At 52.8% G+C, this 132,566-nt stretch overlaps 2 protein-coding genes and 1 long non-coding RNA gene across 3 annotated transcripts; 2 read left to right on the top strand and 1 right to left on the bottom strand.

The window, feature by feature from the left end:
* Positions 1–21,246: 21,246 nt before the first annotated feature.
* On the top strand, positions 21,247–26,269 carry ATP6V1G1 (ATPase H+ transporting V1 subunit G1). Its single transcript, XM_054174381.1, has 3 exons — positions 21,247–21,401; positions 24,096–24,196; positions 25,868–26,269. The coding sequence occupies exons 1-3, from the start codon at positions 21,320–21,322 to the stop codon at positions 26,039–26,041; spliced, it is 357 nt and encodes a 118-aa protein (XP_054030356.1). The 5' UTR covers positions 21,247–21,319; the 3' UTR covers positions 26,042–26,269.
* A 12,844-nt stretch (positions 26,270–39,113) lies between these two features.
* TMEM268 (transmembrane protein 268) lies at positions 39,114–51,588 on the top strand. Its single transcript, XM_009907094.2, has 8 exons — positions 39,114–39,234; positions 41,509–41,618; positions 42,116–42,223; positions 43,265–43,414; positions 45,075–45,185; positions 47,262–47,342; positions 49,238–49,429; positions 51,374–51,588. The coding sequence occupies exons 1-8, from the start codon at positions 39,129–39,131 to the stop codon at positions 51,551–51,553; spliced, it is 1,038 nt and encodes a 345-aa protein (XP_009905396.2). The 5' UTR covers positions 39,114–39,128; the 3' UTR covers positions 51,554–51,588.
* Positions 51,589–53,038: 1,450 nt separating this feature from the next.
* LOC128898652 (uncharacterized) lies at positions 53,039–57,151 on the bottom strand. The gene is made up of 3 exons (XR_008462929.1): positions 57,028–57,151; positions 56,577–56,678; positions 53,039–53,843 (listed from the first exon to the last, which is right to left on the bottom strand). It is a non-coding gene; the product is annotated as an uncharacterized LOC128898652 (long non-coding RNA).
* Positions 57,152–132,566: the final 75,415 nt, after the last annotated feature.

Below are 132,566 nucleotides of genomic sequence, written 5' to 3'. Positions count from 1 at the left end.
CCAGCACCTAGTAACAAGTCTCAGAGCCAGGCTGCTGTCACACTGCTCTGCAGCAGCTCACAGGGAGGTGATTCTGTCTCTCCCAAGCACAGCCAGTCCTTGCTTCAGCAGGAGGCAGCAACTAGATTACATGAGATAATTTAATAGCTGACAATAAATACATCTCATTCAGCCTGGAATAAAAATACCTTCATTCAGCCCAAGCTCTGGGAAGATAACTGGATCCAGAGTAAGTGCTGACTGGCTGCTCACCTGGGAGGTTGAAAGAAGATTGCCTCCTCCCAGCCAGCCTCTCCCCCAAGCCAGCATCTCCCTCATCACCAGGACCTTGATGGAAATCAGGAGTGCCAGCAGGGACTGCTGGAGTAAATGGATTCTCACCTGGCCTCAGTCTGCCTTTGTGCTAGCACAGATTTCATTCTGCAGCTTCCCTCCAGGAATGGCTTTTTGCCTCCTGCCCAGTGCAGGCCCACAGCCTCCAGCTAATAGAAAGCAGGGGATGAATGTTGCTGCATCTCAAGCAGCTCTTGCTGGGCTTTGACTCAGTGCTGTGCTGTGAGCAGAGCCCAGGAGCAAAGAGATTGAGGTAATCGTGTCCTGGGTGAGGCAAGCAAGGGGGAGAAGAGGAGTGATGGGGTGCAGTGAGGAGGGACATTTTAAGCACTGGTTTAGCTGACAGGTGCTGCAGTTCCACATCCTGTGCTCTGCTTTCCACCACAGCCCATCAGCAGGCTGATGACAACAATCTGTACGTGGCAGAAGCAGACGAGGAGCAGCCCAGAGAGGCTGGGGAGGGGTCTGGAGCACAGCCCTGTGAGGAGAGGCTGAGGGAGCTGGGGTTGCTTAGCCTGGAGAAGAGAAGGCTCAGGGGTGACCCCATTGCCCTCTACAACTACCTGAAAGGTGGTTGTAGCCAGGTGGGGGTTGGTCTCTTTTCCCAGGCAAGCAGCCCCAGAACAAGAGGACACAGTCTCAAGCTGTGCCAGGAGAGGTTTAGACTTGAGGTGAGGAGAAAGTTCTTCACCAAGTGAGTCATTCGTCACTGGGATGTGCTGCCCAGGGAGGTGGTGGAGTCGCCGTCCCTGGAGGTGTTCAAGAGGAGTTTGGATGTGGCACTTGGTGCCATGGTCTAGTCGTGAGGTCTGTGGAGACAGGTTGGACTTGATGATCCTTGGGGTCTCTTCCAACCCTAGTGATACTGTGAGACTGTGATACTGTAACTCCAGGCTCTGCTTTCTCCTCCCCCCTCTGGTGTGCCTGCCCCAAGCCCCCGGTCACCTCCTCAGGACCTGCAACACTCAGGAGCTGGCTTTTCCCCAACCCCTCGTGGCCAAACCAGGAGAAGAGGACAGCAGATGAAGAACACAACAGTGCACTTTCACTGCTCATACTTTCTCACTGCTTTGAAAAGCTCTTACCCTTAAACCAGAGCTCCCCACAAACCCCCAGGCTCCCCAGGGAGCTATAGCCACCATTCCCCTACCTGAGCTCTACCAGGAGTACCTAGCTGCTGCCCTCCCCTCTGATAACCTCCATCCTGGCTCTCCCAGATGCTTACTTATCAGGATCTGAAATCTCCCACCACCTGAGCTCCTTTTTGCTTTCCTCCCAGGGTTTCCATGGGAGGAGGTGCTGTGTCTTGAGGGCTGTCAAGACTTTGGGCACAATACCCCATGGAAATGAACCATCAGCATAGCTTCATGGCCACTGCTCCAGTGCTGTGGGGCCTGTGCTAGACATGGAAATAGTTCCTATTCCCTTTCCTCACTGAGCTCTCAGAGCTGTGGAGACATCTCAGATGAGGTGCTCTCCACCTGCACCTTGCAAGTCTCTTTCTGTGCTATTAGGGACAGTCCCTGCAGAATGAGCCCAGTTCCACTCAGCTTCAGCACTGGCTGTTAGGAGATACATAGAATAGGTTGGGTTGGAGGGGACATTTAAGATCCTCCAGTTCCAACCCACCTCCCACTAGACCAAGTTGCTCAAGGCCTCATCCAGCCTGGCCTTGAACTCTTCCAGGGAGGGAGCATCCACAGCCTCCCTGGGCAACCTCTTCCAGTGTCTCTCCACTCTCACTGGAAAGAATTTCTTCCTAATCTCCAGCCTAAACCTCCCCTCTTCTAGCTCAAAGCTTTTCCCTCTCATCCTGTCACCACAATTCCTTGTCAGAAGTCCCTCCCCAGCTCTTCTGTAGCCCCCTTCAGGTGTTGGAAGGCAGCTCGAAGGTTCCCCCAGAGTCTTCCCTTCTCCAGGCTGAACACCCCCAGCTCCCTCAGCCTATCCTCACAGCAGAGGTGCTCCAGCCCTTGGATCATCTTTGTGGCTCTTAGCAGGCTGAGTGCTGGCTGTTGGGATAAACAGCACTCCCCAGCATGATCAGAGCTCAGCCCCAAACTCTCACTTCAGGAGAGTGCAGGATGACATCCCTGGCACCACGGCTTTGTGGCACAGAAGCAGCAAACAGAAGCTTTGGTTTGATATACAGGATGCAATGCTGTAGAACAAATTGGAAAGAGAAAACACCTCCAAGCTCAGATTTCAGTGGGAAATAGCAGGAGAGCCACCACAGGTAATGATCTGTCAGGGAGCAGGCAGGGCTAATTTAGCACTCCTTTAAGTAGGCTGCTTGATTTAACAGGCAGCAGAAAGGCATGCAGTCAGCTGGGTGCTCTTTGGGAAAAGCACCTGTGAGGAGGCTCTGCTGGGAAATGGTTAGTGAAGCTGGGCAAAGGAGACCAGCAGGAAACCAGAGAGAGGATCTGGTGAAAGAATAGCCAGGTTGGAAAAGACCTCAGAGGTCATCAAGTCCAACCTATTACCTATCACCTAACATCTCCTGACAACTAAACCATGGCTCCAAGTGCCACATCCAAGCCTTTATTGAACACCTCCAGGGATGGGGACTCCACCACCTCCCTGGGCAGCACATCCCAATGGCCAATTCCCCTTTCTGAGAAGAACTTTCTCCTCACCTTCAGCCTAAATGTCCCCTGGCACAGCTTGAGACTGTGTCCTCTTGTTCTGGTGCTGCTTGCCTGGGAGAAGAGACCAACCCCCACCTGGCTACAGCCTCCCTTCAGGGAGTTGTAGAGAGCAATGAGGTCTCCCCTGAGCCTCCTCTTCTGCAGGCTAAGCAACCTCAGCTCACTCAGCCTCTCCTCACAGGGCTGTGCTCCAGACCCCTTCCCAGAGGGGCATAGAAGATGACCTGGGAAGGAGTGAAGGATCCTTCTTCCAGAGGTGAGCCTCACCTTTTGGCTTGATCTCCTGTGCTCTAAGAAGAGGTCAGAAGCTAGTTCTGTGCAGTGGCTAATGCCTGGAGCAGCACTTGGACTCCCTACCACTCCTCTCTGTCCCTGTGGAGGTACATAGAATGGTTTGGGTTGGAAGGCACCTTGGAGATCATCAATTTCCAACCCCCTTGCTATGGGCAGGGACATCTCCCCCCAGCCCAGGTTGCTCTAGGCCTCCTTCCAACCTGGCCTTGAACACCTCCAGGGAGGAGGCATCCATGACCTCCCTGGGCAACCTATTCCAGTGTCTCCCCACCCATCCTTCCAAACCTCCTACCTTCCTAATCTTCCTATATTCCCCAAGCTCCAGTCCATTCCCCCTCACCCAAGCCCTTGTGAAAACAATGCCAAGGAGCTGGTGCCCAAGTCCTGCCACAGCAGTGGCTGCAACTTGTTTTATTCCATGTAGGCAGCACTGGGTGCTCCTTTGAATAGCAAATGCAAGCCAAATAACCTTCTGCTCGTGTGTGTGATTACAGTTTGCATAGCCTCCATCAATAAAGACAATGAGCTGGAGCAGCCCAGTGCTGCAAGTCCTTTATAAGCATCCCCTCAGTTAGAGGCAGCAATCAATGGGGTTCATTGCAGCTTAGCAGTGATTACAAGTTACTCACTGCAGAGAGTCACTGGCAAGCCAGAAAGGAAGGGGCTGTTAGTTTCTTCTTGGTGCCCAGCACATCTGTCTTGCTCTATAAATATTAGTTTTTAATTCAAGTGGATGGAAGGCTTTGGGAAGCTGCTGTGTGCTCATTTAAATACCAGCCATCAGTCATGGCAAGGGGATTTAAGAAGGGGAGGGCAAGGCTGAGTGTCTGGTAGTGAATCTGCGGCTGGCTGCATGTGGAGTCTCACTTAGATGGAGTTCAGTGGCAGCCCCAAATGATGCTGCTCTCTAAATCAGAGGAGGAAAGGGATGTGTGTGAACAGACTTTCTCTGCATGGGGAATGCTTGGGTTTGAGGACAAGCATCTTCATTTAAATGAAGCCTGGAGGAGAGGAGGCTCAGGGGAGACCTTCTGGCTCTTGACAACTACCTGAAGGGAGGCTGTAGCCAGGTGAGGGTTGGGCTCTTCTCCCAGGCAAGCAGCCCCAGAACAAGAGGACACAGTCTCAAGCTGTGCCAGGGGAGGTTTAGGCTGGAGGTGAGGAAGAAATTCTTCCCAGAAGGAGAGATTGGCCACTGGAATGTGCTGCCCAGGGAGGTGGTGGAGTCACCATCCCTGGAGGTGTTTAAGAAGAGACTGGATGGGGTGCTTGGTGCCATGGTTGAGTTGATCAGATGGTGCTGGGTGATAGGTTGGACTGGATGATCTCTGAGGTCTTTTCCAACCTGGTTAATTCTATTCCATTCCATTCCATTCCATTCCATTCCAGTGAGAGTGGTAAAGTACTGGACAGGGTGCTGAGGGCTATGGCTGAGACCCCATCCCTGGCGATACTCAAGATCAAACTTGCTGTGGTCCTGGGCAGCCTGATCTGGCTGGAGCTGTCCCTGCTGCCTGCGGGGGGGGGTTGCACCAGATGACCTTTGAGGCTCCCTTCCAGCCCAAAGCAATCTGTGACTCTCTAAATCAACCAGAAGCTTCCACTACCACAGATGTGGACAAGTCAACCACCCCTCCTTAATAAGGCCAGTGGCAGTGCAGCCTTGCCAGGCTGGGGCTGCTGTCTTGTCACACCAGTGACTCACCAGTGTTGTGTCTGGGGCCTAAAGGTGGCTGAGCACAGGAGGAAAAGGCTGCTTCTTGGCAAGGCACAGAGCGTCGGTGTCTCAGCCTTTTGCTTGTACACAGATGCCACTCAGAGCATGGCTGAGCACGTGGCAAGGCAAGCTGGCAGCAGCCAAGATGCTGCAGAGACGTGGGCAGGTGTAGAGCAAGTCTGCAAGTGATGGATCTGTTCCCCAGGAGCATTTATCCAGGCAGGAATCGACTGCTCTCTTGGCTGTTTCTTTGGGGTGGGTTTTTCCCTTCTCTTTTCCATGCCTGCCTGTGGCTGCCCAGGCACAGCCTCCTCCTTTGCAGGCAGCTTCTAGGATGCACGGTGTGGCCAGCAGGAGCAGGGAAGTCATTCTGCCACAGACCTATGCAGCCTGCAACATTTGTGCCTCTGATGGGGAGCGCAGATGTGTGCACTCCATCCCCACTCCTAAGGGCTGTGCAGGGAAGTCCTTGTGCCCTGTGCTCAGCACTGCTTAGGACACACCTTGAGTCCTGTGTCCAGATCTGGGCTCCTCAGGTTAGGAAAGATGTTGAGCTGCTGGAAGGTGTCCAGAGAAGGGCAAGAAAGCTGGGGAGGGGTCTGGAGCACAGCCCTGTGAGGAGAGGCTGAGGGAGCTGGGGTTGCTTAGCCTGGAGAAGAGGAGGCTCAGGGGAGACCTTCTTGCTCTCTGCAGCTCCCTGAAGGGAGGTTATAGCCAGGTGGGGGTTGGTCTCTTCTCCCAGGTAAGCAGCACCAGAACAAGAGGACACAGTCTCAAGCTGTGCCAGGGGAGGTTTAGGCTGGAGGTGAGGAGAAAGTTCTTCCCAGCAAGAGAGATAGGCCATTGGGATGTGCTGCCCAGGGAGGTGGTGGAGTCCCCATCCCTGGAGGTGTTCAAGAGGGGATTGGATGTGGCACTTGGAGCCATGGTTTAGTTGATTAGATGGTGTTTGGTGATAGGCTGGACTTGATGGTCTCTGAGGTCTTTTCCAACCTCATTGATTCTATGGTTCTTGCTTCAGTTCTGCCCCTCAGGCTGCATTTCATGCATGCATCACCTGAGGGCTGTCCTGATTGTTTGTTTAGTGATGCTGCTGGAAGGTGCCTCTGAGTGAATGCAGTGCTGCCTGTGCAAAGATGCCTCCACTGTTAGAGATGTCCTCTGTGTGGCAGTAGCTCAGCAGAAGGAGCAAGCTCAGCTGTACCTGTGGCAGTGAGGGGGTGATTTCAGCATGGCTGTGGCTGTGCAGCTCTGGTGTATGGGAAGACCTAAGGGGTTTGGGCTCTCATCTCTTTGTATGTGATCAGGAGTTAGGAACTTGATTCTGAGAGTCCCAAAGTGGGATTCTCACCAAGGAGTGCCATCTGCAGATCATAGAATGGCTCAGGTTGGGAGGGACCATGGAGATCATCTACTCCAACCTCCCTGCCATGGGCAAGGATGCCTCTCAACTAGACTTGAGTGCTCAAGGCCTCATCCAACCTGCCCTTGAACACCTCCACAGAGGGGGCATCCACAACCTCTCTGGGCAATCTACTCCAGAGTCTCAGCACCCTTGTACTGAAGCACTTCTCCCTAAGCTCCAGTCTAACTCTGCTCTCCCTCAGCTTCAAACCATTCCCCCTTGTCCTGTCTCTGGACACCCTCATAAAAAGTCCCTCTCCAGGCTTTCTGTAGGCTCCCTTCAGGTGCTGGAAGGCAGCTCTAAGATCCCCCAGGAGGATCCTCTTCTCCAGGTGGCTGAACAACCTCAGCTCCCTCAGCCTATCCTCATTCCAGCACTTGGCTCAGCTTTGTGGCCCTCCTCTGGGCTTGCTCCAACAGCTCTGTGTCCTTCTTATGCTAGAGACACCAGAGGAGCTGGTGATGAAAGCCTGGGTTTGCATTGTTTGAGTAGCCCAGCATGGAGTTGTGAGGATAATGTGGGACCAGCAAAGAGACCTGATGCCAATGAATCCCTTTGGCTAAGTGGGAGACCAATTGAATCCCACACCCACACCCCCTTGGGGTCTGCTCAGCCACAGACAAAGGTGAGTATGAGCCAAAGAGCAGCACTCCAGCACTGCCATCAGAGCTGAGCTCCAGAACTCTCTTCTTCCCAAGCCTAGATGCACTGATTGCAAAAGGAGTGAAGAGATCAGTCCAGCAGGAGATCTTTCCATGGGGCAAGAGCAAGCTGGTGCATACTGGCAAGCCCCAAGTGATGCTTTCAAAGCCCTGAGTAAGCAAGGAAGTCTTTATGGGAGCTTTGCTCTGCCTCAGGCATTAGGATTGCCATGAAACCCCCCTGACATCAACAGGTTTGGTTGATCCTTGCTGCCAGGGCTTGGATCAGGCTGAGGGTGAACACAGCAGCTACAAGGGTTCTGCTTGTCATGCCAGTGGCCCAGTGCTGCTCTGACAGATTGCTTCCTCCTCCCAGTGATTGCCCATGTTCATATTTCATGTTGTCATCTGCAAGATGAATCTGTAATGTCTCTCAGGATCCTGTGTCTCATCCTTAGCAGACTAAAATAACAGATTCCTTCCACCTCCACCCTCCATTCCTGGCAGCAGATGGAGCCTGCAGGGAGCCCTGTAGCTTGGGAAGAGCTGGGGAAACTGGAGCCAAGGCCTTGGCCATGATGTCACAGGTGTCCAAGAAGCAGCAAGATGTTGCCCATTTAACCTGCAGGCTCTTCAGTGGGAGCTGGGTGCTGCAGTGACTTGGTGGCTCTGGGGATGGCAGCAGAGCTGAATCATTAAGGAACTGGAGGCTATTCTGCTAGAGTAGAGTAGAGTAGAATAGAATAGAATAGAATAGAATAGAATAGAATAGAATAGAATAGAATAGAATTAACCAAGTTGGAAGAGACCTGTGAGATCATCAAATCCAACCTATCATCCAACACCATCTGATCAACTCAACCATGGCACCAAGTGCCTCAGCCAGGCTCTTCCTAAACACCTCCAGGGATGGAGACTCCACCACCTCCCTGGGCAGCACATTCCCATGGCCAATCTCTCTTGCTGGGAAAAACTTCTTCCTCACCTCCAGCCTAAACCTCCCCTGGCACAGCTTGAGACTGTGTCCTCTTGTTCTGGTGCTGCTTGCCTGGGAGAAGAGACCAACCCCCACCTGGCTACAACCTCCCTTCAGGTAGTTGCAGAGAGCAAGAAGTTCTCCCCTGAGCCTCCTCCTCTGCAGGCTAAGCAACCCCAGCTCCCTCAGCCTCTCCTCATGGGGCTTGTGCTCCAAACCCCTCCCCAGAGGGGCATAGAAGATGGCCTGGGAAGGAGTGAAGGGTCCTTCTTCCAGAGGTGAGCTTCACCTCTCTGGAGCATTGCTTCCAAGGCTGGAAGAGGACAAATTCTTCCACCTGCCAGCTCAGCCCTGATTCCACCAGCACTGCAATGTATGCCAGGCTCTGAGACACTCAAGCTGCCAATCTCTTTCAGGATTCCTCCTGGCCTAGAACTATCTCTATGAAAGTCATCTTCTGGGAAGTAGGAGGCAGTGGGTGGGGTGCAGAAGAGCCTTGCTGCAGTTCCCCATGGGGCTCAGAGCCCAGCAGGGTCACAGACTGTCTCTGCCCTGAAGCCACTACCAACACAGGTCAACAAACAACATGGTACCAACTTATCCTCCCTGAATCCATCTCCTTGACTTGGAGCTGCTTTTCGTCACTGGCTGTAAATTATCCTCAAATTAAAGCAGTGAGCTGTGGCTCAGGGATGTGAATTGGATGGTTGGGCTGGCTTTGACTTATTAACAGCAGCACTTGGCCCTTCTTGTCCCATCTGTCTATCTGAAGACTCCTGCTCAACTCTCAGCCTTGGTGCAAGGAGCATGGGGCAGCTGCCTCGCCGCTCACCCACCAGAGAGCCTGCCAGGGCAGAAGGCTGCTGAAGGGGTCTGTTAGCTGCTGCTTCCCAGTGCACATCAGGGTTGATGGAAGGGACATGGAGAGGGGCTTCTGAGCTACAGCAATACCTCAGCACACTCCTACAGAGGTGCTGTGGTTGAAGTACACTTGAGAGCACCCAGGAGATGCCTGGAAGTGAAATGAATGCAGAGCTTCGCAGAATTGGCTTGGTTGCAAAAGACCTCTAAGACCATTGGGTTCAACCATTTATTAACTGCCAAGTCTGGTGCTAAACCAGCACCACATTTGTGAGTTCCTTAAACACCTCCAGAGATCCAACCACCTCCCTGGGGAGCCCATTCCAGTGTTTGATAACTCTGTCAGTGAAGAAGTTCTTTCTGATATTCAGTGTAAACCTCCCCTGATGCAACCTGAGGCCATTACCTCTCATCCCATCACCTGCTACTAGGGAGACCAACTCCTACCTTACTACAACCTCCTTTCAGGGAGTTGTAGAGACCAAGGTGGTCTCCCTTCAGCCTCCTTTCCTCCAGACTAAACAATCCCAGTTCCCTCAGCCTCTCCTCAGACCTGTTCTCCAGACCCTTCACCAGCTTCCCTGCCCTTCTCAAGATCTGCTCCAGCCCCGTGGTGTCTTTCTTCTTGTGAGGCCCCCAAAACTGAACACAGCATTCAAGGTGTGGCCTCATCAGCACCAAGGTCTGCCCTGGCACTGGGGCAGTGGAAGCCCTGCTAGTGCCTCCCTGTGTGTGGATGGTGACTAGGTGCAGCAGAGGACTCTGGCTGTTAACCCCCAGCCGAGTCACAGAATGCTAAGGGTTGGAAGAGGCCTCTGGAGATCACCTGCCAGAGCAGATTCACCTAGAGCAGGCTGCACAGGATGGTGTCCAAGTGGGTTTGGAATGACTCCAGAGCTACAGACTCTGCAGCCTCTCTGGGCAGCCAGCTCCAGTGCTGCTCTACCACCCTCAGTATGCAGATAGATTCCCTCAGGTTTTGATGGAACTTCAAATGGCTGTTTCTCTGCTGCTGTTTCTCTGTCTGTGCAGAGTGTCTGCAATTTATCACCCAAAGTGTTCCTTGATGTTATAAATAGCCTGCATCTGAGGCTGAGAGGCACAGACTTGTTCCCTCTTGGCCATGATCAGCTCCAGCTCTTCGGATGTGGCTCTGTGCACTGTACTGCAAGAGCAGATGGGTAATGAACCTCTCTGGACAAAAGGTACAGCCACCATGGAAGACAAGAACTCACCCTCTCTGCATGTCAGCACAGCTCTTCTCAGGGCTCACTCAAAGTTTCCTGTCTGGGTCAGGAGATGTGAGCAGATGACTTGAGTTCCATGTGCAGGAGTCATTCACTTGTGCCTCAAGGGAACTCAGAGTGCATTTTCCAGCCATGGCTGGAACTTGGCTGGCTGAGGCTTGAAGGATCTGCAAACATTGCAGCACAGGGAGTTTTGCTGGAGCTTTGCTGGTTGATAGTAGGCTGAACAGGAGCCAGCAGTGTGTCCAGGTGGCCAAGAAGGCCAAGGGCATCCTGGCCTGCATCAGGAACAGTGTAGCCAGCAGGAGCAGGGAAGTCATTGTGCCCTGTGCTCAGCACTGCTCAGGCCACACCTTGAGTCCTGTGTCCAGTTCTGGGCTCCTCAGGTTAGGAAAGATGTTGAGATGCTGGAAGGTGTCCAGAGAAGGGCAACAAAGCTGGGGAGGGGTCTGGAGCACAGCCCTGTGAGGAGAGGCTGAGGGAGCTGGGGTTGCTTAGCCTGCAGAAGAGGAGGCTCAGGGGAGACCTTCTTGCTCTCTGCAGCTCCCTGAAGGGAGGTTATAGCCAGGAGGGGGTTGGTCTCTTCTCCCAGGCAAGCAGCCCCAGAACAAGAGGACACAGTCTCAAGCTGTGCCAGGGGAGGTTTAGGCTGGAGGTGAAGAAGTTCTTCCCAGCAAGAGAGATTGGCCATGGGAATGTGCTGCTCAGGGAGGTGGTGGAGTCCCCATCACTGGAGATCTTCAAGAAAAGCCTGGATGAGGCACTTAGTGCCATGGTCTAGTTGATTGGATAGGGCTGGGTGATAGGTTGGCCTGCATGCTCCTGGAGGTCTCTTCCAACCTGGTTGATTCTATGATTCCATGCCCCAAGCAGATGCATCTTTCCCTGGCTCTGAGCCCTGTAAAGTCCATCCCAAAGCCATCTGGAAAGGACTGGCCAGTAAATGGGGGTGAGGAGGGGCAGGAAGACAGGGTGCAAGCTGCCATATTACTTAGGTCCAAACCTTGAAGGTGTAAAATCCAGCAGCCTTCTCCTCCTTTGCCTTCTGCAATCCCAAGGCAGTTGAGTCAGGTGCTCTTTGGCCTTTCCCTGGGTAGTGCTCTGTGCTGGAGGTTGCTCTGGTCCTGGAGACAGACTCCTGGCTTTCCAATGCAACAATAGCCACAGGCTACCTGTGTGTGCAAGAGGATGATTTATTGTTCTTGCTAATCTGCTTGTTACTGTGGTTGGTGTGGGTTAAGCACATCATTAATGTCCTGAAACCTGCTGAACTGCAACTTCATTCCATGGAGCCCCAGCTCTGCTCCCATGCCCCTGCCCACAGCACCAGCAGGCAGATGATTGCAGGCCCTGTGCTGGCAGCTCTGTAACAGAGCAAAGCAAATGGCCTGGGGCTTGCTCAGTGGTGGGCAGCTGCTGGAGAGCTCAGCTTGGCACCAGCAGGCCTGATGCTGGGCAAAGCATGAAGCTGATGGATGAGGTGGTGGAAAAACTGATTGATTGTGGATTTTTTTTTCCCTGCCCCCCCTGCAGCTAAGAGCTGTCTGGCAAATCACAATGGAAACAAATGAGATGGAGCAGGGGTTTGATCTGGGGGAGGGGGAGAGAGGAGAGCAGGCAGAGAACAAGGGGTAATTCAGGTAAACTGGGGAGCCTTGGTTCTGCACTGAGACACTTGAATGTGTCCAGAGAAGGGCAACAAGGCTGGGGAGAGGCTTTGAGCACAGCCCTGTGAGGAGAGGCTGAGGGAGCTGGGGTTGCTTAGCCTGCAGAAGAGGAGGCTCAGGGGAGACCTTCTTGCTCTTGACAACTACCTGAAGGGAGCTTGTAGCCAGGAGGGGGTTGGTCTCTTCTCTCAAGCAAGCAGCACCAGAACAAGAGGACACAGTTTCAAGCTGTGCCAGGGGAAGTTTAGGCTGGAGGCTAGGAAGAAGTTCTTCCCAGAGAGAGCTGTTAGCCATTGGAATGTGCTGCCCAGGGAGGTGGTGGAGTCCCCATCCCTGGAGGTGTTCAAGAGGGGATTGGATGTGGCACTTGGTGCCATGGTTTGGTTATGAGGTCTGTGGTGACAGCTTGGACTTGGTGACCTTTGAGGTCTCTTCCAACCTGGGTGATTCTGTGAGTCTGTGATTCTGTGCAGTGAACTGTGCCTTTGATAAGGCAGAGTCAAAACTGGGTCTAAGAGCATTGCCAAAACGGAGCAGGAGCCTTTAGGTCTGGTTTGACAAACAGCAGGATCACAGGAGGCTTCTGCTGGCTGTCAGTTTGGTTTTTAGCCTTTTCTCACAGTCCCCCATGGGTGGCTGGGGGCCAATAAGCACAGGGATGTGAAGCTCAGGTTTTCAAAGGCATTTAGACTAAATATAGCAATTGGATATTAAGATTCTTTTTGTCTATTTTTTTTCCCCCTCTGAATGTGGTAAACAAATTAGTTCCACTAGGTAGCTATCTGCACACATAGGTGCTGAGGTGCCTCTGGAAAACCTTGGGAGGAGCTATTTGTTGGCTGACTTCAGGCTCCAAACTCTGCTGAGCTGGGAGGGAGGAAAGTTCCCCTGCCTGGGGCAGTTTGGAGCATCTGGCTGAGGTTCTTCAGTGAGAGGTCTGGCATTGCACTGACTCTTCCCAGCATGGATTCAGGAAGGGCAGGTCCTGCCTGAGCAACCTGATCTCCTTCTGTGCCCAGGTGAGTGCCTGGTGGATGTGGATGTGGTCTGCCTGGACTACAGCAAGGCCTTTGACACTGTCCCCCACAGCAAACTCCTGGCCAAGCTGTCAGCCCCTGGCTTGGGCAGCAGCTCTCTGAGCTGGGTTAGGAACTGGCTGGAGGCTGAGCCCAGAGAGTGGTGGTGAATGGTGCCACAGCCAGCTGGCAGCCAGGCACCAGTGGTGTGCCCCAGGGATCAGTGCTGGGTTCCAGGCTCTTTAATGTCTTTATCGATGATCTGGATGAGGGGATGGAGTCCATCAGCAGTAAATGTGCAGGTGACAGCAAGCTGGGGGCAGGAGTTGATCTGCTGGAGGGTAGGAGAGCTCTGTAGAGGGACCTTGCCAGGCTGGACAGATGGGCAGAGGCCAAGGGCAGGAGACTGAACACATCTAAGTGCCAGGTTCTACACATTGGCCTCAACAACCCCAGGCAGTGCTACAGGCTGGGGACAGAGTGGCTGAGAGCAGCCAGGCAGAAAGGGACCTGGGGGTAGTGGTGGACAGCAGCTGAACATGAGCCTGCAGTGTGCCCAGATGGCCAAGAAGGCCAAGGGCATCTTGGCCTGCATCAGGAAGAGTGTGGCCAGCAGGAGCAGGGAAGTCCTTGTGCCTCATCCAGGCTCTTCTTAAACACCTCCAGGGATGGGAACTCCACCACCTCCCTGGGCAGCACATCCCAAGGGCCAAGCTCTCTTGCTGGGAAGAATTTCTTCCTAACATCCAGCCTAAACCTCCCCTGGCACAGCTTGAGACTGTGTCCTCTTGTTCTGGTGCTGCTTGCCTGGGAGAAGAGACCAACCCCCACCTGGCTACAACCTCCCTTCAGGGAGTTGCAGAGAGCAAGAAGGTCTCCCCTGAGCCTCCTCTTCTGCAGGCTAAGCAACCCCAGCTCCCTCAGCCTCTCCTCACAGGGCTGTGCTCCAGACCCCTCCCCAGCTTTGTTGCCCTTCTCTGGACACCTTCAAGTATCTCAATGTCCTTCTTAAATTGAGTGGTCCAGAACTGGACACAGTTCTCAAGGTGTGCCCTAACCAGTGCTGAGCACAGGGGCACAAGGACTTCCCTGCTCCTGCTGGCTACTGGCAGAGATGTCTTCAACTACATCAAATTGATCTAAGCCTGTTTCAACCTGAGCTTGAACACTTTGAGGCATGGGTCATCCACAACTTCTCTGGGCAGCCTGTTCTAATGTCTCTAATTTCTTCCTTATCTACTCTAAATCTACCTTCTCTCAGTTTGAAACCACTGCATCTCTTCCTATCACCACACCTCTTGACAAAGAGTTTTGCCCCATCTCTCCTATAGACCTCTGTGAGGTACTGGAAGGCTGCTCCAAGCTCTCCCTGGGGCTTTCTCTTTCCTAGGCTGAAGAACCCCAACTGTCTCTGTCTGTCCTCACAGCAGAGGTGCTCTACCCTTTCCATGAGGAGCTATTTAACAGGGCATAACAGGACCTACTCTTTTGGTGTCCTCTAAAGGTCCTGGCTCAGACAGCCTGAGTCCATCATGACCAACAGTAATGCTGAGCCCCCTCAATGGCTTCACAGGTGCTGGACACACCAGCAGCTGGTAGGTCAGCCCTGTGAGAAGTGTTCAGTCTCTCATCAAACAGCAGATTAAACTTTCCAGGCACATCCCTTGCAAAGGACACTTGACCTCTGGTTAAGAATAGACACCAGTAAATGTCAAGGAAATATGAATGGAGATTTAGTTTGCTGCACAAGGAATTAATAAGGTCTGCTGACATTTCATCACAACAGAAGAACACAAATACTGAGCTGCCAGCTTCCCTGGCTTATGAAATGATCCTGATTTATGTGAAACTGAGACCTCAGTTGGTGGTGAGGGGAGAGTGGATTAGTGACAGGAACCAGGGATGGGGCCCTGCGGGAGAAGATGCCTTGCAGCAGGGCTGTGACTCCACCACCCCCCTGGGCAGCACATCCCAACGACCAATTACTCCTTCTGGGAAGAACTTTCTCCTCACCTCCAGCCTAAACTTCCCCTGGCACAGCTTGAGACTGTGTCCTCTTGTTCTGGGGCTGCTTGCCTGGGAGACCAACCCCCACCTGGCTATAACCTCCCTTCAGGGAGTTGGAGAGAGCAAGAAGTTCTCCCCTGAGCCTCCTCTTCTCCAGGCTAAGCAACCCCAGCTCCCTCAGCCTCTCCTCCCAGGGCTGTGCCCCAGACCCCTCCCCAGCTTTGCTGCCTTTCTCTGGACACCTTCCAGCATCTCAACATCTTTCCTGACCTGAGGAGCCCAGAACTGGACACAGGACTCAAGGTGTGGCCTAAGCAATGCTGAGCACAGGGCACAATGACCTCCCTGCTCCTGCTGGCCACACTGTTCCTGATCCAAGCCAGGATGCCATTGGCCTTCTTGGGCACTTGGGCACACTGCTGGCTCCTGTTCAGCCTACTATCAACCAGCAAAGCTCCAGCAAAACTCCCTGTGCTGCAATGTTTGCAGATCCTTCAAGCCTCAGCCAGCCAAGTTCCAGCCATGGCTGGAAAATGCACTCTGAGTTCCCTTGAGGCACAAGTGAATGACTCCTGCACATGGAACTCAAGTCATCTGCTCACATCTCCTGACCCAGACAGGAAACTTTGAGTGAGCCCTGAGAAGAGCTGTGCTGACATGCAGAGAGGGTGAGTTCTTGTCTTGCCATGGTGGCTGTACCTTTTGTCCAGAGAGGTTCATTACCCATCTGCTCTTGCAGTACAGTGCACAGAGCCACATCCAAAGCTCTCCCCTTAGCCTCCTGTTCTCCAGGCTATGCAACCCCAGCTCCCTCAGACTCTCCTCAGAGGGCTGTGCTCCAGACCTCTCCCCAGCCTCATTGCCCTTCTCTAGCAGCACCCCAAAGCAGTGTTTGACCCAACAAGAGCTGGCAGCAGAAGTGCAGCTACTTGAGCTGCCTTTAATAAAAGAATGAAAATCAATTCTTGCAGCATAAACTCAAGTTCATCCTTCTGCTGTAATTCCCTCACTGCAATCAGGTTACTCCAGGCTTTCAATTGCCCTCAGTTGTAAAGGAGCTCTAAATGAGAAATGAAAGATTCAGTTGGGGATATTTTTGGGCCAAAGTCTGGGTGCAGCTCAGGTCCAGCCTGGTGGCTCTGATGTGTGCAGGTGAAGGCTTTGAGTTTGCTGTGTTGCTGCAGTATCACTCTTAGAGTCCTACCTCTCACCTTAGAAATGTAAAACATCCCTCCCAACCATGGAGTCTAATTAATTATTATTCATTGGCAGTCTCTTAACCATTGACTAATGATCATTTATCAACAGCCAACAGCTGCATCCTCTCAATGCCTTGAAGTGATTTGTGGTAATGAATTAGAGCTCAGAAGAGAGAAATCAGTTCAGTTCCCAGGAGTTCCACACAAAACCTTGCTCAAGGAGCAGACAATTGTGCAGCCCAACAGTTTAAGTTGGGGAATGGAGAATAATGATGAAGCCAATTGGAAGTGCAGAGGAGTTCAGAGGGGGGGCGTGGGGAATGTCATTCCCTGCACTGGAAAGAAACCAGAGACTGGGCTTTAGATCTCATTCTTAGGAAATCTATTGGAGTCACACACACACAACTGGTAGCTGCCTTCAGCAGTGAAAGCTTTGGTGGTGCCATTCATCACTGGAAAACCATGGAACAGTTTGGGTTGGAAGGGATCTTAAAGATCATAGAATCAATAAGGTTGGAAAAGACCTGAAAGATCATCAAGTCCAACCTGTCACCCAAGACCTCATGACTATAAACCATGGCACCAAGTGCCACGTCCAACACTTTCTTGAACACCTCCAGGGATGGTGACTCCACCACCTCCCTGGGCAGCACATTCCAACAGCTAACAACTCTCCATGGGAAGAACTTTCTCCTCACCTCCAGCCTAAACTTCCCCTGGGTCAGCTTGAGACTGTGTCCTCTTGTTCTGGTGCTGCTTGCCTGGGAGAAGAGACCAACCCCCACCTGGCTACAACCTCCCTTCAGGGAGTTGTAGAGAGCAAGAAGGTCTCCCCTGAGCCTCCTCTTCTCCAGGCTAAGCAACCCCAGCTCCCTCAGCCTCTCCTCACTGGGGTTGTGCCTGTTTGTCTAGCCAGAGAGGCTGGAGCAGGGTTGGAAGGAAGGGGAAGGCAGAGGAGGGACAAAAATGTGCTCAGAGGGCTGAAGCACCTCTCGTATGAAGACAGGCTGAGTGTTGGGTCTGTTCAGCCTGGAGAAGAGAAGGCTCCAGGGAGACAGAAGAGCAGCCTTCCAGTAACTGAAGGGTACAGGAGAGCTGGGGAGGGACTTTGGACAAGGGCTGGGAGTGACAGGACAAGGGACAATGGCTTTGAGCTGGTAGAGGGGAGATTGAAACTGGAGATGAGGAAGAGATTCTTTACAGTGAAGGAGCCTGGATGAGGCCCTTAGTGCCATGGTTTAGTTGGTCAGATGGTGTTGGGTGATAGGTTGGACTTGATGATCTCAAAGGTCTTTTCCAACCTGGTCTATTCTATTCTATTCTATTCTATTCTATTCTATTCTATTCTATTCTATTCTATTCTATTCTATTCTATTCCATTCCATTCCATTCCATTCCATTCCATTCCATTCCATTCCATTCCATTCCATTCCATTCCATTCCACTGATTCTATGATAGAATAGCAGGTTGAAAGGGACCTCCAGGATCATCTAGTCCAACCTTTCCAACAAATTCTCAGTCCATTGCTCCTGGAATTGAGGCTGTTCAAGCAGCTTTCTGACTCATCCAGATGCAGGCTTGAGAATTGGAAGCCCTTTTTTGTTTTTAATGAATGAGAAGCCCTTTTTCAGCAGTTGAAGTGAATGGAGAAGTCGTTCCAAAGGCTTTGACTCATGTGTTTCATGTGATACCCCCCGGGAGGTTTCAGTTAGCCTCTGAGCAGTCTTAAAAAGCCACAGGAGCAGACAAAAGGTGGTTTTAAGTGGCCTCCTCTGCTAACCATCAAGACGAAAAACTCCTGGGATGGTTTTGGCCAGCCTTAAAGCTGCACCCTTGGGAGGGGATTGCAGTGTGAGGACTTCGTGCAACCCTAGCCAGGATATTCGTAGCGGCAGGGAAGGGCTTTGTTATCATCATTATCTTACAGAGAGAAGCAGCAACTGAAAATCAGTCACCAGGGAGGAAAATAACCCCCTGGTGACTGCTGTGACTTCAGGGCAGAGCCAGGCTTGTTTCAGCTCCTGTGCTGCAAACCTGGCTTGACGTGCGACATCGCCTCCAGAGCCACCTGCTGTGGGGGCAGCTCGGGGGCTCAGCTCAGGGGCTTTGATTAGCATCAGATGGACATCCCTGAGAAAATGGCAGCAGCTAATGAGGCTGGCGAGCTTCTAGATGGGAGCAGGGTGGAGGCATCATCTAAGGACTGCAGGAGTCAGTGGGAGAGTTTAATTTACCGGTGGCTTTTGTGGAGGTCTGAGGTGACAGGAGGGCAAGGGGCTCCTCAGATCCAGTGCCAGATGAGGCAACTTCGATTTGGGGGCCAGTTCTCTTGTCAAACAGCTTGGATCTGGCCCAGCTGAGCCCCCCCCCCCACCTCTTGAAGCGTGGCATATTTTGAATTGCCCCTGCACACTCTGTCCTGTCCTTTCTGTGCTCACTGATAACCAGCACAGCACTAAGCTGCATCCCCTTGGCCAAAAGTATCCCTCTCCTGGGTAGCTCATTCATGACATGGAGGTCTTTGTAGGTGGTCCAAGAGGGTTTCCAGTGGGTGGGATTTCTGGGATTTGAGAAGCAGAGCCAGCAGGGCCAGGGAGGTGATCCTGCCCCTCTACTCCACTCAGGCAAGACCCCACCTTGAGCTCTGTGTCCAGTTCTGGAGCCTCTGTTCCAGGAAGGATCTGGAGGTGCTGGAAGGTGTCCAGAGAAGGGCCACGAGGATGAGCAGAGGGCTGGAGCTGCTCTGCTGTGAGGACAGACTGAGGGAGGTGGGGTTGTGCAGTCTGGAGAGGAGAAGGCTCTGAGGAGACCTAATTGTGGTCTTCCAGTATCTGAAGGGGGCTACAAGAAAGCTGGGGAGGGACTTTTGAGGGTGTCAGGGAGGGATAGGACGGGGGAGGATGGAGCAAAACTAGAAGTGGGGAGATTGAGATTGGATGTTAGGAAGAAGTTGTTCCCCCTGAGGGTGGTGAGAGCCTGGCACAGGTTGCCCAGGGAAGGTGGTGGAAGCCTCCTGCCTGGAGGTGTTTGCAGCCAGGCTGGAGGTGGCTGTGAGCAGCCTGCTGTAGTGTGAGGTGTCCCTGGCCATGGCAGGGGGGTTGGAACTGGCTGAGCCTTGAGGTCCCTTCCAACCCTGACAATTCTTTGATTCCATGAAACCTGCCCCAGCTGTGGCTCAAGATCAGATCTGCTGCACTTCCCTCTGCCAGCACAGTTCTGTGTCCCGTGGGAGCAGCCAGTACTGTGGTGGGAACCTGCTTGTCCCTTTGCACCCAGCTCCTGCTCCCTGCACAAGAAGCGCTGGGTCCCAGCTTTGCTTCAGACCCAGATTCATGCCCACAGCTCTTCATCTTCCCCTTTAACTTTCTTTCACTGAAGCAAATGTACCACTCCACAGGCAGGCCTGCTAAGCCCATTTAGTGACTCGCTGGGCCCAGCTGAAGGTCACCCTGCCAAACACTCACAGTTCCTCTCCAGCACTATAAATATGCATTTGATTCATGGCGGGGGACGGCGAGCGCGTCCCCGCAGCCCCTCAGCCCTCCCTGCAGGGATGTGACTCACTCCCGTGGCTCTGCTGCTTCGTCAGAGCAATATTATTTGGCAATAATTGTAATTTATTCTCTGAAAGTGTCAGGGGAACTGTGTCCAGGGCTTTAAATCCTTCCCGGGATGCGATGGCTGAGGGTTGGGCCGGAGTGAGGCTGGAACGAGGTAGGGCTGGGGGTGAAGTGGCTGTGTAGAGCCCCTGGCAAATCATGGAATAGTTTGGATTGGAGGCTCATCTAATCCAGCTCCCCTACAATAAGCAGGGACATCTGCAGCTAGAGCCCCAAACAGCCTGACCTGAAACGATGCCAGGGATGGGGCATCTCCCACCTCGCTGGGCAACCTGGGACAGGGTCTCACCACCCTCAGTGCCAAATAATTCCTCCTTCATTGTAGTTCAAATCTCCCTCTTTTAGTCTCAAACCATCACCCCTTTGCCTGTCACAACAGCCTTGCTCAAAAGTCTGTCCCCAGCTTTCTGCTCAGCCCTTCAAGCACTGCAAGGCCACCAGAAGGTCTCCCTGGAGCCTTCTCTCCTCCAGGCTGCACAGCCCCAACTCTCTCAGCCTGGCCTCACAGCAGAGGGCTTCCAGCCCTCCTAGCATTGTTGTGGCCTCCTCTGGCCCTGCTCCAACAGGTCCCTGGCTGTGCTGTGCTGAGGACTCCAGAGCTGCCCCAGCACTGCAGGTGGGGTCTCAGCAGAGCACAACAGAGGGGCAGAATCCCCTCCCTGCCCCTGCTGCCCACACTGCTAGAGATCAGCCCAAGAGAGGGCTGACCCTGGGCTGCCTCATGTCCACTTTGCAGTAACCAATGCAGGTTGCTGTCAGCACCAGACTCCCTCCATGTGAAGCTCGGTCCCAGCTACGTGGGATGTGGGGTTTCACTCCTGAACCTGTTGTCACTGGGTGTTTAGTAAACTAAATGAAGCAGATCTAGACAAGATAGAAGGATGAAATCTTTTACACTGAGGGTGCTGAGACCCTGTCCCAGGCTGTCCAGGGAACTGGTAGCTGCCCTATCCCTGGAACTGTTCTGGGTGAGGTTGGAGCTCTGAGCAGCCTGCTTTATCATGGAATCATAGAATTGTCAGGGTTGGAAGGGACCTCAAGGATCAGCCAGTTCCATGGGCAGGGACACCTCACACTACATCAGGTTGCTCACAGTCACATCCAACCTGGCCTTCAAAACCTCCAGAGATGAGGCATCCACCACCTCCCTGGGCAACCTGTGCCAGTCCCTCACCACCCTCATGGGGAAGAACTTCTTCCCAACATCCAATCTCAATCTAGTTTTGTTCCATTCCCCCCAGCCCTATCCCTCCCTGACACCCTCCCCAGCTTTCCTGTATCCCCCCTTCAGATACTGGAAGGCCACAACAAGGTCTCCTGGGAGCCTTCTCCTCTCCAGACTGCTTTAGCCGCAGATGCCCCCGCTGACTGCGGAGGGGTTTGGACCTCCTGACCTTTAAAGTTCCCTTTCAACCCAAACCACTCTATTATCCCACACCCCACGGGTTAAAAACCACCTCCACGCTCGGAACCCTGCCGGCGGGGGCGGGGCCGGGCCGGCGGGGGCGGGGCCGGGCCGGCGGGGGCGGGGCCGGGCTGGGGGAGGCGGAGCCAGGCCGGCGGGGGCGGAGCCAGGCCGGCGGAAGCGGGGCCAGGCCGGCGGGGGCGGGGCCGAGGCGGGGCCTACCCTGACGCGGTGACGCTGCCGGCGCTGAGGGGAAGGCAACCGGTAGAAGGCTCCGCCATGGCGAGCCAGTCGCAGGGCATCCAGCAGCTGCTGCAGGCCGAGAAACGGGCGGCAGAGAAGGTGGCCGAGGCTCGAAAACGTGAGTATAGGGCGGCCGCGGCGGGCTTAGGCCTTGCCGGGCACCCCGGACGACCCCCGGTAGGGGGGTCGTCCGGGGTGCCCGGCAAGGCCTAAGCCCGCCGCGGCCGCCTCGAAGGGGGAAGGCCTCTGGGTAGGGGTAAGCGATGGTGAGTGGAGAGGCTTGAAGAGCTTTTTGGAGGAGGACAGCGGTGTCCTGCGTGTGGCACACCGTCAAACCCGCGGCCTTCAGGGCCTGTCCTCCCTTCAAGCCGGGAGGAGAGAAGGGGGTGGGGTGGGGGGGTGGGGGTTGTGCTTCTTGCATCTCTCCTGCTTGTAATTTGTTTTTCTGCTGGATGAAAACAGAGGGTTAGGTATTTTGCTGAGTGGAGAGCTAGCTGTTGTGGGGCTGAGGGAGATGAGGGAAATTCTGGTGACAGAGATCCCCTCCCCCACTACCTCCCCCCCCCCAGTGAAGAATTGCTTCTCGTTCAAGCATGATTTTAGAATAGAATTAACCAGGTTGGAAAAGACCTCAGAGATCATCAAGTCCAACCTATCACCCAACACCATCTGATCAACTCAACCATGGCACCAAGCATCCCATCCAGTCTCTTCCTAAACACTTCCAGGGATGGGGACTCCACCACCTCCCTGGCCAGCACATTCCCATGGCCAATCTCTCTTGCTGGGAAGAACTTCTTCCTATCACCCAGCCTAAACCTCCCCTGGCACAGCTTGAGACTGTGTCCTCTTGTTCTGGTGCTGCTTGCCTGGGAGAAGAGACCAACCCCCACCTGGCTACAACCTCCCTTCAGGTAGTTGCAGAGAACAAGAAGTTCTCCCCTGAGCCTCCTCTTCTGCAGGCTAAGCAACCCCAGCTCCCTCAGCCTCTCCTCCCAGGGCTGTGCTCCAGACCCCTCCCCAGCTTTGTTGCCCTTCTCTGGACACCTTCCAGCATCTCAACATCTTTCCTAACCTGAGGGGCCCAGAACTGGACACAGGACTCCAGGTGTGGCCTGAGCAGTGCTGAGCACAGGGCACAATGACTTCCCTGCTCCTGCTGGCCACACTCTTCCTAATGCAGGCCAGGATGCCATTGGCCTTCTTGGCCCCCTGGGCACACTGCAGGCTCATGTTCAGCCTACTGTCACCCAGTACCCCCAGCTCCCTCTCTGCTTGGCTGCTCTCAGCCACTCTGCCCCCAGCCTGTAGCACTGCCTGGGGTTGCTGTGGCCAGTGTGCAGAACCTGGCACTTGGATGTGTTCACTCTCATGCCCTTGGCCTCTGCCCAGCCTGGCAAGGTCCCTCTGCAGAGCTCGCCTACCCTCTAACAGATCAATTCCTGCCCCAAGCTTGCTGTCACCTGCAAATTTACTGATGATGGCCTCAAAGCCCTCATCCAGATCATTAATAAAGCTATTGAAGAGCCTGGGGCCCAGCACTGATCCTTGGGGCACACCACTAGTGATAGGGCAGCTTCATTTAAAGAAATCAAAGTGTCTTGCAGCTCTGCCCTGTGACTGCCATGGGCATGGGATGATTGTATCTTGCTGTGATGGCAGGAAAAACGTGCTGGAAAGTCCCAGAGGGGAAGCTGATGCAGCTTGTGGGTTGCACAAGTGGCCTGAGGCAAAACTGGAGAGAGTTCTTTCTGCTGTCCTCTTTGGCATCACTCAAGGATCCTGCACACTGATAGGAGCAAGGCCAGGCCTATGGGTTGCCTAATGCATTAACTGGCCTAGAGGATCATAATGAAGGCTGGGAGAGGGCTCTGAGGGAGAGGGAGGGAGAGGAAGGCTTGGAGAGGGCTCTGAGGGAGAGGGAGGGAGAGGAAGGCTGGGGAGGGGCTCTAAGGGAGAGGAAGGCTTGGAGAGGGCTCTGAGGGAGAGGGAGGGAGAGGAAGGCTGGGGAGGGGCTCTAAGGGAGAGGAAGGCTTGGAGAGGGCTCTGAGAGAGAGGGAGGGCGAGGAAGGCTGGGGAAGGGCTCTGAGAGGGAGGGAGGGCGAGGAAGGCTGGGGAAGGGCTCTGAGAGGGAGGGAGGGTGAGGAAGGCTGGGGAAGGGCTCTGAGAGGGAGGGAGGGCGAGGAAGGCTGGGGAAGGGCTCTGAGAGGGAGGGAGGGCGAGGAAGGCTGGGGAAGGGCTCAGGGAGGGCGAGGAAGGCTGGGGAAGGGCTCTGAGAGGGAGGGAGGGCGAGGAAGGCTGGGGAAGGGCTCAGGGAGGGCGAGGAAGGCTGGGGAAGGGCTCTGAGAGGGAGGGAGAGCGAAGAAGGCTGGGGAAGGGCTCTGAGAGAGAGGGAGGGCGAAGAAGGCTGGGGAAGGGCTCAGGGAGGGCGAGGAAGGCTGGGGAAGGGCTCTGAGAGGGAGGGAGGGCGAGGAAGGCTGGGGAAGGGCTCTAAGATCAAGCCCAACCATCAATCCAACACCATTATGGCCACTAAACCCTGTGCTGAAGGGCCCTGTCTCCATGGTTTCTGGTCTCTCACTGCTGGAAGCCCGTTGCAGGGTGAGCATGGTGATGGCTTGGTGGCCCAGGGGGCAGCCTCAGGCTCCTTGAGGCTGGCCAGCACCGCAGAGCCGCTCGGGGGCCCGGCTGGGGTCGCCTGTGGCAGGAGCAAACGCTGTGGTGGCTGTTGTGGGTCAAGCAGCTGGAGAGCCTGGGGGGACCATGCTCCTGCTGCTTTCTCTGTTTGATTGTGCTGTTCTTTTGGGAACAGGGAAGAACCGGAGGCTGAAGCAGGCCAAGGAAGAGGCCCAGGCGGAGATCGAGCAGTACCGCCTGCAGAGGGAGAAGGAGTTCAAAGCCAAGGAGGCAGCGGTTGGTTTGCTACAGCATTCTCTTCCCTCCCCAGCCCCTCAGCCTGCTGCTTTTCCTAGAGCCTTCTCTCCCCTCCCCAGCCTTCTGTCTGTTGGTTCCTAGAGCCTTCTCTCCCCTCCCCAGCCTTCTGTCTGTTGGTTCCTAGAGCCTTCTCTCCCCTCCCCAGCCTTCTGTCTGTTGGTTCCTAGAGCCTTCTCTCCCCTCCCCAGCCTTCTGTCTGTTGGTTCCTAGAGCCTTCTCTCCCCTCCCCAGCCTTCTGTCTGTTGGTTCCTAGAGCCTTCTCTCCCCTCCCCAGCCTTCTGTTTGTTGGTTGGTTCCTAGAGCCTTCTCTTCCCTTCCCAGCCTTCTGTTGGTTCCTAGAGCCTTCTCTTCCCTCCCCAGCCCCTCAGCCTTGTGCTGGGGCTTCCTTGCCCTGAGAGGGGCCCTGGGGCTAGAGCATGCTGCTGGAGCAGTACTTCCCTAGCTGCCTGCCCCTGAGGCACAGCCACGTGGCAGTGAATCAGAGCATGCTGTACTGCATCTCCACAGCCAGAGCTATTGACTGGCAGGGAACTAGCCTAATGAGCTCATGTAGTGGCTGGTGCCCTGATGGGTGGCAGCCTCCCAGAACCTGCTGTGTGCAGCAGTGTCAAAGAAAGACCAAACTCATTCCCCCTGTGGCAGGTTGGTGTCTATGATGCTGATGTGGTAGAGACCACTGGCCTTGTGGGATCATAGAATCAATAAGGTTGGAAAAGCCCTCAGAGATCATCAAGTCCAAGCTGTCACCCAACACCTCCTGACAACTCAACCATGGCTCCAAGTGCCACATCCAGTCCCCTCCTGAACACCTCCAGGGATGGGGACTCCACCACCTCCCTGGGTAACTCTGGGCTGGTGGGAGATGTCTCTGCCCATGGCAGGGGGATCAGAACTAGATGATTTTGAAGGTCCCTCTGAACCCAAACCATTCTATGAATCTAGGATGCCAACACTATTCTGGATGTATGTTTTTTAAGTGCACTTCTTCAGCACAGAGGAATGGTGGAGGTGTGTAGGGAAGCAGTCCAGAAGAACAAAACACAGAGCCAGCTGCAGCCTTGTCTTTGCCAAACCACCTCTCACCTGAGCTTTCCTCCTTCCTTTGCTGCTCAAATGTGTCCAGAGAAGGGCAACAAAGCTGGGGAGGGGTCTGGAGCACAGCCCTGTGAGGAGAGGCTGAGGGAGCTGGGGTTGCTTAGCCTGCAGAAGAGGAGGCTCAGGGGAGACCTTCTTGCTCTCTACAACTACCTGAAAGGTGGTTGTAGCCAGGAAGGGGTTGGTCTCTTTTCTCTAGCAAGCAGCACCAGAACAAGAGGACACAGTCTCAAGCTGTGCCAGGGGAAGTTTAGGCTGGAGGTGAGGAGAAAGTTCTTCCCAGAGAGAGTTGTTAGCCATTGGAATGTGCTGCCCAGGGAGGTGGTGGAGTCCCCATCCCTGAAGGTGTTCAAGAGGACGTGGTACTTGGTGCCCTGGTCTAGTCATGAGGTGTTGGGTGACAGGTTGGACTTGATGATCTTTGAGGTCTCTTCCAACCTTGGTGATTCTGTGACACTTGGTGCCATGGCTGAGTTGTCAGGAGGTGCTGGGTGATAGGTTGGACTCGATGATTGCTGAGGTCTTTTCCAATCTGGTTAATTCTATTCTCTTCAGGCACTTGGATCTCATGGCAGCTGCACCACTGAGGTGGAGAAGGAGACCCAGGAGAAGATGAGTGTGATCCAGCAGAACTTCCAGAGGAACCGTGAGGTGGTGCTGTCCCAGCTGCTGTCGCTGGTGTGCGACATCAAGCCCGAGATCCACGTCAACTACCGCATCAACGGCTAGCGGGGGCGGCAGGCGCTGACCCCCCGCGCCTCAGGTGGCATGTGCAGCTCCCAGCCATACCCTCCCTACTCCTCTTGTACATGTGTTCAGTTACTTCAGTGAGTTGTAGGTCATCAGTGTCTCGGCAGAGCTCCTCTCTCTTGACGCGGGTTCACAGCTGACCGGTGGCCCTGGCTCAGATCTGTGCTGTGTGTATTCCCCTGGGCACACTGCTGCTCTCCTTGCCCCTGGGTGTTCAGGGAGAGGCTTGCCCCTGTGAGGTAGGAAGGGGGGAGAGTTGCTGGCCAGGTTGAGAGGGAGAGCCTCTGTGCTGGGTTATGCCCATCCTGAAGCAGGGCTCTGACAGCCCTCCCCCAAGGCTGGGGTTCCCCAGCACAGCCTGTGGCAGTAATGGGCCTGTGTATCTGTGTTCATGACCAAAATGCATTCTTCAGTGTGGTGTTAACCTTTGTACAGGGGTTAAACCTCCTCAGAATTCTTCTCTGGCTGTACAGTGCTGGCTGATGCTTTCCAGGTGCTTGAGTTCCTCTGTATTGAATTCTCTCTGTATGTTCTGCTGTTAGCTTGAGTTACAAGTCTGGCACTGTGACACTTGAAAGTAAAACACTTCTTTAACTCCAGTCTTTGATCAGTCTTCTTCTTCATAGGATCAGAGAGTGGTTTGAGTTGGAAAACACCTGGAAAATCATCTAGCTCCAACTCTCCTGCCATTGGGAGGGACACCTCCCACCACCCCAGGTTGTTCAAAGCTGCATCCAGCCTGGCCTTGAACACCTTCAGGGAGGGGGCATCCACAGCCTCCCTGGGCAACCTGTTCCAGTGTCTCACCACCCTCACTGTCAAGAACTTCTTCCTAATCTCCAGTCTCAATCTCCCCTCTTCTGGTTCAAAGCCATTGCCTCTCATCCTGTCACTATAAGCCTTTGTCAGAAGTCCCTCCCCAACTTTCTTGTAGCCCCCTTCAGTTACTGGAAGGCTGTGTATAAGGTCTCCTTTGAGCCTTCTCCAGGCTGAACAGCCCTAGCTCTCAGCCTGTCCCCACAGGGGAGGTGCTTCAGCCCTCTGATGATCTTTGTGGCCTCCTCTTGACCTGCTCGAGGAGTTTCATGGCCTTTTTGTGCTGGAGGCACCACAGCTGACTGCAGTGTTGGAGGCACCACAGCTGACTGCAGTGTTGGAGGCACCACAGCTGACTGCAGTACTGCAGGTGGGGGTCTCGTGAGAGCAGACCAGAGGGGCAGAATCACCTCTCTGGTGCTGCTCACACTTCTTGTTCCTGCTAACTTGTTCTGAGAGTGTTGGCAGGTCTCACTGTGTTGCTTGAGACTTTCTCTTCAGAGTGCAGGCTCCCAAGTATTGCTCCAGAGTGAGAGCTGCAGCAAATGTCTGAAGGTCGCAGCAGGTGAGTTAAAAACCCATTACCCAGCTCCTCCTCTTGGCTCCAGTCTGGTGCTTTACCTGCCAGATCATTTCAAAGCCCTTCAGAACAAATGTTCCTCTGACCATTAGGGGCAACAGAACGTTGCCAGTTCACTAGAATAGTTTGATAGCCAAGTGCTGTGCAGTATTTACCCTTTAGTCAAGCACTGGTCACTGCTTGGTTGTACCAAGGTCATGCTGTATCCTGCAGCATCCTGCTGCCCCCAGGAACTGGGAGACAAAAGCTGTTGGGGGTGTCTGGGCATTGTTTTCACACTCTCCAAGCTGAAGCATCCAGGAATGTATCAAGAGGTTTCATGTTTCAGTGGTTTCCTCTTCCTCCTCTCACCAGCAGGTTATTAAAGCATAGAATCAATAAGGTTGGAAGACCTCAAGGATCATCCAGTCCAACCTGTCACCCATAGATTCCTTTAGGAGGGAAATGACCTTTAAGAACCTCAGATCCAACTCAACCAGCACTGGGAGGTCACCATTAAACCAGGTCCCTCAGTACCACATTTACAGGGCTTTGACATCCCTCCAGGGATGGGGACTCCACCACTGTCCTGGGCAGCCTGTTCCAGGGCTTGACAACTCTGTCAGGGAGAAAACTGTTCCTCATGTCCAACCTAAAGCTCACTTGGAACAACTTCAGGCTGTTTCCTCTTGTCCTATCACTTTTTCCTTGGGAGAAGAGACCAACCCCCACCTGGCTCCCCTCTCCTTCCAGGGAGCTGTAGAGAGCAATGAGGTCTCTCCTCAGCCTCCTTTTCTCCACTCCCAGTTCCCTCAGCTGCTCCTCCCCAGCCCTGTTCTCCAGACCCTTCCCCAGCTTGGTTGCCCTCCTCTGGGCCTACTCCAGCCCTCAATGCCCTTCTTGGAGTGAGGAGCCCAGAACTGACCCCAATACTCAAGTTGTGGCCTTACCAGTGCCAAATACAGGAAGACCATCCCTGCCCTGGTATTGCTGGCCACACTGTTCTTGGTCCAGGCCAGGATGCTGGTGGCCTTCTTGCCCACCTGGGCACAAGCTGGCTCTTGTTTAGCTGGCTGCCAACCAGCAGCCCCAGATCCTTCCTCTAATGGGCAGTTTCCTGTAGCATTCATGAGGCTGTTGTGGCCCAAGTGCAGGCTGCAGCGCTTGGCCTTGTTGAGCCTCACAGAGCTGGTCTTGGCTGAGGTACCTGATTAAACCTGAGAGTGGAGATCTGCTCAGGTTTGACAGGAGAGACCACAGGGGTACTGTTCCTCCTAACATCTCCCATTTCCACAGGCATGAAAAGCCTCTCAGAACTCTGGGGTGTGGGCTGGGAGGGAGGAAAGCAGCTTGGATGAAAGCCTTGATGGAGGGCTGAAAGTCTGCCTGCACTCACAGAGGGTGATGAAAGAGGAGGCTGCCCTGGTGTCACCTGTTGTAATCTTTTTGTGATGATGTAGCTCTGAAATGATCAGTTCAGGAGACTAAAACAGGTTGTGGGAACTGAAACAAAAGCCTCCTGCAAAGTCAAGTGTGCCAGGCTGGGGGAAGAGCCAGGTCAGCACAAGGAGAGCAGGATCACAGCAGTTGTGATTGGTCTGCCCTGCTGATTGGAGAGGTGCTGTGGCCTCATGGAAGGTGGCAGCCACGCTAATTCAGGGCTGTCCTTTGGAGATGAAATGCTTTATCCCCCTTGAGAACAGGTGCTCAGCCTCCAGCAGGATGCTCCTCAGCAAAGCCCTGCTAGCTCCAGGCTGTAATTAGCAAGTTCCTCCTGTTTGCTGCTCGGTGAAAGCAGCGAACTGCTGCTCTGTCCAGGAAAAGCAGAGTGTGGCCCACTTGCTTGTGCTGCTTCTGAAGTTTCCCTTGCTTAATGGGGACTTTCTCTCCTTGCCCTCTAGAACAGTAAGAGGCAGGAGAAGAGGAAAAACCCTTCCCTCCTCATTTCCTCTTGGCAAAAAGGTGGTGTGAAGGTGCTCCCTGTGGAACAAAGCTTTCTGTAATGTTTCCCTGCTGAGAGTTCCCAGGCTGAGGACTTTGCACAGGAGTGTTTCCAGGTGCTGCTCTCCAGCAAGGCTGGCTTTGGGGGCAGTGTACAGGCTTGGGTTTAGGTTGAGAATCTCTCATCTTGCACTCTGATGATCTAGGAAAAGACTTAACTGCTACCTTCCTGCCTGAGCCAGGCCAAAACTGGAGAGAAGGAAGAAATTTTTGCCCCTGAGGGTGGTGAGACCCTGGCCCAGGGTTGCCCAGAGAGGTGGGAGATCATAGAATCAAAAAGGTTGGAAAAGACTTCAGAGATTATCAAGTCCAACCTATCACCCAACACCTCCTGACTAACTAAACCATGGCTCCAAGTGCCACATCCAGTCCCCTCTTGAACACCTCCAGGGATGGGGACTCCACCACATCCCTCAGCAGCACATTCCAATGGCCAATCTCTGGGAAGAACTTTCTCCTCACCTCCAGCCTAAACCTCTCCTGGCACAGCTTGAGACTGTGTCCTCTTGTTCTGCTGCTGGGTGCCTGGGAGAAGAGACCAACCCCCTCCTGGCTACAACCTCCCTTCAGGGAGTGGGAGAGGGCAATGAGGTCTCCCCTGAGCCTCCTCTTCTGCAGGCTAAGCAACCCCAGCTCCCTCAGCCTCTCCTCCCAGGGCTGTGCTCCAGACCCCTCCCCAGCTTTGTTGCCCTTCTCTGGACACCTTCAAGTGTCACAATATCCTTCTTAAATTGAGGAGCCCAGAACTGGACACAGGGACTCAAGGTGTGGCCTAAGCAGTGCTGAGATCCCTGGAACCATTCCAGATCAGCTTGTGGGGGGTTCTGAGCAACCTGCTCTGGGTGCAGATGCCTCTGCTAACTGGAGAAGGGTTGGACTAGGGGACCTTCAAAGGTTCCTTCCCACCTAAAGTCTTGCACCTAAAGTCATGCTCATTGACAACAGTTTGTACTTGATCTGTGTGGAGCTCCTTTTCAGACTTCAGCTGAGTGTTTCCAGAGCTGATGCTTTTCTCTTTCCAAATGCCATTGAGAAGGCATCAGCTGCAGGAGCAGCAGATGGGCTAATGGCTTATTGACACCAGAATGAGAGTGTCACCTGGACATACAATTAGGACACATGTTTGTCCTGCTTGAAGCCAGGGTTCAATTTTGAAGGCATGTCTGTGCTCACAGAGCTGGCTCCTCAGCTTGGTCTGAAGGTCAGTGTCTCCTCCCTGCTGCCTCTTTGAGGCAGGAGTCAGAGAGCAGGCACAGCTCAGAGCCCACTGGGAGGGGAGGCAGAGGGGAAATCAAAGCCCCTGTTCCAGCTCAGGTTCACCACCTCTGCTCTAATGGCAGTGTCTCACCACTCTCATTGTAACAAACCTCTTCCTTGCACCTGCTCTAAATCTCCCTCTTTTAGTCTCAAACCATCACCTCTTGTCATAGTGTCATAGAATCAGGCAGGGTTGGAAGGGACCACAAGGATCATCTAGTTCCAACCCCCCTGCCATGGGCAGGGACACCCCACACTAGATCAGGCTGGCCAGAGCCTCATCCAGCCTGGGCTTAAACACCTCCAGAGACAGGGCCCCAGCCACCTCCCTGGACAACCCATTCCAGGGCTTCACCACTCTCATGGGGAAGAACTTCCTCCCCACCTCCAGCCTGAATCTCCCCACCTCCAGCTTCATTCCATTCCCCCTAGTCCTTGTCCTGGCACCTCAGGGCATTGTTTTCACACTCCTCAAGCTGAAGCATCCAGGAATGTATCAAGAGGATTCATGTTTCAGTGGTTTCTTCTTCCTCCTCTCACCAGCAGAATATTAAGGCACAGAATCAGTAAGGTTGGAAGAGACCTCAAGGATCATCAAGTCCAACCTGTCACCCAGAGATTCCTTTAGGAGGGAAATGACCTTTAAGAACATCAGATCCAACTGATCTTTTGAGCAGGGGCTCAAAGGTCTGTCCCCAGCTCTCTGCTCATCCTCTTGAAGCACTGAGAGGCCATCAGGTCTCCCTGGAGCCTTCTCCAGGTTGAACAAGTCCAGCTCTCAGCCTGGCCTCACAGCAGAGGGTTTCCAGCCCTGCCAGCATTGCTGTGGCCTCCTCTGGCCCTGCTCCAGCAGGTCCCTGGCTGTGCTGAGGGCTCCAGAGCTGCCCCAGCACTGCAGGGGGGGATGTCTCAGCAGAGGGACTGAATCCCTTCCCTCCACTTGCTGCTCATACTCCTGGCAGCCCAGGCTGTGACTGACCCCAGCAGGCTTCAAAGTATTGCAAGAAAAGACTCTGAAGAATCCTCAAAGCTCAAAGAGAGTTCCCCCCCAGCTCATCCTGTGTCATCTTTCTTTGAGGAGGAAAGGAGAAAGCACTAATTTCCTCCAGAAAACATTGTCTCTGGGCCTGGCACAGGGGTGGAAAATAAATAGGTCTTAAATTCCATTTGGCTGTCTCAACATAATCTAATAAAGCAACTTCTGGATCAATAGCTGCAGCATTATCCAAAGCACACAGTGAGCTCTGCCCTCCTGTAATTGGAGATGCAAGAAAGAGGCTTTTGCATTACCATAATAAAAAGAAGAATACTTTAAATCTGAACAGGAAAAAGGTAGAAATGGGAAGGGAGGGAGGGAGGGGGAGAGGAGCCACAACCCCACAGCACCCAAGAAGCACACTTGATGCCTTCAGCAGGTGTCATTTTGCATTTGAAACCTGCAATTTAGGGGGAGTGTGACATCAAGATTTGGTATCTGTCAGTCTGTCAGCTCTGCTGAGCTGTTTGACAAAAGATACTCCCCAAAAACCAAGCCCCAGAGGCTGTGGAGAGAAGGCTGTGTGTGCAGGGTGGGAATCATGGAATTGTCAGGGTTGGAAGGAAGCTCCAGGCTCAGCCAGTGCCAAGCCCCCTGCCATGGCCAGGGACACCTCACACTGCAGCAGGTTGCTCACAGCCACCTCCAGCCTGGCTGCAAACACCTCCAGGCAGGAGGCTTCCACCACCTCCCTGGGCATCCTGTGCCAGGCTCTCACCACCCTCCTGGGGAACAACTTCTTCCTAACATCCAATCTCAATCTCCCCATTTCTAGTTTTGCTCCATCTCCCCAGGTCCTATCCCTCCCTGACACCCTCAGAAGTCCCTCCCCAGCTTGCCTGTAGCCCCCTGCAGATACTGGAAGACCACAATTAGGTCTCCTTGGAGCCTTCTCCAGACTGCACAGCCCCAACTCCCTCAGTCTGTCCTCACAGCAGAGCAGCTCCAGCCCTCTGCTCATCCTCGTGGCCCTTCTCTGGACACCTTCCAGCACCTCCATTGCTGTGGCCTCCTCTGGCCCCGCTCCTGCAGGTCCATGTCTTACAACCTGTCTCAATGTACCAGCAGCGATCATCAAGCAGTGCAAGCATCTCAGAGATGAAATACACAGCTGAGAAGGAGGCTGTCCCCAAGGAGAGGGGCCAGGAGGTGGTAGTGTGACTGCCAGTTTGAGGAAGCACTTCAAAGAGCAGACATTGTTTCTCCTGGAAGCAGGTTCTCTGTAATGTATTCATTGATGCAGCCTGATGGAATAGAGAGTACAGTTATTATAGATGTCCAGGGGCACCAAGCTGGGAGGAGATGCAAGCAGTGCAGGGGACTGAATTACAATTCAAAATGATCTTGACAAATGGCAGAAGCATTCTGAAAGCAACAGCTTGAGACTTCCTGAAGAGCAGAGTAAAGCTGAACTCAGAAAGGTGCAATCAAACCCCGTCCCCAGCAACCAAACACACAACCACCAGCAGCCCATAGCCAGCTCTTTGGCACCACAGAAACTGAGGGGTGAGGGGGAGCTCCCCCAGAGCTGGCAGGTGTTTGGGGGTTGAAATGAAGCCACCACTGTGCAGTGAGTTGGTACACTTGGTGCCATGGTTTAGTTGATCAGATGGTGTTGGGTGATAGGTTGGACTCCATGATCTCTGAGGCTGTTTCCAACCTGGCTGATTCTGTGATTCTGTGAGGTGACAGACTGTGGAATCATAGAGGCATCACAGAATCACAGAATCAGCCAGGCTGGAAAAGACCTCAGAGATCATCCAGTCCAACCTATCACCTAATACCTGACACCTCCTGACAACTAAACCATGGCTCCAAGTGCCACATCCAAGCCTTTTCTGAACACCTCCAGGGATGGGGACTCCACCACCTCCCTGGGCAGCACATTCCCATGGCCAATTACTCTTTCTTTTTTAAAGGTCCCTTCCCACCCAAACCATTCTGTAATTGTCTAACCTGATGCTCAAGCAGGTATGCTGCTTGAGTTTGCCACCAAAAAGTGCTGCTTCATCATTCCTTCCCCTTTCTTGCCCCCACCCATCAGCAGGGCTGGTAGATGGGAGCCCAGCAGAAGGGGCTCCAGAGAAGGGCAAGGAGGGGTCTGGAGCACAGCCCTGGGAGGAGAGGCTGAGGGAGCTGGGGGTGCTTAGCCTGCAGAAGAGGAGGCTCAGGGGAGACCTTCTTGCTCTCTCCAACTCCCTGAAGGGAGGTTGGAGCCAGGTGGGGGTTGGTCTCTTCTCCCAGGCAAGCAGCACCAGAACAAGAGGACACAGTCTCAAGCTGTGCCAGGGGATGTTTAGGCTGGAGGTGAGGAAGAAATTCTTCCCAGCAAGAGAGATTGGCCATTGGGATGTGCTGCCCAGGGAGGTGGTGGAGTCACCATCCCTGGAGGTGTTCAAAAAGGGATTGGATGTGGCACTTAGAGCCATGGTTTAGTTGTCAGGAAGTGTTAGGTGATAAGTTGGACTTGATGATCTGTGAGGTCTTTTCCATCCTTACTGATTCCATGATTCTATGATTCCATGGTTTGTGCACTGAAGATGCAGCCATGGGAGCACTCTGCTTGATGGGAGCAGCTCGGGGAGCCCCTGGCTACCTGGCAACCCACTGCAACACATCTAGAATCATAGAATCATAGAATCAACCAGGTTGCAAAAGACCTCAGAGATCATCAAGTCCAACCTAATATCTAACACCTCCTGACACCTAAACCATGGCTCCAAGTGCCATGTCCATACCTCCAGGGATGGTGACTCCACCACCTCCCTGGGCAGCACATCCCAATGGCCAATTCTTTCTGGGAAGAACTTTCTCCTCACCTCCAGCCTGAACCTCCCCTGGCACAGCTTGAGACTGTGTCCTCTTGTTCTAGGGCTGGTTGGCTGGGAGAAGAGACCAACCCCCACCTGGCTCCAACCTCCCTTCAGGTAGTTGGAGAGAGCAAGAAGGTCTTCCAGAGGTCCTGAAGAGCCCTTCAGGAGGTCCTGAAGGGTTAATGCTGTGTGGCCTTTTTTTGGCTCCTTTTGCATTGATTTAAACTTGGGCTTTCTTTCTGTGCTTGGGGGTTGTGGGTTTGGGCTTGGGGTTTGTTTTTCTCTTGCTGTGCCCTTCCCAGGCCAGCAGGACTTTTGTGCTTGTGCTGCTGGGCTGAGGTGGTGGTGCCAAGAGCAGCCCATACAGGCAGGTCTTGCCAAACCAGAGGTGTGTGGTGTGAGCGCTGCAGGTGATTATGGAGGCTGCTTTCAAGTTCATTGCCCCCACCGAGTTTCGCCTGGGGCTCTCTCTAAGCACTTTGGTGGTTACAATCCCCCGCTCTGTCAGGCTCCCTTGCCTTGGCAGGGAGAGGAGGAAACCCAGCCAAAGCTTTTGATGAGGAGCACCCGCGACAGCACCTGAAGCTTTGCATGGTCCTAGCTTGGGTGGGGATTTGAGCTGGGCCTTGAGCTAGTGGCAAGAGGCAGCAGCCTGACCTGGATTTTCTCAGCACCTGGGCTGTGGGAGCTGGCAGTTCCCAGTGGAACAGGATGCCGTGTGGGTAAGTGGCTTTGCAGTCAGGTCTCTTGCCCATGCAGCCGCGTGATGCAATGAACTCATTGCTCAGCAATGTCTGAAGCAAGCAGGGCTGAAGGATTTCCTCCCTCCCGGAGCAGAGCAGCGTTTGCTGCAGGGAGTGCACACTGCAGCCCAGCTGCCTCTCTTTTCCTTTTTCACTTTTGAACCATTCACTGAGACTCCCTGAGAGACTCGAGCCCTGCCCTCCATGGATCTTCCAGCGTTCGGTGAGCCCTAAACCCGCGATTCCCAGGCTAGTGATTCCTCTTCCCTGCGGTGTCTCTCAGCGCTGCCTTTTTGCATGCAAGCAAATGACTTCTCCAGCTCGTGAAGCTGTTCTGGAGGGTCTGTCTGAGCCTCCTGCTTTTCTTCCGAGTCCAGCAGCTGGAGATGAAAGGAGGAACGTCTCAGCCCCTCTCCCATCAGCACAGCCTTTTGTTTCGAGGCAGCAGCAGCTCCCACCCTGCGTGCCGTCCCTGCTTCCTTCTGCATACGGCCTTGGGCTAAATATAGTGACCTGTTCTCAGCCTTGAGACCTTCCCTCGCCTCTTCTGATTTCCCCAGCCCTGCCACCGGTGCTTGGCTTCGGCTCAAGGCAACTAATCTGATGCAACCTTGGGATTTGCACTCCGCCAGTCCTGCCCTGTTGATTGAGGAGAGCCTGCTCTCTGCAGCCCTCCTCAGCTCTTCACAGCCTTTTAGGCTCCAGCCCTGGACCCCCCCACACACACCCTGCAAAAGGTGAGGATAACTCCCGGCTGTGATCTCCTCCCGTGGCTGTGCCTGTGGTGGGGAAGCACTTCTGAGGCGCTCTAGAGGGTTAAAACTATGCCTCTGAAACCAGCTTAGGGGAAAAGTCACATGCACAGGGGAGATTTTGCAAGTTGGTGCTTGCAGCTCAGGGTAATGAGTGTGGAGGTGCAGGCTGCTTGTCTTGAGTGAGCAGTGCCTGCTTAGTCTGTGGTCCCTGGGAGACACAGGGAGCGCAGCACCCTCCCCACTCGGTGGTGGGACACTCTGGCACCTGGGAAGTGCAGAGCAGGATAATGGCAGCTGAAGGACTGTGAGGAGGAAGAAGAAGAGGGAGTGAAGCTGGCTTCCCAGGACCAGGAGGTGAGCTGGACCAGGTAAGCCTCTGCTCAAGAAATTAAGCAGAAAGCTTCTCTGCTCTTCAGCTTGACTTGGAGGTGTCCTAAAAAGAAGGTCTGTAGCTTGAAGGAGTGAGAGTCACCAGAGAGACGCTGGAACTGCACAAAGAATAGGAAGAGATGTGGGGAGAGACAGAGCCTGGGACGTGCAGGGGCTAAGAAGATGCCCCTCGTGCTAGCACATGAGGTGGCAGAGGCAGATTTGGGGAGGACCTATCCCCAGAAACAGGCAGTTGCTCTGGAGTAAAAGGCAACAGAGCCAAGCCAGGTCTGTGCTGCACCAAGAGATAAAAGCCCAGCTGCCTTTGCCAAGGAGCTGGCCCTGGCTGGAGGAGCCTCCTTCCCTCCTGCAGCTCCTCAGCAGGCTGGGGGAGGCTGAGCTGCTCTCACCCCGCTGCACCCTTTGCTGTCATCTCCTGAGGACTGTCCTCTACAGACACAAAATTCTCAACATCTGAACCAAAGAGAGCCTTGATTCATCCCTAACTTAATGTGACAGCAGCAACAAAAGGGTGGGAGGTTTTAATTAGCTTTTTCTCTTGTTTCCTCTGGTTTTTCACTGTTTGCTTTGCTGCTGGCTTTTTTTTTGTCTTGCTTTTTGTCTCGCTGTCTCTTTGATGGTAACCTGAAAGGATGGAAGGCAAAAGAGGGAGAGCAGTGAGACATTCACTGTGTGAATCCACCTTTGGTGCTGGGAGAGGTGCTCTGTACCATGTGGAAGCCTATGCTCAGCAAGGAGATCACACAGAAGAGCCAAACTCTAGGTACAGCAGCATCACTCCTCGCCTGCAGCGGTGCAGAGCAGGTGCTGTGTCCATGCACACATAGATACTTCACGCCTCTTGTGCCACATCTGCCATGGCTTGGTTCCCCTACCTGTGAGTTTCCAGCCCTCTGCAAGTGTTTTCTGCAACTGGGAGAGGCTTTGGTGGTGTTTCTGTCGCCTCAGTTTAATTTCTGATGATCCCTGAACCAGCTTTGGTGGCTTTTCTCTCGCTTCAGTTGCCTTTCTGATCCTTCAGCCAGCGACTGCCCTGGCTTTGTGCAAAGGGGCAGCTGCAGCAACCACCACCAGTCAAAGCCAAAGCAATCCTCTTTGGAAGGGGAGCAGAAGACCTCTGAGAGGATCCCTTGCACCCAGAGACAGCAACAAACTCCTGGTGCACAGGGAAGAGCGAGGGGAGGTTGGAAAGTGAATGCTAGCTTTGGAGAGCCAGCCTGGTGGGGGCTGAGCCACGTGAGGGGAAGATAATTGAAAAGTAAATGTCAGTCTTCAAGCACTTGCTTTAATAACCACCCACAGGTCCTGGCAGTAGGTTAGAGACCTACGTCAGCAGCATCTGCCTGGAAAGCCCACGGGCACGGAGCCTGCTGTGGGGATGGCTACTGGCACCACCCAGAGAGCAAAAGAGAGGGGAAAGGAAAGCAGAATGGAGTGGAGTGGAGTGGAATGGAATGGAACAGAATAGAATAGAACAGAACAGAACAGAATAGAATAGAATAGAATAGAATAGAATAGAATAGAATAGAATAGAATAGAATAGAATAGAATAGAATTAAGCAGGTTGGAAAAGATCTTCAAGATCATCAAGTCCAACCTGTCACCCAACACCATCTGATCAACTCAACCATGGCACCAAGTGCCTCAGCCAGGCTCTTCCTAAACACCTCCAGGGACGGTGACTCCACCACCTCCCTGGGCAGCACATTCCCATGGCCAATCTCTCTTGCTGGGAAGGACTTTCTCCTCACCTCCAGTCTAAACCTCCCCTGGCACAGCTTGAGACTGTGTCCTCTTGTTCTGGTGCTCCTTGCCTGGGAGAAGAGACCAACCCCCAGCTGGCTACAACCTCCCTTCAGGGAGTTGGAGAGAGCAAGAAGGTCTCCCCTGAGCCTCCTCTTCTGCAGGCTAAGCAACCCCAGCTCCCTCAGCCTCTCCTTGTAGGGCTGTGCTCCAGACCCCTCCCCAGCTTTGTTGCCCTTCTCTGGACACCTTCCAGCATCTCAACATCTTTCTTAAACCCTGAAAGGCTTCACTGCTACTGGGCAAGAGCTCCTGCTTGCCTCTGCCTTCAGCAGATGCAGTTTCCCTCCATATCTGCACTGCTTCTTCATGTGCTGGGAATTGCCCAAGGCACCAGGGAGCAGGGTGCTTCCCTTCCTGGGAGGCACAGCTCCACCTTCCCCAGGACAGCAGTAGCAAAGCATCTGCTGGCTGCACAAGGAGGGATCCTGCCTGCTCTTTGAGTAGCTGTTCACAAAAGTTGCAGATGTAAGGATGTTGGGCTAATTGAAGGCCTGCTTAAGGGTAACTTTTCCACCTTCAGCACAAGAAAAGGTGACTGCAGCAGAAGGTGAGCCTGTGCCTGCTGCTCTTGTGGCTGCCCAACACCTGCCTGGTGACAACCTGCTCATGGGAGCGGGGTCCAAAGGGCAGAGTACACCCAAGTGGCTCTTACCCTTCATTTGCTCCCTCTGCAAGCCATGGGATTTCCTCTTCCCCTTTTCAGGGCTAGAGCATGCCTCCTGGCTCATGGAAAGCAGGACCTCGAGGAAGGCATCAGTGGGAGTGTGACTGAGGGTTTCACCATCTGCTCCCCGAGGAAGAGAGCAGGCTGCCTGCCTGGGGCTGGAGAGACAACGTGCTGAACTTCTGACAGCACCACACTGAGGGCCTCGAGGAGAGGCACCTTCAGCATGGCACAGAACAGCCAGGCTGCTGGAACTGAGCGAAAGGGCTCCCTCTCCTCCATCCTCTACTGGAAGAGTGATTTGAAGGAAGGATCCCTGCAGTGGGTGAAAGGTAAGCAGGCAGCTCCAGTCAGACTGTGCTGTGGTCCCCCAGTATTTAAAGGGAGCCTGCAGGAAGGCTGGGGAGGGACTTTATCAGGAAGTGTCGTGATAGGATGGGGAGGGATGGCTTTAAATTGAAAGAGGAGGGATTTAGATTAGACCTTAGGAAGAAATTCTTCACCCTGGGGGTGGGGAGGCACTGCAAGAGGAGACACTGCCCAGGGAGGTTGTGGATGCCCTCTCCCTGGAAGTGTTCAACTTCCTCCTGATGTCCAGCCTAACTCTGCCCTGCTCCATTGCCCCTTGTCCTGTCACCACAGGCCCTTCTAAACAGCCCCTCCCCAGCCTGCCTGCAGGTCCCTTTCAGGTATTGAAATGTAGCTATAAGGTCTCTCCAAGAACCTTCTTTTCTCCAGGCTGAACAGCCCCAATCCTTCCAGCCTTTCTGTAGGAGCAGTGCTCCAGCCCTCTGATCATCTCTGTATCCTCATGTCCCTCTTGTGTTGGGGGCCTGAGAGTTGGCCACAGTAATCCAGGTGAAGCCTCCCCACAGCAGCCATGGAGAGCAGGAGAGCTGAGCCCAAGGCTGAGACTATTTGTTTCCATTCTTGCCTTATACTCCCCACCTCCACTGCTCTGTGCCAGGAGGAGATAAACCTCAGCAGACAAAGAAGACCTTCTTATCCTGGAGGCTTCAGATGTGTCTGCACTTCCCTTTTGGACTCCACGCAGTCACACCCTGCTGTAATGTGAGTGCCTCCTCTCCCTTGGCATCTCCTGCTCCTGAGCAGGGAAGAGGTGATGAAGGTGGAGGTCAAAGGTGGCAGGGAAGGGAGAGGAGAGTGCATGGTGTGTCTCTGCCAGCACAGCAGCCTGGGGGAGCACTGAGCAGTGTCAGCTGGAGCAGCCCAGGGGACTCCTGGCTGGCCCCAGATCAGCGAGGTGGGAGCAAAGCTGCAGAGCTGGGTGAAAGGCTTCAGAGAACCAGGATCTCACCTGAACCACCCACTGCCTTAGATCTGATCTCTTCCTCTTGGCACAGCACAGCTTGTATAAACTCTAGCTGAGTGCCAGATGGGATGCCTGGAGATCACAGCTCTCCTGTGCCTCTCCAAGACCGCTCTGTCTCAGCTCTCAGCAGCCTGCTCCTCAAATCTAGGACAGGCTGTCCTCACACTTTCTGTGCTCCTGACTGCAACCTGGGTGTCTAGATTACAGCTCTGATCCTGGCCCTAGCTAAAACTGGGAAGATGAAGGCCTTGAGCTGCCCAGGATCTCTGTTGGAATGGGGACCTGGATGCTGGAAGACCTATGAGGCTCATTCTGCTATTACAGGAAGGATCTGGAGGTGCTGGAAAGTGTCCAGAGAAGGGCCACGAGGATGAGCAGAGGGCTGGAGCTGCTCTGCTCTGAGGACAGACTGAGGGAGTTGGGGTTGTTCAGTCTGGAGAAGAGAAGGCTCTGAGCAGACCTAATTGTGGCCTTCCAGTATCTGAAGGGGGCTACAAGAAGGCTGGGGAGGGACTTTTGAGGGTGTCAGGGAGGGATAGGACTGGGGGGGATGGAGCAAACCTAGAAATGGGGAGATTGAGATTGGATGTTAGGAAGAAGTTGTTCCCCAGGAGGGTGGTGAGAGCCTGGCACAGGTTGCCCAGGGAGGTGGTGGCAGCCTCCTGCCTGGAGGTGTTTGCAGCCAGGCTGGATGTGGCTGTGAGCAACCTGCTGTAGTGTGAGGTGTCCCTGGCCATGGCAGGGGGGGTGGAACTGGCTGAGCCTTGAGCTCCCTTCCAGCCCTGACAATTCTATGGTTCTATGATTCTCCAGGGCAGCCCTTCCACATCCCAGACAATGTGGTTGTTGGAAAGCATTTCAATTGGATTGTTCAAGCTTTTGCTTGGGGTGGGTGGGCAAGGAGGGGTCTCTCCAAGAGGCAGATAACCTCAGCAGCACCCAGCAGCTTGAGTCCATTGTGAGGCAAGACAGTGAGGCAAGACATGATCCTGCTGAAGATCTGAGCATCCTGTTATCTCTGACTGCTCATTCCTGGAATGTATTTGGGGGTCCCTGCCTTTCCTTGGGTTGTTTCCTTACAGGAGACAGTAGTAGGCTGCCTGCAAAGCACCTCGTGGTGTCCTCAGAAATGTCCAGTGGGGGATTCTGGACCCATTCGGAACAGGTCATGGGTGTCCATGTTCCTCAGCCTTCCTTTTGCCAGGTACTCCTTAGCTTCTAGGAGAAAACCCCATGCCAGAGCTGTGCTCATGATAGCTTGGGGCTCTTGCAGAACCCCTCAATGGCCAGGTGCTCATGGTGCTCAGCATGGACAACAGCTGCTCAGCCACCTCCTTTGACATGGAGCTTTGCACAGAGAAGCTGAAGTCCCTTGGGGTTCAGGTAAGCTCCTCCTGCGTTATCTGCCCTGGGGACCACGTGGGAGTGAAGGTTCCCTGCACCTCCCTTGCTCTTGCAACCACATCACAGGCTGCTGAGAGTTGCTTCAGCCTGTTCCCCATGGCCTGAAAGCCAGCTGCAGTGACCTTGGATTAAACCTGCAGGAGGAAGCCCATTCAACACCTTTGAAAGTCGCTCTGCTGGGACCTCCCTGGCACAATCTGTCTTGTCTCATCCTTTGCCATTAAAAAGTGGCTTTCTCTTGTGACCTTCCCTGCACTTCCCAGGCAGACATTACTCACTGCAAATGGGGCAGGACCAGGAGTTTGGGGGCTGTGACAGCTGTATGGATGAGACTGGAGGTGTGCTCTGTGGGAGGCTGCTCTGGGACACAGCTTTGGGTGGCAGTGCCCCCACGGTGACTGCCCAAAGTAGTCCTGATGGGACTAGGAGGCCAAAGCTGGTGGGTGGCTCTAGTTTGCTGTTTGCTCCCTGAGCAGGTGGCAGCAGAGCAGTGGAGAAGGTTGCTCCAGGATGCTGTCCTGAAGCCTGAAGTGAGGAGGTACATGTTCTACAACTCCAGGGCCTTCCAGATTGCCGTGGCTGTGGTGAGGACTGGGGAGGGGGTGGGGAGGTGGGGGGCTCATGAAGGCTTGCCAGGGATGTGCTGAGATGCATCATGACCTGCACCTGGGGTTCTTGTGCTCAGGGAGGAAGGGAGGTTTGGGAGAGGAGGAGATAACTGCTTGTCACCCATTCTAGTGGGCTCCTTTGGAAATCCCAGCTCACAGAATCTTTGTACAGGATACAGAATTACCCAGGTTGGAAAAGACCTCAGAGATCATCAAGTCCAACCTATCACCCAGCACCATCTGATCAACTCAACCATGGCACCTCAGCCAGGCTCTTCCTGAACACCTCCAGGGATGGGGACTCCACCACCTCCCTGGGCAGCACATTCCCATGGCCAAACTCTCTTGCTGGGAAGAACTTTCTCCTCACCTCCAGTCTAAACTTCCCCTGGCACAGCTTGAGACTGTGTCCTCTTGTTCTGGGGCTGCTTGCCTGGGAGAAGAGACCAACCCCCACCTGGCTACAACCTCCCTTCAGGGAGTTGGAGAGAGCAAGAAGGTCTCCCCTGAGCCTCCTCTTCTGCAGGCTAAGCAACCCCAGCTCCCTCAGCCTCTCCTCACAGGGCTGTGCTCCAGACCCCTCCCCAGCCTTGTTGCCCTACTCTGGACACCTTCAAGTCTCTCAATGTCCTTAAATTGAGGAGCCCAGAACTGGACACAGGACTCAAGGTGTGGCCTAAGCAGTGCTGAGCACAGGGCACAAGGACTTCCCTGCTCCTGCTGGCCGCACTACTCTTGATGCAGGCCAGGATGCCCTTGGCCTTCTTGGCCCTCTGGGCACACTGCTGGCTCATGTTCAGCCTACTGTCAACCAGTGCCCCCAGGTCCCTTTTTGCCTGGCTGCTCTCAGCCACTCTGCCCCCAGCCTGTAGCTCTGCCTGGGGTTGCTGTGGCCAAAGTGCAGCCCCTGGCACTTGGACTTGTTGAATGCCATCCTGTTGGACTCTGCCCATCTGTCCAGCCTGGCAAGGTGCCTCTGCAGAGCCCTTCTCTCATCAGCCTCCATGGGTTTTCCAGGTTTTCTATGTGTCTGTCTGGACAAACATGTACTCCACAGTCCAGCTGTGCTCCTTTGGCCGCTACTGGGAGGCCAGCGTGCTGGTGACCCTGGCTGCCGTCGTGGTCACCCTGGCTGTGATACTGGTTATCGACCGTCGCCAGAGGAAGGTAAGAGGGGGCTGGTGGTCTGTGTGCCCATGCAATGTGCAAGGAGAAGGGCTCCTTCCCACCCAAGTGCTAGGAGCCAGCACATCTCCTGGAAGCACCTCAGGAACATAGCTCTCTGAGGAGGAAGCAGACTTGTAGATCAGGTCGAGGCGAGGGATGGTTTACAGCCAGGGAAGGTGTTGTAATGCCTGAAACGTAGGTGTTGGAGCCTGGCAGGCTGTCTCAAAGCTCCTGCTGCTGCTGGTGGAGCTAAAGCAACCCTTGCAGAGCATGGTGAGCACTCCCATGGCTGGTGGGAAGCCCTGAGGACTGAGCAGCAGAGCACTGCTTCTGACCACAGTCCCTGCAGCCATCGCTGGCATCATTTGCTTCAGTCCCTGCAGTGCTCTGGAGTCAGAGTCACAGAATTGTTTTGGTTGGAAGAGACCTTTCAAGATCACCCAGTCCAGCTGCTGACTGTCAGATCACCCCTAGACCATGGCCCTCAGCACCACATCTTGCTTAGCCTGCAGAAGAGGAGGCTCAGGGGAGACCTTCTTACTCTCCCCAACTCCCTGAAGGGAGGTTGTAGCCAGCTGGGGGTTGGTCTCTTCTCCCAGGCAAGCAGCACCAGAACAAGAGGACACAGTCTCAAGCTGTGCCAGTGGAGGTTTAGGCTGGAGGTGAGGAGAAAGTTCTTCCCAGAGAGAGTTGTTAGTTGTTGGAATGTGCTGCCCAGGGAGGTGGTGGAGTCCCCATCCCTGGAGGTGTTTATGAAGAGCCTGGATGAGGCACTTGGTGCCATGGTTGAGTTGATCAGATGGTGCTGGGGAACCTGGTTAATTCTATTCTATTCTATTCTACTCTACTCTACTCTACTCTACTCTACTCTACTCTACTCTACTCTACTCTATTCTATTCTATCTCCATGGCTTTGAAACCCCCTCGGGGATGGGGACTCCACCACTGCCCTGGGCAGCCTGTGCCATGCCTTGACAACCCTTTTAGCTGTGGACTCATGGTCCTGGCCCCCCCACACCTGCCTTGCAGGAGGTCCAGAAGGAAAAGGCAGCTCCTAACTCACAGAAATTGCAATAACATTATAAAACTGAGATAGAGTGAGCAGCAGAAGGAGAGAAGATGACATTAGCATGAAGGGCAGGCAGCCTGCAGCATCCTCTGCTTGGCTTTGGTCAGCTTTTGCTTGCAGGATCACAGCAGCATGGAATTTTCTAAGGAGGGAATCTGAAGAACAGCCTTGGAAAGGCTTGATTCAAAATCCACTGACTGTAATGGATTTGGGAGCAAACCTTTGATGACAGCTGTGGAATGGTGCTTCCAAGGGGAAAGCAGGCAGAGAGAGGCTCAGGAGAGGAGTCCTTCACCTGGGGAGTACTGGGGAAGGAAGAGAGAATGTGACACTGGAAGTCAATTCCACTCCAGGCATCTTGTCTATAGAAGAAGGAATCCTGAGTGAGATTTCTGACAGCACAGCCATCTGCCAGTGGTGGCTTGGCCAGTGCTGATGGCTGCTGACAATCCTGCCTGATTGCAGGCTCCTCTTGCCACTGCTTTCCTTTCAGAGAGGTGGCATTTGGGATTGCCCAGCTGCAGATTGTAGCTGCAGGCTGGCCCAGCCTTGGCTGCAGAGCATTCTCATTTCCCCTGCATTCTTTAACAGATAAACATGAATACAGATGTCAGGCTGGCAGCTCTCAATGAACTCCTGATCAAGCACAGTTTAATACTGGGCATCACAGATGCCCTGGACGGGCCACACAACGTCCTGCAAGTATCCTTTCCATGGGGAATCATTTGTGCCCCTCCTGGGTAGCTCTTTCATGACATGGAGGTCTTTGTAGATGGTCCATGAGGATGGGATTTCTAGGTTTTGAGAAGCAGAGCCAGCAGGGCCAGGGAGGGGATTCTCCCCCTCTACTCCACTCTGCTGAGACCACAGCTCGTGCTCTGGGTCCAGTTCTGGAGCCCCCAGTACAGGAAGGACCTGGAGGTGCTGGAAGGTGTCCAGAGAAGAGCCACAAGGATGAGCAGAGGGCTGGAGCTGCTCTGCTGTGAGGACAGACTGAGGGAGCTGGGGTTGTGCAGTCTGGAGAAGAGAAGGCTCCAAGGAGACCTAATTGTGACCTTCCAGTATCTGAAGGGGGCTACAGGAAAGCTGGGGAGGGACTTTTGAGGGTGTCAGGGAGGGATAGGACTGGGGGGGATGGAGCAAAAGTAGAAATGGGGAGATTGAGATTGGCTGTGAGGAAGAAGTTGTTCCCCATGAGGGTGGTGAGAGCCTGGCACAGGTTGCCCAGGGAGGTGGTGGAAGCCTCCTGCCTGGAGGTGTTTGCAGCCAGGCTGGAGGTGGCTGTGAGCAACCTGCTGCAGTGTGAGGTGTCCCTGGCCATGGCAGGGGGCTGGAGCTGGCTGAGCCTTGAGGTCCCTTCCAACCCTGACAATTCTGTGATATTATTTTGTTCCTCCCCTTGGATGGCAGGAGGGATTGGGCATTTTTGCTTCTCCAATAAATGGAGATTGAGATGTGCCCACAGGCAATGAAAAACAATGAGGCTCAGAGATTGAAGTGGGATTAGGCCTTTGGACAGGCAATTATTCCTTCAAGTGCCTTCTGCTTAGCTGACAGTGATGATTCTCATTAAGAGCAGAGGGACAGCACTGTGCCTGTGGAAAAAGAACCCCAAACAACACAGAGAGCACCAGAGTCCCTGTCCCTGGCAGCTCCTGCTCTGCCTTGCAGAGACAAACTAAGCCAGCAGCATCTGGGTGCCTCTGCTCTCCAGGTGATTTGCAGCCCTGGGCTCCCTGCTTCAGCCACATCAGAGCCCTTGATTTCACAGCCACTGGCCTGGCAGCCAAGGTTGTCTCTGCCAAGCACTTTTGCCCTTTCAAATGTGTAGATTGAAGATTCATAGAATCATTGAGGTTGGAGGAGACCTTTAGGATTGTTGTCTGCAGCTCAGCACTAACCTGTATCCCTCAGCATCACACCTGCAGGGCTTTGAAACCCCTCCAGGGATGGGGACTCCACCACTGCCCTGGGCAGCCTGGGCCAGGGCTTGACGACCCTTTTGGGGAAGAAATTATTCCTAATGTCCAACCTAAACCTCACTTGGCACAACTTGAGGCCATTTCCTCTTGTCCTGCCAAGGAACCAGGTAGGGGGAGGCTCATTTGCTGCATTTTAGAGATACCTTTAGGGGACAAGACAGAGATTTAGGGGAGCCTTCACCTTTACCCACATGTCCCACAGCTACCACAGGGCAGAATACAACCCAAGGGTTTATGATTGCTCAGTCTGCTGCAGTATCATCATCCCTCATCCTGTCACAACAGGCCCTGCTAAAAAGCCTTTCCCCAGCTTTCTGATCAGCCCTCTAAGCCCTGAAAGGCCACGAAGTTTCTCCAGGCTGAACAACCCCAACTCTCTCAGCCTGGCTTCACAGCATTACTGTAGCCTGCTCTGGTCCTGCTCTAAGAGGTCCATGTCCTTCTTGTGCTAAAGCCTCCAGGCCACTGGGATTAGTGAAGAGCAATGCCCTGGCTGTCATCCCTCCAGGGTGCAGGAGCTGTGCAAGCAGGATTGGCTGTCTTCTGGGGCAATGTTGTCCTTCCCTTCCCTGCCACTGCCCTCTTCTCCCCTTTGCCTTAATGTTTTGCCCTAATCCAGAGCTCTTGGCTTAGAATGAGCCCTGTGCTGTGTTACTTGGTGAGTCCTGAGCATCCCAAGGACAGCAGCTGCCTCAGCTCAGCTTCCTCCAAGGCCTGTACCATGTTCTGCAGGGAGATCTAAGGGCTGTGGAGGGGGAAGCATGGGAAGACCTCTTCCTTAACTTGCCCACCCCAGCTGTGGTTCGTGCACTTCAGCCCAGAGCACTGCCTCCAGACCTTGGCAGCTCACATCAGGGACCTGCAGAGGACACAAGAGGTAAGTGCTGGGGGTGCTGTGCTGGGGGTGTCATGCCTGGGCTGCATTCAGAGCAGTGTGGCCAGCAGAGCCAGGGAGGTTCTCCTCGCCCTCTACTCTGCCCTGCTGAGACCTCACCTGGAATATTGCATCCAGCTCTGGGCTCCCCAGTTCAAGAGGGACAGGGATCTGCTGGAGAGAGGCCAAGGGAGAGCTACCAGGATGATGAAGGGGCTGGAGCACTGCCTGGGGAGGAGAGGCTGAAAGACCTGTTTAAGACTGGAGAGAAGACTGAGAGGGGATTTAATGAATGGTTAGAAACATCTGAGGGCTGGGGGTCAGGAGGGAGGGGACAGGGACAGGCTCTGCTCACTTGCTCCCTGGGATAGGACAAGGGGCAATGGGCATAAACTCCAGCACAGGAGGTTCCACCTCAACATGAGGAGGAACTTCTTCACTGTGAGGGTCCCAGAGCCCTGGAGCAGGCTGCCCAGGGAGGTTGTGGAGTCTCCTTCTGTGGAGACTTTCCAGCCCCATCTGGATGTGTTCCTGTGTGCCCTGTGCTGGATTCTGTGGTGCTGCTCTGGCAGGGGGCTTGAACTTGATGATCTCTGGAGGTCCCTTCCACCCCCTAATACCCTGTGATCCTGAGTGCAGCAGGTCCTCCCCTGTGCCCTGGCTCTGGTGGGATGGAGTTGGGCAGGGAGAACCAAGTGCCTGAGTACCCTCCTGGGCATCCCCTGCTGTGATCTGGGATCTGGACAGTCTGGGAGGGGAATGAACTGCATGTGTCAGTGCCCAGAGCAGCAGGGCTTGCTTTGGTACCTGAGTGTCTGGATAATTAACTGTAAGGGTTTAATAAAGGAAAATCATCAAGAACCAAGGGCTAATTCTGAAAGCTTGTGTCACACCTTGAGCCAGCTGACACCTTGAGCTGTCCTCCTGAGATAATGCCATAGCCTGAGGAGTAAGTGGGCACTGTACCAGGTTAACTGGGTAAGAACATTGTCCTCTTGGCCTTCAGAAGGTGCTTTTCCCTCTCTGGGTGTATAAAGCTCCAAAGACCAAACTGCCCTTGCTGACCATGGCATGAGAGGTGAGGGGGTACATCCCCTCAAAAATGCCAAGGTTGCTCATGTCCCTGGCTGAAGGGCCAGATGTGGGTCAGGGGATGGTCAGTAGGACACCAATCTACATACTGCTTGATCTTCAAGCTCTTAAAGACCAAATTCTCCATGTCAGGCTGTGACCATGGTGCTGGGAGCAGTCACCAGCACGAGAGGCAGCTGATGGCAGCAGGGCTGTGTGATGAAGATCCTCAGCTCCAGGTGCTTGGCATGGCTCCTGGCCAGGTCTGGGGTCATAGAATCATGGAGTTGTGTTGCTAGGAAAAGCCCTCTGAGCTCATCCAGTCCAAGCATCAACCCAACACCACCATGGCCACTAACCCATGGCCCCAAGTGCCATGGCCACAGGCATGAACACCTGCAGGGATGGGGACTCCACCACCTCCCTGGGCAGCCTGTGCCAATCCCTGACCACTCTTGCAGCAAAGACATTTTCCCTAACATCAAACCTCACCCTCCCCTGGCTCCACTTCAGGCCATTTCCTCTTGTCCTATCACTTGATGCTAGGGAGAAGAGACCAATCCCCACCTCACTGCAATGTTCTTCCAGGGAGCTGCAGAGAGCCATGAGGTCTCCCCTCAGCCTCCTCTTCTCCAGACCAAACAGCCCCAGGTCCTTCAGCTGCTCCTCCCCAGCCCTGTTCTCCAGACCCTTCCCCAGCTGCTGCTGGAAATTCCTCAGAAGTGAAAAAAAACCCATGCAGGATGAAATGCTGCCCTTTAAAAGCTGTCCTCAGGACACCTCTGCTGCCTGCCTTTGGAGACCCCTAACATCTCTTTCTCTTGCAGCCAGGCCTCCGGCACAGCCTGGACCAGCTCTGCGTGGTGCTGGAGGCAGCGGTTCAGCCTGAGCCACGGCTGGAGGAGGAGGAGGAGGAGGAGGCTTCACGTGAAGAGTCTCCTCTCTTATCCACTGCAGCAAGTAAAGAGCCTGTGACATGCAATGAGCTGCTCCACCTCGTTCCTGAGGGCCCACCAGAGGTAATGAGAACTATTAGGGGTGTGGGGCACTGCCTGGTAAGGAGAGGCTGAGGGACATGGGGCTGTTCACTCTGGAGAGGAGAAGACTGAGAGGGGATTTAATAGATGCTTATAAATAGCTAAGGGCTGGGGGTCAGGAGGGAGGGCACAGGCTCTGCTCATTTGCTCCCTGGGATAGGACAAGGAGCAATGGATGTAAGCTGCAGCACAGGAGGTTCCACCTCAACATGAGGAGGAACTTCTTCCCTGTGAGGGTCACAGAGCCCTGGAGCAGGCTGCCCAGAGAAGTTGTGGAGTCTCCTTCTCTGGAGCCTTTCAAGGCCTGTCTGGATGTGTTCCTGTGTGACCTGAGCTGGATTGTATGGTCCTGCTCTGGCAGGGGGGTTGGCCTGGATGGTCTCTTTGGGTCCCTTCCAACCCCTGACATCCTGTGAGCCTGTGATCCCTCCCCAGAGAATAGAGTAGAGTAGAATGGAGTAGAGTAGAGTAGAATGGAGTAGAGTAGAGTAGAATAGAATAGAATTAACCAGGTTGGAAAATACCTTTGAGATCATCAAGTCCAACCTATCACCCAACACCTCCTGACTACTAAACCATGGCACCAAGTGCCTCATCCAGGCTCTTCCTAAACACCTCCAGGGATGGTGACTCCGCCACCTCCCTGGGCAGCACATTCCAGTGGCCAATCTCTCTTTCTGGGAAGAACTTCTTCCTAACCTCCAGCCTAAACCTCCCCTGGCACAGCTTGAGACTGTATCCTCTTGTTCTGGTGCTGCTTGCCTGGGAGAAGAGACCAATCCCCACCTGGCTACAACCTCCCTTCAGGGAGTTGGAGAGAGCAAGAAGGTCTCCCCTGAGCCTCCTCTTCTGCAGGCTAAGCAACCCCAGCTCCCTCAGCCTCTCCTCATGGAGGTGCAAGACAGAGGTGCTGAATCTCCTCCCCAGGCACCTCAGCTCCAAACCTTGTCCCAGCTGCTACCACCCATGGGAACACCTGTATTTTTTTTTCACCAGCAGGAGCCCCTGGAAGGCTGAAGATCTACTCACACCTTCTGCAGCCCTGATGCTGCTGAGCAGCTAGTGCTGAACCCTTGGGGAACCAATGGATTGAGCTTTTCCTTGCTGGGGGCAGGGGATCTGCACATCTGGAAGACAAACTCTTCCAGGGTCTGTACAGGAACCCAGTGCCTGTGTGCAGGGTGGAGATGAGGCCTGGCCATGCCTCCTCTGTGGAGTGTGCCTTCAAAGGCTTGTGCTGTGCTGAGGAACAAGTGTGCCCTCATTCCTGCTCAGCAAGAAGCCTCAGAAGGGCTGATTTAGATTTATTTTACTCTTCCCTGCTTGCTGTTGCTAAGCAAAGTTGGTGCAGGTGACATCCAGCAGATTGAAGCTCTCTGGCTGTCTGCAGGTACAAACAAGCACCAGGAGGCACTGGGCAAGCAGGCAGGTCCCTGAACAGCCTGGCTTTCTGGCCTCCCACCACTCACTGGTCATTTCATGTCACTCCCCTGCAGGGACAGTGTGACCAGAAGGGGATCTGGGACAGTTACATATGCTGTTGGCTCCTGTCCTGTTCCCTTCACACAAGGACAGTCCTTGAATGAAGGAGCAAATGGTACTTAATGTGTCCCAGAATCACAGAATGGGAGGGGCTGGAAGGGACCTCAAAGCTCACCCAGTCCAAGCCCTCTGCCAGAGCAGGAGCACCCAGGGCAGCTCACACAGGAACTCATCCAGGTGGGTCTTGAGTATCTCCAGAGAGGGAGACTCCACCACCCCCCTGGGCAGCCTGCTCCAGGGCTCTGTCCCCCTCACAGTGCAGTAATTCTTCCTCCTGCTTCCATGGAACTCCCTCTGCCTCAGCTTCCACCACTGCCTCTTGTGCTGGCATTGGGCATCCTGCAGGTAGATGCTCTGCTCTGACACCTCCTGTGCTCCTTCCAGGTGATGGCCCAGCAGCTCCTGGTGATCTTCAGTGGGTGCTACGTCCGGCTCCTGGTCACTGGGCAGCTCCCTCGGGCCGTGGCAGGAGGGCACCTGGAGCAGAGCAGCGTGCCCTGTCTCTGCCAGTTCATCCAGACCACCACGCTCAACACACACCAGAGCTGCTTCATGGGCAGGTGACTGGAGGGGGCTGGAGACCACTGAAAGCCCAGCTGTCCTTGCACAGGGGTGCAGAAGCTGTGGGGGCAGGGCAGAGGGCTGTCCCCACTCGTGCTGCACTTCTCTGGATGAATGTGACTCTAATAAAGCATGTGAGACCCCCACACGAAAGCTGCTCACCTCTGGGACGGTCTGCCTGCCCTCTGGCTTGGTGTGAAGGAGCTGTCCTCAGGACCAGAGCCTGGAGCTCCCCTGGGGAATTTCCCACTGCTCTTGCTTGGGGGCTGCAAAGAGCTAGAGGGAACCTGTGGGTGCCAGCCCTGTGCCTGCCTGGGGGGAGTTCAGTCTGTGTGTAGCTGGGCTGCAGATGTGAGGCTTGCTCTGGATTAGGTTTGTGTCATGTAGCTGTCAGTGACAGGGAGCTTTGTCCTGGGCTTTGGACATGGCCTCAAGACAGACATGACTTAAGGACTAGCCTGGGACAATGCTTGGGACCTGCCACTGCTGCTGCCTGCCCTGAGAGGATGGTGATGGACAAGGTCTTGGTGATGCCTGGGATGAAGCAAGCACCAGGCCCTGGGTAGTGCATCCTGGAGTAGGGTTCTTTTCAGACTCCCTTTCCTGCTCCTCTTTGGGACAGGCTGACCTCCTTTGGTTTTCCTTTCCTCCTTTCTCCCCACTGTGTGTGCACACAGGAGCCAGTGGTGAGGAGGAGAGTTTGTCTGGAGTCCCCAAGGGAATGGGCAATGATGCTCAGTAAGCCTCCAGGAGGTGGTGTGCTCAGGTGGTGCCCATGGATGGGGAACTGCTGTATGGCTCAGGAGCTGCTGGTGTCCTCCTGTGTCCCCAGAGCCAGGCCTGCCATGAAATTCAGCTGACTGCAGGCTCTGGTGTTTACCTGACCACCCAGCCACACAGCCTGGTGGTGGCAGCTGTCCTAGGAAGTGGCAATGGGCCACAGGGTTCTAAGGTCTGTGTTTTCCAGCCTTGCTGTGACTGAGTGGGTGCAGGAGATTTGGGTCTGTTCATCACCTTCCAGCCTTTCCTCCCCACCCCCTCTCCTCTGCAGCCCCCTGGGCAGGGTTTATGCCTCTCTCACAGTAACAAAGTTCAGCATAGGACACAGAAAGCCAGGAGGGGATTAAAGTTTGTGCATGTCCCTTCACTCTGTACATCCCATCCCTCTACCAAGCATCTCCTCCTCAAATGATGCTTTATCAGAACAGTTTTGGTACCAAAGGCCAAACCATCACTCAGGATGGCAGCAAGAGGCTGAGGTCTGCAGACCCAGGAGCTCACAGCCAGCTCTCCTTCGGGCTGCAGGATGACTGCTCCCTCCCTGTCTCTGTTTAGCACAAACAGTGATGGGACAAGAGCCATCCCCTCCTCCAAGAGCAGCAAGGTGAACCTCAGCAGTGAGCTCAGTGCAGCATCAGTCTGCCCAAGCAGGCTATGACAGCAAAGCCCTTCCAGGAGGAAAACCACCACGCTCTCAAGCAGCCTCTGCCATCCACCTTTATTTCTGGCCCAGCCTGGGCTGTCACAGGAAGGGGTCAAGCAGATTCCTCCCTGCTGGTGCAGGGTTTGTGATTCTGCTGTCATTGCTCTCTGTGACATTGGGGAGGGGTTTGCTGGAGGGGGGATTCCACTGTGGTCCTTGCAGCCCTCTGCTCTGTGGGTGCTGTGTGACAGCAGGGTGCTGGCTGCCCAGTGAGGACAGCTTCACAGAATCACAGAATCACCAAGGCTGGAAGAGACCTCAAAGATCATCAAGTCCAACCTGGCACCACAGACCTCATGACTAAAGCATGGCCATGGGATTTCCACAGAACTGAGCTCTAAGGCTCCTCACTCCAACCCAGGAGCTGATTTTGCCTTCATGCAAACCCACACCAGCATCTGTGGGAGCACAAGCTGGTTCCACTGCAGACAAATCTGCTTTGCTGCTGGCAGGCAATGGCTCCTTGCTCTTCCCCTGGTGCTCCATGGCCCAAAAGTGCCAGGAGCACCTGATACACGTTGGCAATCTCTTGTTTTCCTGCCATCTAGAGAATTCTGCTGCCATGAGGTCAGTGAGGACATTCCAGCACTGTTCTTCTGTGTTGAGAGCAGATACAGGAGGGAACTGCTAACGTTTCCCAATCCCTGGGTTGCAGGATTCCCAGGGGAAAGCAGTGGGAAGAAAGCTTGTGGCCTTCAGGGGAGGACCACAAAGGCTTTTACCCTCAGGACTTGCAGGGCTGCTCTTGGATGGGAGTGCTGCTCCTGGGAAGCGAGGCTCCAGCTTGGGGGGCTGCTGATGCCTTTACATCTGCAAATGCAAAAACACCAGGGAAAAGAGGAGAGGAAGACTCAGGATTAGCCAGCAGGAAAGGGGATTGCTGAAGGGACAAGGCTGGGGTGTGAACTGGCAAGGTGCTCACAAAACCTGCTGATGGGAAAACCACCTTACATTAGGAAAGTGTGAGGCCCCCAGGCCAGGCTTATGACCCAGAGAGGTCCCCAGCAGAGCCCAACTTGCTGCAAGGAGGGGATAAAGATCTGTAGCCTCCAAACTGTGACCTGGACACCACCAGTGCCTGCAAGTCCTCTCCATGTCCCAGCCAGCTCTGTGCTCTGCTGAGCTGTGTGCTCCTTGTGCCTCTTCTGGGGCCAGCTTTCCCTGGGACACCCCAGAGCTCCCTGCTGTGGGCTTCCCATGCCAAGGAGAGGTGCAGCCCACCCCTACCTGTTAAACCGGTGCAGCCCACCACTGTCCTCATACTGGTGGAGTGCCTGTGCCCAACCTGCCAGAGATGCACAGGGCAGCTCCCTGATGCAATTAAACACCCAGCAATTAACTGCAGGGAAAGAGCTTAAGGTCTTCTGGTGCTCAGAGGAGTGTGATTGCTCTCATCAACACACCTCAGTGCCTGCCCTGATCTTCCTGTTCTGGACTCTGCAGAGCATGCAGAGCAGGAACATGTTCAGAGAAGGGCCATAGGGATGAGCAGAGGGCTGGAGCTGCTCTGCTGTGAGGACAGACTGAGGGAGCTGGGGCTGTTCAGTCTGGAGAAGAGAAGGCTCCAAGGAGACCTAATTGTGGCCTTCCAGTGTCTGAAGGGGGCTACAAGAAAGCTGGGGGGGGACTTTTGAGGGTATTAGGCAGTGATAGGACTGGGGGGGATGGAGCAAAACTAGAAATGGGGAGATTGAGATTGGATGTTAGGAAGAAGTTGTTCCCCATGAGGGTGGTGAGAGCCTGGCACAGGCTGCCCAGGGAGGTGGTGGAAGCCTCCTGCCTGGAGGTGTTTGCAGCCAGGCTGGAGGTGGCTGTGAGCAACCTGCTGCAGTGTGAGGTGTCCCTGGCCATGGCAGGGGGGTTGGAACTGGCTGATCTTTGAGGTCCCTTCCAACCCTGACAATCTATGATTCATTGCAGCCCAGATGATGATGTTCTGCTTTCCCTTCCTATGCACTTAATTTAGGCATTAACAAAGAGAAACATCTCACTTCCCCCCCTTCCCCCCATTAAGGATCCAGATGTTTTTTTGAGGGGAAAGATGATCTTCTGGAGATGTTAGGGGACCCCCAAAGGCATGTGGTTCCCCTTCTTCTCCTTGCACACAGGGCATGGAAGCAGCAGAAAGGGAACAGCTCAGCCCCACATAGAATCATAGAATCAATAAGGTTGGAAAAGACCTCAGAGATCATCAAGCCCAACCTGTCACCCAACACCTCCTGACAACTAAACCATGGCTCCAAGTGCCACATCCAATCCCCTCTTCAACACCTCCAGGGATGGGGACTCCACCACCTCCCTGCGCAGCACATCCCAATGGCTAACAACTCTCTCTGGGAAGAACTTTCTCCTCCCCTCCAGCCTAAACTTCCCCTGGCACAGCTTGAGACTGTGTCCTCTTGTTCTGGTGCTGCTTGCCTGGGAGAAGAGACCAACCCCCACCTGGCTCCAACCTCCCTTCAGGGAGTTGGAGAGAGCAAGAAGGTGTCCCCTGAGCCTCCTCTTCTCCAGGCCAAACATCTTCCTTGCAATTCTCCTCTGCCAGCCCTGAGCTTCTGGCAGAGGCAGGAGGCCATGGGACACATCTGAGCCCCGTGGCAGCTGCCTGGGCATGTGCTGGGCTGCAGCTCTGGGCATGTTTGCACAAGAGCCATCGGGAGTGACTCAGCTCAAGCAGCAAAGCTGCTCTCCGTGGGGCAGATCTTCCCCGGCTGAAATCCCTCTGCCTGCCGTTGAAAAATGACTTCTTGTCGAGCTTTAACGCCTGAGCACATGGCTGGGAGATGCAGCAGCAGCAGCGCCCTGGGGAGATCTCCTCACCACGAGCAGCCCCCACGGCTGGGGGAGGGCCAAGGAGCCAGGAAGGTCCTTGCTGGGTAGGTGCTGCACCGGGGGCGGGCAGGAGCAGCAGCTGCTCCGCAGGGCATCGCCGGAGGGATGTGCAAAGCCCAAGCGATTTGTGTGCTTTTAAATGGGCCAGGAAGGGGCTGGGGGAGGACTGGCAGCAAGGAAAAGAAATCTCAGCGCCAGCTGGGCCGGGCTGTTGCATTTGGGCTTTTAGCAGGGTGCCTGAAATCAGATCGATTGCCCCAGGGGGACGGAGCGCTGGGGAAGCAAAGCTTCAGCAGGTCACAGCCACTCGCCCCTCTGGTTGTGCCCAGAGGAATTCTGCCCTCCCTTCCCAAAGCTGCTCTTTGCTCGTCCTGCCTGTCAGGGGCTGGGCTGCAGCCATCCCACTGGAAGGCAAAACGCAGCCAGGGAAGAGAAAGCAGAGAGGAGAAAGAAACTTGTGCAACTTCTACCTGCTGTGGCTCTCCCTCAGACACAGTGCCTGGCTCGGAGGAAGCCTGCGGTCACTGCAGCACAGGCAGGGGGGCGCTGGGCACCCAGAGCATCTCCCCTGCAAGCTGGCAGTGGGCAGCAGCAGGAGGTGACCCCCCCGAGCCAGCTTGTGAGCCCAGGCAAACCCTGGCCCCTCCATCGCCAGCCTGGTCAGGGCTGAGGTGTGTGGCTGTCCCCAGCCCCAGCGAGCTGCAGGCTTACTTCGGTGGTGGCTGCGGGGAGCTGCCTGTGCCGGGCAGGGTGGCGGCTCCTGGCGCTCCTGGCTGCACAGGGTCCTCATCTTCCTGGCCACGTAGCGACAGGCTGGTGGGAAAGGGGAGACTGCTGACTGCTGGCTGCGGCAATGCAGAGCACCAGCTGCCCCACGCCCCCTCCCCAGCAGCCCCAGGATGGGAGCTCCCTGCGAGCGGAGGAGGAGCTGCTGCAGGTTGTGCTGGATCCATGGAGGGAGATGGGATGGCCGGGGGGTGGGGGAGAGGGGAGCTGGTTTGAGTGGGCTAAAAGGGAGTTTCTGTGTCTGCTGCTCTGTCTGTGTTTCAAACCACCCTGGCTCCAGCCTCTCTCCCCCCACAAGCCAAGGCAGGGCAGGCAGTGCATTTCCCTGGCAGAACCCCCTCCAAGCTCTCCTGCCTCAAACGAGAGGGCTCCTTACCGTTGATAATTACTCAAACCATTTTCTCCGGGGCTCAGCAAGGCTCTGCTCTCCAGCCAGCCTGTCTCCTCCTCTCTGTCCTCTCGCAGTCGGCTCTGTGGTGGTTTCACTTCTGCACAGCCCAGCTTCCTCCTTCCGTCGGTGGCTGGCTCACGCAGGGAAGCTGCTCCAGTAACACCCAGTCACATGCTGGGAGGCAGGATCTGCCTTCAGGTTGGGCTGTGCGTGCTGGGAAAGGCATCCCAGCGCCTCCGGGGCAGCAGAAAGCACTCCGATCATGGAATCATAGAATAAGCCAGGTTGGAAAAGACCTCAGAGATCATCAAGTCCAACCTGTCACCCAACACCTCCTGACAACTAAACCATGGCTCTGAGTGCCACATCCAAGCCTTTTTTGAACACCTCCAGGGATGGGGACTCCACCACCTCCCTGGGCAGCACATTCCAATGGCCAATCTCTCTTGCTGGGAAGAACTTTCTCCTCCCCTCCAGCCTAAACTTCCCCTGGCACAGCTTGAGACTGTGTCCTCTTGTTCTGGTGCTGCTTGCCTGGGAGAAGAGTCCAAGCCCCACCTGTCTACAACCTCCTTTGAGCTGAGCATGCTGGAGGGTTGGCTTGGCTTTGGCTGGAGGAGCTAATGGTTGTGTTTCAGGGCTGATGGAGGACCTAGGTTTGGTGGACAGACCTTTTGCTGTGGTCTCTCAGCTGAGCAGGAGAGCAGCTTGCACTTTGCTCATGTGGAGCAGGGCTGAGGACATTTCCTCTGTTTTCTTGCTGCTGTCTGAACACTGCAGGGAGAAGAAGGCCCTTCCCTCCCCAGCCAGACCTTCAAACCCTCTTATACCACATCCCCATGTATGCAGGGGAAGGTAGGGTGACATCCCTAGCAGACAGGCTCTTTCCCTCAGGGCACCTCCAGAGCACTGCTTGGTTTTTGTCCTTGGGGTTGCTGCAGCAGGTTCCTAAAGAAAGGCAGGGTCTGTGCATCCCTTGCAAACCCAGCTGCTCTTTGTGCTTGGTTTGCACTCCTTAGTCTCAAAGCCAGGGGAATTCTGGCAGCTTCTGCTTTGCCCTTTGTCCAGGGCAGTTTGCCTCCTGTCTCCTAACCAAGCACTCAGTGATTCAGGTAGGTCAGGCTTTGGTTTGGATAGCCTTGCCTTGGGATGTTGAAGGGTTGGCCAGAGACAGGGCTCATGGAGGCCAGGTATTGCATCTCCAGGCACTGTAGCTCAGCAGCCTGGGCTGCTGCAGAAGAAAATGCAGGATCAGTGTGTGAGGTAGGGAGGAGCTAAAGTCTCTCCAGCCCACCCTTGGTCTTGTCCTGGTGTTCCACATTGGGAGAGCTGAGTAAGTGCTGATGCACTGAAAACTGGGAGATGCAGCACAGAACCCTTCAGCTCAGCTGCTGTGTGCTGTTAGTGAAGGGTTAAGACTCAAAGGGGGCTGGAGAATAAGCTTGGCTCTAAGCCACCACAATAAGAGAGGTCACTGGAACTTGTGTGTGGTGCAAGATCTCTAGGGGGTTAAAGGAGAAAACAAAATTGAAGACAAATATCCAAAATTAACCAGGTTGGAAAAGACTTCAGAGATCATCAAGTCCAACCTAGCACCCAACACCACCTCATCAACTAAACCATGGGACTAAGTCTCTTTTCAAACACCTCCAGGGATGGGGACTCCACCACCTCCCTGGGCAGCACATCCCCATGGCCAGTCTCTCTTGCTGGGAAGAACTTTCTCCTCCCCTCCAGCCTAAACCTCCCCTGGCGCAGGTTGAGACTGTGCTGAGCAGTCCCAAGTCCTGAGCAGACTCCCAACCTCCAATCCATCTTTCCATTTCACAGGAGAGCTTGCCCAGACAAAGGGAACGGTTGTGCCACAGCCCTGTTCTTGAGGCAGTGAAGGTAGCTGGAGGAGCGAGCTGCGCTTTGGAGGCTTTGCTGCCAGCTGTTTGGTTTGCCCGACTCCAGCCCCAGCTGTGTTGTGTGCCACCTCTGCAGAGCTGACGCCTTGGGCTTGCAGATGCATCCCTCTAGGTGGTGCTAAGCTAAAGAGAAAAGGCAGGTGGCAAGAGGCCTGCTGGAGGAGAGGTTGCCCTGTGGCGCACATCTCAGCACCTAAGGCGCTGCCCGAGGTCTCCCGGGTGAGGAGAACCTCTCTGCTCCCTGCTTGCTCCCAGCGAGGTGCCCACAGGAGCTCTCCCATGCCTCTCACTGTGCCTATCACAGAATTGTCAGGGTTGGAAGGGACCTCAAAGCTCAGCCAGTTCCAACCCCCTGCCATGGCCAGGGACACCTCACACTGCAGCAGGTTGCTCACAGCCACCTCCAGCCTGGCTGCAAACACCTCCAGGCAGGAGGCTTCCACCACCTCCCTGGGCAACCTGTGCCAGGCTCTCACCACCCTCATGGGGAACAACTTCTTCCTAACATCCAATCTCAATCTCCCCATTTCTAGTTTTGCTTCATCCCCCCCAGTCCTATCCCTCCCTGACACCCTCAGAAGTCCCTCCCCAGCTTTCTTGAAGCCCTCTTCAGATACTGGAAGACCACAATGAGGTCTCCTTGGAGCCTTCTCTTCTCCAGACTGAACAGCCCCAACTCCCTCAGTCTGTCCTCACAGCAAAGCAGCTCCAGCCCTCTGCTCATCCTCATGGCCCTTCTCTGGACACCTTCCAGCACCTCCAGATCCTTCCTGGAACAGAGGCTCCAGAGCTGGACAGAGTGCTCCAGGTGTGGTCTCACCAGCGTGGAGCAGAGGGGCTTCCACTTCATGCTTCCTTCCACAGTGGGAGGCTCCACAGATGCTTCATGGTTTTACTCAGTGCATCTCCTCCTACCCATGTCCAAAATCACCCAAGTTCTTTTTTAATGGCTAAAATCCATCTTGGCTACTTTCTTCCGCTCCAAGCAGTTTTGCTGAGCACACAACTAAGACTCAGCTGAGTCCTCTTCCATCTCATGCCTCATTATCCAGAACTTTTCCCCAATCCAAGCCCAGATAATGTGTGATTTAGTGGTGTGGGCAAGCAAGAGCAAGTTCAGCCTGGCTGCCAGCAAACAGTAAGGGTCACTGAGGACTGGAGGTGAAGGAAAAGACTCTTTAGACCAAGAGATTTGACTTTGGAGTCTCAGAGGGGCAGTAAATCACCTGCTGGAAGAGAGCTCTTCTTAGCAGAGGCCTTTGAAAAAGAACAGCTCAGCTCTGCTTTTCTCTGAGTGGCTGGAGAGATTGTGAAGTTAATGAGGGACCTAATCTCTAGCCAGCAGCCTGCCCCTCTCTCAGGTCATAGAGTCAGAGAATTGTCAGGGTTGGAAGGGAGCTCAAGGCTCAGCCAGTTCCACCTCCCCTGCCATGGCCAGGGACACCTCACACTACAGCAGGTTGCTCACAGCCACATCCAGCCTGGCTGCAAACACCTCCAGGGATGAGGCTTCCACCACCTCCCTGGGCAGCCTGGACTCTGCTGTAGCCACCCTCAAGTCCTGGAAGTTCTGCAGACAGACCTGAAGACACTATTTGTGTGAGTGACACTGGAGTTGATACAAGGAGCAATGTGGCCACAGCTGCATGCCCACAATGTCCCCAGGTTTGGTGGTGGCTTTTACCCTCAGCCTTGCTCCATCTGCCCTTCTCCCACCACTTCAGCTCAGCTCCTCAGTGTTCCTTAAGCACCTACTTGCTTAGGAGGAGATCATAGAATCAGTAAGGTTGGAAAAGACCTCAGAGATCATCAAGTCCAACCTATCACCCAACACCTCCTGACTAACTAATCCATGGCTTCAAGTGTCACATCCAATCCCTTTTTGAGCACCTCCAGGGATGGGGACTCCACCACCTCCCTGGGCAGCACATCTCAGTGGCCAATTCCTCTTGCTGGGAAGAACTTTCTCCTCACCTTCAGCCTAAACTTCCCCTGGAAGTTGGGATAATAATAAAGTTAGGGTAATAATAAAGTTGGGGTAATACATAAGCTGGGAGAGATGGGTTGAGAGATCTGGTGGGGCTCAGGAGAAAGGAAGGCTGATGCTTAGCACCCACCAAGGCTCTGGGTCACTGCAAACTGTCTGAACAGCCTGGCCACAGCTCTGGAGCAGCAGGGCAGCCAGGAGGCAAAATGTGCTTCTGCAGACCTGCTGCTGCTGCTGGTGCTGGGAAAGAAGCCCAGGCAGACTGCTGGGCTGTGTCAGGAACCTCTCTGGCATCAGGAGGAGGCAAGGTGTAAGCAAAATGCCACCAAGGCCAAACTAGGCTTTGCTCCTGAAGGCTGGCACGCAGGGCTGGAGGGATCTTGGTGCACAGGGGCTGGTGAGACCCTTGTGGTGGCAGCTATTTGTGACTGTGCCTAACAGGACAGGGAGAAGCTTCTTCTTTTGGAGCCAAAGGTGGCATCATGTTTTCCTGGGTGCTTTGCTCTTGGCATCTGTGGTGGGGAATTCCTGCTGAATCAAATGTTCCTCAGGTGGGACTGGCTCTTGTCACCTTGGTGAACTCCTTGCTGTGGAATGGTGCTCGTTTATTTGACAGGCCTGGACCTCTGGCCCAGCCAGGCTCCAGCCTGCAGGCAGGCATTGCAAAAAGAAGATGTTGCTGAATAATTGGTCCTGGCATTTGCAAGCCTGAGGAGAGATGGAGGGAAATGAAAGCCTTTTGTGGCAGAACACCCAAAACCCTCTACCTGTGCCTTTTCCAGCCCTTGGCAAAGTGACATCCTTGCTGAGAGGGAAGAGAGACACCAGTGCAGCTCAGAAAATGACAACCATGGCATGGCAAGTGCCCAGCCATCGTGGGGAGGGTTCCAGGAGGATGGGGGCTTGCAAGAGTGGATTGGTTTGTGCCCTGTGGAGCGAGGGCAGATGGGTGGCAGCAGTGCCAGCCCAGCTTGGCTCCTCTCCAGGCACTGAGCAAATACTGGCAGCAGAGCCAACAGAGGAGATCCCTCAGGGTGTGTTTCAGCTCCTGCTGGCTGCTAATCACTTCGATGGCATGGGAGCTGTCACCCTGCCTGGCCCTGCTGCCATCATCACTCTTGCTGGGAATTTCTAGCAATCCTGACAGCCTCTGAGGGAGCCAGGGATCATTACCAGGGAGCTAATTTGCCCACAAAGCACAGGATAAAGATCTCTGTCTCCTGCATCTTCTTGGAAGGAGGTTGGAGCCAGGTTGGGGGTGGTTTATTCTCCCAAGGAGCAAGTGGATAGGACAGGAGGAAATGGCCTCAGGTTGCACCAGGGGAGGTTTAGGTTGGACTTTAGAAGAAACTTCCTCACTCAAACGCTGGAGCAGGCTCCCCAGGGGCACCATCTGTCCCTTACAAGGGTGACTCTGAGGGTCCTTTCTCCCTGAATTCCCTCACTCCTGCCTGGGGAAGCTGGTTCTGGAGAATTTCTCTTTGATGTGGCAATCAGACAGCAGAGAGGAGTTAGACCAAACACTTCGCTTGGGATGTGCTGGTGGCAGGAAGAGTTATCCCATGATCCCAGCCCAGAGGTGAGGCAGACCAAGTGCAGCCCAGCCTCAAACAGGACAGCACAGACATCTCACAGCACAGATCTCATGAGGTCTTCTCACTTGTCTTGCCACAGTTAACTCTGGTGGTGAGATTTCCACTGTGTCTATAAGAATGCCTGCATCAGGAGCAGTGTGGCCAGCAGGAGCAGGGAAGTCCTTGTGCCCTGTGCTCAGCACTGCTCAGGCCACACCTGGAGTCCTGTGTCCAGTTCTGGGCTCCTCAGTTAGGAAAGATGTTGAGCTGCTGGAAGGTGTCCAGAGAAGGGCAACAAAGCTGGGGAGGGGTCTGGAGCACAGCCCTGGGAGGAGAGGCTGAGGGAGCTGGGGTTGCTTAGCCTGCAGAAGAGGAGGCTCAGGGGAGACCTTCTTGCTCTCTCCAACTCCCTGAAGGGAGGTTGTAGCCAGGTGGGGGTTGGTCTCTTCTCCCAGGCAAGCAGCAGCAGAACAAGAGGACACAGTCTCGAGCTGTGCCAGGGGAGGTTTAGGCTGGATGTTAGGTGAAAGTTCTTCCCAGCAAGAGAGATTGGCCATGGGAATGTGCTGCCCAGGGAGGTGGTGGAGTCCCCATCCCTGGATGTGTTTAGGAAGAGCCTGGCTGAGGCACTTGGTGCCATGGTTTAGTTGATCAGATGGTGTTGGGTGATAGGTTGGGCTTGATGATCTCTGTGGTCTTTTCCAAACGGGTTAATTCTATTTTCTATTCTATTCTATTCTATTCTATTCTATTCTATCCTATCCTATCCTATCCTATCCTATCCTATCCTATCCTATCCTATCCTATCCTATTCTGTCTCACTTAACCCCCAGCTCCTGCCCTGGCTCAGAGCAGCAGAGCATGACTCTTGCACAGCCCATCCTCTCTTCTGTAGCAATAAGTGGTCCTGATTTCTCTGACTGGGGTCAGTCCCACACCACAAATCTCCAGCTAAGACAAGCACCACAAGCCACTTTGCCCTCCCCTTTTGCATGACCCAGGATCCTCCACGGGCAGCATTTGCAAAGAGCTGAGTGCCTGCACCCAGCATGGAGCAGGCAAGCTCCAGTCTCCTGTGGGGCCAGGCTGAGAGAGCTGGGGTTGTGCAGCCTGGAGAAGAGAAGGCTCCAGGGAGACCTTAGAGCTGCATTTCAGTTCCTGAAGGGGACCTGCAGGGGGCTGTTTTCAAGGGCCTGTGGCAATGGGATGAGAGGCAAGGGCTTGATAGTGGAACAGAGGAGATTTAGGTTGGACATCAGGAGGAAGTTCTGCACAGTGAGGGTGGTGGAACACTGGAACAGGCTGCCCAGGGCTGTGGTGGAGCTCCCATCCCTGGAGGCATTCAGGGTGAAACTTGATGGAGCCCTGAGCAACCTTCTCTAGCTGGAGATGTCCCTGCTGACTGCAGGGAGGCTGAACAAGATGACCTTTGTGGGTCCCTTCCAACATGATGCATTCTGTGATTCTATGACTCAGTCAGGTCTTTGTTTAGGGTTTCCAAAGCCTCCCAGCCCTCAGCAGGTCTCTCTGGGGGTCTGTTTGGTGGTTCTGAACAATCCCACTCTCCATCCACCCTGAGAATTCAGTCCTGCAGAAGCTTTGGCTGGCTGGGCCCTTTGTTGAGACACCAATTTCACTCTTTAACAGGCACAGGAAGCTTCCTTTCAGCCCCACTTACAGCGTTGTAAATCCCAGCTCACCACATTAACAGGCAAAGGAGCCAATGCTGGAGACTTAAAACTACTCTGAGCAGAAGTTACATCAGGTCTGGACAGTCAACAGCCTGGCCTGCAGCCACCCTGGGCTGATTTGTGAAGTAGCCCAGAGTAATTCCTCTCTAAATGTTCCATCAGCATTAACAGCCAAATCCCTGGCCTGCTCTAAAAACCTCACCCCTGCCTAACTCAGTGGAAACCACTCTTATTTAATTTGCTCCCAAAGCTGTCAAAGCAACACCATCTGCTGGGTTCTACACATTGGCCACAGCAACCCCAGGCAGTGCTGCAGGCTGGGGACAAAGTGGCTGAGAGCAGCCAGGCAGAAAGGGACCTGGGGGTACTGGGTGACAGCAGCTGAACATGAGCCAGCAGTGTGCCCAGGTGGCCAAGAAGGCCAAGGGCATCCTGGCATGCATCAGGAACAGTGTGGCCAGCAGGAGCAGGGAAGTCATTCTGCCCTGTGCTCAGCACTGCTTAGGCCACACCTTGAGTCCTGTGTCCAGTTCTGGGCTCCTCAGGTTAGGAAAGATGTTGAGATGCTGGAAGGTGTCCAGAGAAGGGCAACAAAGCTGGGGAGGGGTCTGGAGCACAGCCCTGTGAGGAGAGGCTGAGGGAGCTGGGGTTGCTTAGCCTGCAGAAGAGGAGGCTCAGGGGAGACCTTCTTGCTCTCTCCAACTCCCTGCAGGGAGGTTGTAGCCAGGTGGGGGTTGGTCTCTTCTCCCAGGCAAGGAGCACCAGAACAAGAGGACACAGTGTCAAGCTGTGCCAGGCTGGATGTTCTTCCCAGCAAGAGAGATTGGCCATTGGAATGTGCTGCCCAGGGAGGTGGTGGAGTCACCATCCCTGGAGGTGTTTAAGAAGAGCCTGGATGAGGCACTTGGTGCCATGGTTGAGTTGATCAGATGGTGTTGGGTGATAGGTTGGACTGGATGATCTCTGAGGTCGTTTCCAACCTGGTTAATTCTATTTTCTCTTCTCTTCTCTTCTCTTCTCTTCTCTTCTCTTCTCTTCTCTTCTCTTCTCTTCTCTTCTCTTCTCTTCTCTTCTCTTCTCTTCTCTTCTCTTCTCTTCTCTTCTCTTCTCTTCTCTTCTCTTCTCTTCTCTGTGGCTGCAAGCTGGGGTCCTTCCCTTGAAGTCAATCCCATTCATTGCTGTACTAGCAGGGGCATAGTTGTCACCCTGGTTAAGGACTAAGTTGTTGCACCATCCTCCCCCACACCCCTTTCAAGGTACTGGACAAAATGTGATGAGAAACCACCAAAACTCCCAGTGCTGTGACTTCCAGTACCTGAAGGGGACCTACAAGAAGGCTGTGGAGGGGCTGTTTACAAGGGCTTGCACTGATAGGGTGAGAGGGAATGGGGAGAAGCTGGCAGAGGGGAGGTTTCGACTGGAGATGAAGAAATTCTTTCCAGTGAGGGTGGTGAGAACTGGAACAGGTTGCCCAGGGAGGCTGAGGTGTTCAAAGCCAGGCTGGATGAGGCCCTGAGCAAGCTGGGTTGGTGGAAAGTGTGAACTGGTGCTCACATCAGTTGAAAAAGCCCCAAGCCCAGCTTTTAAAAGGGAGGGCAAATTTCCACTTCTAAATTAGAATCATAGAATCACAGAACTGGTTTGGTTGGAAGAGACCTTTAAGATCATTAAATCCAACAATCAGCCCAGCACTGCCAGCTCACCACTAAAGCATGGCCCTCAGCACCACATCTCCATGGCTTTGACACCCCTCCAGGGATGGAGACTCCACCACTGCCCTAGGTAGCCCATTCCAGGGCTTGACAACCCTTCTTCCAGACCATGTGAACAGCCAGCTTTAGTCTGAGTTCGTGCTGTGAACTGGCTGCCAAGCTGAAACCAGAAAGTAGTCCAAGAGAAGCAGAAGAGTGGGCAGCTCAGGAAAGGAAAATAAAGGCACAGAAGCAAGCCCTCCCTAGGAAGAGAACTAGAAAGTAGTGGCTTCAACCCACCACAAAAGTGCTGTGAAGAGCCAGCACAGGTTCATGAGGCCATTTCCTCTTGACAGGACAAGGGAAAATGGCCTGAAGTTGTGCCAGGGGAGGTTTATTTTGGACAGTAGGAAAAATGTCTTTGCTGCCAGAGTGGTCAGGGATTGGAGCAGGCTGCTCAGGGAGGTGGTGGAGTCCCCAGCCCTGGAGGGGCTTAAAAAGTGTGTAGACATTATCAGGATGGTGTCTCCTGGGGTGAAGAGGTCACCCTTGTAAGGGACAGCTGGTGTCTCCTGGGGTAAAGAGGTCACCCTTGTAAAGGACAGCTGGTGTCTCCTGGGGTAAAGAGGTCACCCTTGTAAGGGACAGCTGGTGTCTCCTGGGGTGAAGAGGTCACCCTTGTAAAGGACAGCTGGTGTCTCCTGGGGTGAAGAGATGTCCAAAGGCCTCTGCCACTTGGCACGGGCTGGTGGCGCTTTGCTGGCAACCTGAGGCTGTCCTGCTCCCCATGCTCAGCTCTTCCCTTGGAGCCAGCACCCCTGCAGACATGACCCTCCTTGCTCTTCTCCTTCACCACGAGACAAGGCAGACATGGAGGATGTGACAAATCCTGTGGGAGGTTTCCTAAAGAGGCACAACAGTTGGGTGCCCAGGGTTGGGCAGGAGCTAACAGCTCCACTCCTGGCTCTGCTCTCACTGTACTCTTATGCAAGTGTCCTGGTTTGAGCTAGACAGAACTAATTCTGTTCAGTGATGTCACTTCTCACCTCAGTTTCTGCTTAGTGAGGCACTTTCTGCAGTTCAGGGCAGGTTTGCTCAACCAGTGCCTGCTTCTAGCAGGGAGAAGCTGCTGGGGAGAGTTCCTGCCAAGGGCTGGGCTGCAGGAAGGCTCTGGCTTGGCCTTGCTCCTCTGCACTGCCACAGCTTGTGCCCCACCTTGGGCTGCAGAAGTGAGAGGTGACACCTGCACAGAGGACTGGACAGGACAGGTGGCCCCAAACTGGGCAAGCAGGAATTGCATCCCATGGACAGCATCTCCAGGAGAAAGCTGAGGGATTGCCAGGGTCAAGCCTCTTCTTCAGTGGTTGGTGTCCCAGGAGGACTCTGTTCTGCCTTGCACCCCAATCTGTGTGTTCCTCAATCCAGCTCCTGCAGCTGAGTCCAGCCTGGGACTTCCCCAGTGCCTGCCCCCAGTGGTGTTGGTGCCAATGGTGCTGCCATTGCCACCAGGGCTTGGGTTGCAGATTGGTTTGTGACTATTTGTGTCTATTTTATTTAAACAGTTTTAATTTCATTTTGATTCAAACTGGTGTAGTTTCTTTCCCAGCCCAGCAGTCTCTGTCCCTCATTCCCTTTCTCTTCCCTTTGGGAAGGCAAAGGGCTTCACAGAAAGCATCTGTCATGTAGGGGTTAGCTCAGCCCTAACCCTTGACATCCAGCAGCTTCATTGCTCCACCTCCTTCACTCCTGCTGAGCTAAGGCATGTTTCTGAGCAGGGACCACACTTGATTTCCTTTGGGCAAAACACCACCTGTGAGAGAGGCTGGATCAGGAATAGTGTGGCCAGCAGGAGCAGGGAGGTCATTCTGCCCTGTGCTCAGCACTGCTTAGGCCACACCTTGAGTCCTGTGTCCAGTTCTGGGCTCCTCAGGTTAGGAAAGATGTTGAGATGCTGGAAGGTGTCCAGAGAAGGGCAACAAAGCTGGGGAGGGGTCTGGAGCACAGCCCTGGGAGGAGAGGCTGAGGGAGCTGGGGTTGTTTAGCCTGGAGAAGAGGAGGCTCAGGGGAGACCTTCTTGCTCTCTATGACTACCTGAAGAGAGGTTGTAGCCAGGTGGGGGTTGGTCTCTTCTGCCAGGCAAGGAGCACCAGAACAAGAGGACACAGTCTCAAGCTGTGCCAGGGGAGGTTTAGGCTGGAGGTGAGGAAGAAATTCTTCCCAGCAAGAGAGATTGGCCATGGGAATGTGCTGCCCAGGGAGGTGGTGGAGGCACCATCCCTGGAAGTGTTTAAAAAGAGCCTGGATGAGGGACTTGGTGCCATGGTTGAGTTGATCAGATGGTGTTGGGTGAGAGGTTGGACTCAGTTAGCTCAAAGGTCTTTTCCAACCTGGTTAATTCTATTCTATTCTATCCTACTCTATCCTACTCTATCCTATTCTATTCTATTCTATTCTATTCTATTCTATTCTATTCTATTCTATTCTATTCTATTCTATTCCATTCCATTCCATTCCATTCCATTCTATTCTATTCTATGATCCTGCTGTAGGTCTTCACCTGGGTGGGATCCCACACTCTAGGGAGTTTGGGGTCCTGTGTGCTGCCGCTGCTCCCTGCACAGCCCTGAAACCCCTCCTGTGTGTGCTGGGTGCCAGCAGGAGGCATGGGGTAGGGCAGGACTCGGATGGGAGAATAGAAGAATAGAATAGAATAGAATAGAATAGAATAGAATAGAATAGAATAGAATAGAATAGAATAGAATAGACTAAACCAGGTTGGAAGAGACCTTTGAGATCATCATGTCCAACCTATCATCCAACACCACCCAATCAACTAAACCATGCAGAAGGGCAGAGGGCACAGCCTGGAGACAAGCAGCTGATGTGACTTGGGCTCATTGAGGTTGTGGCAAAGGAGAGCTCTCCAAAATTAACAATTACACCCCCCCCCATGCTAGTGAAGACACATTGGTTCCAGGCAGATGCTATTTCCTCCTTGGTATAAATCTCAATAAATAATTCCCTACAAAGGCAATTAATCCTCTCCTCCTAGACTCTGGCTTATTAAACACACACCTATCAGGAGCTGCTGTCTCATCTGCTTTCACTCTACATTCAAGCCCATTACTACAGCTGTTCACAGGAACAGCCCCAACCAGCTCATATTTTTTTCCCTTGGCCACCTCATCCCTGTTCTTTTTCTTTTGTAAGAACCCAGCATCAAAAAAAACCCAAACAAACAAAAGAAGAAAAGAAGAGGAAGAAATGAGATTAAAACAAATACATTCTATATCTCTACATATAATGACAAAGCACCAAGGAGATTAAATGTTGCTCTGCCGAATTTTGCCCACCCTGGAATTTGCTGGAGGGTGCTTTTGAATTAATTTCCTGTGCTAGGGCTGCTAGATAAAGGGGGAGGGGGGGTGAGTGGTGTGTGTGTGATGAATCTGCATCCAGCCAGGTTTCTGTTGATAACAAGCTCTGTACCTGCTCCATCCCAGCAGCTCTGCTGCCTCACATCCCCTGGAGCTGCAGCCAGGCTTTCGTTATCCATTTTGCTCCTGGGCAGCACTGCAAATCTGTGCTACGAATGGCTGTGGCAAGAAGCTCCAGGGACACACTCAGAAGGCAGAGAAACCTCCCCAGGGTGGTTTCCCTCTGCTGATCTGAAGCTGCTGATGTCAAGGAGAGCAGAGTCAGATTTGCAGAAGTTTGGGTTGCAAGGGACCTTAGAGATCATCCAGTTCCAACCCCCCTGCCATGGGCAGGGACACCTCCCACCAGCCCAGGTTGCTCAAGGCCTCATCCAGCCTGGCCTTGAACACCTCCAGGGAAGGACATCCACAGCCTCCCTGGGCAACCTGTGCCAGTGCCTCCCCACCCTCACTGGAAAGAATTTCTTCCTCATCTTCAGTCTCAATCTCCCCTCTGCCAGCTCAAAGCCATTGCCCCCCATCCTATCTCTACAAACCCTTGCACAAAGTCCCTCCCCAGCTTTCTTGTAGCATCCTTCAGGTACTGGAAGTCCACTGAAAGGTCTCCCTGGACTGTCTTTCCTTCAGGCTCCTCTTCTCCAGAGACCTGTGTCCCCAGGGCTTTGGGTGAGGTGGGCTCCATCCAGCCTTTATCACAGGTTTCTTGTAGCACCCACCAGGTACTGGAAGGCTGCTCTAAGGTCTCCCTAGAACCTTCTCTCCTCCAGGCTCCTCTTCTCCAGAGCCCTGTGTCCTCAGGGCTTTGGGTGAGGTGGGCTCCCATCCAAGCTTTATCACAGGTTTCTTGTAGCACCCACCAGGTACTGAAAGTCCACTGAAAGGTCTCCCTGGAACCTTCTCTCCTCCAGGCTCCTCTTCTCCAGAGCCCTGTGTCCCCAGGGCTTTGGGTGAGGTGGGCTCCCATCCAAGCTTTATCACAGGCTTCCTCTCTGACTGGGAGCCAGCTGTTCCTCAAACCTTCCCTGTGTTTTGGGGCTGTGTGGGAGCTGGGTCCTTTGGGATCCTGCCCATGGGGATTTCAGGGACATGGCTGCGATTTCTTCTCTCTTTTCTGTTCCTGAACTTGGAGCACAGACACAGACTCTTGTGTTCCACCCACAAAGCAATAAGGCAGGGACTTCCTTTTTTAGCTACTTCTCTGTGCAGCCCCATGCCCAAAGCTCATCGTGGCTGGGCTGGCAGATGCCAGTTCCAAGAAGGAAGAGGCAGAGGCTGGTCCCTGGGAAGCACAAATGCTTTGTTCCCGAGTGAAAGCAAACCGGCGAGGGACAGCATCTGCCTTCTGCAGGGAGCTGAGCTGCCTCCATCCCCTGAGCCTCTGAAGCCTGGCATGGTGGGAGGAGGTGGCATGGTGGGAGGAGGTGACTCAGGAGCACCTGACCACTGCTGACACAGAAGCCACTAGAAAGCATCGTCTGGGGGCAGGGTGGGATCCCTGGGAAGTGCAGGCGAGGGCTGCTCTGCAGCTGCCGGTGCGCTGCGCCCAGAGCACGCAGGGGCTGGTGGCTTCCCACGATGTGCTCCAGGAAGCAGCCTCTGTGGAGCATGCTGCTGCGTGGATGTATCCACATGGAGACCTTCCCCTGGCTGCCAGCTGGCAGCATCTTTGTTTCCTCTGATTTTGGACATGGGAAACAAATGTTCTGAGCAGCCAGGCTGGCTGAAAAAGCCAAGGCCTCTTGGGAAGCTGATGAAAGTCACTGATTCATGGATTCAGAGGATGGTTTGGGTGGGAAGGGACCTTGAAGATCATCCAGTTCCAACCCCTCTGCCAAGGGCAGGGACACTTCCCACTACACCAGATTGCTCAAGGCCCCATCAAATCTTGCCATGAATATCTCTAGGGAGGGAGCATCCATGACCTCCCTGGGGAACCTGTTCCAGTGTCTCACTACCCTCACTGGAAAGAATTTCTTCTTCATCTCCAGACCAAATCTGCCCTCCTCAAACTTTGGTGATCCTTTTGTAGCTATTGCCCCCACCTTCATATCCTATTTCCTTCCCTGTGCTTGATGTTATCTTTTATCTTTTGCACTGCTTTGGCCACACCTGGAGTCCTGTGTCCAGTTCTGGGCTCCTCAGGTTAGGAAAGATGTTGAGCTGCTGGAAGGTGTCCAGAGAAGGGCAACAAAGCTGGGGAGGGGTCTGGAGCACAGCCCTGTGAGGAGAGGCTGAGGGAGCTGGGGTTGCTTAGCCTGGAGAAGAGGAGGCTCAGGGGAGACCTTCTTGCTCTCTACAGCTCCCTGAAGGGAGGTTGTAGCCAGGTGGGGGTTGGTCTCTTCTCCCAGGCAAGGAGCACCAGAACAAGAGGACACAGTCTCGAGCTGTGCCAGGGGAGGTTTAGGCTGGAGGTGAGGAGAAAGTTCTTCCCAGCAAGAGAGATTGGCCATTGGAATGTGCTGCCCAGGGAGGTGGTGGAGTCCCCATCCCTGGGGGTGTTTAGGAGGAGACTGGATGGCTGCTTGGTGCCATGGTTGAGTTAATTAGATGGTCTTGGATGATAGGTTGGACTTGGTGATCTCTGAGGTCTTTTCCAACCTGGTCAATTCAATTCAATTCAATTCAATTCAATTCAATTCAATTCAATTCAATTCAATTCAGTTCTATTCTATTCTATTCTATTCTATTCTATTCTATTCTATTCTATTCTATTCTATTCTATTCTATTCTATTCTATTCTATTCTATTCTATTCTATTCTATTCTATTCTATTCTATTCTATTCTATTCTATTCTATTCTATTCTGTGTCCTGGGGGAGGCAGGGAGCTTTAGCACCCAGAGGTGCCTAGTCCCTCTCATTGGGATACTGGGAAATGGAGTAGACTTGGTGTAGGCATGGGTTTTTCCTTCCCAAAGAGGGTGGCAGCCTACATGGGCAATGAGTTTCCAAGCCCCTCCACCTGAAAGGTGCCTGCAACAAAGCTGGGAAGGGACCTTTAAAAGGGCTCATAGTGATAGGACAAGAGGGAATGGATTGGAGCCTGAGGAGGGGAGATTTGGACTGGAGATTAGGAATAATTTCTTTGCAGGTAGGGTGATGAGAAACTGGAGCAGGCTGCCCAAGGAGGCTGTGGCTACCCCCTCCCTGGAGGTGCTCAGGGTCAGGCTGGATGAGGCCTTGAGCAACCTGGAGAAGGGAAGAAGCCTGGAGGAGAGAAGGTTCCAGGGAGACCTTAGAGCAGCCTTCCAGTACCTGGTGGGTGCTACAAGAAACCTGTGATAAAGCCTGGATGGAGCCCACCTCACCCAAAGCCCTGGGGACACAGGGCTCTGGAGAAGAGGAGCCTGGAGGAGAGACAGTCCAGGGAGACCTTTCAGTGGACTTCCAGTACCTGAAGGGTGCTACAAGAAAGCTGGGGAGGGACTTTGTGCAAGGGTTTGTAGAGATAGGATGGGGGGCAATGGCTTTGAGCTGGAAGAGGGGAGATTGAGACTGGAGATGAGGAATAAATTCTTTCCAGTGAGGTTGGGGAGGCACTGGAACAGGTTGCCCAGGGAGGTTTTGGATGCTCCCTCCCTGGAGGTGTTCAAGGCCAGGCTGGATGAGGCCCTGAGCAACCTGGGCTGGTGGGACGTGTCCCTGCCCGTGGCAGGGGGGTTGGAACTGGATGATCTTCAAGGTCCCCTGCAAGCCAAGCCATTCTGTGAGTGTATGAGGAAGCAGTGGCCTCATCCCAGCTGGTTTGCATGTGGTGAGCACAGCCAAGCAGCAGAGTGGCTGAGCCTCTGCCTGTGACGTTTGGGTCCTTCCTCCCAGCTGGCTGCCTGTCCAGCAGCCAAGAGCGAGGGCTGGCAGCAGATAGCTGCAACCAGGCATCTCCCAGTGGCTTATTTTTGCAGCCTGCTAGACTCATGTCTATTTAAAACCCAAATCCAGCCCTGCATTCCAGGGCTGCTGTGGAAATTGAGCTGCATGAAATCAAACAGAGGTAAAAATAGCCTGGGCTACCAGATCTGAGCTCACTGCTCTGGAAGGGTTCGCTGAAGGGCTTTATGCTTTCAGATAAGCTCCTTGCTGTTCAAACAGGAGCTCCCACTTGGCTCATCAGAACAGCAGTCTGGGAAATGAGGTGTATTTATTAAGTTCAAAAGCAAACAAGCTGGGTTCTGCCTTTCCCTTGTGCTTCAGTGGAAATCCCAGGTTAATGCACAGCCAAGGGAGAGGGCTGAAGGCAAACCAGGTGCCTTGGGAGCAGGAGGTCTCTTCCAGCTCTGCTCATGCAGGCAGGCTGCATGCCCTTTATCAGAGGTGAGGTGCCAAGGGCAAAGACGTCCTACTTAAAATGTTCTCCCTAAGGCTTTGGTCCTGACAGTTGGGTGGAAAGGAAATATGCCTCCAGGGCTCGGTGCTGCTTCACTGGGGTGATGCTTCCCTGGGCTGAGGGTTGTGCCCAGTGACTCATAGAATCATAGACCTGTTGAGGTTGGAAGAGACCTTTGAGATCATCAGCTCCAAATGCCTGCCAAGAGCTCACAATCCCAACTCTGCTGCTAAGACACTGCCACTAAACCACATCCCTCAGCACCACATGCACACACCCTTTAAATACCTCCAGGGATGGTGACTCCATTGTTTGGAAAACTCCAAGATCATAGAGTCTAAGATCAAAGACCACCAGGACCATTAAACCATCTCCCAAAGTGCCATGTCCACACATTTCTTGGACACCTCCAGGGATGTTGACTCCATCATTTGGAAAAGACCTCTAAGATCATAGAGTCTAAGATCAAAGACCACCAGGACCATTAAAAACCATCTCCCAATGTGCCATGTCCACACATTTCTTGGACACCTCCAGGGATGGTGACTCCACCACCACCTCCCTGGGCAGCCTGTTCCAATGCTTGAGAACCCTTGCTGGGAAGAAACTTTTCCTAACATCCATAACTTGAGGCTGTTTTGTCTTGTCCTGTCACTTGTTGCATGGGAGAAGAGACCAACCCCTGCCTCACTCTAAATTTATACAGATCACAGAATCATGGGCTGGAAAAGACTTCCAAAGGTCATCCAGTCCAAGCCCTGCTGCAGTAAGCAGAGGCATCTTTAACTAGATCAGGTCACCCAGAGCCCTGTTGAGCCTCACCTTGAATATCTCCAGGGATGGGACCCCAACCACCTCCCTGGGCAACCCATTCCAGCGTTCCAGCACCCTGATGGTAAAGAACTTGTTCCTAAATCCAGGTTCCAGATGCTTTTGAGAAAGTCCAAGTCCCTGTGCAGAGGCACTGAGAGCAGCCCCACGTGCAGTGGTGGGTGATGCACTCAGGCCTTGCAACACACACCAGGTTTGTTTGTGTTCCAGTCCTTATCTGCCAGGAGTGGGTGATAAGGGATCCCTGTGTGCTCAGCCCTCGGGGCAGCTGCTCTCAGCCTTCTCCCTGCAGCGCTGCTGACTCACAGCGGGTCAGGGCCTCACCAAGACAGTGCAGATAAGGCTGCAGCGTTGAGGGACGCTGCCCTTCTCCACACACATCTGTAGTGCTCCTCCAGGGGAGCTGGCCATACAGAACATCAGCCTCTCCAGGAGAGGGTGGGAGGTCAGTGCAGGGGGAGAAAGGTGTGCTAGCTCTGCAGAGGTGGCACACGGTGTGTCATGGAATCATAGAAGGGTTTGGGTTGAAAGGGATCTTGAAGGTCATCCAGTTCCAGGATGAGGACACCAGCCTCAAGGCTCAGCCAGTTCCAACGCCCCTGCTGTGGGCAGGGACACCTCACACTACAGCAGGCTGCTCAGAGGCACATCCAGCCTGGCCTTTTGCCACCTCTCCCCTCCCTCTAAACCCTGGGTTTCCCTTCCCGTGTCAGAAGCACAGAGGTGTAGGAGACAGATTCCTCAGCAGTCCTTGCAGGGCCTGTGGGTATTTCTGCTCAGGTGGATTTCTGGGAAGAGTGAATGGCTGGGCCAGCCAGGAAAACAAAACATCCACAGAGAAATCCCCTGTCTCAGCAAACACAGCCTGGGATGCACGAAGCCATCCAAGTCCTGGCCTTAGTCCTCTCTGCACCCAAGTGACGGTGATGAAGATACAGCAGGGCCCGACCCAGAGCTGCCTTCCAGCATCACACTGTGGAGGGAATGATAGAGCAAAGAAACCAGAAGGAGTGACAAAGTGAGTAATTTGCCCAGGGGGCTGCTGCCTGAGTAAGCAGTCAGTCATTTCAGGATCCAGGGCGCCGCAGAGCCTTCTCTGTGTGGTTATCTTGAAGGTCGCCACGGTCGGAGCGAGGTGCTGGGAAGCAGTCCCAAGGCTGACTGCTGAAGCTAACCTCAGAACAGTCATGCACTGCTTGCTGAATTTCCCTTCTACCTAACTTTCTATCTCCTGATGAGGCTTCAGCTCCTGGCCCTGGCCTCAGTGAATTTGAAACTGAGAGAGCTGAAGAAGGGATAAAGGGACTTTTACTGGGGCCACGGAGGTGCAACTAGCATTTTTGACTCCCTCTTGGTTTTTTTTTTCCAGCCCCACATATGTTCATAAGGGTTTATCTGACTGAGTGGAAAGATTCTGGTTTTGGTTGCTTAATGTTTCCATGCATTTTCTGAGCTGATTGAATGGGTGGCTGCTGAAGTCACTTGCGGTAAGCAAGTCAGAGGTGTCAGGCTCGGAAGGTGTCCAACCCTGTGAGCTTCCCAAGGTCCCAGTGCCTCTTGGTTTGGACACATCAGTTAGATGTCCTTGTGCTGATAGCCCTGATGCCACCCCTCCAAAGCCTTGCCCTGGCTATGTGCACAGACCAGATGCAAGAAATTCGAGGCCTGGCACAAGCTCTGCTGTTGGTGGCAGAAGGTCTCAAAGCGGCGTCAGCACCGCTGATGAAAGCCACAGTGCAGCCTCTGCAGCCAAGGGAAGGATAGGGACCTTGTGAGACCCCTCCTGCAGTGCTGGGGCCAGCTCTGGAGTCCTCAGCACAGCCAGGGACTCCTTGGAGCAGGGCCAGAGGAGGCCACAGCAATGCTGGCAGGGCTGGAAGCCCTCTGCTGTGAGGCCAGGTTGAGAGAGTTGGGGTTGTGCAGCCTGGAGAAGGGAAGGCTCCAGGGAGACCTCCTGGTGGCATCCCTGGAAGCATTACAGGTTTGGGGCTCTGAGCAACCTGCTCTAGTTGGGGATGTCCCTGCTGGCTGCAGGGGGTGGGGGGTAGACTCAATGCCCTTGAAAGGTCCCTTCCAAGCCAACCCATTCCATGCTTCTATCACTCTGTGATTCTATGGAGATGCTTCCTGAAGGGCTGCAAAGTCACCCTGGCAGCAGGATGCTCCAAGTAAAGCAGTGGCAGGAGCCTGACTTGGAGGGGCTTTGATTTGGGAATCTCTCCACTCTGTTGTTTCAAATGATTGATTATTTTCTTCTTTATTATCATTTTTTTGTCTCCACAGCTTGGAACTGGTTAGAAAAATAAGCAAAGCCTGGAGAAATGTCAGAGCTTGCACTGGGTTGGAAGGCACCCTTACAGACCATCCAGTCCATGTCAGCAGGGGCATGCTCATCTAGAGCAAGTTTCTCAGAGCCCCATCAAGCCTCATCTTGAATGCCTTCAGGGATGGGGCCTCCACTACCTCCCTGGATGACCTGTTCTAGTGTTCCACCACCCTCATGCTTTCCAGACAGTGAAAGTCCAGTCCTGCTTAGGTTCCTCTCTCTTGTTTGGTCTAAAATTAGAGCAGAAACTCCACAGCCAGAACAGAAACTGGAGCATGCTCCATCTGATGGGACTGGGCTGTGGCTTTGAGAGCCATTAAACCTCCGGGCTGAAGCTCTGAGTCCCAATGCTGGTTTGAAAGCAGAGAGGAGGTAAGTGTCTCCACCAAGCCCAGTGAGAATTAAGTCACAGTTATTTAAGGTTGGTTGATAGGTTGGTTGATAAATGCTGCCTCTCCCCCTGGGTGAAAGAAGAGAATTTCTTCCCCATTGCAGCACAGGCTGTTTGGGACTTCCAGCAGAAATGAATCATCTCCAAGCAAACACCACCAAAACAATCTGCCAATTTTGTTAGCAGACAGGGAAGGGCAAGGCTGCAGGACAGAGCACTGCAAAAACCAAGGCAGCTTCAAACCTTCTTAAAGTGCACCCAGCCCCCACCTAAACACCAAGCTAGGACCTTACAGGAGTGGCATTGAAGTGGGTCTTGCATCAAGGCTTTCAAACCCTTCTGCCTTGCAGAGACCTTGGTGGTGGTGCTGGTGCCAAGCAGGGGCAGATGGGGTGAGGTTTGGGATGCAGGGACCTGCTGGTGAGGAGCATGGAGCAGCAGTGCTGGGAACAGCTGGCTCACCACTGGTTTCCATTTCCCTGTTCTGGGTGTAACTGGAAGTTGCACTTCTGAGCACCAAGATGGTAAAGGCTCATGCTTGTCCCCATTTAACTCTGCTGAGCCAAGTGTGGTTGCAGCAGAACTGAGCCTCACACAAGGTTTTGTTTCATTTTTAGCCTGCCTGGAAGCAGACAGCAAGAGAAACGTTGCCATTGAGCAATATCTGGGCCTGTTTTGCAAACTCTGGAAGGTTCTGCTGCTCAGGTTGACATGCAAAGCACCCCAACCTTTCCACCTCTTTGTCACTTCCCATCACCTCTAGCCACAGAAAATTAAGATGCAAACCCAAAGCAATCACTTGGGGTTCAGGTGACTGCATGGAGAGAACTCATTTGCCATAGTTTGGCTGATTATGTGGTGTTTAGTTGATTAGGTGGTGGTGGGTGATAGGTTGGACACAATGATCTTGGAGGTCTCTTCCAACCTGGTTTATCCTATCCTATCCTATCCTATCCTATCCTATCCTATCCTATCCTATCCTATCCTATCCTATCCTATCCTATCCTATTCTATTCTATTCTATCCTATCCTCTCCCATCCTCTCCCATCCCCTCCCATCCCATCCTATCCCATTCCATTCCATTCCATTCCATTCCATTCTATTCTATTCTATTCTATTCTATTCTATTCTATTCTATTCTATTCTATTCTATTCTATTCTATTCTATTCTATTCTATTCTACTCTACTCTACTCTACTCTACTCTACTCTACTCTACTCTATTCTATTCTATAATTTGGTGGAGGGGCCTGTGTCCCTTCATTGCATGGCTGCATCCCCAGTCCCACAATCCCAGCAGTGTGGGGGTTGGAAGGGACCTCAGGAGATCATCCAATCCACCTCCCCTACTAAAGCAGGGCACTCACAAGCAGCTTGCCCAGCATCACAATGTCCAGGTGGGTTTGGAATCACTCCAGAGAAGAAGACACAGCCTCTCTGGGCAGCCTGCTCCTGATAGAGCATGCAGGGACGCTCTCAAGCTGGGGAGGTCCCAGGTGGTCTGGGGCTGGTGGCTATGGCAGTACCAGCAATGAATCACAGAATGTTAGAGGTTGGAAGGGACCTCCAGAGATCATCGAGTCCCAGCCCCCTGCCAAAAGCAGGATCACCCAGTGGAGTCCTCACAGGAATGCATCCAGGTGGGTTGTGAAAAATCTCCAGCAAAAGAGACTCCACAACCCCCCTGGGCAGCCTGCTCCAGGGCTCTGTCACCCTCACTGCAAAGAAGTTCCACCTCACGTTGAGGTGAAGTCTTCTCTGTTCAACTTTGTATCCATTGTTCCTGGTCTTATTACTGCGCACCAACAAAAAGAGGTTGGCCCCCCCTGCACTTGACACTCTGCCCCTGTCATTGATCACATCCCTGACATGAATAGAATAGAATAGAATAGAATAGAATAGAATAGAATAGAATAGAATAGAATAGAATTAACCAGGTTGGAAGAGATCTTTGAGATCATCGAGTCCAACCACTCATCCAACACCACCTAATCAACTAACCCATGGCACCAAGCACCCCATCAAGTCTCCTCCTGAACACCTCCAGTGATGGTGACTCCACCACCTCCCTGGGCAGCACATTCCCATGGGCAATCTCTCTCTCTGTGTAGAATTTCTTCCTAACCTCCAGCCTGAACCTCCCCTGGCACAGCTTCAGACTGTGTCCTCTTGTTCTGCTGCTGGTTGCCTGGCAGAAGAGACCAATCCCCACCTGGCTCCAACCTCCCTTCAGGGAGTTGGAGAGAGCAAGAAGGTCTCCCCTGAGCCTCCTCTTCTCCAGGCTAAGCAACCCCAGCTCCCTCAGCCTCTCTTCACAGGGCTGTGCTCCAGACCCCTCCCCAGCTTTGTTGCCCTTCTCTGGACACCTTCCAGCAAGTCAACCTCCTTCCTAAACTGAGGGTTCCAGAGCAGGACACAGTGCTTAGGGCACAGGCAAGCCAAGTTTGAGCCTCTGGCGTGAGCCTGTGGCTGTGACTTGACAGCAAAGCTGACACATTGAGAAATACTTCTGGCAGCTACGTCAGAGCCAGGAAACTCCTCTCCATTAGAGAAATGCCCTTCCCAGGACAAGAGGCACCCACTACTCCCTTGCCTCACAGCTCCCCCGAGCCCAGTGGCCTTGCCCTGCTCCGCAGACATCCGCCCCGGAAGGCTTCGTTCCGCAGCTGAGCTGCCCAGAGGCTGCAGGCAGTGAAATGGCAGCGAGGATGCTCTCAGTGGGCAGCAACAAGCCTTCCTTGGGCTTCTGCTGACTTTGGTGCTTTGCAACCAGATCTGGCAGGAACTAGCTTGGGTGTCTGCTTGTGGTGGGTTGAAGTTTCCCCAGCTTTGTTGCCCTTCTCTGGACACCTTCCAGCATCTCAACATCTTTCCTAATCTGAGAGGCCCAGAACTGGACACAGGACTCAAGGTGTGGCCTAAGCAGTGTTGAGCACAGGGCACAATGACTTCCCTGCTCCTGCTGGCCACACTGTTCCTGATGCAGGCCAGGATGCCCTTGGCTTTCTTGGCCACCTGGGCACAATGCTGACTTGTGCTCAGCCTACTGTCAACCACTGCCCCCAGGTCCCTTTTTGTTTGGCAGCTCTCAGCCACTCTGCCCCCAGCCTGTAGCATTCCCTGGGGTTGTTGTGGCCAATGTGTAGAACCTGGTACTTGGATGTGGGTTATCAGTGGGTTAGCTTATCTCAGAGCCAGCCAGAAGCACCATTATCTCCTGGGCAAAGCAAAACAGCCAAGGTCAGAAGAGAAGAGCAAAGGAATGGGAATAGGAGGTGAAGTGTGAAGAGTTGTTATGATGCAGCTGCTCTCATCCCAGACATTTACCCAATGAATTTGTTGAGGATGCTCTTTTGTTTTCCTTCTTCCACCCAATAGTGATTTAGTTCTATTTTCCTACACTTTCTGCTGGAAAACTGCAGCTAAATTTTAAAGGCACAGCCTAAAACTGCCACATTGCTGCTTCCAGGAGCATCTCAGTCAACCACTGCCTCTCTTGCTGGAGGCAGGGCAGAGGAGGGCAACGAAGCAGTGAAGGGCCTGCAGGATAAACCTGATGAGGAGCAACTGAGGGAGCTGGGGCTGTTTAGTTTGGAAAAGAGGAGGCTGAGGGGAGACCTCATGGCTCTCCACAGCTACCTGAAAGGAGGTTGTGGAGAGGTTGGTGCTGGTCTCTTCTCACAGGTAATTAGTGATAGAACAAGAGGGAATGGCCTCAAGCTATGACTGCCTAGGTTTAGGCTGGACAGGGGAGGTTTAGGCTGGATGTTAGGAGGAAGTTCTTCCCAGACAGAGAGATTGGCCATTGGAATGTGCTGCCCAGGGAGGTGGTGGAGTCCCCATCCCTGGAGGTGTTTAGGAAGGTGAGAAATACTTTGGTGTTAGCAGCCCTTCAAAGAGTTACAACCAGTACCTCTACCTCTCCCAAGCTGTTGAACAGGAGGCTGGAGGGACCCTTTGCCAGTGCCTTCCCTCTTCCACACAGAATAATTCACAGTGCATTTCTCAGGCTCCATGCCAGTCTCCTTTCACAGATTCACAGGTTGCATTAGGAGCCTCAAAGGGCATCTTGTCCAACCCCACTGCAGGCAGCAGGGACACCCCCAAATAGAGCAGGATGCCCAGGGCCACAGAAAGTCTGATCTTGAATGCCTCCAGGGATGGGACCTCAACCACATCCCTGGGCAACCTGTTCCAGGATCTCACCACTCCTACTGTGAAGAGCTTCCTCTGATGTCCTACCTAAATCTCCCCTGCTGCAGTTTCAGACCATTGCCCCTTGTCCTATCCCCACAGGCCCTTCTAAACAGTCCCTCCCCAGCCTTCCTGTAGGTCCCCTTCAGATATTGGAATGTAGCTGTAAGATCTCCCTGGAGCCTTCTCTTCTCCAGGCTGAACGGCCCCAAATCTCTCACAGGAGAGGTTCTCCAGCCCTCTGCTCATCTTTATGGCCTCCCCTGGAGCCACTCCAGCAGGTCCCTGTCTCTGTTGTGCTGGGGGCCCCAGAGCTGGACACAGCACTGCAGGTGAGATCTCACCAGAGCAAGAACATGCAGTCCTCTTGAGCCACACAAACTCTACCTTGTCAGCAACGAAGGCATCCCTTTCCTGTGGTAGGGCATGTGGATCCCTGCAGCACAGCTCTTCTCCCTCCAGGCTGGCAGATGAGCAGAGCTGGCTTCTCCAGCAGCATCCTACAACCTCCCAAGTCCCTCAGCAGTGAATGGGGTGATGGCAGGAAGCCCCAGGCAGGCTGTCAGTGGGGCCAGGCAGATCTCTGCACGGTGGTTTCTTGCTCTGTGGTGGGGAAGGGTAAGACTGCTCACACAGCACGCAGGTGCTGGAGCTCCTCAGGCCACTGCAGGGTCAGATGATGAACTGCTTTGGTTTCCCTTCTCACCCACAAGAACAACTGTGAGCGCTGATTCTTTCACTTCCAAGCTCAGTGGCTGGCTCTGCCCAAGCCCAAGATGTGAAGCTGGTCCCAGGGCAGTGTTGCAGGCTGGACTTTGCAGTCCAAATGCTGGCTTCCTTGTTGCATGGTCACTGCCTAAAAACGAGCCAGGCTGTTTGGGTCATCTGAGCAGAAGCAGGAAGGGGGTTTCTTCCAGCAGGGAACAAGAGAGCTGAGCAAACAATGGGGTTTGTTATCTTACTTTAAAGGATTTTTAGAAGGTTAGGCCACACCTTGAGTCCTGTGTCCAGTTCTGGGCTCCTCAGGTTAGGAAAGATGTTGAGATGCTGGAAGGTGTCCAGAGAAGGGCAACAAAGCTGGGGAGGGGTCTGGAGCACAGCCCTGGGAGGAGAGGCTGAGGGAGCTGGGGTTGCTTAGCCTGCAGAAGAGGAGGCTCAGGGGAGACCTTCTTGCTCTCTCCAACTCCCTGAAGGGAGGTTGTAGCCAGGTGGGGGTTGGTCTCTTCTCCCAGGCAAGGAGCACCAGAACAAGAGGACACAGTCTCAAGCTGTGCCAGGGGAGGTTTAGGCTGGATGTTGGGAAGAAGTTCTTCATATAAAGGGAGCTTGGCCCTTGGGATGTGCTGCCCAGGGAGGTGGTGGAGTCCCCATCCCTGGAGGTGTTTGGGAAGAGCCTGGATGAGGCACTTGATCTCTTCTCTCCAGCATCAGGGGATAGAATGAGAGGAAATGGTCTGAAATTGCTCCAGGAAAAGGTTAGTTTGGATGTTAGGAAAAATTTCTTTGCTGTAAGAGTGGTCAGGGATTGGAGCAGGCTGCCCAGGGAGGTGGTGCAGTCACCAGCCCTGGAGGTGTCCAAGAAATGGGTGGCCATGGCACCTGGGGACATGGTTTAATAGCCAGGGTGGTGTTGGGTTGATGCTTGGGCTCAATGACCTCAGAAGGCTTTTCCAATCAAAACAATTCTAAGATTTAATGGTTGAGTGGTAATGGCTTAGCAGTAGTGGTGGGATTGTGAGCTCTTAGTGAGCAGCTGGACTTGATGATCTCAGAGATCTCTTCCAACCTCAACTGTTCTGTGGTTTACTCTCACACAAGCAGGTGGCAGTCAGCTGAAGCTGTTCTCCTCCTTTATGGCATGATATTACCTGATATGGCATGGTATTACCTCCTTCATGGCAGGATAGCTAAACCTCCCCTCCCCTGAGGGTCATTTAAGGAAATACCTTGAAAACCCCTGAGGGGAATGGTTGGGGAATGGTTGGCTTGGAGCTCTGGGGGTTTCCTCCAGACTTTGCCCTGCACAAGGACACATCTGGCCAAACAGCTGTGTTTGAAGACAGTAAAGCCTGCATAAATTCAGGCCTGTTTCACCTGAACATGTTCCTCTTGCCTGCACATGCCTGCTCCACAGTCTGCAATGTGGCTGGGATGGGTTCATGCCTTTGCTGGCATTTGAGGAATGAACCTGGAAGCTCCCAGGGCTGCTTGAGTTTCACCTCTGCCATTCCCAGCCGGTCCCCTCCGCTCTTCCCCACAGGACATCCAAACTGCTTCACTGCCTGGCTGTTCCCAGATGTTCTGGTGATAAGGAGCAGCCTGTGGTCTGAGATCAGCCTCTCAGCAGAGGGCTGAGCAGATGCAAAGACTGGGGAGCTCCTATTGCTGTCTTGTCTGAGCAACTGCAAGAGGGCTTGGTGATGGCTTGGGAGAAACGCAGAGGGACTTTTGGGGCTGGCACAGGTCTGATTTGAATAGCTTCATCTTACACAAGCCAGGAGCACACTCTAGATATGCTAGAGCAAAGTATTGTGAGAAATAATAGCCCCATGGAGATACCACACTGTCCAGATTAATCAGGTTAGGTGGACACTGAAGGGCTTCACTTTGATAAGGAGCATCTCTTGCATGGCCCTTGGGACCATCCTGTGATTGTCCTGCCCATCTAGTATGGGATGCCTCCCAGGAGACAGCATTGCCTGCTCCTGATGTCCCTCTCAGTGTGTCCCTCCTGAACTTGTGTTCCTTTAGATGAGTTTGTTACCCAGCCCCTACAGCCAGCTCTCCAGGTGCTGTGAACATTCCCAGCTATCTGAAATGCTCAGCTGCTCCAATGGAGGCAGTTCCTCCTCCTGCTTCCACCTGGCACAGGGCTTGCTTAGGTTTGATTAGTTTGGATGAGGTTTCATTACATTTACTTACACTAAAGCAACATAAAGCTGATTAAATTCAAACACAGAGCATCCACACTCGCTGCCATGATGACCTTTCAGCTGAGGACCAATGCTGCAGTGAGATCAGGGCAGCCCTCACTGCCTCAGCAAGCCTGGGGGGCTCTGCAGCCAGGAGCTTTCCATCAGCCTGCATCCTGCTCCCACCCCTTCCCAGTTCCAACCAGCTGTGCTTACCCAGGCAGGCACTTGGTGCCATGGTTGAGTTGATCAGATGGTGTTGGGTGATAGGTTGGACTGGATGACCTTGAAGGTCTCTTCCAACCTGGTCTCGTCCTCTCTTCTCTTCTCTTCTCTTCTCTTCTCTTCTCTTCTCTTCTCTTCTCTTCTCTTCTCTTCTCTTCTCTTCTCTTCTCTTCTCTTCTCTTCTCTTCTCTTCTCTTCTCTTCTCTTCTCTTCTCTTCTCTTCTCTTCTCTTCTCTTCTCTTCTCTTCTCTTCTCTCCTCTATTCTATGTCTGGGAGAGTTCAAAGCCAGGGTGAATGGAACCTTGAGCAACCTGGGCTCGAAGGAGGTGTCCCTGCCCATGGCAGAGGGGATGGAACTAAATGATCTTTAAGGCCCTTTCCAAACCAAACCATTCTATGAAAGGGTTTAAAACCAAACCCCATTGTGTTGCCCTTGAGTGCTGTAGCCACCTTCCCTTTAGCTCTGGGAATGTGCAAACAGATGGAGGATTAATGAAATGGTGACAACCTGGCAAGGAGGCTTCAGTCAGGCTGCTGAAAGTTGCTTTCATTAGTGGTTATTTCATTTCTGCATTTGGTTCAAAGCTCAGGACTGCAATTATTTCACTGAACAGATGTCACTTAGTGCTAATGAGAGCTGGACAAGACTATTTTATGAATGGCTTACCCAGGGAAATGTCAAATTCAGGTCAAACAAATTTGTCAAGTTCTGCATTGATTTAATCCTTTTGTCTTTCGAAGCCCAAGTGCTACCTTTTAGCACTTACCCAGTACATGGCAGCAGCAGCAGCAGATCACTCTGCAGCAGGAGCATCAGGTCACCCTGCAGCAGGAGCATCAGGTCACCCTGCAGCAGCAGCAGCTCACCCTGCAGCAGCAGCAGCAGCAGATCACCCTGCAGAAGCAGCAGCAGCTCACCCTGCAGCAGCAGCAGCAGCAGCTCACCCTGCAGAAGCAGCAGCAGCAGCTCACCCTGCAGCAGCAGCAGCAGCAGCTCACCCTGCAGAAGCAGCAGCAGCAGCTCACCCTGCAGAAGCAGCAGCAGATCACCCTGCTGCAGCAGCAGCAGCAGCTCACCCTGCAGCAGCAGCAGCAGCTCACCCTGCAGCAGCAGCAGCAGCAGCTCACCCTGCAGCAGCAGCAGCAGCAGATCACCCTGCAGCAGCAGCAGCAGCTCACCCTGCTGCAGCAGCAGCAGCAGCTCACCCTGCAGCAGCAGCAGCAGCAGCAGCTCACCCTGCAGCAGCAGCAGCAGCAGCAGCTCACCCTGCAGCAGCAGCAGCTCACCCTGCAGCAGCAGCAGCAGCAGCTCACCCTGCAGCAGCAGCAGCAGCAGCTCACCCTGCAGCAGCAGCAGCTCACCCTGCAGCAGCAGCCGCAGCAGCTCACCCTGCAGCATCAGCATCAGCAGCTCACCCTGCAGCAGCAGCAGCAGCTCACCCAGCAGCAGCAGCAGCAGGTCACCCTGCAGCAGCATCAGCAGCTCACCCAGCAGCAGCAGCAGCTCACCCAGCAGCAGCAGCTCACCCAGCAGCAGCAGCAGCAGGTCACCCTGCAGCAGCAGCAGCAGCTCACCCAGCAGCAGCAGCTCACCCAGCAGCAGCAGCAGCAGGTCACCCTGCAGCAGCAGCAGCAGCTCACCCAGCAGCAGCAGCTCACCCAGCAGCAGCAGCAGCAGGTCACCCTGCAGCAGCAGCAGCAGCTCACCCAGCAGCAGCAGCAGCTCACCCTGCAGCAGCAGCAGCAGCAGCTCACCCTGCAGCAGCAGCAGCAGCTCACCCTGCAGCAGCAGCAGGTCACCCTGCAGCAGCAGCAGCAGGTCACCCTGCAGCAGCAGCAGCAGCTCACCCAGCAGCAGCAGCAGCTCACCCTGCAGCAGCAGCAGCAGCAGCTCACCCTGCAGCAGCAGCAGCAGCTCACCCTGCAGCAGCAGCAGGTCACCCTGCAGCAGCAGCAGCAGGTCACCCTGCAGCAGCAGCAGCAGCTCACCCTGCAGCAGCAGCAGTTATGTTGTGCACAATTAAGTCTGGGGAGCATCATGCACTGGATCCATCTTAACCAGGTTAAGATCCAACAGAGGCTGAGGGAGCTGGGGTTGCTTAGCCTGCAGAAGAGGAGGCTCAGGGGAGACCTTCTTGCTCTCTCCAACTCCCTGAAGGGAGGTTGTAGCCAGGTGGGGGTTGGTCTCTTCTCCCAGGCAAGCAGCACCAGAACAAGAGGACACAGTCTCAAGCTGTGCCAGGGGAGGTTTAGGCTGGAGGTGAGGAGAAAGTTCTTCCCAGCAAGAGAGATTGGCCATGGGAATGTGCTGCCCAGGGAGGTGGTGGAGTCCCCATCCCTGGAGGTGTTCAAGAGGGTATTGGATGTGGCACTTGGAGCCATGAGGTGTTGGGTGGCAGGTTGGACTTGATGATCTTTGAGGTCTTTTCCAACCTTGTTGATTCTATGATTCTATTCTATGATTCATTAACTCAGTTGCTTTTGAGGTGCCTGATGAGGGGCTGATCCCCAGAGGAGTGCCCTGATAAATGCTTCCCTTCCACCTTTTGATTTCATAGAACTGTTTCAGTGGGAAAAGATCTTCCACCTCCTTTCAGGGAGTTGTGGAGAGTAATGAGGTCTCCCCTCAGCCTCCTCTTCTCCAGGCTAAACAACCCCTCTTCCCTCAGCTGCTCCTCCCCAGCCCTGTTCTCCAGACCCTTCCCCAGCTTTGTTGCCTCCTCTGGACATGCTCCAGCACCTCAATGTCCTCCTTGTAGTGAGGGGCCCAGAACTGAACCCAGTGTTTGAGATGTGGCCTTGCCAGTGCTTAGTACAGGCACATGACCTCTGCCCTGCTCCTGCTGGTCACACTCTTGCTGATCCAAGCCAGGAGGATGCTGGTGGCCTTCTTGGCCACCTGGGCACATCTTTATCTTCCTCTTGATCAGCACCCTCAGGTCCTTTTCTGCCAGGCAGCTTTCCAGCCATCTGCCCCAAGCCTGTAGCAGTTGTGACCTACGTGCAGGACCTGGCACTTGGCCTCGTTTAACCTCATGAACCTCAGCTCCTTGCAGCCTGGCCAGATCCCCTTGCAGAGCCTTCCTTCCCTTAAGCAGATCAACACTCTCACCCCATTTAGTGTCATCTGTCCTCTACAGACCCATGGAGCTTTCCTTCCAGCCCCTCCACATCCCAACCTTCCCTTCTCCTAAATACACATCCCCCTGAGTGCTTCTGGTGGTCTATTTTCTGCCAGTGTCAGTGGCCTTGGGCTCTGTTCCTCAGGACTGGCACTTGGCTTTTGCCAGCAAAATTCATCTTCATCAGAACCATTGACAGATGGGGAGATTCACCTTGGCACCTCTTATAATTGCTTTTTCCTTTTTGCTCAGTGTCAGGAAGCAGGTTTGTGGCTCAGCAAAATAGTACCAAGGTCAATGGCACAGCTATATATATATATATATATATATATATATATTTCTCTTGTTTTATAACTAAAATGTTATTGCTGCCAATTTGTGAGCTGAGATGAGCAGGAGAAAATGGTGCAGGAGCCTCCTGCTTTTCTTTGGCCAACTGAGTTGTTTTAAAGCTAAGCAAGGATGTTAAATCAGTGAAGAAATGAAGCCAGGTCTTAGAATCACAGAATCAGCCAGGTTGGAAAAGGATCATGGAATCATAGAATCAATAAGGTTGGAAAAGACCCCAAAGGTCATCAAGTCCAACCTGTCACCCAACACTATCTAATCAACTGAACCATGGCACTGAGTGCCACATCCAATCCCTGTCTGAGCACCTCCAGGGATGGGGACTCCCCCACCTCCCTGGGCAGCACATCCCAATGGCTAACAGCTCTCTCTGTGAAGACCTCAGAGTTCATCAAGTCCAACCTATCACCTGACACCTGACATCTCCTGACCTCTCTCCAGCCTCATTGTCCTTCTCTGGGCACATTCAAGCATCTCAATGTCCTTCTGAGTCTTGCATCAGGTGAGAGGGATGTGCCCCCTGCCCTGAGCTCTGGAGGTGACTGGAGCATCAAAAGTGACTGTGAAGAGGATGGGAGAGATAAAGGGCTCCCAGGATTTATACAGTCCATAGTATGAGCTTTAGGCTGGATGTTAGGAAGAAGTTCTTCATAGAAAGAGAGATTGGCCATGGGAATGTGCTGCCCAGGGAGGTGGTGGAGTCACCATCCCTGGAGGTGTTTAGGAAGAGCCTGGATGAGGCACTTTAGTTGATCAGATGGTGTTGGGTGCTAGGTTGGACTTGATGATTTCAAAGGTCTTTTCCAACCTGGTCAATTCAATTCAATTCAATTCAATTCAATTCAATTCAATCCTATTCTATTCTATTCTAGTCCAGTCCAGTCCAGTCCAGTCTAATTCACAGAATCATAGAATTGTTTCACTTGGAAAAGACCATCCACCTACCACCACCATGGCCATTAAGCCATGTCCCAGAGTGCCCTGTCTGCTTGGTTTTTGACCACCTCCAGGGGTGGTGACTCCAGCACCTCCCTGGGCAGCCTGTTCCAGTGCCTGCCCACCCTTTCTGTAAAGACTTGTTTCCTAATCTCCAACCTCACCCTCCCTTGGCACACTTTCTGGGCATTTCTTCAAAATCTGATTTGTTGAGCCTGTGAGGAGCCAAAGGAGAGCTGATAACTTCTTGGCTCAGTGCTTCCAGCCTTCCTCAAGTCCCTAAATCACCTTCTTTCTGCTAGGGTTGTCTTGTCAGTGCTGTTTCAGCTGCACTTCTTGGTCTCACTTCCCTCTTCCCTTTTGCAGCTCTTTGAGGGTCTCCCTTGTGTGTGCCCCTCTCCTCTGGGGGCTGTGCCAGGGAGGCAGAGCTGCTGTTGTTTGATTCCTTTGTGCCATAAGGAAGCTTTGAAGGAAAAGGCTGTAAAAAGTGACTCAAACCATACAGTATAATTTGATCCCCATGAAGCAAACACAGCTTTCACTTCTGCTCTTTTCCTTCCCACAGAAGGCATCTGGGTGTCTTGAGGGTCTTACATGGAGAGTCATTTCACTTGTAACAAGATGACTGGATACTAGTTGGCTGAACGTGAGCCAGCAGTGTGCCCAGGTGGCCAAGAAGGCCAGTGGCATACTGGACTGGTTCAGGAACAGTGTGGCCAGCAGGAGCAGGGAAGTCATTCTGCCCCATGTTCAGCACTGGTTAGGCCACACCTTGAGTCCTGTGTCCAGTTCTGGGCTCCTCAATTTAAGAAGGACATTGAGTCTCTTGAAGGTGTCCAGAGAAGGGCAACAAAGCTGGGGAGGGGTCTGGAGCACAGCCCTGTGAGGAGAGGCTGAGGGAGCTGGGGTTGCTTAGCCTGGAGAAGAGGAGGCTCAGGGGAGACCTTCTTGCTCTCTCCAACTCCCTGAAGGGAGGTTGGAGCCAGGTGGAGGTTGGTCTCCCAGGTAAGCAGCACCAGAACAAGAGGACACAGTCTCAAGCTGTGCCAGGGGAGGTTTAGGCTGGAGGTGAGGAGAAAGTTCTTCCCAGCAAGAGAGACTGGCCATGTGCTGCCCAAGGAGGTGATGGAGTCACCATCCCTGGAGGCGTTCAAAAAGGGATTGAATGTGGCACTTGGAGCCAGTCAGGAGGTGTTGGATGACAGGATGGACTTGATGATCTATGAGGTCTTTTCCAACCTTGTTGATCCTCTGACTTCATTTAGTTTTCCTTAGTCTGCAGAGCAGCAGCTCCATTGGCTTTCTCTTATCCCTCCAGCTGATGGATGGCCAAGCTGCACCACCAGCCATACCTCTCCCTCTGCAGTCATGAACTCATAGAATGGTTGTGGGATGAAAAGGACTTCAAGGTCATCAAATCCAACCCACTCTGCAGGGATACATACAGCTAGAGCAGGTTGCTCAGAGCCCTGGAATGCTGCCAGGGATGGTGCAGGGATGGCCAGAGTCTCACCACCCTCAGTGTCACAACCTGCTTCCTTTTGTCTTGTCTGATCCTCCCCTCTCAGTTTTAAACCATCACCCCTTGGCTTGTCACAACAGGCTCCACTCAACAGCCTGTCCCCATCTTTCTGATTGGCTCTTTTTTAAGTGTTGAATGGTCACCAGAAGGTCTCTCTGGAGACTTCTCCAGGCTGAACAAGCCTTTGACTCCTGTGGGGAGCAGCGAGGGCACTCTTTAGTACAAGCTCTCGGCGAGTGCTTGGACTTGATAATCTCAAAGGTCTCTTCCAACCTCAACAGTTCTGTGGTTCTCACCTTTCAATCCTGTGTTAGGCCAGTTCAGTAGAACTCAGCTCAGCCCTTGTCAGGCTGATCCTCTCCTTGTTTGCCAAGGCTTCCAGGCAATGTTGCTCTTCCCCATCCAGCCTCAGCAGCACGCAGAGATGATTACGGTAAGGGTGGCTGTGGCTCGGCTTCACCTCTTCACCCTCTTGGCAGAGTCTCTGAGTTTGCCAGGTTTCTGCTCTGCAGCCAGGTTCCCCTTTCCTTGCCAACTGCCTAGCAGATGCATCTGGGAAGTGAGCAGTTCTGCTTTGGAGGTTTTGCAACCCTGAGTCTGCACAGCCCTTGCACTTGTCTGGGATGAGGCACAGCTGCTGTGAGAGCGCTGCCCACGAGCATGGCTGGCACCCATCCTTCTCTGCAAGGCTTCATTCACGTTGCAGCTCTTGTCCACAGCCCTAGGCAGCAGGGGATTCACTCAGCTGGGTGTAGAAGGGACCCTTCTCTTCAGCACATGGGTTCCCTGAAGCTGTAGGTGTTGCTCAAAGGAGTCCTCTGTTCTCATCCTTTTGATGCAAACAGGGCAGCAAGGCTGGGGAGGGGTCTGGAGCACAGCCCTGTGAGGAGAGGCAGAGGGAGCTGGGGTTGTTCAGCCTGGAGAAGAGGAGGCTCAGGGGAGACCTCATTGCCCTCTACAACACCCTGAAGGGAGATTGTAGCCAGGTGGGGGTTGGTCTCTTCTCCCAGGCAACCAGCACCAGAACAAGAGGACAAAGTGTCAAGCTGTGCCAGGGGAGGTTTATGCTGGATGTTAGGAAGAAGTTCTTCATAGAAAGAGAGATTGGCCATTGGAATGTGCTGCCCAGGGAGGTGGTGGAGTCCCCATCCCTGGAGGTGTTCAAGAAGGGATTGGATGTGGCACTTGGTGCCATAGTTTAGTTGTCAGGAGGTGTTGGGTGACAGGTTGGACTCAATGATCTCTGAGGTCTCTTCCAATCTTATTGATTCTATGATTCTATGGTGCAGCAAAGGGGCAGCTGGAAACAGACTGCTTGGCTTTGCAAGGGTGAGAGGAAGGAGTTAAACATTCAGGCTCCTGAAGCTCTCTAAAAGAAGCTCTCTGATTCTGGAAACATTGTTTGGGGTTTTGTGGGTTTTTAGGGGTGTGTGTGTATGTTTTCCTTCCCTCTTCCTTCCCTCCTCTCTCCCCCCATTCTTTAGTCACCTGCAGCACTTGGGAGTCTTGGCCTTCACATGCCAAGGTTTTTTCTTTAGCTCCTGCAGTGGGAGTTCTTCTTTGTCTTCAGCACCAGGAAAGCAGGAAAGGTTACATGCTCCACTTGGTTGGCTTGTTCTGACCTCCTGGAAGACTGAGATCTGCAACTGAGTTCAGCTAAGCAGGGAATGCTGTTTCCAGTAGTGATGGCTTAAAACTCTTTGTTTTCCTTGAAATTCTCTGGATTTTGTGGCCAAATGGTGGGAGATCTCAGGGCTAATGACAGTTGGCATCCTGGGCAGAGCTCTGTGAACGTGGCTGAATTGTGAGGTCCAGCCCCAAGTTCACTGACTGAAGTTCAGAAGCAGGGGAGCAAAGCTGAAGGGGATAACAGTGCAGGTCCTTCCAATGCTGCTGCCAAGGTCCCTTGGAGCAGCTTGTGACAAGGTCAGTGCCACTGTCATGGTGTTGCCCCAGAGCCCAGGTGGTGCTGGAGCACCTCCTTGCTTGTGTGCTGTCCAGCATGCCTTGAGCAAGCCTGGAAAACTCACCCCCTTGTCGAGGTGTGGACCTGGTCCCACATCACTTATTTTGAAGTCTCAGTGTCTGTGAGATGATTTCAGGTTCTCCCAGGCTGAGAGGGCTTCCTAACGTGGCTGTGGCTGCCTGGGTTTGCCATGCATGCAAAACCAGCACCTGAAATCTTCAGGAGGCTCCTGAATCTTTTCACCTGACGCTTCCAAGCCAAGGCAAGGTGGTGTCTCCATTCTGGGAAGGAACCACCCTGAAAGGTTGGAGGCCTTTCTGGTCTCCTTGCCCCCAGCCCCATGAAGAAGGTGACAGGCACCTGTCCCTGGCAAATCAGCACTGTTTCAGGCAGTTATTCACCCCAAAGGTGTGTTGTGAGTTGGATGCCAGCCTTGTACCAAGGGAGAGTGGACTGTGGCCAGCCCTGCATCTCCTGACACATCCCTTCCCAGATGGCAGAGCCTTAGCACAGACCCAGAACAGGCATGGCTGCAGGCAAACACCATGGTCTGTCTTCTCCCTTCAGCTGGGAGCCAGATGGGTTGTTTTGTAATCTTGTTCCAGTAATGACCCCATTACAAGAATCATCATTCCATCACCCTCTGCTTCCTCCTTGCCTGAAATCCTCCAGGAAAGCCTCTGTTATGTCTGGATGTTCTGTCTGAGGCATATATAACTGCAGCTCTTGTGGCTACAGAGATGTTGCAGCAGCTGGATGCCTGTTAAAGTCTTCCTACCTCAGCTCCAAAGGCAGCCCACGTTTGGAGGATTAACAGGAGAGCAGAGAAGGTCATGCCACGACCTAGATGTGTATCAGACATTCCCAGCTGGCCTGCAGTGCTCTGCTCACCATGGGCAGATGACCTTCCTGCATCTCCCAGGACTGTGTTTCTCTCAAGATGCTTCATGGGAAACCTAAGGGGTTCTGGCCAAAGATTCATGCACACATTCCTCTGCTACCAACTCTTAACTCAAAAGGCTGCACAGTGATTTGGAGAGAAGGGGAAAGAAAACTTGTGGGGTTTGCTGGGAAGTGTTGGCTCACAGAATCCCCAAGGTTAGAAGAGACCTCAAAGATCATCCAGTCCAACCTGTCACCCAACACCTCATGACTACTAGACCATGGCACCAAGTGCCACATCCAATCCCCTCTTGAACACCTCCAGGGATGGGGACTCCACCACCTCCCTGGGCAGCACAGTCCAAGGGCAAACAACTCTCTCTGGGAAGAACTTTCTCCTCACCTCCAGCCTAAACTTCCCCTGGTGCAGCTTGAGACTGTGTCCTCTTGTTCTGGTGCTGCTTGCCTGGGAGAAGAGACCAACCCCCACCTGGCTACAACCTCCCTTCAGGGAGTTGTAGACAGCAAACTTTCACTGCATGTTTCCTGGAAGCTCTTTGATGGTGTTTCCTTCCACCAGGGTGACATGGTGACATACACTGGTCTGGTGGACAGCTCAAGAGCCTGAACTCTGCTGGCTCTAGAGGGCACTTTTGATGTTTTGGCCTGTACAGAATCTCAGAATGATGAAAGGGACCTCTGGAGATCGTTGGGTCCAACCCCCCTGCCAAAACAGGGCTGCCTAGGGCAGGTCACACAGGAGTGCATCCAGCTGTGTCTTGAGAGTCTGCAGAGAAGGAGACTCAACAACCTCCCTGGGCAGCCTGCTTCAACACCCTCACAGCAAAGAAGTTTTCCCTCATGTTGAGGTGGAACTTCCTGGGTTCCAGTTTGTGGCCACTGCCCTTTATCCTATCACAGTACACCAGTGCAAGGAGCCTGGCCCCTTCTTGACACCCACCCTTCAGATCTTTGTAAACATTAACAAGATCTCCTCTTGGTCTTCTCTTTTCCAGACTAAACAGCCACAGGGCTCTCAGCCTTTCCTCCTCAGACAGATGTTTCGGTCTCTTCACCATCCTTGTAGCCTCCACTGGACCCTCTCCAGTAGTTCCCTGCCCCTCTTGAACTGAGGAGTCTGGAACTGGAGGCAATACTCCAGATGTGGTCTCACTAAGTCAGAGTAGAGTGGGAGGAGAAGCTCCCTTCAGTTGGCACTGAATCTGTAAGCTGATGCAACAAGGTGCTCCTTAAGGACTGTGAAAGAAAATCTTCATCCTCTTACTCTTCCTTCAGTCTCTACAGATTGCTTCTGGCTTTCAGAGAATTGATAAATGTCCACAGTTTAATCTGCCCTCCAGCTACCTCTGGGCATAGAAGACTGCAGTTGTTACAAGTGGGATAAGTGGAGGCTGGGGTCCAATCCACCCTTGGCTTGCAACCAACTCACATCACACTGATGTCCTGGGCACTCCAGAGATGGGCAGACGTGTCCCCAGTGCCTGCAGACCCCATCTCCTCAGGCTGTGTGGGGCAGAGGGTGTTTGAGCATGCAAACTCTTCTCACATATCCACCACCAGCACAGGCATCAGAACCCAGAGGATTATTGTACAGAATCACAGAATTGTCAGGGTTGGAAGGGACCTCAAGGCTCAGCCAGCTCCAACCCCCCTGCCATGCCCAGGGACACCTCACACTACAGCAGGTTGCTCACAGCCACCTCCAGCCTGGCTGCAAACACCTCCAGGCAGGAGGCTTCCACCACCTCCCTGGGCAACCTGTGCCAGGCTCTCACCACCCTCCTGGGGAACAACTTCTTCCTCACATCCAATCTCAATCTCCCCATTTCTAGTTTTGCTCCATCCCCCCCAGTCCTATCTCTCCCTGACACCCTCAAAAGTCCCTCCCCAGCTTTCTTGGAACCCCCTTCAGATGCTGGAAGGCCACAATTAGGTCTCCTGGGAGCCTTTTCTTCTCCAGACTGAACAGCCCCAACTCCCTCAGTCTGTGCTCACAGCAGAGCAGCTCCAGCCCTCTGCTCATCCTCATGGCCCTTCTCTGGACACCTTCCAGTACCTCCAGATCCTTTCTGTGCTAGGGACTCCAGAACTGGACCCAGAGCTCCAGCTGTGGTCTCAGCAGAGTGGAGTAGAGGGGCAGAATTCCCTCCCTGGCCCTGCTGGCTCTGCTTCTCTTGCTGCAGCCCAGGCTCTGCTTGGCTCTCTGGGCTGCAAATGCTCACTGCTGGCTCCTGTTGAGCTTCTCATCCACCAGCACCCCCAGGTCCTTTTCTTCAGGGCTGCTCTCAAGCCAGTCCCTCCCTAGCCTATATTGGTGCTTGGGATTGCCCTGGCCCAGATGCAGGTGTGGTGCTTGTTCTGTAGAGGTGTGTGTGCAATGAGGGCAAAGGGGACAGGAGAGGCTGGCTGTGCTTGAGGGCATCACACTCAACCAGATCTTCCCATCACACACAGAAATCTGGGCTGTATTTTGTCCCAAAGGGTGGAAAGAGGTTAGTTCAGAGAGAGGGAGCGTGGCTGTGGCCTGGCTCCAGGCTGTCTCATCATTGTGGTTTGTAAGGTCCCCATTCTGCACCTTCTTAGGGCTTTCATGTCTGTACATCAGGACCCTGATTCCACATGGCCACAAACAGAGGATGAGACCCTGGCAAACACACTTTCTCCATGGCAGAAGGGACAATTTCTGCCTTGCCATAGCTCTTCAGGGAATATTAGTTCATGCCTTGTATGTCATGTGAAAAATCACTTCAGGCACACCCTAGAAAGGTTCCTCCTTTTCAAGGCATCATTTTCCTTCAGGTTTTCCTCTCTCTCTTCATTTTTGGTTCTGGTTGGGAAGCTCCAGATTCTCTGCATGTTCTCTTCATCACTCATTCCTTTGGGCATGCTTACCTGGGTCTCTCCCTCCTTCCCTAAACAGTTTTTGTTTCACTTATGGGCAAGAACCTGAAATTTTCCATGAGCTTTCTCCTGCAGACTCAGCCCTGGGGATGTAAGTCACTGCTTGAGTTGACAGGAACATGGAAATTATGCCACTGGGCATGGATGTCACTGGGGCAAGGCAGATTTGTGACTGCACAATCAGCTCTCTCTCTGATGCAGGCTTCTCTCTTCACCTTTGCATCTCTCTCCCCTCCCTGGACCTGTCTCCCAGCCTCCCCTTCCCCTCAGTGGGAAATGTTTCTGGGAAGGTGGCCTTGGCACACCTCTCACCTTCCTCTCCACATCTACTCTCTGCTGAGGAGGAGCCACAGGCTTTCATCTGAGCTGGGGATTCCCAGCACTGCTGATCTCATGTCTGAATCCCTTCCAGAAACTGTTTACAACTGGGACCCCTAGAAAGGATCTGCAAAGTTTTTCACTGGCAACTGTTGGCATCTGCAAAGAATTTAGAGAACAATAACTGAGTGGAGCTTGGCTTCCTTTTTACTACAGGGCTGAAAGAGGAACAGCTCTGTGGATGGCCAAAGAACTGATACAAGACACTTGCTTGGTTATTTGGTGCTTCTTTCAATTGAATTGCAGAGAAATGTTCCCTAAGCAGCATGAGAAATGTGATGTTTCCACCTTGATGCCAAAGCAGAACTGAGTTCAAGCCCATATCCAGACAGCACTGTGGAGGACTTGAGTCCATGAGCACTCAGTGGTCTTCTGCCTCCTCCATCATAGAATCATGGAATTGTTAGGGTTGGAAGGGACCTCAAGGCTCAGCCAGTTCCAACCCCCTGCCATGGGCAGGGACACCTCACACTACAGCAGGTTGCTCACAGCCACCTCCAGCCTGGCTGCAAACACCTCCAGGGATGAAGCTTCCACCACCTCCCTGGGCAACCTGTGCCAGTCTCTCACCACCCTCATGAGGAAGAACTTCCTAACATCCAATCTCCTCATTTCTAGTTTTGTTCCATCCCCCCCAGTCCTATCCCTCCCTGACATCCTCAAAAGTCCCTCCCCAGCTTTCTTGGAGCCCCCTTCAGATACTGGAAGGCCACAATTAGGTCTCCTTGGAGCCTTCTCCTCTCCAGACTGAACAGCCCCAACTCTCTCAGTCTGTCCTCACAGGAGAGCAGCTCCAGCCCTCTGCTCATCCTCGTGGCTCTTCTCTGGACAGCTTCCAGCACCTCCAGATCCTTCCTGGAACAGAAGCTCCAGAACTGGATGCAGTACTCCAGGTGTGGTCTCAGCAGAGCGGAGCAGAGGGGGAGAATCCCCTCCCTGGCCCTGCTGGCTCTGCTTCACTTGCTGCAGCCCAGGATGTGATTGGCTTTTGGGCTGCAAGTGCTCACTGCTGGCTCCTGTTGAGCTTCTCCTCCACCAGCACCCCCAGGTCCTTCTCTTCAGGGCTGCTCTCAAGCCAGTCCCTGCCCAGCCTGTATGGGTGCATGGGATGGCTGTTCCTGGTGAGTGGCTTTCACTTACTACATGCAGAGCTCTCCTAGTTTCTGTTGAAGAAAGCCCTCTGGTGACATGCAAAGGTCCACAGAAGCAAAGCAGATGTCTCTGAAATTCTCCAGAAGGATGGAATAAATAGTTGCAAGATGTAAAAAGCAACAAAAATTGAAACCCACCCCCCCCCCCCCCCCCCCCCAATTCCTAATCAGTACTGAAGCCATTTGGCTTCTAAAGTCCAAAAGATTTTCCAGAGAATCATAGAATCATTAGGGAGTAACCTTCTGAAGTTCAACCAGGCCAAGAATAGGGACCTGCACCTGGGGAGGACCAACCCCTGCAGCAGTACAGGTGAGGGCTGACCTGCTGGGAAGCAGCTCTGTGGAGAAGAACCCTGGGAGTGCTGGGGGACAAACAGAACAATCATGAACCAGCAATATAGAATAGAATGGAATGGAATGGAATGGAATGGAGTGGAATAGAATAGAATAGAACAGAATAGAATAGAACTAGACTAGACTAGACTGGAAGAGAAGAGAAGAGAAGAGAAGAGAAGAGAAGAGAAGAGAAGAGAAGAGAAGAGAAGAGAAGAGAAGAGAAGAGAAGAGAAGAGAAGAGAAGAGAAGAGAAGAGAAGAGAAGAGAAGAGAAGAGAAGAGAAGAGAAGAGAAGAGAATTAATCAGGTTGGAAAAGACCTTTGAGATCATCCAGTCCAACCTGTCACCCAGCAACATCTAATCAACTAAACCATGGCACCAAGCACCCCATCCAGGCTCTTCCTAAACACCCCCAGGGATGGTGACTCCACCACCTCCCTGGGCAGCACATTCCAATGGCCAATCTCTCTTGCTGGGAAGAACTTCCTAACATCCAGCCTGAACCTCCCCTGGCACAGCTTGAGACTGTGTCCTTGTGGCCAAGAAGGCAAATGGTCTCCTTGGGTGTATTAAAGAGTGTGGCCAGCAGGTCAAGGGAGGTTCTGCCCCTCCACTCTGCCCTGGTGAGGCCTCACCTTGGGTATTGTGCCCTGTTCTGGGCTCCACAGTTCAAGGAGGACAGGAAACTGCTTGAGCAAAGATGATTAGGGGTCTAGAACATCTCTCTTGCGAGGAAAGGCTGAGGGACTTTGGGCTTTCACCCTGGAGAGGAGAAGACTGAGGGGAGATCTTAATGCTTATCAATACCTAAAGGGTGGTGTCAAGAGGGGCCAGGCTTTTTTCAGTGGTCCCCAGTGACAGGAAAAGAGGTAATGGGCACAGGCTTGAACACAGGAAGTTCCATCTAAACATGAGAAGGAAGATCTTTACTTCGAAGGTGGCAGAGCACTGGGACAGGCTGCCCAGAGGTGTGGCATCCATCTCTGGGGTCATTCAAAATCCACTTGCTTGCCATGCTGTGCAACCTGCTCTGGGTGACCCTGCTCTGCCAGAGGGGCATTGGACTAGATGATCTTTAAAGGTCCATTCCAACCCCTATGATTCTGTGATTAAGGCTGGAAAAGACCTCTAAGATCACCAAGCCCAACTGTCAACCCAACGCTACCATGGCCACTAACCATGTCCTGAAGTGCTGTGTCCACATAGTTTTTGAACACCTCTAGGGGGGAGAGAGTATGGAATGGTCTGAGCTCTTCCATCTGCCACTGGAAATCTTTACTCCTCCTAAAGATCCTTCAAAATGTGGGGCAATTAAAGCTGTACCATCCAATGCTGCACCTTTTAATTGCTCATTGATTTCAGTCCACCATCGTGTCACTGCAGGGTATTTTATATCTGTGCAACCAGAATGAATAGCTTTGGGAAATGAAATTATCCTTTTGGCATTGAATTTAAACCAAAACTTTCTCAGAGAGTTGCTGGTGTGAGACCCAGAGGCATTTATCATGTAGAAATCCTCTGCTCCCATAAACTGACATCTCTTCGTGCCCAGGTGGCCAAGAAGGCCAATGGCATCCTGGCCTGCATCAGGAACAGTGTGGCCAGCAGGAGCAGGGAGGACATTGTGCCCTGTGCTCAGCACTGCTGAGGCCACACCTTGAGTCCTGTGTCCAGTTCTGGGATCTTCACTTAAAGAAGGACATTGAGAGACTTGAAGGTGTCCAGAGAAGGGCAACAAAGCTGGGGAGGGGTCTGGAGCACAGCCCTGGGAGGAGAGGCTGAGGGAGCTGGGGTTGCTCAGCCTGCAGAAGAGGAGGCTCAGGGGAGACCTTCTTGCTCTCTACTACTCCCTGAAGGGAGGTTGTAGCCAGGTGGGGGTTGGTCTCTTCTGCCAGGCACCCAGCACCAGAACAAGAGGACACAGTCTCAAGCTGTGCCAGGGGGAGTTTAGACTGGAGGTGAGGACAAAGTTCTTCCCAGCAAGAGAGATTGGCCGTGGGAATGTGCTGCCCAGGGAGGTGGTGGAGTCCCCATCCCTGGAGGTGTTTAGGAAGAGCCTGGATGAGGCACTTGGTGCCATGGTTTAGTTGATCAGATGGTGTTGGGTGATAGGTTGGACTGGATGATCTCAAAGGTATTTTCTGATGTTGTTAATTCTATTCTATTCTATTCTATTCTATTCTATTCTATTCTATTCTATTCTATTCTATTCTATTCTATTCTATGCTATTCTATTCCATTCCATTCCATTCCATTCCATTCCATTCCATTCCATTCCGAGCAACCTGCTCCAGTTGCAGATGTCCCTGTTGACTGCAGGGGAGGTTGGACTGGATGACCTGTAAAGGGCTTTTCTCACCCAAACCATTCCATGATTCTGTGACTCCTTCAGAAGTTGAAGTTCTGGAGTAGAGCACAAGCATTTTAGCACACTGAGGAGGGACATCTTCAAGTTGATTAGAAGCTTCTTCGAATCATAGAATCAACAAGGTTGGAAAAGACCTCAAAGATCATCAAGTCCAACCTGCCACCTAAGACCTCATGACTTCTAGACCATGGCACCAATCTTCTACCCATCTCTCTCTCCCTTCTCTAAGTTTCAGCAAAGACCTCCAAATCCCTAAATCCTTCACTTCAGTTGAGGTCATTGTAGACAGATTTTCCCCATTTCATCTGGAAGTGTTTCAAGCTCTTGCCTCATGCTCAAGAGCAGTAATGCAAGAGCCAGACCAAAGCCAAGGGAAACTTCTTACTTCATGTGAGTGCACACAAGGGACAAGCAGCCACAAGCTGCCTTGGAGAAATTCTTGCTTGTACAATGTAGGGTTTGAAACAATCACCTCTCCTGGCAATTCAAACCAGCACCAATGAGAGCTTCCTTCATGCTGCAGCCTGATTGACATGAGGGATGTGAGCAGCACCTTCCCTTTGGGTCCCTGACCTTAATCCCTCTCTCTGGTCTGGGTGCTTTGGACTCCCTTTCATGGCTGACTCACTGATGGAGCTTCATTGAGAACAGCATTAACATTTATGTTCTCACCTCAGCTTCATGTCCATAGATGTTCTGCATCTCATTTCAACTCTGCAAGTTGCTTTTACTTGACCCTGGTGGAAAGTCCCAGGTGTTTTGTTTCTGTGCAACTGATCTGAAGACTTGTAAGGGCATTTCACTTGCTGCAAGAGGCTCTTGGGCATATCTAGCTTGTGTTAAGCTGGGGTGTAAGTCATGGAGCAAAAGTCTGCCCACCTGCCCATCCATCCCTACCTTTTGAGCAGGATATAAACAGCACTGGAAGGTTGTGCTGCCATTCAGCCAGACTTAGGCTGAGAGTTGGGCAGGGAGCAATGGAATGGAATTCAACAAGGGCAGGTGTAGAGTTGTAGGGTCTTGCACCTGGGAAAGAACAACCCCATGTAGCAGGATAGGTTGGGGACTGACCTGTTGGAGAGCAGTGAAGGGGAAAAGGACCTGGGGGGTTCTAGTGGATGAACCATGAGCTAGCAATGTGCTCTTGTGTCCAAGAAGGTCAAGGGCATCCTGGGGTGGATTAGAAGGGCTGTGGTTAGTAGGTCAAGAGAGGTACTTCTCCCCCTCTACTCTGCCCTGGTGAGGCCACATCTGGAATATTGTGTCCAGTTCTGGGTACCTCAGGTCAAGAAGGCCCTCAGGGAACCGCTTGAAAGAGTCCAGCACAAAGCCACAAAGATGCTGAAGGCAGTGGAACATCTTCCTTACGAGGAGAGGCTGAGTGAGCTGAGGGCTCTGTAGCTTGGAGAGCAGGATCCTGAGGGTGACCTCCTTGCTGTTGCTAAAGCTGTGCAGGGGGAGTGCCCAGAGGCTGGAGCCAGGCTCTGCTGGGGGATGCCCAATGCCAGCACAAGGGGCAGTGGTGAAAGCTGAGGCAGAGGAAGTGCCATGGAAACAGGAGGAAAAATGATTTCACTGTGAGGGTGACAGAGCACTGGAACAGGCTGCCCAGGGGAGTTGTGGAATCTCCCTCTCTGGAGGTATTCAAAACCCTCCTGGATGTGTTCCTGTGTGACCTGCCCTGGGTGCTCCTGCTCTGGCAGTGGGGTTGGACTGGATGAGGTTTCAAGTTCCTTTCCAGCCCCCAACATCCAGTGATTCTGTGAACTGTGTGATATTTGGATTCAGACTTCATTTAGATCTCAGCTCCAGGTCTGCTCCTGCTCAGGAGAGTGTGTGTTTAACAATCAGATGTTTAAGGTCAAGTGGCTCAGCAGACTCCCTTTTATTTCACTGAAAGAAGAAGGAAAAACAGAAAGTCTTAGCACAAAGCTAAATATTGCTTGGGTGCAAGTAAAAAATGTTATTTTGCAACTGGAAAAGGAAAACAGGTGCTGAGGTCAGGCCCTTTTCACTGCCTTTCACTGTGGTGTGCAGCCCCTGGCTGAGCACCAGCACTATGCCATTGCTTCAGCAGCGAGGTTTTGCCACTGCCCTTCTTGCAAATCCATGTCCAAAATGGAGAGGCAGGGCAGAAGATGATTTCATTGCACAGGTGAATTCTCTGAAAGGAGATTTCATGCTAAAAAAATTCATATATATAATAAAATCATAGAATCAATAAGGTTGGAAGAGACCTCTAAGATCATCAAGTCCAACCCGTGACCTAATACCTAACACCTCCTGGCAACTAAACCATGGCTCCAAGTGCCACATCCAATCCCCTCTTCAACACCTCCAGGGATGGGGACTCCACCACCTCCCTGGGCAGCCCATTCTAATGGCTAACAGAAGTTATTTCAACCAGTGATCTGATTTTGTTGTTTCTGGTTTTGGTGCTCTTGCTCTTAAATGCTGACTACTGTCAGATCCCAGGGAACATGGAAACAAATGCAATTTGCTGTTAAAGGAAAGCAAGGTAGATCCACATGTTTTGCTGTGCTGCTTGGAGTGGTGGGAGGCTCACAGCAAATCCCAGCCAGGTATTCTCCTCCTCTGAAGGCCACTGGATTGGGCCCAAACTGGAGAGCTCAAAGATTCACAGATTGCACCAGGTTGGAAGGGACCCTCAAAAGTCATCTTGTCCAACATCCCTGCACCTCCAACCAGGTCAGGCTGCCCAGGGCCACATCATGTCTGATCTTGAATGTCTCCAGGAATGGGACCTCAACCACCTCCCTGGGCAACTTGTTCCAGTGTCTCACTAGAGTAGAATAGATTAGAATAGATTAGAATAGAATAGAATAGAATAGAATAGAATAGAATAGAATAGAATAGAATAGAAGTAGAGTAGAGTAGAATAGAATAGAATAGAATAGAATAGAATAGATCAAGTTGGAAGAGACCTTCAAGATCAACGTGTCCAACCCAACATCCAACACCATCTAATCAACTAACCCATGGCACCAATCACCCCATCAAGTCTCCTCCTAAACCCCTCCAAGGATGGTGACTCCACCACCTCCCCAGGCAGCACATTCCAATGGGCAATCTCTCTCTCTATGAAGAATTTCTTCCTAACATCCAGTCTGAACCTCCCCTACCCTCACTGTGCAGAACTTCCTCCTGATGTCCAACCTAAATCCATTGCCCCTTGTCCTGTCACTACAAGCCCTCTAAACAGTCCCTCCCCAGCCTTCCTGTAGGTCCCCTTCAGATACTGAAACACTGCTCTAAGACATCCCTGGAGCCTTCTCCAGGATGGACAGGTTTAGGCTGGAGGTGAGGAAAAGGTTCTTCCCAGAGAGAGTTGTTAGCCATTGGGATGTGCTGCCCAGGGAGATGGTGGAGTCCCCATCCCTGGAGGTGTTCAAGAGGGGCTTGGATGTGGCACTTGGAGCTATGGTTTAGTAGTCAGGAGGTGTTGGGTGACAGGTTGGACTTGAGGATCTCTGAGGTCTCCTCCAACCTTATTGATTCTATGATCCCTTAAAGTCACGTCAGGTGGAAATCAGAGGTCCCCTCACCTGCAAGCTGATGAGTATGGGCTTGAAAAGAACTACTGGGAAGATGACTCAGGCTGTGTGAGGAGGCCCCTGGTGTGGATGGGATGGGAGAGGTGCCAAGAAGTCGGCAACCAGTGGTGGTGTTTCTGAGGAATGATTAATGCCTCTGCGGGACGCTCGTTTGGAACAGGAAGGGAGAGGCTCCGTGCTCTGCTGACTCTAAACAGAGGACTGCTGAGGGGGGAGAGTTTCCTTTCAAGTTTTCTCTCTGTGATTTGCCTGAAATGGTTTATACTGTTGAGGAAACAGGATGGCCCAGGGGGCAAGGTGTGCTTGCTGCTACCCACACTGAAGTATTTATAGTCAGGTCATTTAAATAAGCGATGCAAAGCTGATGAGCTGGTGCCCCCACCACAAGAAAGGGCATCAGACTGTTGGAGGAGGTCCAGAAGAGGCCATGAAGATGAGCAGAGGACTGGAGCATCTCTCCTATGGGGACAGGCTGGGAGAGTTGGGGTTGTTCAGCCTGGAGAAGAGAAGGCTCCAGGGAGACCTTAGAGCAGCCTTCCAGTACCCGAAGGGGGCTACAGGAGAGCTGGGCAGGGACTTGTTAAAAGGGGTTGGAGTGATAGGACAAGGGGGAATGGACTGAAGCTGGAAGAGGAGAGATTGAGCCTGCAGAAATTCTTCACAGTGAGCATGAGGAGACACTGGAACAGGCTCAGTGCTGTGGAAAGACAGCACAAGGGTTATTACAAGGTCAAAGAAATGAAAGTGGAGCTGGAAACCAAACCTGCAAGGCACAAGCCCTCCTTGCTAATCCAGCTTTGGCAGGGATGAATTCTGTGTCCATCTGCTTTGCTTTGATTTGGTTGTTTCTTACATTTTTGGCTTCTTAGGCTGTGAATGAGTCATGGAGATTAGTGAAGGAGCTGTAAATGCTGCTGAAGGTAAGCAATGGTTGGATGTTTAGCTTCTTAACACCAGATGTCTACAGAGATGCTACAGATTTGGTATGCACCACTGACAGAATCCCAGCATGCTGGGGGGGAGGAAGGGACCTCTGGAGATCATCTTGTCTAACCCCCCCAGCTACATCAGGGTCACCCAGAGCATGTTGCCCAGGAACACAATGGCCAGGTGGGTTGGGAACCTCTCCAGGGAAGGAGGCTCCACAACCTCTCTGGGCAGCCTGCTCCAGGGCTCTGGTAAATCTTAAGTGATGGGTTGGTTTTCCAAGGTCTTAAGGGTAATCACCTCTCTGTTTTTTTGTTGTAGAGTCTAAAACAGTGGAAACCTGCAAGAAGTGCTGGAAATAGCAAAATTCCCCTTCCCCTCCCCCCACCCCCCAGGCTGTTTCTCTGTTGTGCAGAGAGTGGAAGCAAGTGCTCAGACTCCAGTGACTCACCCCAAGGGACAGCAGGCAGCTTCACCTCTCAGCCCTCCTTGGGCTTCTACAGGACAGAGGCAGATCTGTGTTCCTTTGGCCATGCCTCCTGGGTAATGCACTGCCTGAGCAAGTATCCCCAGCAGCTTTGCTCTGGCTGGCCTTTGGGAGCTAGCTCCTGCTGCCCTGTCCTGAGCTCAAGGCTCAGGACTCAGGGGCTGGTTAGTCTGGAGAAAAGAAGGCTGAGAGGGAATCTGATTGTCTATAAATATCTGAGGGGTGAGTGTCGAGATGAAGGTGCCAGGCTCGTTTCAGTGGTGCCCAGTGATAGGACAAGGAACAACAGGCACAAGCTGGAGCCCAGGAGGTTCCACCTCAACATGAGGAGACACTTCTGTAAAGAAGTGAGGGTACTGGAGCCCTGGGACAGGCTGCCCAGAGAGGTTGTGGAGTCTGCTTCTCTGGAGACTTTCAAAACCAGCCTGGAGGTGTTCCTGTGTGACCTACCTTATGTGACTCTGCTCTGGCAGGGAGGTTGGACACGATGATCTCTGGAGGTCCCTTCCAACCCCTCACATTCTGTGACTGTGACTCTGTCTGGTGAGCTGTGGCTGAAGCCCCTGTGCCGCTGAAGCCCCTGTGTCACTGGCTGAAGCTGCAGAAGCAAAGCCAAGCTGAGTGTTTCCAGTGCCTCCAAGTCCCTGTGCTGAAGGTGCTGCAGGGTGAGTGGGGCAATGTGTGTCCTCAGCAGGACTCAGATCACACACTGGTATCAGTATCATTGTATCAGTCAGGGTTGGAAGGGACCACAAGGATCATCTAGTTCCAACCCCCCTGCCATGGCCAGGGACACCCCACACTAGATCAGGCTGCCCAGAGCCTCATCCAGCCTGGGCTTAAACACCTCCAGGAGCAAGGCTCCAACCAGCTCCCTGGTCAACCCATTCCAGGGCTTCACCACTCTCATGGGGAAGAACTTCCTCCTCACCTCCAGCCTGAATCTCCCCACCTCCAGCTTCATTCCATCCCCCCTAGTCCTATCACTCCCTGAGATCCTGAGCAGTCCCTCCCCAGCCTTCTTGGAGCCCCCTTCAGATACTGGAAGGCCACAATGAGGTCACCTTGGAGCCTTCTCTTCTCCAGACTGAACAGCCCCAACTCCTTCAGTCTGTCCTCTTAGGAGTGGTGCTCCAGCCCTCTGCTCATCCTCCTGGCCCTTCTCTGGACACATTCCAGCACCTCCAGATCCCTCTTGTAATAGGGGCTCCAGCACTGGAGGCAGGACTCCAGGTGGGGTCTCTCCAGAGCTGAGCAGAGGGGGAGAATCCCCTCCCTTGCCCTGCTGGCCACACTTCTCTTGCTGCAGCCCAGGAGCTGATTGACTGAGTGCCTCAGTTTGCTTTCACTGAAACAGAGATGAAAACCCAAACAAAATCAAAACCAAAAGCAACACCAAGCCAAAGGCAAACAAAACCAAGCCAAGCCAAACCAAAACAGCAAAGCGAGAAGCAGAAGCACTCCAAACCTTCTCTCTGGTTCAGGTTGTGAGCCAAACTTGTAATCTCATGATTTATTTATTTATTCCCCCTCTTCCCCCTTAATGAAACTCCTCTCTTTGAAGAATTCTGTGGTGACACTGTTCTCCTCTGCCTGCTGAGTGTGATGGTTCAGCTCAGCGTTGCCACTGCCCTTGTGCTGTGCTGGTGCCCTGCCTGGGACGTTCCACTGCTCCATTTCTTCATGTGGCCCCCAGCTGTAGCTCCTACTGATGCAGGACTTTTCCTGCCATGTCCTGACCTTGTGTGACACCCATCAGTGGCTGGAGATGCCTGCCAGATTCCTGCATGTCTGCTAGGCTGGTGAAAGCCGGGTGAAAGCTGTTTTCTTCCCTTCATTCCTGATAAATACACCATCCTGCTTCTTGTCAGTGCTGAGGTAAGGTGGAGATAAAAATAAATAGCAAATAAAAAAAAACCCAACCCCAGACTTCCCAGGTTTGCCCTAAGGTCTCTTCTCTAGCAGCACTCTTTCCACAGAAACATCTTGGAGCAGCTCACTGAGCAAGGGAAAACTCAGCCAGGAGTAATGGAACGAGCGCCACGTCCTTGGCAAGCCAAAGGCAAGTTAGGGTTGGTAAGTGCAGCATGAGACAAGGGAATTGTTTGTGGTTGTGGAGAAGCTTCAGTCCAGGGACCAGCTCCATCTTACAGGCTTCAGGTGGTGAAGACATCAAAAGAAAGAAGATAAATGTGGTTATGACACTGGGTGGTCCCTGCAGGTTAGTTGGCCGCTGGAGGTGTAACTTGTTAAAGGTCGATGTTGGGATTCAGAGGGTGGTGGGGGGGAAATGCTCCCAGCTTCACAGCCAGTGTCAGTAATTTGCTGAGGTTGGAGTCAATCCAGTTGCCAATTCCTTGCATGTTCTGGCTGTGGTATGTTGACAGTGGTGAATTGGAATGCTGTGAATGGAAAACAAGCAGAAGGAGAAAACAGGTCACTCGGGGAGTGGCTTTCCCTCCTGCCCATTCCCCTTTCCCTCTTGCCCATTCCCCTTTCCCTCCTGCCCATGCCCCTTTCCCTCCTGCCCATTCCCCTTTCCCTCCTGCCCATGCCCCTTTCCCTCCTGCCCATTCACCTTTCCCTTTCCAAAGGTTTCTTTACTTTTGATTCTCCTTTTTGATGACCTAGAAGATATTCTGGGGGAAACTATCATAGAATCATCGAATCATCAAGGATGGAAAACACTGAGTCTCAAGGTGCACCAGGGGAAGTTTAGGCTGGGGGTGAGGAGAAAGTTCTTCCCAGAGAGAGTTGCTAGCCATTGGAATGTGCTGCCCAGGGAGATGGTAGAGTCACCATCCCTGGAGGTCTTCAAGAGGAGATTGGATGTGGCACTTGGTGCCATGGTTTAGTCATGAGGTGTTGGGTGACAGGTTGGACTTGATGATCTTTGAGGTCTCTTCCAACCTTGGTGATTCTGTGATTCTGATTCTGTGAGTCCAACTGACAACCCAACACCGCTGTGGACATTAAACCATGTCCTGAAGTGCCAGCTCCACACCTTTCTTGAACACCTCCAGGGATGGGGAATCCACCACTTCCCTGGGCAGCCTGTTCCAATCCCTGACCACTCCTGCAGGAAAGACATTTTTCCTAGTATCCAAACTAAACCTCCTCTGATGCAACTTGAGGCCATTCCTTCTCTTTCTGTCACTTGATACTGGGAAGAGACTAAAGTCAGAGTCACAGAAACAACAAGGTTGGAGGAGACCTCAAAAATCATCAAGTCCAGCCTGTCACCACAGACCTCATGACTACTAAGCCATGGCACCCAGTGCCACATCCAACCCCCTCTTGAACACCCCTAGGGATGGTGATGTGGGTCTCTTTCCCCTCTGCCTATCCACTTTCATCTTTCCAAGGGTTTCTTTACTTTTGTTCTTCCTTTTTTTGGTGACCTATGAGATACTCTGAGGGGAAACTAGAGTGTAAAATGCAAAAGTTTTGGTGGCTCGATTGGACTTGTTTGGGTTTGTTGATAGATTTCCCAATCCTTTCTCATTTTCTCATGTCACTTTTTACAGAATACAGAATTAACCAGGTTGGAAAAGACCTCAGAGATCATCAAGTCCAACCTAGCACCCAACACCATCTGATCAACTCAACCATGGCACCAAGTGCCTCATCCAGGCTCTTCTTAAACACCTCCAGGGATGGGGACTCCACCACCTCCCTGGGCAGCACATTCCCATGGCCAATCTCTCTTGCTGAGAAGAATTTCTTCCTAACATCCAGCCTAAACCTCCCCTGGCACAGCTTGAGACTGTGTCCTCTTGTTCTGGTGCTGCTTGCCTGGTTGGAACTGGATGATCTTTAAGGTCTCTTCCAACCCAAACCATTCCATGAATCTACAAATTATTCTTCTATGTGAAAAGGTTTTACTCATCCTTTATTCAGTTCAACATCAGATCCTGAACCTTGGCTAATGGCTTTCTCTTACACACTTCCAAAGCACTGCCCCAAAGCACCTAACATGATATAGAGAAATGAAATTTGTGATTGGAATTAATTTAGTGGCCTGAAAATGTGCCACGAGGATGAGCAGAGGGCTGGAGCACCTCTCCTGTGAGGACAGACTGAAGGAGTTGGGGCTGTTCAGTCTGGAGAAGAGAAGGCTCCAAGGTGACCTCATTGTGGCCTTCCAGTATCTGAAGGGGTCTCCAAGAAGGCTGGGGAGGGACTGCTCAGGATCTCAGGTAGTGATAGGACTAGGGGGAATGGAATGAAGCTGGAGGTGGGGAGATTCAGGCTGGACATGAGGAGGAAGTTCTTCCCCATGAGAGTGGTGAAGCCCTGGAATGGGTTGTCCAGGGAGGTGGTTGGGGCCCCGTCCCTGGAGGTGTTTAAGGCCAGGCTGGATGAGGCTCTGGCCAGGCTGATCTAGTGTGGGGTGTCCCTGCCCATGGCAGGGGGGATGGAGCTAGATGATGCTTGTGGTCCCTTCCAACCCTGACTGATACTGTGATACTATGGATATGTGCCTGCATTTCGCTGCCATCCACTTCATACCCAATGACAACAACCAAACACAGCAAGCCTCAAAGGAAAAGGCATGAGATGCTGCAGGAGGGATTTGTTTGCTGTAAGCATATTCTTGCCACTGAGACCAGCCAGAAAGTGACTCATGTTATTTGTTAGAGGGAGAAACTTATGACTGAGAGCCTGGAACGTACAAGGGCAACAAAGCTGGGGAGGGGTCTGGAGCACAGCCCTGGGAGGAGAGGCTGAGGGAGCTGGGGTTGCTTAGCCTGCAGAAGAGGAGGCTCAGGGGAGACCTTCTTGCTCTCTCCAACTCCCTGAAGGGAAGTTGTAGCCAGGTGGAGGTTGTTCTCTTCTCCCAGGCAAGCAGCCCCAGAACAAGAGGACACAGTCTCAAGCTGTGCCAGGGGAGGGTTAGGCTGGATGATAGGAAGAGATTCTTCCCAGCAAGAGAGATTGGCCACTGGAATGTGCTGCCCAGGGAGGTGGTGGAGTCCCCATCCCTGGAGGTGTTTAAGAAGAGCCTGGCTGAGGCACTTGGTGCCATGGTTGAGTTGATCAAATGGTGTTGGGTGCTAGGTTGGACTCGATGATCTCGAAGGTCTCTTCCAACCTGGTTAATTCTGTATTCTGTATTCTGACTTTTACCTGAAGAGCAAATAGAGGAAGAAGGATACAGTTGAAATGTTTTATCCCACTTGTTTTTCAGAGTTGGGCTTGAAAGAGGCCAAGCAAAGTGTGTGAGCTTCAGAAGGAGACTGCACAGTGCTTTGAGAGGTGGGGGAAGGCCAGAGGATCCCTGAGTGCCAGCATCAGGAGCTTGGCACTTTCTGTTCATCAGCAACACAGTTTCCCAAGCCTCAAGCTGTGAAAGATCAGGCTTGAACCAAACCAACACAGAACCAGCCCTGAGAATGTCAGGGAGATTCAGAGGTTACTTCCCAGGAGAAAAAGCTGTTCTGTAACCAGCTACAAAATTCATAGAATGGTTTTGGCTGGAAAGGACCTTAGTGAAATAGTGACACAAACCAGTCTTGAACCCAAGCCCTGATGGCAATGATGTCCCCACTGGCACCACTGATGCTGGGGGCAGGCACTGGGCAAGTTCCAGACTGGACTCATCAGCATATGGGAACTCTATTCTGGAAGTCAGGAGCACAGGGGTTGGAAGGAAGACAGGAGGGACAGAGTCCTCCTGAGATGCTGGCCAGTGAAGAAGAGGCTTGACCCTGGTGATCCCTCAGTTTGCTTCTGAAGAGGACATCAACTGAGGATCACCTGTCCTGCCTGCTCCTCCCTGCAGGTACCACCTCTGACTCCCTGGCACCCCAAGATGGGGCACAAGCTGTGGCAGTGCCCTTGGTCTGCCCAGGAGCAAGTCTCAGGCAGTGCCTTTCTGCAGCCCAGCCCTTGGCAGGAGCTCTCCTCCTCAGCTTCTCCCTGCCTTGAGCAGTCCCTGGCTGTGCAAACCTGCCCTGAAGTTCAGAAAGTGCCTCAGTGAGCAGAGACTGAGCTGAGAAGTGACATCACTGAAAGCAGGACAGATGTACAGACAGGATGCACAGTTTTCATATCCTTGTTTTTTGGCTATTCTCGGCACACTTGGTTTATTTGTTGGCTCTGAGTCAGCCCCCAAACATCCCAGGGGCGGCATGCCTCGAAATGCTTTATCCTTTAAAGAAACCCTTTTGAGGACAAAATGGGGAGTGATGAGCTACTCAAGGAGTCAGCTTACATAAGGACCTCCTTGGGGGAGCACTTGGTCAGTTTAGGTTAAAAGCAGATGGAAAATGGGAACGCTTCCCACATCCTCATGCCTCTTACAGCATGACCAGAGCTCTGCTGAGCCTGCCCACCGCTTCCCATGCGCTTTTTGCATGTCATTTTTAACTGCTGAGGCTCAGCAGCCTTCCAGAACCTGAGGCAGGCTACAAGAAAGCTGGGTAGGGACTTTTTGAAAGGCCTTGCAGTGATAGGACAAGGGGGAATGGCTTAAAGCTGGAAAAGGGGAGATTGAGACTGGAGATTAGGAAGAAATTTGCAGTGAGGGTGATGAGACTCTGGAACAGGTTGCCCAGGGAGGTTGTGGATGCCCTCTCCCTGGAGGTGTTCAAGGCCAGGTTGGATGAGCAACCTGGGCTGGTGGAAGGTGTCATGGGCTAGTCATGAGGTGTGTGGTGACAGGTTGGACTCGGTGATCTTTGAGGTCTCTTCCAACCTTGGTGATACTGTGATATGGTGATACTGTGATACTGTGTCCCTGCCCACGGCAGGGGGATTGGAACTGCATGACATTTAGAGGCCCTTCCAGCCCAACCCATTCAATGATGCTATGGTATGATTCTATGAACACTCTCCTCAAAGCCACACCCAATGGACAGAACTTCTCTGCTGGTTCATTTTGCATCTCCCCCAGCTGCCACTGCTGCAGTGGGCAGGGCAGATGTCCTCTTCAGGAGCAAACTGAGGGATCACCAGGGTCAAGCCTCTTCTTCACTGGCCAGCGTCTCAGGAGGACTCTGTCCCTCCTGTCTTCCTTCCAACCCCTGTGTTCCTGAGTCCAGTTCCACAATACAGTTCCCATCTGCTGATGAGTCCAGTCTGGAACTTGCCCAGTGCCTGCCCCCAGCATCAGTAGTGCCAGTGTCCTTTTGCCTGGTCCAGAGCCAGCAGCTGTGCTGCTGCTCAGCCAGCCTTCCTGCCCTCACCCAGGCTTTGCTCACTGCATCAGACAGTCTGTTCTGATGCAGATCTTGCTAAAAATAGAGCTCCAGTCCAGCATCCAAAGCTCCCCAAAGAATAACTCTCTTAATATCAGGCTGAATTGGTGCAGGATTTATGGCTCTGTCAGACATTGTTCAGCTGGTTGCTATTTTAAGAGAGATTGGGCAAGTAAAAGAAGATCATCAAGGGAGGGGGGGAAAAAACCAAACCACACCACTTCAGATGCTTAATCCTGAAGCTTCTTATTTAAAACCAACCAAATAAATAAATAAATGTGTAAGAGAAAGCCATCAGCCAAGGTTCAGGATCTGATGTTGAATTGAATGAAGGATGACTAAAACCTTTTCACCTAGAAGAGTAATTTGTAGATTCATGGAATGGTTTGGGTTGGAAGGGACCTTAAAGATCATCCAGTTCCAACCCTCCTGCCATGGGCAGGGACACCTCACACTACAGCAGGTTGCTCAAGGCCTCATCCAAGGCCTTGAAACGCCCCAGGGAGGGAGAATCCATGACCTTCCTGGGCCACCTGCTCCAGTGTCTCACCACCCTCATTGTAAAGAATTTCTTCCTTATCACAGACTCACAGAATCACCAAGGTTGGAAGAGACCTCAAAGATCACCAAGCCCAACCTGTCCCCACAGACCCCAGCACCTCCTGACTAAACCATGGCTCCAAGTGCCATGTCCAATCCCCTCTTGAACACCTCCAGGGATGGGGACTCCACCACCTCCCTGGGCAGCACATCCCAATGGCCAACAACTCTCTCTGGGAAGAACTTTCTCCTCACCTCCAGAACTTACCAAGTCTTTCCCTGCCTTTACAGGAGGTGATCTTCTGCTTCATGACAGCATTTCTTAGCCCCTGTGCTATGTCTGTTTAATGGGAGGAAGGGTCTAACCCAGCCCTTCCTTGAGATGACACCCAGCAGGGAGCAAACACTGTCTCAAGCCCACTGTAGTTTCCTTGGATGGGGAATCTGGATGCTCAGGACAGCACCAGCTGGAGTTTGCACTTCCCACTGCCATGGGTGAGGGGAGCTATGGGCTGCCATACCAGTGTGAAAACCTCTGATGCCAGTGGGATGGCATGAAGCCTGGGAGAGGATCAGGACTTCTCTCTGCAGGATGGCCATGTGTGCATGCAGGCTCTGGCATCCTGTCCCCTCTGGGGAAGGGTGGGTGACGTGCAGGCACCCATAGTACTCATAGGAACGTTATTTAGGGGACTTCACAGGGCATTCTTGAACAGCCCCTGGTAATTATTCACTGACACACATCTCTCCTACTTGTTACAACAGTTGTTGAAGGTGGCTCATGCCAGGAGTCTTCTCCTTGGAGGCCCTTGCCACGGCATGAAATCGTGGTCTGATGACTCCTTGGCTCTGCCCAGCTCCCAGCTCAGCCCCAGGGACCTCCAGGAGATAGCAGGGAGGAAATGTGGGTGGCTACATCAAGGCACTCTGCTGAAGGAGAAATGCTTCTGAAAAGTTCACTTACGTCACAGCCTGTCTTGAAGCTGGGACAAATATTTACTGCCCAGAAAAGCTGCAAGTGGGATTTTATTGCTGTGGCTCCAGCAGCTTTGTGGGATCCCGAGGGAATCATCAGGGAAGCCCTGACCTCTGCTCACCCACTCTCCAGGAGGCTTTGGCTGCCTGCCTGGCTCCATATCCTCCCCATTTGAAGGCTCCAGGCCAGTCCTGCTCCCCATCATCTCCAGCTGGTCTGAACACAGAATACAGAATTAACCATGTTGGAAAAGACCTCAGAGATAATCAAGTCCAACCTATCACCCAACACCATCTGATCAACTAAACCATGGCACCAAGTGCCTCATCCAGACTCTTCTCAAATACCTCCAGGGATGGTGACTCCACCACCTCCCTGGGCAGCACATTCCAATGGTCAATCTCTCTTTCTGGGAGGAACTTCTTCCTAACATCCAGCCTAAACCTCCCTGGAACAGCTTGAGACTGTGTCCTCTTGTTCTGGTGCTGCTTGCCTGGGAGAAGAGACCAACCCCCACCTGGCTACAACCTCCCTTCAGGGAGCTGGAGAGAGCAAGAAGGTCTCCCCTGAGCCTCCTCTTCTGCAGGCTAAGCAACCCCAGCTCCCTCAGCCTCTCCTCCCAGGGCTGTGCTCCAGACCCCTCCCCAGCTTTGTTGCCTTTCTCTGTTCACCTTCCAGCATCTCAACATCTTTCTTCAACTGAGGAGCCCAGAACTGGACACAGGACTCAAGGTGTGGCCTAAGCAGTGCTGAGCACAGGGGGTCTGAAGACACAGCAGGCAGCTAACAAGCTGATGGCTTCCTTGCTGGTGACTCTGGAGCGAGACTGCAAATTGCAGTCCCTGGTTAGCGACTGTTGCCCTGCATGGATGTCCAGCAACAAGGATGGATGGCAGTAATTGAGAGTGGATCAATAGCTCTAATTCTAGAGCAGAGACAGCTCATAATAATGCAAAGTAAACCACTCCAGAGTGAAAATTTAGTGGCTATAAATAATTCCTTTTGAAAACTCATTTGTTTCCTTGGTTTTTTATTCCTCCAATGCAAGTGGATTCTTCTCTCGAGCAGGGGATGGCTTCCTTCCTCTAGTGAATAACATTCCCAGTGTTATCTCCAGGTTCCCTATGGATACAGTCAACAAGATAGTCATGAGAGTGGGGAGATGCATGGCAGCTTTCCTGAGTGCAGCTCATTCCCCCCAGCAGAGTGTTTTCCAGGCAGCAGACAGGCCCAAGGTGCAAGGACCATGTGTGCTGCAGAGCCAGCTGGTTCCAGCCCCATACTGCTGCCTGGAAGCCAGGCTGGAGAGTCCCCACTTGGTGTTCCCAAATGGATTTCCACTGCTGACAACCAGCTGCCCAGGAACCCAAGAGAAAGCCCAGGCTCTGTGCTGGCCCTGAGGAGGTTGGGCTTGGTTTTGCCACCTGCTTCTTGCTCAAGCAATGCTTTTGGGTGGCAGAAGGGGAATGTGCAGCCTGTGATGCCAAGCAGGGTGACAGCAGTGTCCACCCCGACCCAGCCTGTGTAGGATGGGGAAACCCTGCAGAGGCCCTGCAAGATTGACAGTTGGCTGAACATGAGCCAGTAGTGTGCCTAGGTGGCCAAGAAGGCCAAGGGCATCCTGGCCTGTAACAGGAACAGTGTGGGCAGCAGGAGCAGGGAAGTCATTCTGCCCTGTGCTCAGCACTGCTTAGGCCACACCTTGAGTCCTGGGTCCAGTTCTGGGCTCCTCAGGTTAGGAAAGATGTTGAGATGCTGGAAGGTGTCCAGAGAAGGGCAACAAAGCTGGGGAGGGGTCTGGAGCACAGCCCTGGGAGGAGAGGCTGAGGGAGCTGGGGTTGCTTAGCCTGCAGAAGAGGAGGCTCAGGGGAGACCTTCTTGCTCTCTGCAGCTCCCTGAAGGGAGGTTGTAGCCAGGTGGGGGTTGGTCTCTTCTCCCAGGCAAGCAGCACCAGAACAAGAGGACACAGTCTCAAGCTGTGCCAGGGGAGGTTTAGGCTGGAGGTGGGGAGAAAGTTCTTCCCAGAGAGAGTCGCTGGCCATTGGAATGTGCTGCCCAGGGAGGTGGTGGAGTCCCCATCCCTGGAGGTGTTCAAGAGGGGATTGGATGTGGCACTTGGAGCCATGGCTTAGTCATGAGGTCTGTGGTGACAGGTTGGGCTTGCTGATTTTTGAGGTCTCTTCCAACCTTGGTGATTCTGTGAAGACCAACTACACAGGCAGGGGCTCTCATTATCTCCTGACCAACAAACCCTCACCGGGTGCCATGGGACAGGGAAGAGGTTAGGGGAGAGGGAAGAGGTTAGGGGACAAGTGGGGGGCTTTGAAAGGTCTACCTGATTCCCTTTTCTATCCCCACTAGAGATTTCCAGTGGGACTCCAGATGAGTCATGTAGTGTCTCCATCATTTTCCATTTGCCAGTGCAGACTTCCCATGTCTCACAGGAATGAGAAGAGGATAAATACAGGAAAGAGCCTCCGATGCTCTCTCGCCGTAGAGCAACCCAGTCCAGTTCAATCAGTACCTCCTTGAGTAAACAGCCAGAAAAGGTCCTCATTTTCTGGGAATGCATTATTCCTAAGAAAACAAGTAATATTTGGAGTGACTTCATCAGAGCACATGGTGGTGTTTGGAATTCATCCCTGAGAACTAACTGCATTTGCCATTTGTAGCATATTGTGCTGTGTCTGCTTGCAAGTTCTTCGATGCAGAAAGGGAAGGCTGTAAGGACAGGGAAAACAAAAGGTGCATTGCAAGTGTCTTACTCTCTGATGTGAGCAGTAAAGGGTCTTGTTGAGAGCAAGGAACTCACTTGTGGAGGGAGAGGCTTTGGATGCCTGTGGATGGGGATCAGGGCATCATTGGCGGGGAGGGTGCAGCAGCCTGACGTTAGGTTCTTCTCCACTGCATCCACAGCAGAGGGAAGGTTCAGGCAGCAAAGTATTTACAGGAGTGGGAACTTACCCCTGACTTGGAGGCTGGGCTCCTGTGTTGGGAGAGAGGCATCCTAAACCTCTCAGGAGACTGTGGAAAGCACCAAAGCAGAGCTGAAGCATTTTGGGGTGGTTTTAGTCAACTGGTGTGTTTTCCTGAAGAGGAAGGTGCGGAGAGACCCTGCGTTGGGGAATTCCTCCCGGGGCAGTGACACGTGCAGGTGGGATGCCAGGGTGGCTAAGGCCTGCTTTGGTCAGTGTTAATGAGAGCTAATTGGCTCCATTAGTCCCTGCCTTGCCTCTGCAGCTGTGTGGGAGACGAAAGGGGGAGTGGGAGAAGCAGGTGGTACTGCTGTGGGTGGGTTGCAGCAGGTTAAGAAGGGGATCTGCAGGAGGTGGTACGGAGTGAGGCTTGGATGTTTGAGTACGCTGATGCCTGGAGGTATGGAGGGACACTGAGGTCTAATGTATGTTTAGGGTGGTTGTAAGGATGATTAGGGGACTGGGACATCTCCCTCCTGAACAAAGGCTGAGGAGCTGGGGGCTTTTAGCCTGGAGATGAGAAGCCTGAGGGGGGATCTGATCTGTGCTTATCAACACCTCCAGGGTGGGTGGCAGGAGGGTGGAGCTGGGCTTTTTGAAGTGGTGCCCAGCGACAGGACAAGAGGTCATGGTCACAAAATGGAACATAGGAAGCTCTATGCAAACATGAGGAAGAAGTTCGTTCCTGTGTGGGTGGTGGAGCGCTGGCACAGGCTGGCCAGAGAGGTGGTGGAGTCTCCATCTCTGGAGTCATTCCAAACCTGCCTGCATGCCATCCTATGCAATCTGCTCTGGTTGAACCTGCTCTAGCAGGGATGTTGGGCTAGATGATCTCCAGAAGGCCCTTTCAACTGCCCTCTCTGCTGAGGCAACCTGATTGCTTATGGCTCTTTTTTCCTTTTGCCACTTAATTCTGACTCCTTTATGTACCCAAGGGAAAACATTCCAGAGCCATAATTTTCAAGGTCATCTCTATCTGATTGACAGCTGGCTGAACACGAGCCAGTAGTGTGCCTAGGTGGCCAAGAAGGCCAATGGCATCCTGGACTGGCCTGCATCAGGAATAGTGTGGGCAGCAGGAGCAGGGAAGTCATTGTGCCCTGTGCTCAGCACTGCTTAGGCCACAACTTGAGTCCTGTGTCCAGTTCTGGGCTCCTCAGTTGAAGAAGGACATTGAGACTCTTGAAGGTGTCCAGAGAAGGGCAACAAAGCTGGGGAGGGGTCTGGAGCACAGCCCTGTGAGGAGAGGCTGAGGGAGCTGGGGTTGCTTAGCCTGGAGAAGAGGAGGCTCAGGGGAGACCTTCTTGCTCTCTCCAACTCCCTGCAGGGAGGTTGTAGCCAGGTGGGGGTTGGTCTCTTCTCCCAGGCAAGCAGCACCAGAACAAGAGGACACAATCTCAAGCTGCACCAGGGGAGGTTTAGGCTGGAGGTGAGGAGAAAGTTCTTCACTGAGAGAGTTGTTAGCCACTGGGATGTGCTGCTCAGGGAGGTGGTGGAGTCCCCATCCCTGGAGGTGTTCAAGAGGATGTGGCACTTGGAGCCATGGTTTAGTAGTCAGGAGGTGTTGGGTGACAGATTGGACTTGAGGATCCTTGAGGTCTCTTCCAACCTTATTGATTCTATGATTCAATGCTGTTTCCTGTTGCCTTAGTGTTTCTTCAGCCAAAGACTTTCTCTGGTCCACAGAAGTAATCAACAGTGATGACTACAGGGCAAGTGGGCAGGTGTCATTCTGCTGCCTGAGCCTGTTGGCATGGCTTCTGGAATTCCCTGTAAATCCTGCTGCGTGGGAAGGCTGTGAGGTGGCAGGGAGCAGCCCTCTGCCACGCTCTGCCTGCATACCTGGAGCATGGCTCTCGAAGAACTGTGGGGTGGGCTCCCAGCTGACTGCCTGGCCCGGAGTAAATGGAGGAAAAAGGGAAAGGAAATCAGAGGTATTTGGTTTGGGTGAAAAGCCAGGTGGGAAAACCCAGAGTGGGGAGAATGGTGACAAGCTGGCGTGTCCTGGCTGGTCTCTCTTTTGCTCTGTGTCTCACAGCTCAGAGATTAATGACATACAGGAATGGGAGATGGCAGGCAAGGAAGAAATAATACCACCTGCCCAGAGGTATACTGCATTGGAGTCTGGAAGTGGTGTGGGTTTAAGACTGGATGTCTTAACCATAGGGTTGAAAATTCCTCCAAAGGACTAGGTTAGGCACTGGAAACTCTAATCTTTTGTTATTTGATCCCAGAAGTCCTGCATCTGCCATCTAAAGAGGATGCAGAGCCAATTTGTTCCTTTCTGCCTTGCTCTCACCTCCCAGTGCAGATCACAGGCTCACGGAATGTCAGGGGTTGGAAGGGACCTCTGAAGATTGAGTCCAACCCCCCTGCCAGGGCAGGACCATAGAATCTAGCACAGGTCACACAGGAGCACCTCCAGGCAGGTCTTGAAAGTCTCCAGAGAAGGAGACTCCACAACCACTCTGGGCAGCCTGCTCCAGCACTCTCTGACCCTCAGATCTCTTATCTCATGCAATGTGTGGGAGGCTTGCAGCTTGGCTCCACCTTGGCAAAGCTGCTTTGGTAGCTGCACCATTTGGCTTAGCTTGGTGGGGAGGGGTCATAGAATCAATAAGGTTGGAAAAGACCTCAAAGATCATCAAGTGCAACCTGTCACCCAACACCTTCTGACTACTAAACCATGGCTCCAAGTGCCACATCCAATCCCCTCTTGAACACCTCCAGGGATGGGGACTCCACCACCTCCCTGGGCAGCACATTCCAATGGCCAACAACTCTCTCAGTGAAGAACTTTCTCCTCACCTCCAGCCTAAACCTCCCCTGGCACATCTTGAGACTGTGTCCTCTTGTTCTGGTGCTGCTTGCCTGGGAGAAGAGACCAACCCCCACCTGGCTACAACCTTCCTTCAGGGAGCTGGAGAGAGCAAGAAGGTCTCCCCTGAGCCTCCTCTTCTCCAGGCTAAGCAACCCCAGCTCCCTCAGCCTCTCCTCCTAGGGCTGTGCTCAAGGCCTCTCCCCAGCCTCATTGCCCTTCTCTGGACACCTTCCAGGGTCTCAATGTCCTTCTTAAATTGAAGGGGACACGAGGCAAATGAGATGCCACTATTCACAAGGCTGTGGTACCAGAGCCCTAGGAACTATTTACTTTCAGTGCACCTAGAGACTTGTGTGGAGATGTTGGAGTTTTCCTCATGCTGTAACATCTTCCCTACTTTTCCACCAGCTAATTCAGTACCAAGAGGAACAGACCCACTGCTGGAGGAGGAGAAAAAAAAGCTGTTTCATATCTCCCTGGTTCTGTTCTAGAGATTCCCCTGCTTTACATACAGCTGGCCCACTTCCTTTTCTTCAAAAAGTGAAGTCATCTTGCTGAAGGGCTGGGGCCTGGGCAGTGCTTGCTCCTAACCCTCTCTTTGCAAGGATCTTGTTTTTCATCCTCTGCTTTCAGGCACTGATGAGAGAAGGGAAGTAGAGAGCAGGCACGGATTTGGTGTGACTTCCCCGAGAGCTGTGCCCTGGCAGCTCTTTGCTTGATCATGTCCTGATAGATCTCTTCTCCTTTGCTCTCTGCATGCAGCAGTGTGCCTCTCTACCCTGTCTGCAAAGATTAACTCAAAGCTGAGGGAGATGCACTCTGCACTGGTGAGGCTGCAGCTTCAACACTGAGGTGCTGGAATGTCTCCAGAGAAGGGCAAGGAAGCTTGGTGGAGAGTCTAGATCACAGGACTTGTAAAGAGCATCAGAGGGAAGTGGAGTTGTTCAGCCTGGAAAAAAAGGAGGCTGAGGGGAGACCTTCTGGCTCTCTACAACTCCCTGAAAGGAGGTTGGAGCCAGGTAGGGTTTGGTTCTTTTCTCCCAAGGAAAAACATTAGGACAAGAGGAAATGGCCTAACTTTGTGCCAGGGGAAGTTTAGGCTGGGCATGAGGAACAATTTCTTCCCTGAAAGGGTTGTCAAGCTCTGGCCTAGGCTGTCCAGGGCAGTGGAGTCCCCATCCCTGGAGGGAATGAAAAGCTGAGGAACATGGGATAGTGCTGGCCTGGCAGTGCTGGGTTAATGCTTGGACTTGATAACCTTCAATGTCTCTTCCAACCATTACTCTTTATCATTGTGCCTTTAGAGCCCTCAACTGGCTGGACCCTCAGCAGGGAATAGAATAGAATAAACCATGTTGGAAGAGACCTTCGAGATCATCAAGTCCAACCTATCATCCAACACCATCTGAGCAACTAAACCATGGCACCAAGCATCCCATCCAGTCTCCTCCTAAGCACTTCCAGGGATGGTGACTCCACCACCTCCCTGGGCAGCACATTCCCATGGCCAATAACTCTCCATGAAGAACTTCTTCCTCACCTCCAGCCTAAACCTCCCCTGGCACAGCTTGAGACTGTGTCCTCTTGTTCTAGTGCTGCTTGCCTGGCAGAAGAGCCCAACCCCCACCTGGCTACAACCTCCCTGCAGGGAGTTGCAGAGAGCAAGAAGGTCTCCCCTGAGCCTCCTCTTCTGCAGGCTAAGCAACCCCAGCTCCCTCAGCCTCTCCTCCCAGGGCTGTGCTCCAGACCCCTCCCCAGCTTTGTTGCCCTTCTCTGGACACCTTCCAGCATCTCAACATCTTTCCTAACCTGAGGAACTCTTCCCCTCCTGGCACAGTGCTGTCCTTGATACAGTTCATTCTCCTAAACCAGGACAGGGACAGAAGGCTGAAAGCTGAATGCTGCTTTGCCTTGCAGGTTGCTGAGGAAGAAGAACCAGGTGAGCTGGGGCAGCAACCAGCTTCAGGCTCTGATTCTGAGATATGCTGAGCTGCCAATTCTGGAGACAACAAACAGAGCTGCCCACCCACCCCACCCAGCTCAGAGGTGAGCTTCAGGCTGTGATTCCTGCTTCTGAACTTCAGCTGCACTGGCATGTTCATAAGCCCTCTGCAAGTAAGAGAGAAGGGGAGATGGCCCCTGAGAGAGAGCTGACCCATTGCTGTGAGCCTTTAGAAGAGGCCAAACTAAGCCCAAGCTGGCAGTTCAGAGCCACCTCTGTCATTTTCTCTGACACCCAGCAGCAAAATTCATGGCTGCAGAAAACAGCATTGCTTTCTCTCCTTGGTGTTTCTACAGAAGCAGCAGTTTCTGGGCTTGGTCAGATGGATCCTATTGCCAGGATGCAGCATTCAGTTAATCCACACAAAGGCTGATTTTCTGCACCATAAATGTGGTTCTGCTCCAAGGGTTCTGAAGGAATTCTCAACAGCACTCTGAGGTTTTACTGCAGAATCTTCTTATTGTTCAGCAGGAAGCAGAAAAATCAGTGTTTGGGGTTTTTTTCCCCATTCTAAATCATAAAATCAATAAGGCTGGAAAAGACCTCAGAGATCATCAAGTCCAAGCTGTCACCCAAGACCTCCTGACTACTAAACCGTGGCAACAAGTGCCACATTCAGTCCCCTCTTGAACACCTCTAGGGATGGGGACTCCACCACCTCCCTGGGCAGCACATTCCCATGGCCAATCTCTCTTGCTGGGAAGAATTTCTTCCTCACCTCCAGCCTAAACCTCCCCTGGCACAGCTTGAGACTGTGTCCTCTTGTTCTGGTGCTGCTTGCCTGGGAGAAGAGACCAAACCCCACCTGGCTCCAACCTCCCTTCAGGTAGTTGTAGACAGCAAGAAGGTCTCCCCTGAGCCTCCTCTTCTGCAGGCTAAGCAACCCCAGCTCCCTCAGCCTCTCCTCACAGGGCTGTGCTCTGTTGCCCTTCTCTGCACACCTTCAAGTGCCTCAATGTCCTTAAACTGAGGAGCCCAGAACTGGACACAGGACTCAAGGTGTGGCCTAAGCAGTGCTGAGCACAAGGCACAATGACTTCCCTGCTCCTGCTGGCCACACTCTTCCTGATGCAGGCCAGGATGCCATTGGCCTTCTTGGCCCCCTGGGCACACTGCTGGCTCATGTTGGTACAGCATCTTTGGGATGTGGTGGTTTGGGGCGGGGAAACATCTTTGGGATGTGGAGGTTGGGGAGGGCCAGCAGCTTTGGGATGTGGTGGTTTGTAGGGGTGAGCAGCACCTTTGGGATGTGGTGGTTTGGGGGGCCAGCCATGAGCAGGGAAACATCCCAGCTTGCCCAGGCAGGTGGTGGAATCCTCATCCCTGGAGGTTTTGAAGGCCAGGCTGGATGTGGCTCTGAACACCCTGATGTAGTGTGAGGTGTGCCTTGGCCATGGCAGGGGGTTGGAACTGGCTGATCCTTGAGGTCCCTTCCAACCTTAACAATTCTATGATTTTTGATGTGATCTCACTAGAGCAGCTCCTCAAGGACTCATCCAGCCTGGCCTTGAACACCTCCAGGGAGGGAGCATCCACAGCCTCCCTGGGCAACCTGTTCCAGTGTCTCCCCACCCTCACTGCAAAGAATTTCTTCCTAATCTCCAGTCTTGATCTCCCTTCTTCCAGCTTCTATCCAAGCCCTCGTAACAAGTCCCCCCCCAGCTCTCCTGTAGCCCTTTTGAGGTACTGGAAAGCTGCTCTGAGGTTTCTCTGCAGAACCTTCTCTTCTCCAGGCTGAACAACCCCAGCTCTCCCATCCTGCCTCCCATCCTCCCATCCAGCCTCCAACCACTTTGGCAGAGGGGAGTGTCTGCCCATGTGTAAATATGTGAGCCCTTGGTGGGGGCTTATTAGGATAAAGAGTCGGGGGGGGGGTGTGAAAAAAACCATCAGATAAACCAGGTTTATTTTTCTTGCTTTAAGACACAAAGCCCATTTCAAAGAGCTATTTATACACCTCATCATCAGAGAGCAGCCAAGCTATTTTCTAATAGAAATAGCTATGAAGTGTAATAGATCCAAGCTCTCTGCCACGAGTCTGACTGTTTCTCTTACATACAATTAAGACCTCTCTATGTACAGTACCAATAAAAGATGCAGCAAACACTTTCAGTGCCCTTTTGTGGTTTGGTTTTGGATGTTTTAATAGGAAACTCTGCAATCAAAGAAAGGCTCTGTCTGATCTGGGCAAGAATGAGAGCAGCTGGAGAGCTGCCTTAGTTTGTGATTCAGCACAAGTCCCACCAAACACTCCTGATTTATGCTCCTTCTTAAACCAGGTTCTAACTTCTCAGGTGATGACTTTCATGCTGCTTCCAAGGGTTTACCAGAGTCAAAATGAATTTGGAGCTGTCACTGTTGACAAACTTGGCTCTTTCTGCACTTTTGAAGGGAGTCCTACCTAGCTTTGGCACCAGGTCTCGGGAAGAAATCAAACAGTGGGCTCCTCATTTCCTCTGAGGAGCTGTCTGGCAGATGCTGAGTGTGTTAGGAAAGGTGGCCCTTGGTCAGCTGCCTGCCCATGAGCTGAAATTGTCATGGCAGAGGACCTTCCTGTGAGGACAGATCACTTCCACTTCATAGAATCAATAAGGTTGGAAAAGACCTCAGAGATCATCAAGTCCAATCTGTCACCCAACACCTCCTGACAACTAAACCATGGCTCCAAGTGCCATGTCCAAGCCTTTTCTGAACACCTCCAGGGATGGGGACTCCACCACCTCCCTGGGCAGCACATCCCAATGGCCAATTACTCTTTCTGGGAAGAACTTTCTCCTCACCTCCAGCCTAAACTTCCCCTGGCACAGCTTGACACTGTGTCCTCTTGTTCTGCTGCTGGTTGCTTGGGAGAGGAGACCAACCCCCTCCTGGCTACAACCTCCCTTCAATCATCTCAGCTTAGTATAGTATCATAGTATCAGTCAGGGTTGGAAGGGACCACAAGGATCATCTAGCTCCAACCCCCCTGCCATGGGCAGGGACACCCCACACTAGATCAGGCTGACCAGAGCCTCATCCAACCTGGGCTTAAACACCTCCAGGGATGGGGCCTCAACCACCTCCCTGGACAACCCATTCCAGGGCTTCACCACTCTCATGGGGAAGAACTTCCTCCTCAACCCAGCCTGAATCTCCCCACCTCCAGCTTCGCTCCATATTAAATTATATGTGCAAAGCACAGAGTAAGATGGCAAGAAAACAAGATTCTGAGCTCAAGTTAACAGGAAATAATCAAATTCTAACTGGCTTTTGTTATTTTTAGAGGTGGGGTAGCTATTGGATTAAAGCAGCAAACAAAGGCCACATCTTTTTGGTGCTACAGGAGGGAACAGTCTGATTCCTTCTGCCTAATTAACACTTGGCTGATCTACAGAGGCTGCTATCAAAGCATCTCAGGTATTTACAAGTGGCTGGAAATTAAGAGAAACATCTGTGCTCTGTTGGAGTTTTCCAGTGAAAACCTTGAGCCAGCAGAGTCCTTGACCAGAAACCTTTTAGGCAGCAGTTTTGCTGCGGTGTTCTGACTGTGAGCCAGGAAAGCCCAAGAAAGGTTGGAAACACAAAATGATTTGCCCAATGGGAGAATGTTGCTCAGTTCTGCTGGTTCTGGGGGAAGGAAAAAACCCACCACCAATTTGCATTTTTGGCAGCAGTGGCATTGCAGATAACACCACCCAGGGTAAGAAATGCAAAGGGTGCTGCTGTTTTACTGCTGTTCTGCAGCAAAGCTCAAGCTAGAAGAGGGCTCAGGGTGCCTGTGGCGCTGCTGCCTTCAAGCAAGGCTTTGAACCCTCCCCCTCTGGCCAAAATTTCCTTGTTGGGTTGTGCCTGGCAGCCAGGAGCTGAGCAGTGGGAAGTTTTCCATTGCCAAGCTGCTCTTCTGTATGGTGGGAGACAGGGCAAACCTGGCTTTTGGGTGATCCTGAGGTGCCTGAATCCCTTGGGTGCTGAGTGAGGAGCATCAGTCCCTGACTCAGCCATGGTGTAGGTGCTGGTGTTCTTTGCTTTCCATAGGACTTGCTTTTCAAGACAGACTAAGAAAGCAAAAAGAGGGAACCAGCTGCAAATAGAAAAGGGACTGGAAAACAAACTCTGCTCAGACTTTGCCTTTTGAAATGCAACTTTCCATAAGCCCTGGGGGAAAGCCTGAATTTCAGCTCACTCTGGTGAGGGATCTCTCACCCTTCATAAGCCATCATCACTCACATGTTGCCACACAACAGAACAGGTTTCTGATACATCAGCATGATCCAGGGGCACTAGCTGACAGCTCTTCAGTGTGCTCTTTGGTTAGTGTTTTTGCAAGGGGACCAGGATCAGAACCTGTCACAGGATCACAGGATGTCAGGGATTGGAAGGGACCCAAAGAGATCATCGAGTCCAACCCCCCTGCCAGAGCAGGACCATACAATCCAGCTCAGGTCACACAGGAGCACATCCAGACAGGCCTTGAAAGTCTCCAGAGAAGGAGACTCCACAACCTCTCTGGGCAGCCTGTTCCAGTGCTCTGTGACCCTCACAGTAAAGAAGTTCCTCCTTGTGTCGAGGTGGAACCTCCTGTGCTGCAGCTTACATCCATTGCTCCTTGTCCAGGGAGCAAGTGAGCAGAGCCTGTCCCTGTCCCCTCCCTCCTGACCCTCAGCCCTCAGATGTTTATAAGCATTTATTAAATCCCCTCTCAGTCTTCTCTTTTCCAGACTACAAAGCCCCAGGTCCCTCAGCCTCTCCTCCCCAGGCAGTGCTCCAGTCCCCTAATCATCCCGGTAGCCCTCTGCTGGACTCTCCAGCAGATCCCTGTCCCCCTTGAACTGGGGAGCCCAAAACTGGCTGCAGTACTCAAGATGAGATCTCAGCAGGGCAGAATAGAGGGGGAGGAGAACCTCCCTGGGCCTGCTGGCCACACTCTTCTTAACACACCCCAGGGTCCCATTGGCCTTCTTGGTCACCAGGGCACATTGTTGTCACAGGTAGTTAACTTAAGTCTTTATTATGGTTAAACGTGGAAACAAGAAGCTTAGTCAGTTCTGCTGGCCAAGACACACCTTGGTGCTGAGGCACAAGACAAGAATATAAACTTCTTTACAGCAGCAACATTCTTTACAATAGCAAAATGCTATACATGGTGCTTAACACCCAGATCTGGGCAAAAAAGGCTTCGAGACAGTTTCCAATTCTTCTAAAGAACGAGTTTTCTCCTTTCTCCTGGGAAATGATGGGCCATGCAGGAGAGCAAGACAACAAAACACAGTGTGGGCAGTTATACCAGAGAGAGATGACAAAAAGCCAAACCCAAGATTCCTTCTAAATTCTGGTCTCCCTGGGTTGAAAATCGCCACTGAACACCCTGACCTGTTCCACTCACTGTGTGCTGCAGCTGGGCAGAGCCTGGGAGAAGCTCTCTGGGCCAGGGGTCAGCTCACCCTGACATGTACTCAACTACCACGTGCAAGCCTCTCTCAGCAGCATTCTTTTCATCATTTGGCTTCTGTTTGGCTGACAGAATCACAGAATCAACCAGGCTGGAAAAGACCTCAGAGATCATCAAGTCCAACCTGTCACCCAACACCTCCTGACAACGAAACCATGCTTCCAAGTGCCACATCCAAGCCTTTTTTGAGCACCTCCAGGGATGGTAACTCCACCAGCTCCCTGGGCAGCACATTCCAATGGCAAATGACTCTTTCTGGGTAGACCTTTCTCCTCATTTTCTCCTCACCTCCAGCCTAAACTTCCCCTGGTGCAGCTCGAGCTTTACACCTCCAGACCCTGCACATGTGCTGGAAAGGGCCCAGGTAAAGTCTTCTTGATTTGGAGGCTCACTCCTATAATGATGCAATTGAGGGTGAACACAAGCAAACCATTTAATCTGCTTTTAATTTAAGCAATACAGGTTTTACTCCTCATTTACACCAAATAGGAAAGCTGAGCTGGTTGTTAAAGGGCAACCCCTTAAGCCCCACCCTCAGGACTAAGCACAGCACAAGTGCTGCTCAGAGGAGTTGTGATCCTTGCAGCTGGAGTTAAATTCACCTCTGCATGGCTATGGAAAGATAATGCTTAGTTACCAATGTATAGTTCTTAGGGGGCAAGGAAGCAGAAAGCAAGTGAGCCTTCTTCTAAATTTGGGTTGTACTTAGTGTTAGGTTTTGTGGGGCTCAGAGAGAATGGAATGGAATGGAATGGAATGGAATGGAATGGAATAGAATAGAATAGAACAGAATAGAATAGAATTAGAATAGAATAGAATAGAATTAGAATAGAATTAACCAGATTGGAAGAGAACTTTGAGATCATTGAGTCGAACCTATCACCCAGCACCATCTAATCAACTAAACCATGGCACCAAGTGCCCCATCCAGTCTCTTCTTAAACATCTCCAGGGATGGGGACTCCACCACCTCCCTGGGCAGCACATCCCAATGGCCAATCTCTCTTGCTGGGAAGAATTTCTTCCTAACATCCAGGCTGAACCTCCCCTGGCACAGCTTGAGACTGTGTCCTCTTGTTCTGGTGCTGCTTGCCTGGGAGAAGAGACCAACCCCCACTTGGCTACAGCCTCCCTTCAGGGAGTTGGAGAGAGCAAGAAGGTCTCCCCTGAGCCTCCTCTTCTCCAGGCTAAGCAACCCCAGCTCCCTCAGCCTCTCCTCCCAGGGCTGTGCTCCAGACCCCTCCCCAGCTTTGTTGCCCTTCTCTGGACCCCTTCCAGCATCTCAACATCTTTCCTAACCTGAGGAGCCCAGAACTGGACACAGGACTGAAGAGATGAGAGAAGAAGAGAATTCTGGAGAACTGAAATATTTTGCTCAGACTGCATATTAAAAATCAAATAAAATCAACCTGTTACATTCCCCTCCCCCAAAGGTTTGTTTTGAAAAGTGCTTGATTTATTTATCAGTTGTTTTTTTTCCTTAGGAAATACAAAGGTCAAAGCCTGCCATCACATCTTTTCCACTCATTTAGGCACTAGAGCTGCCTATTTCATCCTTTTCCACCCGCTTGGATTGTCTTCCCTCCCCCTCCCTCCCCTGCCCCCCCATTTTTCTTTTCTTTGAGCTGTTTTAGTTTCACATCCACCACAAAACCCAACAGATTTTCAGTCTGACCACAGCCTGAAAGGTCCCTGGCTCACATGACCACGTTTCATCATCCTCCTCCTCTCCTCCAATCGAAAAAGCTGAGGCCTGAGAGCTCTCCCTCCCCTCTCCAGAAACGATTTCTCTTAAAGACAATTTTCTAGCTCAATAAACACAGAGCTCTCTGAGAGCACTTCTCTCCTTATTTGGCTTTGGGGGAAATGTGAGGCTCCACAGCTTGGGTTTCAGCCTCTTTGTGATAGTTCCCTTTAAGCTTGACCTCTGTCTCACTTAAGTGGCTTTGCTCTGGCTTCGAGTTATTGCTTTCTCTGGAGGAATATCTGATGTACAACAGGGGCAGCATCAATCTCTGCATACTGATTAGATGGTCTGATCACTGTTGCAGAAATGGTATTAGCTTTGAGGTGAGGGGGGTTGGGGGTTGGGGAAAGGGGAGAAAGAGAATGTCCCATGGGGGAGATGTGGGAGGTAATATGCCTGCACCACTTTAAAACAAGTAATGCCAGATCCACGACTGTGTACCATGCAAGATGTGCTAAAAGCCTGTGTGTGTGACAAGGTGCAAAAGCCTGCTCTAAATAGACTACAATAAATAAATAGTGCTAAAATAAATATATATATATGTGTGTGTGTGTGTATTTGTAATATGAATAATTGATTCAGAGAGTCACATCTGCAGTGGAGCTGCAGCAGGCAAGCTTGTGACATTCGGTAGTGTAGGGGACGGGGGTGACGTGCTTGGTGCTAGGAAAGGCTCAGTGCTGCCTCCTTGGCTTCCCAGAGCTTGTGTGGAATGCACACAGCTCCAGGAGGCCACGTTTACACGGGCAGATGCCCCCCAACTGGCTCTGCTGTGGGGTGCCAAGTACTGCATTCACCACTCCCAGGCCTCGGGCTGACCACCCTTGGGCTCAGCGGGAGGGGAGTGATGATGGCTTTAGGCACAGCTCTCATGGAGATCTGCTCTGCAAGGCTATCAGGATTGTGCTCTGGCTGCAGAAGAATGCTACATCAGGTCCTCTGCAGAAAGAAAAGAGCTTTCTGTGTTTCTCTAACTGCCTCAGAGCAGCTGGAATTTGCACTCCAATTTTCTCCAAGGAGAAACCAAATTTGATCAGAGAATCATAGGCTGCCTCTGGTTGGAAGGGACCTCAGAGATCATCTCATCCAACCCCTCTGCCATGGGCAGAGACACCTCTCAAGTAGACTTGGGATACAACACTTCACAGAAGCTTTCCTACCTGGATGCTAAGAATGACCTCTTCTAGGCAAGACATCACAGAACCACAATCACAGAATGGCTTAGGTTGGAAGGACCTTAGAGATCATCAACTCCAAACCCCCCTGCCATGGGCAGGGACACCTCTCATTTGAAGTCTTCCCTTGGACATATAGCACATTGTTTCCTGTGCTTTACATAGTGGTGTGCAAGGGCAGCAATTTCCATGTGTTCATGAGTTCAGATCCTATACTGGGCACAAACCCAAGGGACCAGAAGCTCAGAAGAACTCCCTGCGGGATGTTGAGAGAATGCTTTGGATAAGCTGAGCTGAGAATAACCTGGGCTTGAACTGCCAAGACAGGAAGGTCTCACCAGATTATGCTGTGATGTGGGGAGTTTCTGAGCAGTCAGAACAGTCCTGCTGAGGAGCAGAATGACCCTTGCTGAGAAGCACTGAGACCAGGATGCATATGAACAGATACATGAGGAATAACTGCTCAGCCAATTGCAAAGGCTGAACAGGTGGAGGGAAGGCAGGAGTAAGGACTTAAAGATGGAAGTGAATGTACCTGGTAAAGATATCTGAGGATGCTTTGGCCAACAGCGTGTTTGCACCTGCCAGCAGAATCATCACCTCTGCTTTCTGCCATCCTAACCTATTTTCAGATTCTTGGTGCACTTGGGGTGATTCTAAGAGAGGAGCTGCATGTAGGAACTTTGATTTGGACAAAGAGGGCTCCTAATACCTGATGGACAAGGGTAAGAAGGCAGGAAGATACCTGTGGGAGAAAGGGATCAAGAGGAAAGCTGAGATGTGGGTGTGGGGAAAAGGAAGGACGTGAAAGAAAGGATGGGGAGCCAAACTGTGACGAGGTTTGGATGCAAGGACATCATCAAGGTCGCCTAGATGGGAAGTGCTGTGACCAGCACCCAATGACTAGACTCAAGGAGAATCTGGAAGAAAGAAAGATACCTGCTGAGGAAAGAAGGGCAGGGCAAGAGGGCAGTCTCCTGGCTTTTGCTGTATGCTTAATGCTGCTCTCACTGTAGATAAAGTAGTGAAGGCCTGAGACCTGCTATGGGACCCGGAGCCTGCAGAACAGGCAAGGATAACCCAAAAGCTTTCTTTTCTGAGGTGATTTACTACATGAAAGATCTGCTGAATTTGAGAGGCATAGTCATGCATTCAGCATGAAGCTGCTTACACCATGAAGAGGCAGAGATCCTGGTGCTGCCTGGATCTCCCACCTCCTACTGTGCTCCTCTCCTCCCTTCACCCTTAATCTTTCTTGGCTTTTCTCTCTGCTCTACATTTCAGCTGTCACTTTGCCTTGTCAGCTCAAACAGATCTTTATATAACAATAAATTGTCTCCTGCTAGGAAGACACTGTGGGCAAAGCAGCCTGATTTCACTCCTGGTTGGGCTGCTGTATCACACATGCATGGTCTTTTGTAGCCAGGCTGTCTCCACCAGAGAACTTCTTTGCCTATTTGAGACCTTTGGCTACAACCCCCCACCCCCAGTGCTCTTCCCAAGCTTCAGTGCCTCCATGACACTACCAGTGGACCTCACCATGGCTTTGAGTGGAAACCTGAGCTAGACAAGCAAGCCTGACTGTCCCTTCTGGCCAAGAAGTGGGAAATGGAGGCAACCCAATGAGGTGGGGCAGGAAAGAGGAGGAGTTGCAGACAGGGAAGGCTGGTCGCTGCAGAATGGATGGGCAGTAGGTACTCAGGTGTGAGACCCCTTGGCAGTTAAAGTCTGAGCTCTCTGAGAACAGGACTGGCCAGTGATGTACTGATGGTGGGAGGAGAAGGAAAGCTGGGGAATTGCTCTGAGAGACAGCAAGGTCTCTGAGAATAAGCAAGTGCAAGTTGGGAAGCGAAATGTTCCTGAGCTCCACACCTGGCTCTGGCACACCGTGATGGTTTCTTTGGACCTTGTGTGGAGACTGCTGATTGCCAGCCTTCACCCAGGGAAAGGCTGGAGAGTCCCTTGTGCTGAGGGGACTGCTGCAGCTTTGGCAGTGCTTGCAAGGGGGAGCGCCAAGACAGTGCTGCCTTTGGTGGCACTCACTTTGCACTCAGCAGAACAGAAAGTGAAATATAGCCAAGGTTTCCTCCTGGAATTTCTGTGGTTGGTTTAAAGAGTGTGGACAATTCTGCTGCCTGACTTTGGGAGCTGGGAGGGAGATTCCACTTCTGTGCTGAGGCAGAAATCCTTGGGGGTGTGTGTTGCCTTGAAATTCTGTGTGAGGGTTTGAGGCTGTTCATTGGCT

This window comes from Dryobates pubescens, chromosome 29, assembly GCF_014839835.1.
Source record: "Dryobates pubescens isolate bDryPub1 chromosome 29, bDryPub1.pri, whole genome shotgun sequence".
NCBI classification, from domain to species: Eukaryota; Metazoa; Chordata; class Aves; order Piciformes; family Picidae; genus Dryobates; species Dryobates pubescens.
The sequence above is the reverse complement of the archived record's forward strand: the minus strand, read 5'-3'. Positions and strand labels throughout refer to the sequence as shown.

Coding starts and splice junctions, on each gene's coding strand:
- ATP6V1G1 (XM_054174381.1), top strand. CDS start 21,320: ATGGCGAGCCAGTCGCAGGGCATCCAGCAGCTGCTGCAGGCCGAGAAA. Junction 21,402..24,095: donor GGTGGCCGAGGCTCGAAAAC/GTGAGTATAGGG, acceptor TTTTGGGAACAG/GGAAGAACCGGAGGCTGAAG. Junction 24,197..25,867: donor TCAAAGCCAAGGAGGCAGCG/GTTGGTTTGCTA, acceptor TATTCTCTTCAG/GCACTTGGATCTCATGGCAG.
- TMEM268 (XM_009907094.2), top strand. CDS start 39,129: ATGGCACAGAACAGCCAGGCTGCTGGAACTGAGCGAAAGGGCTCCCTC. Junction 42,224..43,264: donor TCCAGATTGCCGTGGCTGTG/GTGAGGACTGGG, acceptor TGGGTTTTCCAG/GTTTTCTATGTGTCTGTCTG. Junction 45,186..47,261: donor GGCCACACAACGTCCTGCAA/GTATCCTTTCCA, acceptor TGCCCACCCCAG/CTGTGGTTCGTGCACTTCAG.